The sequence below is a fragment of the Leopardus geoffroyi genome, chromosome A1 (assembly GCF_018350155.1).
Source record: "Leopardus geoffroyi isolate Oge1 chromosome A1, O.geoffroyi_Oge1_pat1.0, whole genome shotgun sequence".
Taxonomy (NCBI): Eukaryota; Metazoa; Chordata; class Mammalia; order Carnivora; family Felidae; genus Leopardus; species Leopardus geoffroyi.
The window spans coordinates 10872101-11016279 of record NC_059326.1 but is presented as its reverse complement, the minus strand read 5'-3'; the positions used below and the strand labels follow the sequence as shown (position 1 = coordinate 11016279).

The 144179-nt window shown below is 40.3% G+C and overlaps 2 protein-coding genes and 1 long non-coding RNA gene across 9 annotated transcripts in view; 1 reads left to right on the top strand and 2 right to left on the bottom strand.

Annotated features, from left to right (window-relative positions):
* Window positions 1–3142, bottom strand: part of FRY (FRY microtubule binding protein) — a 454383-nt gene extending 451241 nt beyond the window's left edge. The window contains exon 1 of one of the 2 annotated variants that reach the window (XM_045472997.1): window positions 2939–3142. The gene's annotated coding sequence lies outside the window, so the exon portion shown is untranslated. Of the gene's footprint in view, window positions 1–1122; window positions 1144–2938 lie in introns of those variants that run through there. The other variant, XM_045473090.1, reaches the window with a different exon arrangement.
* A 2510-nt stretch (window positions 3143–5652) lies between these two features.
* LOC123595510 lies at window positions 5653–7340 on the top strand. The gene is made up of 2 exons (XR_006711251.1): window positions 5653–6500; window positions 6900–7340. It is a non-coding gene; the product is annotated as an uncharacterized LOC123595510 (long non-coding RNA).
* Window positions 7341–40961: 33621 nt separating this feature from the next.
* RXFP2 (relaxin family peptide receptor 2) lies at window positions 40962–101243 on the bottom strand. Of its 6 annotated transcripts, XR_006711001.1 has the most exons (18): window positions 101097–101243; window positions 83089–83235; window positions 80541–80618; window positions 77643–77748; window positions 76732–76803; window positions 69309–69380; window positions 68657–68728; window positions 67008–67079; window positions 65896–65967; window positions 62200–62271; window positions 60677–60748; window positions 57275–57346; window positions 57092–57163; window positions 54901–54972; window positions 52069–52298; window positions 51035–51445; window positions 47828–47966; window positions 42763–42871 (listed from the first exon to the last, which is right to left on the bottom strand). XR_006711001.1 is itself a non-coding variant. In XM_045471890.1 (17 exons), the coding sequence occupies exons 1-17, from the start codon at window positions 101137–101139 to the stop codon at window positions 42612–42614; spliced, it is 2142 nt and encodes a 713-aa protein (XP_045327846.1). In that variant the 5' UTR covers window positions 101140–101243; the 3' UTR covers window positions 40962–42611. The 6 variants fall into 6 exon arrangements, 5 of the variants coding, with proteins under 5 accessions (XP_045327846.1, XP_045327917.1, XP_045327996.1 ...); XM_045471890.1 differs by lacking the exon at window positions 54901–54972 and having other exon boundaries at window positions 40962–42871; window positions 47828–48046; XM_045471961.1 differs by lacking the exon at window positions 62200–62271 and having other exon boundaries at window positions 40962–42871; window positions 47828–48046.
* Window positions 101244–144179: the final 42936 nt, after the last annotated feature.

Sequence of the window (144179 nt, the reverse complement as noted above, 5' to 3'; positions counted from 1 at the left end):
AGCTGCATGATGTCAGATAGTTTTGCAGATCACTGGTCATGTTAAAGAAGTCTACGTCACTCCGTATGCCCAACAAAGTTTCTGGTATATTTCCCATTCTGGTGCAAAAGCGTGACAATGAGCAAACCTCATGTTCTAGTTTCCCAACTTTAATTAGCGCTGCTCCAGTTTTTGGCAGTTTAGAGAATTTAGAGGGGAGGTGCTGGGGCTGTGTTCTAAACTCAAACCTTCCAACTGCTTCAGGGGATGGAGTGAGATAATTAGACAGGAGAGTCCATTTGCAATCCCAAAGCATGCATTCGGGACTTTGAGGTTCTTAGCACTAGAGTAACATGAGTAAAATGCCAACTACTGGGATATGTTTCCAGGCAGCATATGGCCTCAGCTCAAAAATGCATCTATTTCTCTTTAGGCTTGGAACTTCAAATCATTTTGGAATCAGAGAGAAGAGAATTGAAAACTATACCACGGGAGAGAACACACACACACACACACACACACACACACACACACACACACATTCACCTAGGGAGGAGAAATAAAATGATAAAAGAATGTCGATTATCATAACAGACACAAGTTTTAAGCACAGCTTCAAAACTCTGTCACACCTGCGACATCAGTGTTTGCTACCATTCAGCCAAGTGACAACTGTGTTAGTACAAGCGAGTAACTGAAACAGAAATAGATGTGTAGCTGCACCCATCACCAAGATAACAGGTAAATGAGTTTCTATATGGTGAACAGATATCTTCAGTAGTGTTGACAATGGGCTATACCATATACAAGGCATTTCACACTATGGGGAAGGCCTGCTTCCTGCCCCTGCGGCCCTATGTTAATTTCCTTTCTGGTAAGCCTCAGAGAATTCAGGGATTCCCTAGACTAACACCACCATCCCCAACGGCTCTGTTTCAGTTTTTCCTTTTAAGTAGCCTGGCCTGTGTCAGGAATTCTCTGACAGTTGGTATAGGAAGATGAGCATGCCAGTGTGAACACTGCAGGGGATGTATTCCTGCCAACTGGTGGTGTGTACTTATATGTGCAGAGCTAAAACAGATTTGGATGACTGAGAGAGTAGAGATTGCTCCTTAAGTGGCAGTGAGAGAAACACTTGATTACCTGTCTTCCAGAGCCAACTTCTCTGAAGGGACAAGGGGTTTAGATGTCTGGAGATTTCCATCTGATTTACATGCTGGGGACTGGTGCTTAGAGGGTGTCCGGGGAGTTCCTGATGTTGCCCTTTGGTGAAAGGAATACTTGTTGGGCGCAGTGTTGGGTTCCCAGAGGGACAAAACAATCTATGAAGGGGTTTGATCCAGGAAGCCAGTGGAGATAGCATTTGCCATATTTTGATTTCCTAGCATATTATAAAATGGCAATTCTCTTTCAAGGGGGCTGGGAGATAGCATAGGGTAGTGGTAAAGAGCACGGGTAAGGAATCAAACAGATCCGGGTTCAAATCCCACCTCTATCACTTACTTCCCACATAATCTTGGGCAACTTTACATAATCTTCTTAGTCTCTGAAACAGGGTAATAATATCTCATCAGGGTGCCTGTGAGATTTAAAGTAACTGTATAGGTAAAAACACTTAGTATGTGTGCTCAGTATTTATTTGGATACTATTGTGTCACCACTAAGGAAGTTTCCTTCTCTTTATGATGTAAACGTACTTAGAGAAGTTATGTTACCAGTGTAGGGGATAAATCATATGAACCAGAAGAGGATGTCCATATCCTTAGCTAAGGGTGTCTTTAGGGCACAAAATGGTATTATGAAGTTGTCTTTTGGTGTGAATATGTCTTGGTTAGAAATGAATAAAGTAAACCTGGTAATCCACCAATATGATCAGAAAGGTTAATCAGAATTAAACAGAATCTGCATATATTTGCTGAGATCTGCTAATTTCAAGTCAACGTGGTATCGGCCTGATTACCCCCTCTATCGACCCTGAGCCACTTGATGATAGGCCTGTTGCCACAATCTTGTGTAAAACTCAGTTCTAACTCTAATCGTTTCTCTGCATGAGAGGAAGTTTTGTAAAGCAAATAATCCCCACCTAACCCACTTTATTTTGAAGGTTGAAACTTTCTCCTATCTTCAAGTGGGTACACGTGTTCGGTATTCTTTGCTGCCACCTCCCACCCTAACAGCCGGGCTGTAACTTCTCCTCCCTTTCCTGTGCTCCACAGCACCCGCCCAGCTCTCAGGGAAAGCTGATTGGAAGCATATGGCAGTAAGAAACTAGTCAAGATTTGACAGAGGTAATCATTGGCACCTTGGCCACATGGGTGTTTAGGGGTCTTTAATTCGAGGTCCGACTTCAATTTTTGATGCTCTTACAGCATAGATGCTGGTGGCGCCCGTTCTAGGGGAGAGAGTACTGTTTTCAAGCGATAATAATGTGTGAGTTGTGGATGCTCTGTACCCGAAAGCCCCTCCCCACGGGGGATTCCCACAGAGGAATTTCCTCAAGCAAGGGCCTGCGTCAGGAATGCTGCTAGGGTCGGAAAGGGGCATGGGTTCCTGCATGGCCCTGTTCAGAACCCAGACCTTCCCAACAGGGTGCTCCCACGCTCTTTAAGGGTGCGGGCCTCAGGGGCCGCAGAGTCTGGCTCCTCAAGTCTCAGCCTCCAACTTTCTCCTGGCACAAAACCTCTTTCCGAAGCGCATGGAGACGGGAGGAGGATGGACGATGGGGATGCAGCCAGCTGCTGCCGGGAGACAGCCCTCCTCCCCACCCCACCCGCCAACCCCGCTTCCCTCTGCCCCCACCCTCTTCCTCACGGGGAAAGCGGCCCGGACCGCGCAGCCCCGCCCTGCCCCACCCACCCCGCTCCCAGCCCACCCCTCGGTCCGGGGAGCTTCGAGCTTCACAAAGCCACTTGCCGGGCGCTGCGGTGCCCTGGGCGAGGGGGCGAGCGGGGCTGGGTACCTTTAGGAAGAGGCCAGGACACCGGCGCCCGGAGAGACCAGCAGCATCGCCCGCACGCCGCCGCCGCTGCGGAGGGCTACTTCGCGGCGCCCACAGCCGGATCCGGCGGGGACCGGCCACCGCCGCCACCGCCGCCTGAGCCGCTCGCGCTCCCCGCGCTGCGCTCCGCGCGCGGCTCCCGACTCCGCTGCCCGGCGACCGCCACTGTCAAGCGGAGCCCCGCCCCCTGCGCGCTCGGCGAGCCGCGGACCCCCGGGACGCGCCGCCGCCGGGATTGGCTGAGCAAGTCGCTGGCTCCGCCCCCGCGCGCCGCGCCCCTCCCGCGCTGGTGGCGCGCGCGGCGGCCGGCTCCCTCCAGGGGCGCCGCGGGAGGGTGGGGTCCCGGGCTGGGCGAGGCTTCCTGCGGGCACGGCGCGCGCGGAGCCTCGGCTCCGGGGCTCCGGGCTCTGCAGTTTCTCCGTCCTCGCCCAGCCCGGAAAAAAACTGGACGGCCAAGAAGGAAAAGAGGAAACGTCTTCTGTAGGGCCCTTCGCACTGCTGCAGCGGGTCTGGTGGGAAATCTTAATGATGGAAAGACGTTGGTGAAGGAAGCCCAGGAAAGGCTACCTAGGGTAGAGTAATGGATTATAGTCAGAGGGCTCATTTGTGTTTTGCTTTTGCTGGTTTCCTGTTTAACCTGAGGGTGCTCTCTCACACCGTCTAAACTTCATGGGACGAGGAAACGAGATCCAGTTCGACAACTTGTCCAAGGTCACGGAGCAAGGAGATTGATTCTATACCTGTATACTAAATCAAAGCTGCTCTGGGTTTTCTTTCTTTTCAGTCATGTGAAGCGATGCGTCCTAATATTTGATGCTATGGATATTGTGTCACAAGAAATTAGTGAAAAATCCGTGGAGACAGAAAATAGACTGGTGGTTGCTAGGAGGTGGGGGGGGGGGGATGGGATGGGGAGTGACTGTTAGTGGGTAGGATCGTCTTTAGTGTAGGGAAAATGTTCTGCAGTTTGATAGTGATGACACAAACTCTGAGTATACTAAAATACCACTGACTTGTACCATTTGACCAAGTCAACTTTGTGATACGTGTGTGAATTGTGTGTGGATAAGGCTGTTACAAAATATGTCAAGAGTAAGAGTGCTGTGGGTTAACCCACACAAACACATGGTTGGGGTATGTCACAATTCTATTCTTAGTGGGCAAAAACTGTGGTTTATATGCATGCATGCATGCATTCATTCATTCATTCATTCATCCGATAATCCATGCCCATCTTTACCAGGTACTCTGACAGGGGTACAAAGATTAAAAATGCATGATTTCTGCCTTCAAGGAGTTCCCAGTCTACTGAGGGCGGCGGTCATGATAGTACAATATGGTAAATGTTATTCCAGGGAGTTAATCAAAGTGCCAGATTTAGGGTACTTAAAACCAAGGGAGGGACCTTGGCACCATCATGGAGGCGCTGGAGTACATGACAGAGTTTGCCAATGGCTGATGTGCTGGGTGTGAGAGGTGTGGCAGAAAATGCAGCCAGACTGTTACAGGACAAAGTCTCACCGTGTATTAGAGCTCAGTTCAAGATGGACACCCTAATGAAAAAATGAAAACTGAATTCCTCTTTGTCTTTCCTATTCCTGCCACAGTGTGTGATTTTGGTGAATGGTCTCGATATAAACCCAGTTTGGTTACCTCATAGAGAGCAACAGTTGCATCAACTGACCTTTGTTTCTACCTTTATAGTAGAGTAGTATAGTACCTTTCTTTCTTCTGAAGCTGGAGAAGTTGAGGGGATGCACTCAAGGCTTTACGGCTTCTATTCTAAGTGATGGATCTAGGATGACTCCGTTTCCAGGCTGAGTCCCACGTTCTTGACATTGTCAGCCTTGCGAGTTGTGAAGCTTCCTTAGAAGCGCAAAGAACTCTTGAGCTAAAAAAGCTGTTTGAGCAGCAGCAAATGAAACCTGTTTTTACACTTGGAGTTGATCTACTTTTGGATTGGGAAGTAGGGATATTATAGGCCCTAAAGGGAGAAAACAAACAAACAACATAGCCAGCTGATCCCCTTAGCTCCTCAGGAAAATCCCGGATTCTGGATTTGTAAGAGTGGCCTTGCAGTTGGAAAACCGGAGGCTACCTATCTGTATTGTCAGCATAGGATTGTCAGCATCAACAGCACTTTCCTTCTCCACCTTTCCTTCCATCCCTCCCGGGTTTGTGAATACCTTTTGAAAGCAGAGACTGGGCTTTGTTAATTTCCTTGCTTCCCCTCCCCACACTTAACAACCTCCTCCCTCTTAACCCTCCCCTCTTCCCCCCGCCCTGCCAGCTTCAGAGCTTGGGACCCAGTAGCCCCTCAATGAATGTTTGCTCAATATTGAATGTTGTTTTAATGGCGAAAAGGGAATCGTTTTTCCCCACACTAATTGTTTATAGTGCTGATATACATTATGAATTTGGGGTATTAATTGGTGTATATAGCATGTACATTCTACAGCTTTGGGACACGGTTGCAAGAACATGAGAGAATTCATACATTCCACATTTTAACAAGCTGTGAATTGAACTCTAAATCTGAAGCCTGAATTGAAGTTAGTTTCAATCTAATAGAACACAATATTAATATTTTAACAGTAAATAAGCTAAGTACTTGAGAGCAGAATAATTTTAATATTTATTTTAGAATTTTTTTTATCGCTGAGGAGATGATTTGCTAGTAGTTTCAAAGGTCTTCAAAATCTTTTCTAAATCTTCCTTTTTTTTTCTTTTCCTTTTTCAATTCCTCCTTTTAGTCTCATTTTAATCTTTCACAGTATTCTGTTATCTAATTAACACCTCAGCATTACAATACTATTTTCCATAAATTTCTGTGTTAAAAATCTAGGGAATCCTAAAAAATGGGGTCAGGGGGAGAATGGGTGCTGATCTCCCTGGAGTCTAAGGCCTGGAGAAAACCAAGAAGCCTGTAACTATTCCTTTTGCAGGAACAGATGTTGTCCCTCCCGGAGGAGTTATTATGGGTTGGAAGAAATGAGATAATAAAAATAAACAAGCAATATTGTGAATGTTATCAAACATCATCAGCACCAGCCAGATAGATCCCTAAATAAGTATTCTTTACCAATAAAAGCAAAAGCAGATGAACATGACAGTTTTCTAAATACATTCAGAAAAAGAAACAATTTGAGCAAAATAGCCAACCTAATTGGGCTACACATGAGCCACTCCTTGGGAAGGTGGAAACTGTTGTTGGTTCAGCCTCCCTGGCCATCCGCAGTCAACCCTGCCCCAGAGCCTTTGCTGCCTTCTTAAACAGCCTTCTTCCTTTCCAGGTCACATGGCAATCTACTGCCCCTTAGGATATTTATGGGATCTGTCTTATGGGTGAAAAGCCAACCAAAGATAGGACAAGGGGAAGAGCCAGAATCCTTCCCTGCTTAGCTGTCTGCCAGATCCTGGGGTTTCCAATCAGTTAGCCCTGGGCCTCCTTGCCGTTCTAGGAAAATCAATCTGTGGCAAAATTTGAGGATAGGAAGGATACCAGCAGATAATGATTACAAAGGTATTTAACCTGATGAAAAAGAACAATTTTGTAGGTAGTGTAAATGTGAAAATTAGGAACATTTTTTTTTTTTTAAGTCAAACATAATGCTACAATTGCATACTCCAAACAATTAATGGTGGGAAACTATTCCCTAGTTCTGTCTGATTAGGGAAAGCTTATGATGAAGGTGGATTTTGAGTTGACAATGAAGGATATGTGAGGACCACTAGTCAGAACGAGGGGAGTTTGGAGTGAGCAGCACCTGGAAAGTCCCAGTGTGGGCATAGGTATGTGGCTTCAGAAAAGTCACCGAAAGGTGACCTGTGGATGAAGTGTTGAAGGTGACCTGTGGATGAAGTGTGCAAATTTCTGTTTATCTAAACTGCTCACAGCTTCTCTGCCTTTGTGTATTTGCAGATTCTCTACTTCCTCCTCCAGGAAAATAGATACATATTTAAGAGAAAAAGACACTGGCTTGAAGTAACTTAGCTGTTACCATAGAGAACAAGAAAATAAAAAATTTCACATTATGTGAAAGGAAAGTCAAGCATGATAATTATTCAGAATAAACCACTCAAAAGGCTCTTCAGTAGAATAAAGAAGAATCGTTGTCCCAAAGGAAGCTAGTGTTTTGACATTTAACTGGGAAGAGATCCAAAAATTGAGACTAGGAGTATAGCCCTTGCTTTTCTTTTGGAAGACTTCATGTGATAATTCAGAGAAGCTGATGTTTGTAATTCTAGTTACCTTCAAATGATAATAAAATCAAACAAATCAAACAAAACCAATGGATGCATGTATATAGGAGATTGACACTGCAATAATTTCTATCTTTTTAATAAATGACTTGATACATTTTCTTTTTATTAAATGCTTATTTATTTTTGAGAGAGAGGGAGAGAGGCAGAGGGAGGGGCAGAGAGGGAGAGGAGACAGAGGATCTGAAGTGGGCTCTGTGCTGACGACAGAGAGCTCATGCAGGGCTCCAACTTAGGTAAGATCATGACCTGAGCCAAAGTCAGCCGCTTAACCAAAATGAGCCACCCGGGTGCCCTGATACATTTTCTTAATGTAGCTCAACTTCCTTTAGAAATGAATTTTTAGAATCCCTTTTTATTTCTTACCTATTTTTGCCTAGTTACTAGACTAGTTGAAATGGTTCCATTTCTTTCCTGTATTATTGTTTTTCTGTCTTTGGCTTTTAGAATCATAGTTCATGACAGTGGGAATGACTTAGAAGAAAATTACCAAGATGTTAATCTTTGAAGAATTGCAAGGAGTGAAAGTGTGGCAGGAAGATGGGAAAAGATCAAATTTAAATTTAATTTTCCTCACTAGAAGGAGGTATGTAGTTTCTGCAAAGTAAGACTGATTAGCTTGATTAGGATTCTAGTGAGGGTCTAGATCACGTTATTAAAAGTCTAGATATAAGCACCTAATGGAAAGTAAGGACCACAAGAATCCAGCAGAGATTATTGAAGAACAAATCATGTCAGATTAACCCTCTGGATTTCCCCAGGTTACCCTGATAGGTCAGAAATGTATTAGACTAATGGCAATTGTCCCCTAATATCTATTTCCCCTCATCTTACTTTCATTAGAAGTACCCCCTGAGTTACAGATGGAAGCATGGCAACTTAGGACTCCACTGTGGCTGGACATGGCCAGGTGACTAGCTTTTTTCTGGTCAGTGGGATGTGAGGAGGACTGATGTGTCCCACGTCCCAGTGGCTTCCTTCACTTCCTCCTTCCCTTTCCTGCAAACAAGCAGTGGTGAGAAAATTTCACCCAGGTAGCAAGAACAACACTCGGGGAATGGGGCAACAACAATATGGAGGGTCTCTGAGTCCCTCAATGACTTCATAAAGAAAAGCCACCTATCCTTCTGCATATTATAGATTAGAAATAGATTCATTTTGTTTCAGCCATTGAAGTTTGGAGTCTCCATGTTACAGCAGCTTAGGCTGTAGCCTAAGTAAAAAAATATGTGAGCTTCAATAAGACATTTGCTTAGTTTCTTACGATGTACTTCTATACAAAGAGAGGAAATGTGTATAAGACAAATACTTGAATTTGTAGCTGGAAGGATAACCTGACTCAGATTGAACTCACTGTGTTATACCCACAGTTACGGGATATTACTGTGAAAAGATCCAGATCAAAATCAGCTAAGGGAGAAAGCAGATGAGTCAGAGTTCAGAAGAGTTCCATGAATAGATCTGCTGTATGTCCTCTCTCATTAGAGTCCTGGACAGCACTAACTTCTCCCAACAAGTCAGTATGTGATAACATGCATTGAGCATGACTCCACAGAGCTTTGGTGTCTCTGGATTTATTCCTGGGGCTTGTTCACATAGACCTGCAAAGCTGACCTTAGCATCCAGACCCTCCGGAAGTAGACCTGATACTACATGACCCAAAGCCCCCAGCCATAAATCACATTATTAGACTCTCTTGTGTGGCTCAAGGCATCTAGATAAATAAAGACACATTTATCAGGCAAGGCATTTCAAGAGAATTATACATCACCTTCAAGGAGCTGAGAACAAAGACCAGATCTCTTTTTGGGTAAGGTTAATCTTTTTATTACACAATAGATTTCAATCCATTGCAAGTTTTGTTATTTTTTAAAAAATTTTTTTTTTAACGTTTATTTTTGAGACAGAGAGAGACAGAGCATGAACGGGGGAGGGTCAGAGAGAGAGGGAGACACAGAATCTGAAACAGGCTCCAGGCTCTGAGCTGTCAGCACAGAGCCTGACGCGGGGCTCAAACTCACGGACCACAAGATCATGACCTGAGCCGAAGTCGGACGCCCAACCGACTGAGCCACCCAGATGCCCCAGCAAGTTTTGTTACTTAAGCCTGAACTGTGTCATCTTTGACCAAAGTGAGCTTCTTAAGTTGCTTCCTGGGTCCTTATGAGAAGATTTATTGATCTTGAATAGGTTCCTTAATTTTTAAATTATTTTAAATTATTTTTTTATCACAACATGCTCCAGGCACATCTAATCTCTTTGGGAACAAATATTAGAAGACCATAGTCTGTATGCTAGGTATTTTCACTGTTACTGAGTTAGTTATTGTTTCTAGGGATTTTCAGTGGACAGAGTTAGAATGATGTGTATTCTCTCTATATATATATGAAATAATATACGCAAAATGAAGATCAATTTCTTATGAGTATCATATTGAAATTTACAATTGAAAAAAAAGTACTACACAACTTTTACTCAAGTTCTTCCACATTAAAAATATATCTTTCTTACACACCAAGAATTCTGGTTCTCAAGGATCAACAGAGAGGATAATTATTCATTTGTTTTATTTATAAACTACTGATACTAGGAATAGTACTACCAGTAGAATTACCCCAGGATGAAAGCAGTTAGAATGTGTTTCCATATGCTTTTCCCAGTGTTCCCCCAAATTGTTTACAGGTACTCCTATATATACATTGTTTTAGAGATGAAACGCATGTGGGAGTGGGGAAGAGGGGCAGAGAGAAAGAGAGAAAGAATCTTAAGCAGGCTCCACACTCAGCATGGAGTCTGCTGTGGACTTCATCCCACGACCCTGGGATTATGACCTGAGCCAAAATCAAGAGTTGAATGCTCAACCAACTGAACCACCCATGTGCTCATTTAGTCTTAGTTCTATAAGAAACTATACATTTAACTTTCACAATCAATCATACGACAATATCTCTGTAGTCATTTTGGTTATCTTAACCTCATTCTTTCTCAGATTCTTTAGGAAGAGCTCACAGAACAATGTTCTCTGCTCTCTTACATGTTGGTAACATTTTTTTCTATGTTGTTTCCACCTGAAAATCAGTTTTGCTGGATATAAAATTCCTGGCTACATCTTTTTCCTTGAGTATTTTAAATACATTGCTCCATTTTTTTTTCTGGCATAAAACAGAGCAGTGGAGAAATTTAATGGCAATCTAATTTTTATTCTCTTATAAGTCATCTGTTCTTTTTTGTCTAGATGCCCAAAGACATTTTTTTTCTGTCTCTTTTCAGTCTAGTAATTTCACTAGAAGACTCTTAGTGTTGGCCATTCTTGGTCTATACTTTCAGGTACCAAGTGTGCTCTTTCAATATATAGTTTCATATGTTTTTAAAAATTAATTTCTGGAAAGTTTGCATAAATTATACTCTTTAGAGTTTGTTCTGTTCGCTTGTCCCCGTCACTATACTTCCTCCCATCCTATCTATGCCCAGAGACTCCTATTATCTATGTTGTGTCTTCTTTGCCTATCTTCAAAGTTTGTCATGATCTCTCAACTTTCCTTTATATCTCTTTCATTTTGTTCTGGAGTTCAAGTTACTTTAAACTTTATTTTATTATTATTGTTTTTAATAATAATTTTATTATTATTGTTTTATTATTATTGTTTATTATTATTGTTTCAAATTATTATTGTTTTAATTAATAAATTATTATTTATTTTATTATTATTGTTTTAATTATTGTTTTTAATAACAATAATTATTATTGTTTTTATTATTATTGTTTTATTCTGTTAGAGAGATAGAGAGAGAGAAAGCAAGCAAGTGGAGTAGGGGCAGAGAAAGAGGGGAACAGAGGATCTGAAGCGGGCTCTGTGCTGACAGCAGTGAGCCCCATGCAAGGCTCGAACCCACAAACCATGAGATCATGACCCAAGCTGAAGTCAGATGCTCATCTGACTGAGCCATCCTGGTGACCCTCAAGTTACTTAAATTTTAGACATTACCTTTTATGTTTATTTGTTCTTGAGTTTCTTTTAGTTTAGTTTTTATTCCTGAAATTGCCTTTTTAAAATTTCTAATTCCTTCTTCAGTTCTGTCATTCTATTTCTGAATTTTTATAATTTTTATTTTTACTGTTCTTGCATTATTATCCTACTATTTTAGCTTGTCTTGAAATATTAGGTTACAATTTGGGTTTGTTCTGGAGGCATGTCTTTCTGGCATGCTTTCATTGTCTGTACAGATGTTATTTGCTTCTTATTCTTTTTTGTTTGTTTTCTTACAACAACCTTGCATTGAACTTGACCCCAATACTTCTGTGATGCTCATTTTTATGTGAAATTAGTTTTCTAGAATTGTTAGAAGGAAATAGAGTTCAGGAAGCCTTTCCAACTTTATAAAATTCTCTCTTTCGTTCTTTCCTTGAAGTGTCATAAATTAACAACTTTATTTATAATATTTTCTGGCACTGTTTCTCTCTCCCACTTCTCTGGACTGACTCTTTTTTTTTTTTTTTAATTTTTTTTTTTAACATTTATTTATTTTTGAGACAGAGAGAGACAGAGCATGAACAGGGGAGGGGCTGAGGGAGAGGGAGACAAAGAATCGGAAGCAGGCTCCAGGCTCCGAGCCATCAGCCCAGAGCCCGACGCGGGGCTCGAACTCACGGACCGCGAGATCGTGACCTGAGCTGAAGTCGGACGCTTAACCGACTGAGCCACCCAGGCACCCCTGGACTGACTCTCTTTTTATATCTATTGTCGCTCTGCTTATCTGATTCTCCTCTCAGCTGTGTCTCCTCGGGAGCTCTGGCCTGTCAGTGGTCAGTTTTGAGCCTGTTCAGTCCCTTTACTCTTCTTTACCATATACCCCTTACACTTACTAGTTGTTGGAGTGGGCAGAACCCCTCCCAGTTTCAGTGTATCGTCTCAGATTGGTCCGCCACACTTTCTGATGAGTACAATCCTGGGATTTTCTTTTCTTGATTCTGTCAGATATCCCATTACTCCCTTCTGCCTCTTGCTGCACAGATGCTTTGCAATAAATATTGTCCATGGGTTTTCAGTTTTGCTAACCATTTACTCCGTCTGTTATCATAAGAAATTTCAGGAAGTTTCAAAATATAGGATGATGATGTGACCATCATCTACCTATAATCTTAAGGTTCTTCTGTGGTTGAATCTATAGCATTGATAAGGAAAAGCAATAACCTAGTGGATATCCTTAACCTGGGCTAGATCAGCTTACTCGGGCTTCCATAACAAAATGCAATACATTGTGTGGCTTGAACTACAGAAACTTATTGCTCACAGTTTTGGAGGTTGGGGAGTCCAAGGTCAAGGTGCTGGCCAATTTGGTTCCTGGTAAGGGCTCTCTTCCTAGCTTGCCGATAACAACCTTCTTGCTCTGTCCTCATATAGTCTTTCTACATGTGTGCATGTGGAGGGTGGAGGGGGAAAGAGAGATCGTTCTTCTTTTTCGTATAAAGCCACTAAATCCCATTATGAGGGCCCCACCCTCATGATCTAATGTAACTCTAATTACTTCCCAAACTCCTCATCTCCAAATGCCCTCACTTTGGGAGGTAAAGATGGAATATATGAATCTGGGGACGAGGGAAACAAACATTCACCCCATCACATGTGTTCTATAGAGGGGTTATAGGTGGTTGTCAACATCATAAAAATTTATATTCAAAATTTTATATAGATGTGTTCATGTTTCTAGGAAGTCGGGTTCTCAATGAAGTCTAAAGGGATCACTGACCCCAATCTTTAGAACCATTTTCATAAATTATGAGATTTTCGAAAAGAGCAAATCGTATTCTTTCTTTCAGTAAGTGAATATATGAATGAATAAATGTTTCTTCTTTTTATAAGATACATGGACAAGAAGGGTGATTTGAAACACATAAACTTGGCCTCCTTTCTCTATTACTGATTTGTTTTATTTTTATGGGAATCTAAGTTTACGGAACAACTATGAGTGTATTTGCTGGCAAATACAGGGTCAGCCACAGAGAATATGGGAACTGATGGGGATGAGGGACTGGAAAATCTTGTAGGCAAGCTGAAGACTATAATTTCTGCCATATTTTTGCCTTTAAAGAACTACTGTTGCCAGGTTATCTTGGACACTCAATATGATAACAATTTTTTTTTATTTATTTCAAAAGATGCCATTTCTAGTGATAAAATAAAACCAGAGAAACGCCAACATTACTGGTAAATGAAATAAATGCCGTGTTGTCCCAGGACAGGTTTGGAGTTAAGGTGAGGCATTTTCTGGCAGATTGTAATCGTCTTCACTAGTTTTACGGATTCAGTTCTCATTTCCAGCTAACACTGTTCTGCTTTTATCAGGCTAAAAGACATCTGACTGCTGGAAGAACCATGCAGATGTTATACTGTAAAAAAGCAATTGCAGTGTTTTCAGCTGTAGGTAGGCTCCTGAGGCCTTGTGCTCTGCACCCACAGCCCTCAGCATGATTCAGAACTAGGACTCACTGAATTACAAGAGCTGACAGAAATTAATCCTCGGGAATGTTAAAAATAGGTAGACCCAGCCCTGGAGCTCTGCTGATAAAATAAGATATATACTTGTTGACTGGGCAGCCTAGGGCACTCATGTGAGATTGACCAACCAGCAAGGGCCTGGAGAGGGGAAAATCAGGGCAGTGTCGTCTCTATATGTGTACATAGTGTGAAAAATCTAACAGCAGCATGCTTTTCCCTTCACTATCCATTGAAGTGAATCAGGTTAAACTCAACGCAACAGTCATCTTAAAGACAGATGGGTAAAGTGCAGCTTGACGGATGTGAATGAACAAGGGGAGGGAGAGTTCCCATGTGGGTTGGGATTTAGGTGCTGAAAGTCTATAGGTATGTGAGCCCAAGGTTGTTTTTAGCACCATCTGGTAGCATTGTTCTCAGCTTCCTTCTTGCACACAAAAGATAGGAAACTCTATGCATTTCTTGTGAGATGTGTATGTGGTGTGTGTGTGTGTGTGTGTGTGTGTGTGTGTGTGTGTATGTGTGTGTTTCATTAACTATTTTCTCTAGACTATGTATTTCTAGAAGGTGTATTTCTGTAATTGTCATTTTAAAGCAATACCTACCAAGTTCTGTAGTAAGAAGGGTCTGACTATTTCATAGTTAAAGTTTCCAATTTGAGGTTGCAGTTAAATACCCACTAAAGTTACAAACGTGTAATTTTTAGGCATGTGTTGTGAATACACACAAATTATAGATTTTGAAGTGCCAAAGAATATAGATTTCATGAATTTGGACATGTTAACTAATTAGTTATTATAAATGAAAATGAAATTCTCAATACCTCTTTGCGCAGGAAAAAAAAAATTTCAAATTTTACTAAAAATGAACTTGTAATGAATGTAATGAATGTAATGAATGAGCCTGATTTATATGAACTAGATTAATGTATTAATTGTTTTATTGTAATATATTAATGTATCAGAGCATGAATTTTTAAATCTTGGAGTAATGTATAATTATAGAGCACCCCCCACCCCAAAAGGCCTTAATTTCCCTAAAAACAGGCATGGAAAGCAAAATGGCAAACCTCACTAAGGCAAAACATATTTATATCTGTTTGCTCTTTCAATATCTTAAAATTCCTAAAAACTTTAAAACAAACAAAAAATCACATTTGTTATACATTTTGTTGCTTTATTATTTAGTGATTATTCTTCATTGATTTGATCATCCAAGATTGTTCATCTTGTTTCTCCAAATAAACCTTAGGAAAATGAACTAAGTGTTATATAATTAGGGAATAAAAATATTGAACTCATGACTCATATAACAATTTTTCTATTTTTTTAAGAAATATTAAGATGAAACTTACCATGGATTTTTACTTTATTCATTTCTTTGTTAGTCAATATTTCTGGTAGTTACATGTTACTAAGACAGAGGTGTAAATGTAGAAAATCTGTGATTAAACTACTCGCGGTCAATATTCTTTCAGCATTTAGTTAATCCTCTAAATTGATTAAATCTAAGTATTATTCCTGCACAATCCAATCATACAGACAGAATTGAAAATATAGTTTTTATTTTGACAGAGCATGTCTTTGAGTTTTCTAGAAAATGAGATGTTCATGCCTCTAGGATGACTAATGCTCAAGTATGCATTTGAAGTACTTTTAGGTATTGATTTTGTTTTTGTTTTTGTTTTTTTTTTCAACGTTTATTTATTTTTGGGACAGAGAGAGACAGAGCATGAACGGAGGAGGGGCAGAGAGAGAGGGAGACACAGAATCGGAAACAGGCTCCAGGCTCTGAGCCATCAGCCCAGAGCCCGACGCGGAGCTCAAACTCACGGACCGCGAGATCGTGACCTGGCTGAAGTCGGACGCTTAACCGACTGCGCCACCCAGGCGCCCCTGATTTTTAAATTATATTTCAGACACACTGTAGTTGTGCTTACAAACACGATAACAGAGATATCTGTAGTATTCAGTAATAGCTGGTGAATCAGAGAAATAATGCACTTCGTTTTAAAAACAATTTAATGTCAGATATGTATCACATTGTACACTTAGATTTAAATTATTTGATTAAAAGACAAATATGTGGAAATATTCCTACTTTATAATCTAAGAAATAAAACTTTGCTTTTCTGTGTCAGTTATTAGGAAAGAGAGAACAAATCAGTAATTTGGCTTTATTTTATAATACCCATTGGGTGTCTTGACACAATTGAATGTTTTTTGAAAATGCTGTTTCTTGATTGGAAAATAAATACTCAGATCCTAAGGGAAAAGATTATTAAAAATTATATCATTTATATAAATTGAATCTTCAGTCAAGACTGAAAAATTGAATTATTTCTTGTACTCAATAATTATTAATTTTTAGGGGCACCTGGGTAGCTCAGTTGGTTAAGCATCTGACTTCGGCTCAGGTCATGATCTCACAGTCCATGAGTTCGAGCCCTGCTTCGGGCTCTGTGCTGACAGCTCAGAGCCCGGAGCCTGTTTCAGATTCTGTGTCTCCCTCTCTCCCTCTGCCCCTCCCCTGCTCATGCTCTGTCTCTCTCTGTCTCAAAAATAAATAAAAACATTAAAAAAAATTAAAAAATAATTATTAATTTTTAGAATCTACTATTAAGCAAAAGTGAAGAGCACTCTGATCTTGCAAAAATTTGTTACTGCTTTTATTTTTATGTCTTGTATTTTAATGTTGTTTTGGTTTTTCTCCTTTTTTTTCTTTTTAATTCCAGTTAGCTAACATACAGTGTTATATTAGTTTCAGGTGTACAATATAGTGATTCAACAGTTCCATAAAACACCCGGTGCTCATCACAAGTGCACTCCTTAATCCCCACCCCCTATTTCTCACATCCCACCCCCACTCCAGCCTCCTCTCTGGTAACCATCCGTTTGTTCTCTTAAGAGTCTGGTTTTTGGTTTGCCTTTCTCCCTCTCTCTCTCTCTCTCTCTCTCTTTTTCCCTTTCTAGTTTGTTTTGTTTTAAATTTGAGATCATATGGTATTTGTCTTTCTCTGACTTATTTCTTAATGTTGTTTTCTTTATGTAGTGACAGTTCAATGAACAAGTCCTTCAACAATAAAGTCCACTATAATAAAATTGACCAAATTTGGCAAAATTAACCTAGAAGAAAATGTGGGGAGTAAGCTCCTTGATATTGGTTTTGGCAATGAATCTTTTTTAATTTGATACCAAAACCAAAAGGAACAAAAGTTAAAACAAACAAGTGGGACTACATCAAACAAAGAAGCTCTATACAGCAAAAGAAATCATCAGCAAATAAAAGGGCAACATATGGAAAGGAAGAAAATATTTGAAAATCATATATCTGATAAGGGACTAATAGTTACAATATATAAAGAACTCATACAACTCAATAGTAAAAATAAAAACCCAAACCATCCAATTAAATAGGTTTTTTTAATGTTTTTATTTATTTTTGAGACAGAGAGAGACAGAGCATGAGCAGGGGAGGGGCAGAGAGAGAGGGAGACACAGAATCTAAAGCAGGCTCCAGGCTCTGAGCTGTCAGCACAGAGCCTGAGGTGGGCTCGAACTCACGGACTGTGAGATCATGACCTGAGCTGAAGTCGGATGCTTAACCAACTGAGCCACCCAGGCACCCCACAAACAATCCAATTAAAAATTGGGCAGAAGAACCAAAAAGATGTTTTCCCAAAGAAGACATATGATTGGCCAATAGATACATGAAAAGGGGCTCAATGTCACTAATTATCAGGGAAATGCAAATCAGAACCAGAAGGAGATATTACTTCTCACATCTGTTAGAATGACTGTCATAAGAAAACAAGAGATGGTAAGCGTTGGCAAGGATTTGGAGAAAATCCTCTTGGATGCTGTTGGTGGGAATGTAAATTAGTGCAGTCTCTATGGAAAACACTTTGTAGGTTCCTCAAAAAATTAAAAATTGAACTACCATATGATCCAGCAATTACACTTCTAGGTACGTATCCAAAGGAAAGGAAGGCAGCATATCAAAGAGGTATCTTCACTTTTATGTTCACTACAGCATTATCCATAATAGTCAAGACATAAGTGTATGTATACAATGGAATATTATTCAGTCATGAAGAAGAAGGAAATCCTGCATTTGCAACAACATGGATAGAACTTGAAGGCATAATGCTAAGTGAAAGAAGCCAGAGAAAGACAAATGTTGTATAATATCACTTATATAGAGAAGCTGAAGAAGAAGAAGGAGGAGGAGGAGACATCAAACTCAGAGAAACAGAGAGTAGAAAAGTGGTTGCCAGGGGATGAGAGGTGGGGAAAAATAGGGAGAAGTCAATAAAAGAATACAAAGTTAAATGCGGTGCCTGGTTGGCTCAGTCGGTTAAGCATCTGACTTCAGCTCAGGTCATAATCTCGTGGTTCATGAGTTCAAGCCCCACGTCAGGCTCTGTGCTGACAGCTCAGAGCCTGGAGCCTGCTTTGGATTCTGGATCTCCCTCTTTCTCTGCCCTACCCTTGCTTGAGCTCTGTCTCTGTCTCTCAAAAATGAATAAACGTTAAAAAAAAAAAAAGAAAAAGAAGAAAGAATACAAAGTTAAAGAAAAATAACATCAACAACAACAACAAAAAACCCAAACAAAAAATGGTCAGATTTAAAACATATACCTGTATAGTAATAGTAAGAAGCACAGCTACATGTATGTGTTGACAAGAGAAAAATATCTCTCTTTCAACCGTGTTTATGTGTTACATCCAAGTAGGTAGCAGACCTAAAGATCATTCTGGAATATGTGGAAGTTGGTGAAACCTGTCTTCCCCGTCCCTATCCTCCCATTTTCCAGTTCACTCATTTCACTGAATGAATGACTGTTCCTTTTAATCATTGTGGATAGTTAGGACTTTTGGGGAACATCAGTGATATGGGCCTTATATTTGCCATTTCATAAGACGAAAACGAAGGGCTTGCCCCCTCTGGCCTTTCTGCTTTCGGTGTCCTGAGATCCAGAGATCTCGCTTTGCATATGTTACATGACATGAGAAATGAGTGGTGGGTGTGTGTTGTTTGTAGTGGTTTGTTGAACTCCTCATTGGTGCTTTCCCGCTTATGGTTATGGTTTCCCCATATGTCCCTCTTCACTTGCCAGACTGTCACCTCCTGAGTTCCCTTTGCTCAGCTTTGGCTCTTTCCCACCTCTTCCAAGTATGCATTGTGCTTCTCACAGGACACTGCTGCTCAATGTCACTGCTGAGCAGCTTCCCAAATACCCTTGGCAACGTACTCTTTGCACATGGCTTCTACTTCAGGAAATGCACAATGATTCTGCTGCATAAAGGGAGGGTGTTTAAAATCTTCATGATTTTGTTTTAAATGTAAGAGTTAAAATATTGTGAGTGCATCTGTGTACTGGCACTTGCCACTTATCTTCTGGGTGGTACTCAGTACTTTAACACATAATTGTTCTCATGTGTAGGGCACTGCTCCTTTAATTTTCTCATTTTGGCACGTCTAATGCTTCAGAACTGCCAGATCAGAGGACCTCATCACAGACAGACACTGAAATCCTCTCTGTTCTAAAGCCAAATATATTGCCAGACTAATGGGAATGAAAGGAGTCCAAAAGGCTTTTGGCAAGATATTATCGACATTCCCAGAACTTTAAAGGAAGGAGCTAGCAGGTAGAGGGCCTCTACATCAAAAGATTAGGGCTGGGAGGAGCTCCTGGGATTGGGGTGAAGGTGGTCATTCTGACGTCAGTTATCTCTGCTCCCCCAGCCAGCCGGAGTCTGTCTCTCCTTAGCTGTCAAGTGAGAGATATCCACCATTAGAATCGTGGTAACAAAATGGTTCCCACGGACCAATTGTCTCTTGGGGGTTATTAACATGCATATGTCACATGTTCTTGGAAGCACACCCTCCCCACACGTACTCCTTCTGTAACACTCAAGTAGCCACTGGATTCACTAGTTAGCCCTTAAAATCTGAGGCCATGAAAACCCACCAACTATTGGAGTTATGAGTGGGGAAAGGGTACATGTCTTGGGTTGGGGATGGAGACAACAAAAAGATGGTGAGTCAAGGATGACCAAGTTAAGATGAGGTGTTTGGGAGGCTAAGGGACTGTAGGGGGCGGAAACCTTCCCAGAGCTTGGTAGATCCTAAGGGAGGGAGAAAACAGAAATAAACAGAGAGAAGAGAAGGGATACTCAGACCAACTTTGCTTTTTTCACTTTGCTTTCAGTTTAGCCAAGCCTTATTCTATTTATTATCAAACTGACCCTCACCATCTCTATTAATCATTTATTAACATTTCGGGGAAAAATCAAAATAATTTGCTGAGTTTTGTTCACTGGCTTTGATGGAGCAGCTCCATTACCAACAGTTGGGTTTTGAAGAGGATACACTTTGCTTTTACCCGTGCTGGAAAAGGGCTAAAAGAAAGATCTCTGCCTTAGCCAAGGGAAACTGTTTTAAATTTTAATTAATAATGTGTTTTTCAGTGAATAAAAATAAGGAACTCAAAGATCTCTGAAGGTTGCTGAATGTGTAGAGAGACAAAGACCTTCATTACATTCCCTAATTTTTCTTTCGTAGCAACGTACCTGGAAGTGAATTGTTACATTAATCTGAGGCTATATATTTCTCAGAAAAAGAGAGATAGAGGTAGAGAGAGAAATGAAATGTTTGCAGTGAGACAATCTGCAGTGTTGGATGTTGTTCACTGGATGCCTTTGTCATACCAACCGAGAATAGTGGTATAACTATCGGAAGTTATACCGGAAGCAGTAGGTATAACTTCTCAGTGGGACAGGCTCCCACTGACACTTTTCACTGAGGCGCTGTCATCCCCACTATGTCCAGACTCTGCCTTATCAGTCTCTCCTTCCATCACCAATTGAAATGTCTATCACTCTTTTGATTTCCATTTGAGCGATTTGCTATCTTTCAAGTGAGCTTCTTAATTATCATGAAGGAACTTCACAAAAAAGAAGAAAAAAATGAGCCAAGGATTACTTACAAAGTTCTCTGGCCAAGATAGGCTGAAACATTAGCAATATATCCCCCACCCCAAAAAACCATTCTACTATAACTTCCTATACATTAACAGGACTTGGGGCTTACGTTTCTCCTTTATATCCAACCCGAAGTGTCTATCTTCAACTTTCTTATATCCTTACTTTATACCCAAGATTACAGGCGTTCATGTAGCCTGGGGCCTGCGTGTATAGTGATTAATTTATGTTGCTAGAAATGTTTATTATAAGTGTTGTGGAGTACTTTGACACTCACTCAGGGTTTTTTATTTTTGACATATCTTATGAGCCTTAAAGAGTTAGTTCCAGCCAGATGTAAAAATAGTCCAGCAGAGTATTACTCTAGAGCTGAATGGTTTAATGTTGACAGGCGTGGACTTACGGAACAGGCAAAGAAAAAAAAAAAAAACAATTCCAGAAACTATTGAATAATAATCAATTATTTAATGCCTTGCACTCTGTAGAGTGCTTTCCCTAGACATACATTATTTTCTCATTAAGTTTTCATGAAAAAACTCTGTGAGATAGATGGGGAGGAATTATTCTTATCTCGTAAACATTTGAGGTTCAAAGGCAGTAAGAGTCTTACTCAAGATGACACTGATTCTCTGTGGCCCATGTAGAAATTGAGCCAGATGTTTTGATGCCCCATGTGAGATTTATGTCATATTTCCATCCAACATTCTGGCAACCTTGTATTTCCTTCGTGGTATGTCACAGGTTAGGATTTCCAAAAAGTACGCTCTGAAACAGTTTAGTGTTCAGGGTTCTTTATTAGGGAGTGCCCTTGAGATCAATACCTACGGAGGAGATAACGAGGAGGCAGATTAGGCAGAGGGAGAAGTGAGCTGGTTGCAGGACTAGCAGCTTTGGCTGATGCATAGGGAGCCCTGGATCTGAGGTGGCTCACAGAGCTGTCATGCATGGAAACTACTGGGCTGAAATGGCCAGGCCCCCAACCTGAATTGGTCATTGAATGCTTGCCACCCATGGGAGAGCATGCCTTTTGGCTGGTGGCTCTGCAGATGACGTGGTCGTTGAAGGCAGCTGAAGCCTGCTGACTGCACTCATACCAGCTGGGGCAACAAGTCCTTCCCTTTTTTTTAAAAAAAAAAAATTGTATTTATTTTTTAAATCTACATCCAAGTTAGTATATAATGCAACAATGATTTCAGGAGTAGATTCCTTAATGCCCCTTACCCATTTAGCCCATCACCCCTCCCACAACCCTTCCAGCAACCCTGTGTTTGTTCTTCATATTTAAGTGTCTCTTCTGTTTTGTCCCCCCTCCCTGTTTTTATAGTATTTTTGCTTCCCTTCCCTTATGTTCATCTGTTCTGTGTCTTAAAGTCCTCAAATGAATGAAGCCATATGATATTTGTCTTTCTCTGACTGACTAATTTTGCTTAGCATAATACCGTCTAGTTCCATCCACATAGTTGCAAATGGCAAGATTTCATTCTTTTTGATTGCCGAGTAATACTCCATTGTATATCTATACCTCATCTGCAGTAAGTCCTTCCTTAAAGGGCCATATGGGTGGACGAGTGGAACATCTGCCTGCAGCCACCACAGACAACAAATGGGAAGTGTGGTTTTGACTCACTCGGCTTAGCTTCAAAAAACGAAAAATCTGTAGTGAACTTAACTTCAATTAGAAGCTTCAAAGCTCTAAAAAAAAAAAAAATTAAAAATAATAAATAATAAAAAGGGCCACCTGGGTGACTCAGTCAATTGAGAATCTGGCTCTTGATTTTGGCTCAGGTCATGATCCCAGGGTCGTGGATCGAGCCCAGCATTGGGCTTGGCGCTGAGTGAGGAGCCTGCTTAAGATTCACTTTCTCTAGCTCTCTCTCATTCTTTCTCCCTCTGCCCCTCTCTCCCACTCGTGCTCTCTCTGAAATAAATAAATAAGTCAATAATATATAAACCTTAGAAGAATGTTCGCTACTAATGTCTGTATGTTAACAAAAAACTCTAGTCCACATTCAGCAAATCTCATCATCTTAGTCTCAACTTTGCTTGTCTACACTCCAAAAGAAAAGGGCTAAGCCTTATATAGGTATTACTGAAGAGTCAGAAGAGAAGGCTTTATGCTCAACATGAGTCCATCGTTAAGAGCACAAGCCCTGATCCCATCGTTAGTGTACCCTGACCAACGCTTCATAGACCTAGGGCACTTGTCAGCCCCCCAAGGAACTTGGAAAATGAAGGCTGTGCTTCAGTAGGTCTGAGGTGGGGTCTTGATCCTGCATTTTTATTAGAGTCTCAGCTGCTGCTAATGCTGTTGGTCCTCTGACCACACTAAATGGCAAAGTCCCACATGGAAATTTCAAGCCTGTCCTCAAGGGCAAAGGAAAGTCTGCTTCATATAAGCTGATGGAGAATGATTTGATTGCATGGCACCAATTAGCATCTGCCATGTTTGCTAATTACTATCTGTCAGGGATTTTTCCTTTTGGAATGATTCATGTGTGGTGAGACCGAATGGGGTTATGACAAAGAACCTGTACTGCCATTTATTTGCTGTGACTTAGGCACTGTTTTCAAAATTATGGAGGCTTGCTTTCTTTATTTTAGGTTTATAATAAGGTGAATCTTTCAGAGAGAATAACTGTCTCCAAAGACAATTGACCACTGACTTCCGTGTTGTTACTCTTTAATATTCTCAAGGTATAAGTTCTACCCTACCCAAAGATTTGGGTCCTTTCCAAAATGTGTATTTGGCAATAAGTTAACATAATATCTTTCTTTTCTAGTGTTCAATACACCTCTGTTATCGTAACGATCTTACAACATAGACAGGGAGAACTGTACTGTAGGGAACCTGGAATATCATACCATCCAACATCCTGATTTTCAGAATAGGTGCAATGTCCACATCGTTATTTAAAAGGAAAGCAAGAACTAAAACTTTGGTCTCCTGGCTCACAAACAGCCTTCCTTTCGCAATGTTATACCTCTATCATATTCCTGCAGAATTCTTGTGGCGGATATTTGCCATCCCCATTGGAAGATGGAAAAGTTGATTTTTTTAATAACATATTTGTGTCAGAGTCAGAAAGAAAATCAGGTGTTCATTCTTCTTGTACTGGCATTTTCTCATCGTGGCCATACCACTTAAACCAAACAAAACCAGACCAAAACACTACGTCTGGTAAATGAACCCTAGGCAGCCTTTATTTGTGAATAAAATAACAACTAATTTTTGAGCACTTCTATATCCCAGCTACTATTCTTTGTGTGGAAGTATATTAATTCCTTTAACTTCAAGTCATTAAGCCTGAAGGGCAGAGGAAACAGGCACAATAAGGTTCAAGGGATTGGCAGAGCTCAAAGAGCTCTAAACTTGGTGGAGCCAGGATTTTAATCCAGGCAGTTTGGTTCTAGGCCCTACTAATTTTCAGTCTGCAACTGTAAACATTAATAAAAGGAGACTTCATTTAGAATTGGAGTTGGGAGGCCAGCACGTGGGCTCTCATGCGCTACCACTCCTTGTCAATTGCAGACCCAAGAGGAAAAGAGAGACCTTACAGGTAGACACTCCTTTACCACCCCAGCTGGAGAAAACAAGGCTTTGCTCCTTCCCCCGCAATAGTCCACCCAATGAGAAACTGTTACAACCCAGCCAGTGAAAATCCACTAGACTTCAACCTCCCAGTTGACTCCAAACAGTTTTTTATTTACAACAGCCCCTCCCAACTCCCAACTTTCTCAGGTTGAGGGTTCCTCTCCTTTGTTCCTCTCCAGACTTGCCTGTGGTTTGCTGTAGCTTGTTTGTGTCAAATCACATTTCTCTGTTACTCCTGAATAAGCCCCTCTCCCTACTTTTTTTTTGGCTGGTAAAATAACTGGCATTGTTATTTTTTTTAAGATTCACACGGTGGTGTCGCCTGTAGAACCTGGTTAGGGTACTAATGGTCTTTGCCATAGTGATGATTTCAGCTGTGGGAGGCATAATTTATAATCCAGCAGGAATATATTCCAGATAGTTTCCAGACAGATGGCCTTCATAGGGCAGAAGGGGAAGAGACAGTGGGCTCCTGTGGGGCTTTGAGAGGAGGCAGCTGCAGCGTTATGAGGGATGGTGTGAAAAGGCTAAAGAGGCTAACAGAACCAAAGGTAGCCTCCCTTTTGTCCAGTATTTCCCAGCATTGGTGGTGTGGTGACTGTATTAGTTTCCCGTGGCTGCTTTATCAAATTACCACAAACTGGGTGGGCTTAAAACAATAGAAATTTATTTTCTGTTGTAGAGACCAGCAAGTCTTAAACCAAGATGTCGCTGGGCCATCCTCCCTCTAAAAGCCCCTGGGCAGGATCCTTATCTCTTCTAACTTCCGGTAGTCTCAGGTATTCTTTAGCTTTGGTAGGGTTATTCCAATCTCAGCCTCTCCTTCTCATGGTTGTTACCCTTCTGTGTCTGTGTCCAAGTTTTTCTCTCTTTATATGCACATCAATCATTGGATTAAGGATTCACCCTAATGACCTAGATTTAACTTGATTACATCTGCAAACACTATTTTCAAATAAAACGTTCATAGGTTCTGGGAGTTAGGACTTCAACATATCTTTTGGAAGGACACAATTCAACTCATAATAGTATCTGTATTAGGATTCTTCAAAGAAACAGAACCAATAGGATGTATCTATATATCTATGTATCTGTATCTATATCTATATATATATCTATATCTATATCAGCTCATGAGATTATGGAGGCTGAGATGTCTCCTGATGCTGACTGAAAGCTGGAGACTCAGGAGAGCCATTGGCGTAATTCAGTCTGAGTCCAAAAGACAGAGAAGCAGAAGAGTCGGGGTAATTCTCAGTTTCGGGATGGAAGATAAAATGAGATGTCCCATCTCAAGCAGAGAGGCAGGGAAAAATGGGGTGAATTCCTCTTTCCTCCACTTTTTGTTTTATTGAGGCCCTTAATGGATTGGATGATGCCCACACACAATAAGGAGAGCAATCTACTTTACTGAGCCTACCGATTCAAATGTTAATCTCATCTGGAAACACCCTCACAGAAAGATCCAGAAATAATATTTAATCTGAGTATCCCATGACCAGTCAAGGTGACACATAAAATTAACCATCACAATATGTATTTGTGGCTGGGAGGGATCCAGCAAGTAAATAAAACATTTAAGAAACATTAGCAGCATACCAATTCAGTACTGAGGTACATCTGACACCTATTTATCTTGTAAAATTGTCAAGGATATTGCTGTGGACGAAACTGGCAAACTCCGAGTCTGGGGTGATGTGTTTATTAGTTCAGTCTGTTTGGACACCTGTTTATAGTATGTACCAGAGCAGCTTTTCTAGTTTCCACCTCGTACATCCTCTATCTAAGGGTTGTTTTGTAAAGGATCTTGAGATGGATATACATGGGAAATGCTGTAGTAGGCCACATCCCTTCCTGGAAGTTCATGATGTCCGCTGGTTCTTTAGGGGCACACACTTTTTAAACCCTATGTTTAGCTTTGTTTCATTCTATCTCTCTTGAAGCCTACTTGACTTTGCAACCCATTTTTTCCATAATACGTATTTATGTCCCTTCCTAAACATTTCAGAAATACTCATCAAGACTCCTACAAACTTCTTTTGTCTTCTGACCTTTTTATTGCATTCATTGCATTGGGTTTGGGTCCCTTTTTAGTGAGCATATCTCTTTCACCCTGCCCTTCTCAAGAGCAGGGATTGTTTCTTCCTTCCTTCCTTCCTTCCTTCCTTCCTTCCTTCCTTCCTTCCTTCAAACTTTCTTTCTTTCTTTCTTTCTTTCTTTCTTTCTTGTTCCTAAAATTAGTATAATGCTTGGCAGATAAAAAGTGCTTCATGCTTTATGAATGAATGAACAGAGTTGGAAAGGCCCAAATGTGCGCAGCAGGGAAGTAGTTAAGTCAATTAGGATTAATACATCAGTGAAAAATCATGCTTCTCTGTATAGAAAAATAACAATTATGAAAATTGTGTCACAAAAAATTTTGGAATATAGCACAAAGAAAAGAGCATAATACAATTGTATGTATTGTGGGCTGGGTTTTCAATAACAGAAACATATTTATTTATATAATAAGTTACAGTAAAGAAATACATAACTGAAGAGAGTCATTATATTAAAATGGTGAGATTATGGGTGACTTTAATTTTTTTAATTTAATTTAATATTGAATTTTATTTCAATATTGCCATCATTTAATTTGTGTAACACTAACTACATTGTTAAAAATAAAAGAAAACAAACCACTAGTTTGTGGCTTTCCTATCACTGCAGTTGGCCAGAGAGCCAGCCTCTTTACCCTCTGCAATGAATTGGGATTTCCAGAACTGGAGAGTAGGGCTGGCAGGTGAAAGCAGTGAGCCATTCTAGAAGTCCAGGAAAGCTGTACGTTACTTCCTTCATCCATCCCCAATAAAGATGTCATCTCCTCTGCTACAGGCTCTTCTAAAATTGTTAATTCTTAAATTGATCTTCAAAATCCACTGACTCGAAATCTCATTGAGTTAATGGAATTTTGTTTCTTTTCGTATTCATGTTATCTTATCACAAGATGTTTGAATCCTTTAGCAAGTTTTAAACTGAGATCATATGAATTCACTCTCTGGCAGCATTCTATAAGCTTCTCATGAGAATAGACCAAGAACCTATTCAGAGGTCCCTTTTCTCTCCTGCATGTGCTTTGCAGGTGACTTAATAAAATTCTGGCCTTTCTTGATGTAAGGATTCCTTATATTTTTGTTAGTGTTCTAAATTATCCAGTGGACTTCCGTCTAACTACAGCAGTTGTATTAGGAGTTTAGAGCTTGATACACCGAACTCTGTCTCTTGGAATCCCCTCTCTCCTCTTACTCTCTGAAGCAAATTCTGCCAAACAAAACTCTGCTGTTTGCTCAGCCACTGAGAAGTCTCTCCTGAGCCTGGAACCGAGGTTTGTTCTCTGATGTGTCCTGTTCTTTGAGCAAATTCTATCTCATGAATCAAAGCGAAAAGTTTTACTTTACCTTCTATTATCTGTGTGTTTCGCCTTGCCTCATTCACTCTCAGCACCAGGAGGAAGGATGTCAGACATACTCTCTCTTTTAAGAAGGTCTGGTTACACTTAAGAATATATATATATATATATATATATATATATATATATATATATATGATGCTCTATTGAGGAGATAATAAAGTTGTGAAAAGACCTTATATGGATCTCAGTATCTTCCTCTAGGTAGGGTTTTTATATTCATAGGTATGTTTTCTTATCTATTAATAATCTACACTTTCTTGGGGCACCTGGGTGGCTCAGTGGGTTGAGAGTCCAACTCTTGATTTTGGCTCAGGTCATGATCCCAGGGTTGTGGGATTGAGCCCTGTGTCAGGTTCCATGCTGAGTGTAGACCCTGCTTGAGATTCTCTCTCTCTCTCTCTCTCTCTCTCTCTCTTTCTGCCCCTCTCTACCTTTCTCTCAAAAAAAAAAAAATCTTCACTTTTTTACGTGTACAATTACAAGGCAAGGAAGAGAATGATGGAGATGGGGAATTCCTGTAGACACACACACACGTGTGTGTGTGTTTGTGTGTGTGTATCATGTCTCCTTCTGTCCTACATAACACCATTTTGGCCATGTAAAACATTTGGGTGGTTCAACTAGAGTGTGATTTCAGGAAGCTATGGATACACATTTTTCATTTATTTATTCTACAATTATCAGGCACTTACTATGTATCAGGCATTGTTTTGGACAACCATTTATCCATCAAAGCCACACTTCAAAACGAACTCTTTCTGAAACTTTTTATATCTCTTTGCACTTTATCTTTTCTATAGGACCCTGATATTAACCTAATCCTTTCTTGGCGTCTGGGTTTGATACAGCGTGAAAAGGCATCGTATTAGGAGTCAAGGGAACGAGATTTTAGTTTCAGCTCTGCTGAAAATAATTTGTGTCATTTCAAGTATTGGTTAACAAATTGTTTTTTTTGTGTGTGTAAAAGTTCCTTGTAAAGGAACATCATTATTATGGAAGTTCATTCTAATACAAACATTTCTTTGGGATCAACTAAGGCATATGGAATAATGTGCCCCTTTACTAAATGGCCTCAGATCTCAGGGCTTCTAGTGTTTGTATGTATGTGAAGGGGGCAGGGTACACTGTGGATAGGGAGCCCGGGGGAGGTTCACCACTCTTGCAGATTTATTCTGGACAAAAGGAAAGTGAGTTTTCATACTGTTTTCCTTCTGTTTTCAGAAAGTCTTGGAAGGTAAAGCTATCTTTCATAAAACTTGGTCATGTTGAAGGAAAACCTATCATTTCAAAGGTTTTCCTTTTGTTTGGTTCAGCTAAAGGACCAAGACCCTGAATAGAGCGTTCTTTTTTTTTTTTTTTTTTTTAATTTTTTTTTTTTTTCAACGTTTATTTATTTTTGGGACAGAGAGAGACAGAGCATGAACGGGGGAGGGGCAGAGAGAGAGGGAGACACAGAATCGGAAACAGGCTCCAGGCTCTGAGCCGTCAGCCCAGAGCCCGACGCGGGGCTTGAACTCACGGACCGCGAGATCGTGACCTGGCTGAAGTCGGGAGCGTTCTTTTTTTTTAACAATGTAGATTAATATTCTGGGTAAGTAAAGGTAGGCTTGAAAACCTTATTTTGGGGGCAGACATGAAGAACAAAACTATTATGCAGAAGGCATTAACAGGATTTTGGATGTAGGAGACTGATACAGTAGGGATAATGTACGCGTACGTGTGTGTGTGTGTGTGTAACAGAAAAACCCAGAAGATGGAAACAAAGTATGCCAAAATGCAGAGGTAAAAATGTTTGAAAGAGCTTTTAGAACATATTTTAAGTATTTTGCTGAACTGTGATCCATATTCATTTATCCTTCACTATCAGTACAAGTCTATGCACTGTAGTCGTGTGTTTATATTGTGTTGGAAATGATAGAGAAAGTGGTAGGATGATGCAGCCCCTCTACAGCATCCCTCTAATGTGCTGGTATGTTGATGGCAGAACTACATTGAGGGGAGAATGAAGCCTGTGGTCCAGGCGTTCAAAGTCAGAGGAGGCTTAGAGCTGGGGATCAGGGGAGAAGGGAAAAATACAGAACAGGAACTGACTTAGCCAATTATAAATTCCATGAAAATTTGAAGAAACCTGGAAGAGACTTCTACACCCTCTGTGCTATAATAGGTAGAATGAGGGCTTGAGCCATGTACATTTTAATGCGAAAAGGTATTTGCACCACAGAAATGTTCATGAATTCTTATAACAGATAACATGGACATACTGGTAAAATTAAACTGATAATCACATCAGTTATATTTGCTTCAGGATATATATGGGATATATTATTTTGTGCATTTCAAAATTTTGCATAAATGATACAGTAGACACAACCTTTCAAACTTGTCTTTTTTAGCCAATGTTATGTTTTTGACATTTCTCTATTTCGATGCATGAGATCATTTTCACTGTTGTTTGATAATTGACTGAATAAAACATAGTTTATTTATCCATTCTTCTATTGTATGAAACTGAGGATGTTTCCCCTTTGCCCTGTTACAAGTAGTAAGGCATTGAACATATTTGTATTTATCTCTCTGTGCACATATGCAAGGGTTTCTCTGGGGTGAACATCTTTCTAGTGGTTGAATTGTTGGGTTATAGGATATCTTAGCCTGGAATCCTTAAATAATCAGGGCCTGAGGCAGCGCTTAGGTGCTAATGCCTTATTAGGAAGCCAGGCCTAGAGCAGTGAGGCTGAGGGAAGCAGGAAGCAAGACAGGGAAGGACGAGAAGCAAATGCAAGTCAAGAAAAGATACAGCTGGTGGCTGGGCGGCTGGGCCCAGTTGGCCACATGGACTGCTCTAGATAGGCTATAGGCTATATTGCTAGGAACAGCCCACGGGAGGAGGAAAAGAGGAGACTGATTTGTTGGCTCCGATTTCCCTTCTCTCTCCTCTGAACGAAGTTCATTTCAAGGGAAGTAAAGCACACTGCACTTTCAGATTATATTACATGGCATCTTTAATAGCTGCCAGACAAGTTGTTTTCCAATTCCCCCTCCCCACTTCTCACCCCTCTGTAGCCCAATGCTTCTTCCTGAGTAGTAAGTGATGGGAAGAGCCAGGGACTTTGATGTCTGGCTGGCCAGCGCCAGGTAGGAGAGATTCATAGACCTTTCTCGAGCTGGTTGCAGTGATGGTAACTGACTTGGCGCAGATGATGCAGGAGAATTTGGGGAGGCATATGAGATGTATATCCAACAGGTATGCCTTTTACTATTATGCGCACATTTAACTGTACTAAAGTGTCAAATCATTTTCAAAAATGATTGTGATAATTTATGCTCCCAGCCAGCAATGCAAAAGATTTTGTTTTCACTACATCTTTGAAAACTCAGTTTACTTTTATTAATTTCACCGTGTAAACCAGTATTTCACTTTTGTGTTAAATTGCATTTAGCTGATTAAGAATGTAAGCTTATATTTGTTTGTTTGTTTTTCATATTTATTGACCACTTGGTTTTCTTCTGTGAATTGTTGATTCAAATCCTTGGTCCATTAAAAATTTTTTTGGTCTGTTTGTCTTATTCCTATTAATTTCCAAATAATATATATTTATAATTTACATGATTTACAAAGACGTTCTCCAGGTCTATAAACTCATTTTTTTATTATTACCTTTTTAGGGGCACCTGGGTGGCTCAGTCGGTTGAGCGTCCGACTTCAGGTCAGGTCATGATCTCACAGTCTGTGAGTTCGAGCCCCGTGTTGGGCTCTGGGCTGACAGCTCAGAGCCTGGAGCCTGCTTCAGATTCTGTGTCTCCTTCTCTCTCTGCCCCTCCCCTGCTCATGCTCTGTCTCCCTCTCTCTGTCAAAAATAAATAAACATTAAAAAATTATTATTATCTTTTTAGATTAAGTCTTTACTTATTTATTTTTAGAACAGTTTAAGGTCCATAGGAAAGTTGAATGGAAATTACACAGAATTCTCATATACTTCCTGATCCCACATATGAATGGTCCCCCCAGTAACATCCCCCCAGAGTAGTACATTTATTATAGTTGATGAACCTACAGTGACATATCATGATCACCCAATGTTCACAGAATACATTATGGCTCACTCTTGGTGTTGTATATTCTATGAGTTTAGACAAATGAATAATGACATATATTTATCAATGCAATATACAGAGTATTTTTACTGCTGTAAAAATCCTCTGGACTCCACCTATTCATCTCTCTTGCTCCCTGCCCCTGTACCCCTGATCTTTTCACTACCTTCATGGTTTTGCCTTTTCCAGAATGTCAAATAGTTGAAATCCTACTGTGCGTAACTTTTTCACATTGGCTTCTTTCACCTAGTGATATGCATTTAAGTTTCCTCCATGTCTTTTCACGGCTCTATAGCTCATTTCTCTTTAGTGCTGAACAATATTCCATTGTCTGGATGTACTACAGCTTATTTATCCTTTCACCTACAAAAGGACATTTTAGTTGCTCCCAAGCTCTGGCAATTATGAATAAATCTGCTGTAGACATCCATGTGGATGTGTGGGTGTATGTTTTCAGTTTCTTCGGGTAAATACCAAGGAGCACAATGGCTGGATCATGTGGAAAGAGTATGTTTGGGTTTGTAAGAAATCACTGAACCATCTTCCAAAGTGGCTGTACCATTCTGCATTCCCATCAGTAATGAATGGGGGTTCCTGTTGCTCACATCGTTGCCTGCATTTGATGTTGTCAGCAGTCCAGATTTGGGCCATCCTAACAGGTGTGTATTGATATTTCATTGTTGCTTTAATTTCATTTCCCTGATGATATATGATGCGGAGCATCTTTTCATATGTTGTTTGCTATCTGAGCCATCATTTGTTGGAACAGTGCTTCTTTTCTATCCTTCCTGTTCTTTCTAGCTGGGACTCCTTTATTTTATTTGAAAATTTTTCCTCCAGGTTTATTGAGGTATAATTTACAAATAAAATAGTATGTTTTAAAAAATATATGATGTGGTGATTTTATATTGCTTACATTGTAAAATGATCACTGCAATCAAATTAATTAACACATCCATCACCTCACTTAGTTACTTTTTTACAGTTATTTGGGTGGTGAAAACACTTAAGATCTAGTCTCTTAACAAATTTCGTGTTATAGAGTACAGTATTAAGTAGAATGACCATGCTGTACATTAGATCCCCAGAATCTGGGACTCCTTTTTAATTTTTTTTTTTTTTTTGAGAGAGAATGAGAGCACATGAACTGGAGAGAGGGGCAGAGGGAGAGAGAGAGACAATCTTAAGCAGACGCAGACCCTATGCTCAGCATGGAGCCTGATGCAAGGCTTGATCCCATCACCCTGCGATCATGACCTGAGCTGAAATCAAAAGTTGGATGCTTAGCCAACTGAGCCACCCAGGCACCCCTCTGGGACTCCTTTTAAATGTGCATTTGACCTTCTTATACTATCCTCTGAAACTCCTAAATCTTGATCGTAATTTACACATTTTTAAAATCTCTCTCCATTTTCTGTGCTTTCCTCAGTCCTAACTTCTAGTTCAATAGTTTTCTCTTCAGCTGTACAGAATCTGATCTTGAAACTATCCATGGACATTTAGGCTCTTTCCACAATTTGGCTATTGTTGAGAGTGCTGCTATAAACATTGGGGTACAAGTGCCCCTATGCATCAGCACTCCTGTATCCCTTGGGTAAATTCCTAGCAGTGCTATTGCTGGGTCATAGGGTAGGTCTATTTTTAGTTTTTTGAGGAACCTCCACACTGTTTTCCATCAACTGATGAATGGATAAAGAAATTGTGGTTTATATACACAATGGAATACTACGTGGCAATGAGAAAGAATGAAATATGGCCTTTTGAGGCAATGTGGATGGAACTGGAGAGTGTTATGCTAAGTGAAATAAGTCATACAGAGAAAGACAGATACCATATGTTTTCACTCTTATGTGGATCCTGAGAAACTTAACAGGAACCCATGGGGGAGGGGAAGAAAAAAAAAAAGGTTAGAGAGGGAGGGAGCCAAAACATAAGAGACTCTTAAAAACTGAGAACAAACTGAGGGTTGATGGGGGGTGGGAGGGAGGGGAGGGTGGGTGATGGGCATTGAGGAGGGCACCTGTTGGGATGAGCACTGGGTGTTATATGGAAACCAATTTGACAATAAATTTCATATTTAAAAAATAAATAAATAAATAAATAAATAAAGCAGATAGATAAAAGAAAAAAAAATAAACTCTCCATGGAGTTTCTAATTTTAATGAATACATTTTAATTCAAAAAGTTCTGTTTTTAAAGGTACTTTTCAGGGGTGCCTGGGTGACTCAGTCAACTGAATGTCCAGCTCTTGATTTCTACTCAGGTCATGATCCAAGGGTTGTGGGATCAAGCCCTGCATCGGGCTCCACCTTGAGCATGGAGCTTGCTTAAGGTTCTCTCTCTCTCTCTCTCTCTCTCTCTCTCTCTCTTTCTCTCTCCCCTTCTTTCTCTCCCTCTGTCCATCTCCCCTGCTTGCACTCTTTCTCTCTCTAAAAAAATTTAAAATTAAGAAAGATACTTTTCATAGGGTCTTATACATTTTATAGTGTCAATTTCTTTACTTCTTGAATAATTTTTAAAAATGTGCTTTATAGATTTTGTCATATAATTCTATTACCTGAAATTTTGTTGTTGTTTAGTTTTGTGGCTTCATTGGTTCCCCATTTCTGGTGTATTGTTTCCTTGTGGTTTATTAATTTGGGATCATGAGCTCATCATTTGTGAGACGTTACCTGTAGAACTTCTATAAAGGCTTGTATGAGAATCTACCATTTTGGAGATGTTTGTGAGGACTGAGTTAGGATAGATGTTTTAGAGAAGTTTATTTTTGGCACTTCCTGTTATCTCAGGGTTATTTATTATCCTCTTAGAATTAATTTTTGGCTAAATTTATTGGCTTTGGGGTTCATAGATCTTAGGAAGTCTAAATTTGTAATGGAAATCCACATGAATATCCAAGACACGCACATGCACACACTCATACACACCCATATATACATACACGTATATACATACATACAATCTTCTCTGAGTTTAGAAATAAGAAAATATATCCTGCTAAAATTATATGTGAATTATAGGAAAATGTATTCTGAACATATAAAGCTCTCCGAGATGAGTGAAATTTTGAGAGTAAGATGAATCTACTGCTTGTTGAGTAATTAACACATTTCAGGCTATGTGCTAGAATATGTATCTGTTCATTTAAAGCTTTCAGTAATTTTGCGAGATAGTCATTATTTTTCCTATTTCAAAGATAAGTAAACTGAGGAGAAATAGTGGCAGGCTATTTTACTCAAATGTCACCTTTTATGAGGACTTTCATTGCCATTTTCTCTCCTCTGGCAATAAGTTATCCACTTCCCTTATTTATTCATTTTTCCTGAAGAATTTCTCACCCTCTGGCACACTATAGATTCTGCTCATTTTCCTCTATTAGTGTTTCTCCTGCCAACCCCCAAGAATGTAAGTTCCATTGAGACGGGCACAACTTTCTGGTCCGTGTGTTCACTGCTGACTTCTGTTACCTAGAATTGCCTGGCATAATGGCACCCAATTTATATTTGTGAATGAATGAACAACTCAAATGAGATGCTGGGTGCTTTTGCCTATGCCCCATTCTACTTTTGTGCTTTAATTTATGAATCTGTAGCAACTGTTTTATCTTGAGTTTCTTAAAGGCCTTTAAAAATTAATGGGTTTATTCTTTTAACTTAGTTATGTTCCAAGGAGGTGAGGTTGTCAAATGAATTAATTCCAACATAACAAGGTGTTTATGTGTATGTACATATCTGCAAAAGCATGCACTTGTGAATAAATAATGCTTGACCTCTAACAAAGCCTATCTGAAAGCATTTGGCAGTCTGCAAAGAACTGTTCAGTTATGTTTCTAGTATGATTTGTTGCTATAGGATCGTGGCCAGATGATTAGACCTCCTACCATTGACTTAGGGTACTTACAGCCGGCTGAGAGCATAAAAATGAACTTAGTCAGTCTGCTTCCTGATGTGCTCAACAGAAGAGCCCATCTCACTTTGGGCCTCACTCTGGCCTTATATCTCCTCTCCAAACACTGCCTACCCCAGGAGAGAGAGAGAGAAAGACAGACATAAAGCCAGGAATATTAAGAGTAAGGATGGAAATGAGGAGGCAAAGAAGCAGATTTTGAGAGAGGTAAGGAGGGATGCGTGTGTGTAGGTGTAGTGAGTGAGAGAGCAAGAGAAAAAGAACAATGAATGTCAGCAAAAAGTTTGACAGAGGAAAAAAGGAAGAGAAGTAGAAAGAAAAAGATATTGTGGTAAAAAGGAGTGTCCTGTGGATAAAAGTGATAAGACCGATGCATCCATGGGACTTAATCTCTGACGGCAACTCTAAAGCAGTCCCCCGGTTGTCTGGCCAAGCATATTTTATTGGAATGTGAATTACCTGTTCTTGAAGATGACCTTGTCAGACAGCATTGTGGCAGCTTCAGGTAGCTGCACAAGACCTATTTGCTGACTGAATAAATGAATGTCAATAGAAATTTAGATGTATGTTTCCTAAAGTGATTCACTTCCTTAAAAAAACTATTATTTTAGAAGCATACATTATGTCCAACTGTTTTCTTATTAGCTGGCAAAGAGCATGGCAGGACTCCAAAGATGGCCATGATCCACAGTGAACGAGCAAAGGGCAGGGCTAATGGCTGGAGAGACATGGTTGTGAATCTAAATCAAACTCCGTGCACGGTGGGTTTAGACTTAGTCCCTACGCAGGACAAAAGTTTGAGGCTTTTCTTTATTTTAAACAATAATATAAAAGAGGTGGAAATGAAAAATTCAAATCAAGGGAGGAATGAAGCATTTTTTAAAAATTTCATTTTTAAGTAATCTCTACGCCCAATGTGGGGCTCAAACCTACAACCCCAAGATCAAGAGTTACACACTCTACCAACTGAGCCAGCCAGGTGCCCCAGGAACCAAACATTTTTAAGGGAAAATATAAGCCACTGAAGAGTGGAAAACTAAGACAAAAAGGATTTGCTGTTTACAAAGCAGCAAAAGGATACAACCCTTGATCTCTAAGGCTACTGCCAGCTACATAAAAACAGGAAAGGTAAATCAATTAATATCACTGGTTCAGTCTCTATGATGGTTATCGTGTGATCTGAGGTTTCCACCCTACCCCATCCAATGCCTCTTCAGTGATGTGCATAAAACTTTTCCTTAAGATCCCTTTCTCGATTCCATACTTTGAGTGGACATGTCTGCACATTCTGATCCTGTCCAATAAAAATAAAGAAAAAGAAAGAAGTTTATGTAAGCATAGGTCCTGGACTGAAAATAGAGGAATTGAGCAGAAATTTATATAGGGAGCCACTAGAATTGTCCTCTCCCCTCTCCAGCCTGAGCCACTTATGGAGTTTAAGTTTATGGGATTTTCTCTTAAAAATCTTCCAAACAAATGATTTGGGTGGGTTTCAAACCCATTTGCTAAACATGTAAAAATGCATCACTTTTGGATGAGCCTGAGAGAATAGCTGATTCTCATTAGGGAGGTTAGAAATTTCAACAAAAGTTGTATGGTGGAGAAGATTAAAAAGTGTCAAGATATGATAAGAACTATCTAAATAAGCCCCTTCTATATTTAGTTATTTATGTATTTAGATTTGTTTTTATATTTTATTTTTTAGAGAGAGCGCGAGCAGGGGAAGCATAGGGGGTGGGAGCAGAGGATCTGAAGTGGGCTCTGACAGCACACAGCCCAATGCGGGGCTCAAACTCACGAACCGTGAGATCATGACCTGAGCCAAAGTTGGATGCTCAACCGACTGAACCACCCAGGCACCCCTCTTTATGTTTATTTTTACGTGAGCTTTAAAAATTAATTTACTTATCTATGACAGCCATGGAGAGATTGGAGCCTGGGAGGGATTTAAGGAGGACAAAGAACAGGAAGCCAAGAATAAAACTCCAGAAACTTATTTATAAGTTTATGGGGGCAGGTGGAGGAAGAGGAAACTCATAAAGATGTGAGAAGGGAGAGCCAGTGGAGTAGTGTAGAATAGGAAAGAATGATGTCCTTCCTTCCAAGAAAGGAATTTGGAGGAGGAAGTTGTTGTCAGTGACAAATTCTTCAGAGAGATGAAGTAGTTAAAGAAAGGAAACTGTCCATTGGGCTGTTATCATTAAGACCTCAAGGAGCAGTGCCTCCATGGTGTGGTGAGGGTAGAGGCATTCCGTTGTTGAGAAGTCAAAGCACCGGTGACAAAGAGTTTACCATCCTTTCTAAATGTTTAGTCATAAAGAGAAGGCAAAAATAGACAGATGCTAGTGTCGGTCTTAGATATGAGAAATTGGAGCGTTGTGAGCTGAACAGAAAGGGCCAGTGGAGAAGAGAGGTTGATGATAAAGGGAGGGAGTTCAAGGCTGATGGTGCAAGGTTTGAGGCAGAGATCAATCCTGGGTCAAGAACCACGTGTTGTATTTTGGTTCTGTGGGGAAATTGGGTATGTTGTTATGTCTTTACCCTAACAACACTTTACCCCCAGTATATGGGGTATAATCCCAGTCATAAGTGCTTGACATACCTGTGCATTTATGTGTTTTCCAGAATAATGTAGGTGATAGTAGACCTATTTATACACTTACATGAAGAGACCAGTTTCTGACTTGTGGTCAATTAAAATGGTTACTTGTTAATTACATCACTGTCTGCATTCCTAGATTTTTCTAGCATTAGGTCACCTAAGTTTTAAGTTGTACTCACTGCTACACTGTTGTAATCTTCCACGTCTTAGGAAAGAGTCACTGTCTGAGGCTTTGCCTCAGTGTTCTTTCCATAAGAGAATGGGGGCCCTGTAAGCTTTCACCAGAAGAGGATTTCTGAACATCGCACTGACCCATGCATTGATTCTTTCTGAGACCTTGTACTATCCCAGGGAAACTGAGAATTGGATAATCCTTGAATTTTATGTAAACTTTTGGATTTTTAATCCACATGGACCTTCAGGAAGAGGTTTAATCCACATTATAGATCTTCCCCAAAATGGGATAGGCCATCAGTTTGTGTGATGGTCCTAAGGAAGCCCAGTTATAGAGAATGGAAGAGATTTAAAGGCATTTGTCTGAGAACTCATAAGTAGTTGATGACTGAATTGGAACTATGGCACCAGCTTTCTGGTTTTGACTCTGTATTTCTTTGTCCTAAATATATACTGTCTGTAGCAGGAAAGTATATAATAGCTTCCATTGCAAATCATTACTGAATCAAATACTCTAACATCATGAATTCAGAAAATCAGGAAACAGGTGAAAGTTTTATGGGGTCCCAGGCAGTCCAGAAATAATTTCTTTTTGTATCCAAACTAGTTGTGAGTTTATGACTCAAAATAGTTATGCTTTTTTCAGGTCCTAGCGATAAGAAGTGTCACCATGGACTGGGGCCAGACCGTTGAGATGGCATAAGGTACCCATCCCTGGATCCGCAATTTTGTCAAGTGGCCTTATTGTTTTTTATTTATTTGTAATTGATTTCTTCCATATGTGTCGTGTGGAGAGTATCCTGAAGACTATTCTAAATGAAATACATTTCGTATAGGTTTCAATCAGCTTGTAGGGCTTTAGGAAGTGTACCTCAAGGACTTTAAGGTCTCCTACTGAAAAACCATTTAAAAGAATACTCAAAACAACAACAACAACAACAACAACAACAACAAAGAATATTCTGATTCCATTTTATGTTTCTTGTTCAGAAATAAACATTATCTTTATTAGAAATGCATCTTCTGTCTTTCATAGACAGACTATCAGACAACTGACATATAAACAGATTAATATAAGGAGAAATCTTTACAATCACTCTTTCTTTTTCTTTTTCAGGAAATAAGAAAATACAAATATTTATCTTCCATGCTTTGTCTCTTGAGTAAAGTTACCTAAGGCTATTTATTAAATAGAACCATACGCCCATTTACGCTACATTGAAAAAACTAAAAAGAAAAATATGTCTTACGTGTATCCCTTGTTACTTTTGGAAGATCCATTTACTTCAGACCTCCCTTGGGGGCATATGTAAAATTATAGGGAGCGTATGACTGGTGACACTTCACCAGTTTTCATTTCTATCATGTACATTCTCTGGATCTTTGCATTGCTTCCCAACTTGAGAATGGTAAAGCAGAGTGAAGAATCATATTGGGTGAGATAAATTCTTGAAAATGTAGCATGAGTATCTGCATAGCAAGTTACCAAATACTCATTTGATCTGGCACCGAGGTCACCCTTAAGAGACAAACATTGGGGTGATGGCTCTGCTTTTGTGGCTTTCTGAGGCTGTAGAGACTAGGCCGGATGGAGCTGAGGATTTGAGGCACATGGTGAGGTGTGAAACTACTATCTGTGAGCTAAAGCTCAGCTATGTGTAACCCCACTTAGAGCTCCTGGTCACCAGGGTCTATTTCAGCAACCGCAGTGGGCATAAACTATTTTAATGTTGATTACAAATAAACCTTAAGAATGAAGCAAAGTGATGTAAGTAAGCTTAGCGATGTCTAACGCAGATAAACCACGTACCCCCTTTTGGTACACTCATCTGAGGTTCCATATTCATTTCTTAGAATATATTTTTTTTTAATTTCAATACCAGATGTCAGTAATACACAGGCACATGATGGAGATGCGGATTGGGTAATTTGCCCTCATTCTCTCTTACTCAAAGATGGCACAGTCCATGGCCTCTTATGTTCTCAAGTCATGTTTATTTGCTGTTTGTGTTGTCATGGGAAGTGGTTAAAGAACAGAAGTAGTATTTTCATATCCACACAGAAGCATCGGGTTTAGAAAACAAGTCTAACAATGCAAAAGACCTCACTCAATCCAGATAAAAGACTGTTATTTGCTAAAATTAAACATTTCTTACAGGTTTCTATTTATGTAGCAGTGCAGAATAAGGCCGTAAATCACTAAGCTATTAGAATTCAATTCTATACTATCCATTAGCATGCTGCTAACCAATATATAGCTTCAATTTTTTCTGTGAAAACTTCCCTGATGCACCTGACCTTGTGTTTCTCATGTCTACTACTTAACAGTAAGAGCGCAGACATTCACAAACACAGTTCCCAGATGCTTGGTTCATGGCCCACCCCTCATGCTTTTCAAGAAAGGGAGACACACATTTGTGCTAAGATTGCAATACCCTGGGCTCAGGGTCTAGTCCTTATTTATGTTCCTGATGTTGGGAAATGTATTAGGAAATAAATCATCTGATGATCAAGGACTGGCAGAGGGCGTTTAATAAAATGTCAGCAAATTCAGGAAACATGTCAGGAAGTAACTCATCATAGTGAGGAGACAAGATGGAGAAAAGTTTGAAACCATAAGGGAAAAGGGCAGCCTACTTAATGGGGAGGAACATTATCTGCAGAATCCTCAGAAAGATTTCACTGATGCAAAAGATATTTCACTTGGTTGAAACGATGGTTTTAGTCACTATTAAGCAATAACAAGTAAATTACCAGAACTGCCGTGACATATGAACTCTGGGATTCTTTCCTGGATGCTATTAGATGATAGGAGGTAATCTGGAGTTCTTGGTCAGCTGCTTAGATTCTGCTCATTAAAGGAACTCAGAATGAAGAGAGCAGTAAAGACATTCAGTTATTGCCTCATGCTTTGGAAAAAGGGGTAAGAGAAAAACATAAGATGTGCTTGTTGACTGAGGTGCTGTGTTTCCCGGCTATACTCTCTCTCAGGAGAAACATGGTAATAGTCAATAAACAGGCTCTGTAGTCTTTTTCAAACATAAAATAAAATATGGACAAATGCAAAATATAATTTTATTTACTTGATTGTTTTTCACATATGAGCTTTCATGGTAAGGACACATCCAGGCCTTCACAAGTAAGTACTTTACATTTTCAAACCTCAAGTCCAAACTTACTGGCCTTTTTGAGTGAAATCTCTCTGAGTAAGCAAATGGACCCAATCAAACCACTATTCTTAAACCCCTTTAACACGTCTCATCCGTGTGTTTTGTGAAGACAGAACCTCCTAGCCGTAGGGATGCTACTTTAAAGACATTACCCTTGAAAGAGATTAAAATGTAGTCTTGGCCGTTGGGGTGTCCAATTTTTCTTCGTGGCCTGGGCAATCTCGAGAAAAATAATCTTGTTTGCGATCTCAACTCTGCTGACACTAAATAGCAGCCAAGAGGGTGAATGGTACTAGGCTTAGTCTCTGTCTCTCTGCCGTTTTGTTGGCTGCAACAGCCTCGTGTAAAGATGTGCTTTCAAAGTTTCTACGCCACCGGCGTCGAGGGCGAGGCTGGAGGCGGGCGAACATCTCAGAAATCCTTTGCCCTCGGTTCAGCAGGACGCCGACGATTTCCTTTGGCGTGGAAAACGCAAAGAGAGAGATGTGAGGTTTACGTGACGATGGCCACCCTGGAATGAGGTGTCATGAATGTTTTTATTTTATGGGCGGTGCAATTCAACTCAGAAGCAGACATGCAGTGCCAATGTGCGGGGCGTTCCCTTGCAGGGGGGTAGTAGTGTCGACCAGCTGCGCATCAGCGGCCCATCAGCCTACTGGGTGTGGTTTCGCTAGTGCATTTCCGAAATGCCGAGAGCGAGCAGAACCCACAGGTACAGTTCTTCGCACGGCTAAGTGGAACAACTGCCATCGGAACGCAGTGCCAGAAGTCACTCTGCTGTGCTCTCTGTGCAGAAAGGTTTGCTGTTGGGAGAGATGAAAAGCACTGCAGGTAGCATGTTCCGAACGCTGTCCTTTTCTTACAGGTGGTCCCCTGGAAGTCCGGGGGTCCAAAACCATTGCTAGGAAACTGGCTTCACTATACCATCCCCGAGGGTTATCTTGTTCAAAACGCCAAGTTTAAGTGCGGAGGAGTCATCCGTCCACACAATGGATGTCGAGAGACTTTCTTTCTTCCTTTTGAAAATGGATTTCCTCCGATGTTTGTGCAGCAGCTGTTTCAGCTTGTCTTTGAAAAAGCTGGTTGTGAGAGTGTAGAGGATGGGGTTCAAGGCACTGTTTACTGGAAGGAAGAAAATGACTATCCAGGAGGTGATTGTGCCTGGAGAGGGAAAGGAAATGTGGGAAATGTCATGAAGCGGAAATTTTAAACAGACACAAATAGCACATAACGGTTTGTAGTCAATGTTCCTTTGGGGAGGGCTTCCTATGACAGTTTTCTTTCACCATATTGAGACCCTCTCTGTTGGAGGAGCAGAGGACCTATGAATTCAAGGTCCTACCATTCAGAAATTTTTGAATTTCAGTAACTACTTGGTAGGTTGTTGGGAGGCCAACTGAGAGGAAATATATTAAAAAAAAAAAACAAAACAAAACAACACTTCTGGGACGCCTGGGTGGCGCAGTCGGTTGAGCGTCCGACTTCAGCCAGGTCACGATCTCGCGGTCCGTGAGTTCGAGCCCCGCGTCAGGCTCTGGGCTGATGGCTCAGAGCCTGGAGCCTATTTCTGATTCTGTGTCTCCCTCTCTCTCTCTGCCCCTCCCCCGTTCATGCTCTGTCTCTCTCTGTCCCAAAAATAAATAAACGTTGAAAAAAAAAATTAAAAAAAAAAAACACTTCATAGATATAAGTGTATATATGTGTGTATATATATATATGATGTATTTTTCTTGTCGTTATTGCTTTTCTTTATAGATATGTAAGAAAATGGCAAAATACTTCTTAATCAATAGATCAGTGTTCAGGAAATATCTGGTCCAGTCTCAGATGGGACCTCGGTCTTAACTTCACTCCTCAAGGCCTAACTGTCCCGCCCTCGTATTCCAACCATCCTTTTCAGAGTGGAGGCTGAAGATGTGACGAGCAAAGGAGAATACATCTTCCAACTCAATCAATCCTTCTGTGTGAAGCCTTACAGACGCTCATTAGAATACGGAGGGAAAGACGCCACAAAACTTCCTTGTGAGTAGACGTTTGTGATGATTGTGCCCTTTCCGAATACATCATGCACTTGGTGAGGATGAAGTGTGTTTTCCCCCTTGCACGCAGCTTGCTCTTAGGGTCATTGAGCTACGGGACCATGGGCAAATCACCTAAGCTCCCTGGACCTCAACTACCCTACCTGTGAAAGGGGCTGATGATAACTTACTTGATCGAAGTCGGGGGGCTGGGTGGGCCATGGTCGGCAGCTCTGCTGACGTCCCTCTTCAGCACTAACACCTGCAATTCTGCGACCCCCCTACACTAGGCTGCCTCCTCTTACACCTTCAAAAGTGTGAAGAACTCCCAGCTCAGGTGAAGAGCCGGAGGGTAAGGCCAAGGATACATTCCCTGTCACTCTCCCTTGTCTCCTTCTCTTCCCTCCCCATCTCACAATTTTCTTATCCTTTAGACATTGTTCTTTGTTCTTCTTTGCCCTGCTTTGTTCCTTCCATCCTTTCTGTTCTTCTTCTCTTTCTTTCCCATTTCTTCTGACTGCTTATCTGACCTCCCTTCCTCTTTATCCTGCTTTCCTGTTATCCCCTCCCTTCTCTTTTTTTCTGTATTTGCCTTCCTCTTTTCCTATCCCATCTTCTCTTTCTTGTCCTTATTTATTTTTTTGAACTGGAAAGAATATGGAAGAAAAATAGCTATGTTTAGCATAACTCAGATTTATTAAGGTTTCATAATACTATATTACGTGTCTTGAATTTTTTAAAATTAGATAGTATGGACAGTGCATGATTGAAATCAAAACCAAACCAAACAAAACAAGTGGCTTTTTGTCTGTTGTGTTCCCAGAGGAAATTGTGACCAGGAATGAGACTTCCCATTCAGTCTCAGGGTGACTCACTAATGTAAGGTCAGCAGGTGACTTCTGAGAAAGGAGGGCTAAAGCTGGCTTATCTTTTGGGCTGACCGCATGTGCTGTCAGTGACATGCCATGGTGGGGCACACCCCAGAGTTCTTGGAGGATGAGGACAGGATGGGTTTAAGTCAATGAGTCCAGCATTTCCTACAACACTTGGGGAGTCAGACAAGCAAGAAGGGGCTTAGTCAAATGCGGTCAAGACTACTCTGTTAGGTCCACCCAGGTGTCCAAGACAGACCTCAAAGGACTGAGCTATAAATGTAGAGAAAGACTGATGTGTGGGCCAAATAAGGTTGTCACAAAACATTTTTTTTTCCCCGTTCTAGTTTCCTATCATGATCTGGAATGTTGTAGGCTCTCCAAGGATGATGACTACTCCTGTGGCTCTCAGATACCAAAGCATCTTGATCACCAGACCTCCCCTGACTCTAAATCAGACAGTGTTATGGGCTGAATTGTGTGCTCCAAAATTCATATATTGGACCTCAGAATGTGACTGCATTTGGAGACGGCCTTCTAAAGTTGCCATTAAGTTAAAATAATTTAGATTGGTCCTCATTCCAATCTAACAGGTGTTCCTAGAAGAGGGAAACTTTCATACACATAGAGATACTATGGGTGCATGCACAGAGGAAAGACCACATGAGGATAGGGTGAGAAGGCAGGAGGGCCAAGGAGGGAGGCTGCAGCAGAAATCTGCTGACACTTTATTCTGGACTTCCAGCTCTCCAGAACTGTGAAAAAATAAATTTCTATTGCTTAAGCCACCCAGTTTGTGTTACTCTGTTATGGCAGTCCAAGCAGAGTAATACAGAGGAAAAGCCTCAGGGAGTTGACAGGCTCACAGAATATGAAAACTGGAAAGAATTTGAGAGGCCATATGAAACCAATCTCGGTGAGGTGATCTGCCTCCAGTTCCTCAACTGGTCAGCGGCGGGATCAGGACAGAAACCCAGGACTCCTGCCTCACTTGGTCCTTCTATCACCACACAAGACTGCCTCCTCCCACATCAAAAACAAGCAAGTGCCTGGGGTGGGGGAGGGCATCAAAAGGCGTGGAAAGAGAAGTTTGGGAGGTTGATGAGACAGTCCCCTCCCACCCTGTTCCACCACTCTCGGACCAGCTCAGCATCTTTAATTAAAGAAGCATTTATTAAATAACATTATGCAAAAAAAAAAAAAAAAAAAAAAAAAAAAAACACTTGTGGAAAGATAAACAACATATGGTCCCTATCGTCCTGAAGCTTATAATCTGAAGGGAGCAATGAACACATAAAAAAAAAAAATAACACCGGTGGGAGGCAGCTCGGATGAGGTTAATAAGTGAAGTGCAAACAAAATGTCACAGACATTTAAGCAGTTGGGTTAGATGGGTGTGGGTTGGAGAGAGACCTAGAATGGTACCATGGGAGAGGGAGTATTTGGATTGAATCTTGAAGGATGAGCAGGGGTATTTAGGAAGCTAGAGTCCTACAGGTTGAGAATATAATCCAGGTGGAGGAAACATCTTCAGAAATGTCAAGACATCAAAAAGGTACAGAAGGGAAAAAAATCCTAACAATTCGAATGGATTATTAAGTCCCAGGAAGGAGTTCACATAAAATCCTACCTAATGAAAGTGTTTTTTCTCTAGTTGAACTAGGGGTGTGGGTGGGTGACCCCATTCCAACAAACATCTAACACTCTAGAGTGGAGCCTGGATGACAGAATACACGAGGGCGGGGTAGGAGGTGATTTTTAATGCCGATCCCAGCACTTGGGTTTTATTCCATGAGCAATGGAGGCCCACGGACATTTTAGTCCTGTTGAATTCGGAATGCAAGGATGTAAAAATAGAACTGTCCAGGACGCTGTCGCATACTGGATGGTTCATCAAGTTCCTCAGCGGTGACCATTAATATTTAAGTAATTCTGCTCCTCACTCACATGCAGCTGAGTCTCCCCAAGCAATGGCACATGCATTCTTAAGGCATCTGCTCTCGCCACTCAGTGAAAGTTCCCCAGTAGTCAGCCGTGATGTCTCTCTTGATCTGCACTTTCACACCTAGCATCTGCCTTGTGATCAGTCTAAACTGACAGGTTAAGTGGAAGCTGTGGGTGTTGTGTGCCGTTTCGCAGTGAGGCACTTGACAAGACCTCCCATGACTGCCATGCACACGCCAGAGGGACAGAAATCATTACAGCTGCTTGTTTCCTGGACATTCATCACTCTTTTATAAGCGCTTCCGAAGCATCCACCCCATGCTTGACCCTGGGGTGCCAAGATGAACAGATACAATTCTGCCCCGGATGAGCACCCCCCCCCAAGTAGAAACCCCGTGTCCCTGGGAGTCAGGCCAAAGCTCAGGTGGCCCCTCGATGACTGTGATTTCTAAGTCCCGGAAAGGGGTTCACATAAAAACCTAACTAATGAAAGGTTTTTTTTTTCCCCTCTGGTTGAACTAGGGGTGTGGGTGGGAGACCCCATTCCACCAAACATCTAACACCCTAGAGCGGAGCCTAGAGTGACAACCATACGGCAAGGACCGTGAAATAAACTGGTGGTTCTTTTTTTTTTTTTTTTTTTTTAATTTTTTTTTATTTATTTTTGAGACAGAGAGAGACAGAGCATGAATGGGGGAGGGTCAGAGAGAGAGGGAGACACAGAATCAGAAACAGGCTCCAGGCTCTGAGCCATCAGCCCAGAGCCCGACGCGGGGCTTGAACTCACGGACCGCGAGATTGTGACCTGGCTGAAGTCGGACGCTTAACCGACTGCGCCACCCAGGCGCCCCTAAACTGGTGGTTCTTAAGGAGGGGTGTGTGCCTCAGAATCACGTGGGCACATGGAGACCTTTTCCAAAATACCTGCGTGTAGCTCTTTGTCCCTGTAGATGAAATCCAGAAGCCCAGAGTGGAACCTGGGCTTTTTGTGTATATTTTGATTTTTTATGTGTACTCTTGGTTAAGAGCCACTGTCTAGCTCAGATAGAAACGAGACGCTAAGTGTTCGTTTTTTTTCCTCAGTCCTGTTTCCTTATCATCCTTGTCTGGATTGCACCACTACCCAGTTACTGTCTTAGAATACAGACTATAAAATATTAAGGAAAATAATAGTTGTTTGTAGGTGTTTACAGAGAATTTACTATATGTAAGGCACTGTATTCTGGTCTTGCCAAGGGGCTAAAGAAAGCACAACGTACTTGGGAATAATAGAAGGGACTGACCTGGTATTTCCACCCGGAAGAGGGAGAGGATTTTAATTACAAATACAGGAATCCAGCAGATGGCATCAGAGAACACTATAAAAAAGAAACGATTTGCAACAGCCACCTCTCTTCCAACATGATTCCTCACTTCCGAAGTCTGCAAGGCAGTTTTTTTAATGGAACAGAACATAATAATATAGGAAAACACAATGATGAGAAAAGCCAGCAAGTTCACACCTGTTGGGAAAAGCACAGCTCTTAACATCTCAGGTGCATAAATCAACAGTGAAAGTGTTGTGTTACATAGATGGTCATTATGGCGCCTCCTTAGGCTGTACTTCCAAGGATATTTTTGTATAGGTCCAGTGGCGATCAGCTAAACACCCTGAATCCAAGGCTATCAGCTGCAACAAGCTAAAAGAATTGGGTTGGTCAGATCAAAAAGATACTGGAAACACACAAACCCTTTATAAAGAGTTTCAGGCCTCTGGAATTCAGATCTAGGTGTAGCATGAGGAGAATTTTAGCTTTTTGAAAGCCAGAATAAAGCTATTTTCATTTTTCAGTCCCCGCACATTCAGATCCGAAGGGATTACTGCAATCATCTGATTATCTCAAAAAATAAACATGACCCCATTTCTTTATCTTATAAATAGGAACAAGATGACTTGGAATATCAAGAAGATAATAGCCTCAAAAACATTATCTCCCATGGTTTTTGGTCTTAAGTAAAAATATTACAGAGAACAAGAATGCATTTTTGGGCTTTTTTTTTCAGAGAGCTTACAGTAATTTAAACTAAAACTCAGAACCCTTTAGACTTGTTTTAGAAGAAAAAAGAGAAGAAAAAATAAAAAAAAAATCAACTGTACGAATGATTTTTTAGGGTCAAATATATTCTCACTATAGGGTCAACTTCTCACTTAAGATCACTATCTTATAATGCTGACTTCTTAGTCACTTTGTTATATCCTTGCTGGAATAAAAATACTAAGAGTAATTATCACATTCCTCACTGTGAGCATAAAACATGCATACGATTTCGAAGTTGTTTAAAAAAATGTTCATCTGAATCTAGACTATGTGTAAGATGGGTAAGGTCTAGGGGAGAATTGTATAAATTCCCAGTGTTCTGTTGTTTTCATCCAAAACATTTCACATTCCATAGAATCTCATAACAAAGCCATTCAATAGAATTTTATAAAATTGGTTTATCTTAGGCCTCTTGTCAGAAACTTTAGTTAAGAATAACAGGTAATGACTTTTAACGATGATCCTATAATACAAATTGTGAAAACAGACTTACAGGAAGGATTAAAATCGTGTGTTCTGAAAGCACCATAGGGATGTGAGATGTTGGCAATAGGGGAGACTAGGTGAAGGGTAAATGGAAGCTACTGTCCTTGCAACGTCTCTCTAAATCTTATTCCATTCTAAAATAAAGAATTGATTTCAAAACTGTGTATTTGTATATTCTTTAAAGAGAAAAAAAGGCTCTAGGACTCTTCTCACAGGTAAGCCAAGCGTATATAGGTGATGATGATGATGATGAGTGTGTGTGCGTGTGTGTGTGTGTGTGTGTGTGTGTGTGCGTGTGCGTCTCTTCATCTACCTGGAATACATCACAGGTGCTATCTTACCCCACTCTCCTTAACTATAAGATCCAGCTACACCTAACTTCTTGGCCTTTCATCTGGGCCTCTTCCCTGGCTTTGGACTTCTACCTCCACTATGTTTTTTCCTGGAACAGACTTCACTTGGTTAATCCTTCCTTATCCTTTGGGCCTAAGGATTTGGATTCATTCCTACTGGAAAGCTTTCCCCGGTGCTCAGATTTGGGGCCTCCTAGAACATCCAGTTCTCCTCCTTCGTGGCATTTGTCAGTTTGTGACATAAGAATGTGTTTACTTGTCTTCATCCTCCTTTCTGGTGGTAGGTCTGTGAGGGCTGATCTGTTGTGTCTCCAGTGTCCAAAAGAGTGCCTGGCCTATAGCAGGTGCTTAATAAATCATTGATGAATCAGTGAATGGAAAGGAGCGGAATGCGTGTGTGTGTTAGGAGGGGTCTCTACGAAGAGCATCTATGCTAGGAACAGCTTACAACGTCCATGAAAAATAGCGATAGAATGGGGTCGTATGTGAAGAGTATTATTAAAATGGTGCTAAGAAGGTATATTTCTCAGAAGAAGAAAAGGAATCCATGAAGAAGAGCTGGACCGGTGGTTAGAGCAATTTTGTGAAGTATCGTAAGTGACTAATGTACACTTGACCTTGGCAGTAGCAGGGAGTCATTGAAGGTCTCAGAGCTGAGGCCTTTTTGATACTCAGGGAGTGAACAGGTTAATAGAAGAGAGAAAACCCCTGAGGCCAAAAGACTAGTAAGGGCTAATGTAATAAGCCCTTCAGGGTTGAGGTAGTGAGGTGATGGTAGGTAGAGACTGGAAGAAATAGAAGGCAGTGGTATATTTTGATGAAAAAAATATTTGATGAGAAAGAAAGGATGATAAAGCTTATCGACCACTTGGAGAGGGGAAAAGATGAGAGGGGGGAATTAAGATGAGAACACTGCTCTAAAGAAATGATATGGAAATCGTCTTAATTTTAAACAGCAGGGGTACCTATTAGACAAAAACAAATGTCTTTTTTTTTTTTTTAACCTTAAAGAGCTCCACTTCTCATTCACTTTTGTTCCAGAGAAGGTAGGATCTTCTTTTCTTAAAAATTAGAGGGAATTAAGAAAAACTGAAAGCAGTTTTATTAAGCACTCTTCCAGTTTTGATTTTAGAGCCGCATTTACCAAAGGCAATAAACCTTCTTGGTATTTCCATTCCAATAATCTCCTGTCAGTGAGTTTTCAGAATTTTATTATTATTATTTACTTAACTCATATCTAGATTGTAAAAAACAAATGAGTTCAGATAACTTGATGGGGTCACAGGTCAAGGTACTAACCTAGACTTCCTCCAGCTCATAGTCACAATGTGAAAATCAAAGGGTCTTACAGATAATAAAAAAAACATCCTGACAGTATGTTTTTGTTTCCCATACTAAATCTCTATATAAAAAGTTTAATAAAAACTATACTCAGTAAGAATTTTTCTTTAAAAAAGGACACAGTCTTGAGTATATTCATTTACTTTCTGAAAAGGACAAAAACACCGTTGATGAAATATATGATATTTCTATCAAAATTATGTTGGCCCAGAAAGTGAAAAATATAATTTACCTAGGAAAATTCCAAGAGAATAACCTTTGCTTCCGATATCTTCTGTTTGGTCATAATAAAGTGGGAAACACACGCCATTTTTTCCATAAAAGTTTCCAAAATAATCCTCATTCCAAAACGGAATCACAGCTATTAAAAATCCCATAATCCAGATGCAAATGAGGATGACCGAGGTCTGCCATTTTCCAGGACGAATATTACTGAAGGGAAAGACAATGACCAGAAACTTCTCCAAAGTCAAGTACGTCAGCAGCAGGACGGAGACTTCGGTGGACAGCATGGCCAGGAACCCCATGAGGCGGCACTGTAAACTCTCCATCCACAGTAACGCATACTTCTGATACTGCCCACGGTATTTTATATCAAAAAAGCCAATGAAGAACAAATAAACACCCATCAGGCAATCTGCACCTGTTAAGGAATCAATACATTGTATGTTGATAGTTCCCAACATTTCAGTTTTGGTTTCCTAACTGGGTCTACTTCTTTCATCCTGTATTAAATGAACTAATATAAACACCTACACTACAGCAGTCTCTAAAAGCCAATGGACTTCACAAAAAATGTCCAATAATAAAATACTCTACTGGGTCTTTGTTTTATAATTTTTAAAAATGGTGGTGTGTGTGAGGGGGTAAGTTTTGTGAGGGAAGCTAGTTTTTAAACAGTAGATAAGTATTACTGGCCTAGTTAACAAAGAGAATAATTTTCTGGGCTCGAGGAGCATGGGTGCTGTTGTAATTGAAGGCAAACTGAACTTAGTTTGTAACCCACAACCTGTCCTCCATAATCTTTCTGTTGATTCATTAGCTCCCTGTTACCCCATTTCCAAGATATAACCCCCAGCGGTGAATGCTGGATCACTGCAAAGTCATGCAATCTAAAACAGAAAACCAAAGAGAACAGTAGTTCATACTTAGAGAAAAAAATGCCTAGCTCATCCGTACTAAGTGCCTTTGTTGAAGGCCAATATGTATCTAGTGCTCAGGTCACAGAAGACATCCTAAATCCATTTAGGTAGGAAACATACTTACAACAAAGGATTTTGATGGACGTAGCGTGGGTCGTATTTTCAGCTTTAATGAAAGATCTCATGCCAATGACAAAAAGATTTCCAAAGCAGGTTATGAAAGCTATAACCCAGACAAATATTCTGAGGATATTGTTAGCCAACAGGTCCTCAAATGAAGAAATGCCGTCAGTCAAGGGCATACATATGCGGACATGGGGAGCATAGGAGCAGTATCGAAAGTTTTTGAAATAACTAAATTCAAAGGGAAAAAAAGAGTCACTTTACAGCAATGACAGAGAAACTACAGCTGCCATCCTAGCAGAGCTGCTGCTCTCTCAGGGAGGCAACTTCACTAGGTGTGTTTATCTTGGTTTAGTAATGATTATGCAATTAGAGTGTTTCCTCATTACATATTACGTTACTCTGGGCAGTGTTCTTCTTGGAAAGACAAAGAGCCTAAAGGGCATAGAAATTCTGTGGCTTGACCGAGATGTGTCGGGTGAGGACATGAGAATGTGAAGTCTCCAGGACTCTATTTCTTCCTAATTTCCTGGATTATTCTCTAGGGTATGGTAAAAAAGCAAATTGTCATTGTTACATTGATCTGTAGCACACATTCGGGGGCTTGGGTTGGGGATGTAAAGGACCTCGCCGAAAGCATTCCTGCCTGGTACTCAGTTTAAGTACACTCACTTACCCAGCCTCCTTTCCCCTGACACTGGCAGGAAGGGAGAGTCTCTGAGACTCGGAAACCTCAGACTCACGGGAGCTAGGAGAGGAAGCAGATTTCTCACCAGAGCCTGAAAGGGCTTACGCAGTTTCTAGAGAAAAATACAGGCTTGTTTGTGATCAAGGTATTTGTGACCTAGGTGTGTGGAAGCTTCACGTGATTGAATTGGGAGGTCACTTGGCTTACTGCTGTTCCCTAAACCTGTGTATTTAGACTTTTTTCCCCCCATACAACTTCTTTTAGTTCATTTCTCTTTGTCTAAGCCTTTTTTTTTTTTTTTTTTTTTTAACCATCTCTCCATTCAGTTTTGAGACTACAGAGTTAAAGGAAGCTTTCCTTTGCCGCGGCCTCAAGGCCCCTCAAGACTGGATGCCCGGATCCACTCACCTCCTTCCCTGAATTGCTACTTCCACCCGGGCACCCTGTCTTTCTTCCCAAACTCAAACAAGCCAGGCTCACCCCCTTATCACTGCAGTGCTTTTGCTGTTCCCCCTGCCTGGGAGATTCTTCCCCCAGATATCGCCAGGCCTGCTCCCTCCCTTCATTCTGGTCTGCTCAGATGTCCCAGCTCTCTGACTTCTATGTGAACCATCTACACCCTTCATCTTGCGCTGCTTTTCTTCACAGTATGTGATAACTATTTGTTCGCTTTCTGGGTCCCAAAGCTAAACGGAAGCTCCGTGAGGCAGACACTTCTCTCTGCTGTTCATCCCTGTGTTCTCAGATCTAGAACAGGGCCTCACACATGGGAAGCCCTCCTCTAGCCACTTCCTAGATGAGCAAGTGAATGATGGATAATTCAGTGCTGGGCTTGTCAGGTAGAGAAATAGGGGGCAATCACTGCCTCCAAGTAGCTCAGAGCCTAGCTTCCTGGCATCATCTATCCGATTCAAGGAGCTTGATGTATAAATTCTCTTTTTATCTTCTCCCTGCCTGGAGTCCCTGGCACACACCTGACTTGACCTCTTAGTCTTAAAGGAGATTCTTAAAGGAGATTCCATCATGTCTGCTGCCTTCAGATAGAGCCAGCTAGGGTCTTGGTCATTCAATCTCTCCTCCTGCTGTGACCAAGGCACTGGCTGGCAGAAAGTGTTGGGGGCTATGAGGTGGATGAGTTTCAATAAATGGTGGACGAGGAAGGTGAAAGAAGAATAGATCACTCAGTAGAGAAGCAACTAACTTAATACATTTTCTGTTCATTGTTGGGCCCTTCTTGACCTCAACCCGAGGTTCATAGCTTAAGCAGCACCTTCTCCATCATGTTCTATTAAGGGTGAATTTCTCTGTTCTAAAAGGACCTCACATTCTGCCCGCAACAAGGAAATAATCGCCTCATTAAATGTGTATCTACTGGTGCCACAGAAAGGGAAATTAGGAAAGCCATGTGGATACGCGTCAAATATTTGACTTTTAGTAGTCACACCTACTGCGGAGACATAAACATGTTGTTCTCCCAAAAGAGTGCTTTCACACCAACCATTCCATCCATTTGCTGCACCCAACTTGTAATCTTACATCGAATCCTCCCTACTGTTGTGGATAACAAGGGTTAATTTTTGAAATCATGAACACAGAGATTATACAGCTGGTAAAGAAATGATCATGGCACAAACACATATATTAACACAACTTACACAGTGCACTTTAGCCAAATATATTAAAGTGACTTATCAAAAACTACTATAAAGTTTAATTACCTCCATTTTGTAGTGCACTTAGTAACAGTAACAACACCTGGAATTTATATAGCACCTTTCTTCCTAAGGGCTCAAATCTTAGAGCAGCCGACTGCTCATTCATGTGAGGTGAATTAATGTTTCCAGGTCTCCTGAGTACCATTTAGCCAGTGGCTTCATCTTGTGTAATGTGTGGCATTCTGGTACCCTGATCTCTTATTGGACCTCAATTGGATAAACAGCGTGTTTCCAGGGAGAAGTGTCATTCATGTCGGCACATCATAATATTGAACTCTATTTGACAGGGACCAAAGGTGACAAAATTAAAAAGTTCTCAATAAAAAGACTTTTGTTGCATACAAACACATTGCAGTGATACGTTAGACAGTTTACACTAGAACATTGGCAAGATTTCGCCATGCTTCTCCACTCTTTCATACATACATACATGTGAGAAAGATTCGTCATGGGTTGAAACATCCGCGTATTTATATTTGGAATCTCTATCCTTTCCAGGTCTCTGGAAAACATGCACAATAGGTTTCATGTTTTTAGGGCTTAACTTTTTAATAATCGCATTTTGTCCTATCCTAAATGCCATGCTTCAAAGTCTTGTTACCAGTTCAAATCAGGATGGAAATTTTACAACGTTTATTTATTTTTGGGACAGAGAGAGACAGAGCATGAACGGGGGAGGGGCAGAGAGAGAGGGAGACACAGAATCGGAAACAGGCTCCAGGCTCTGAGCCATCAGCCCAGAGCCCGACGCGGGGCTCGAACTCACGGACCGCGAGATCATGACCTGGCTGAAGTCGGACGCTTAACCGACTGCGCCACCCAGGCGCCCCAAGATGGAAATTTTAGAGTAAACTCTCTTAGAAGATTGCTATTTCTATGTATGCCTTCTGTAAGTTGGAGCTGATTTTGTCACTTGAAGTGCAGAATTAATTCTAATAAGGCATTTTCATGTGTTTCTTTGGTTTAAAAATGGCAGTGGTGATTAGTGTGATCATGAAATTGGCTGCATAGTTTGGTTTTATGGACCACGACATGTGAGTTGTGGAGGGTTTGACAGGAGCTGGTAGTTCCAATCACTGAAGTGACTTTTGTGGGGGCCTGGATTCAAATGCGGTTGTTTCTTCCAGGCCTATGGGTCTTTAGGGTGGAAAACCAGGGAAGCGGTAAGCAGGGCTCCAACTCTGAACAAGCGTTCCTAAGATAGTAGTGGGAAGTATAATGCCTTTCCTTCCCAGACCCCATGAGATGTCCTCAGAGGGCTGCAGTGGGAACTCCTATACTCCTCACTTATCCAGAAGCTTCTTCAAATACGGATTCTTTGAAGACTCTTTAGGGTGGCATGAATTAAGGGAACCCGCCATGTTCTCAGGAAACAGATGGAGAGAGGAAAATCTAAAAAGACAGAAGCCTCTTACTTTTCATGGTTATTTTTGAAAGCTGTCTGATTCTCACTCAGTTTCTTTTTGCTTGATCTGAGGAGGGATTTCTTGACCTGGTTCTGAGGTTTCCTTGTCCGTTGACTCCTTCATAGCACTGCCTTTTCTGTGGCAGTCAGAAATGAAACCTAGCGGAACAATTATACTCCAGAATCATCACAGGGCCCCGTGCTGCAGGAAACTCGAGTCCTTTTTAGAGGGTTTGTTTCCCTCTTCTTTCTTTTCTCTCTGGCTTTCTCCTGGACTTACCGCAGTTTTAGCTCTACATGGATTATTTGATCATTTGGTTCATAGCCGATAGTTTCCAAAAGGGCAGAGGTCATTATATCTTGGATGCCTAAGACAGCGCTACAGGTAAGTTGATGGCTGGCAAATGTTTGTGGAATCAATATGTCAATGAATCTTCAAACAAAATGAGGAAAGTCTTTTTTCATCGGTGGATGCTTACTAATGAGAGAGAGCATGTTGAAAAAGAACCTAAATCTGGCATTAATTGCCAAAAGAAAATTATTTAGCAAGAAGAAAAAGTGATATTAAGAATTAGACTTTAGAATTAAATGTGCAAAGGCTTTAGGCTGAGATCAGGTAATGCATATGTTCTCTGTGTAAAAACAAATTTGAACCAACAATGGCTGTTCATAGAAAAGGGATGAGGAAGTTCAAAGGAGAACTGGCAGAGTTCTTGACACTAATATGTTTGAAATTTTAAAATACGAAGCAACGTTAAGTGTCTGAATGTTCATGTTGCTAGGATATTTTTTTCTTTACTGGTAGAAATAGAAAAAGCATGCACTGTAGACCAATGTCAAGTAGACTGTCGTAGCAAATGGGAAAGGAAAAAGCAGGCAAGTCTTATATAATTTGCTTTTTACCAACAGTTCAGTAACCAACCTACGGAAAATGTAATTCTTCGGGAAAATTGTAGGATGAGATTTTTCCATACGAACCCGGTACATGTAGCTTCAGACACAGAAATGGTCTTTGCAACAGATTAAATGGTAAAACAGGTGGCTTTGTTGTCATTTCAGCACATACGTGATGGTAACAATGATACTCACAATTGTCTGATGGCATGGGCTCAGATTAAGAGCTCTCTGCATAAAGTACCCATTTAAAAATAAACGTGGTTCTAAGTAAATTATATCCACTCAAATGATAATCAATATACCGTTATATTTCACTTACAGAGACTGAAGCTGTTTAAGACTTTCAAACTGGTTCTTGTGGAGATACAAAAGAGGATTGGACGACAGATTCCTTTTGTACCATTAGAAAGAGGAAGGAAAGAAGCATCAGGATGTTATTATTTTGGAAGCTCAAGATATTGCCATTTAAATCTGATGATGGTGGGTGGGAAGAAGAACTTACAGTTTCTGTAGAAGCTTCAGGTCTTGAAAAAGGTGGGCTGGTAGCTCCATTATCATATTGCTAGACAGGTCCCTGTTGATGACAGCGAAAACCCAAAGCAATTACATTGGAAATAAATGACATGGGTATTACTCTTCACAATTATCACCATCCCATTTGACGTAACAGAAAATAGGATCCAATTTAACCATCCTGATAACTTGTTACAAAACAGGGCTGTGTGAGTCAGCCAAATGGATATGTTTTCCATCATTTCAGACGTGTGACATTTTGCTCATCCAGTTCCTGTCTGGAATTTCCTCTCAGTCCCTCTCCAACACATTCCCAACCTGGCTTCAATATCTACTTTGATTAATTTCCTCTGTTTCAGGTACTCTTTGTACACTTCGATCATTCATTTGTTTTTGTGATTCCTCCTGGGTTCAAGTATGTGATATCTTATTTATCCAACTCTAGCAGAAGCTTTCTGAGGCCAAGACCTTTGCCTTTACTTACTTTGCATTCCAACTAAGACGGTATTGGCCACATATTATCTTCCCAGATAGTCTTGAATGGGTAAGTTCATGCATTTTAAATCTATTTTGTTATAGTACTATTTTTTAAGGAAATTAAAATTTTAGAACAAAGTACCACAGTACCGTCCAATCCATGAAGAATCATGGCAAAGTGTTTCTAGACAATGTAGAAAAGGATTATCTAGGACCAGAAGGAATCAGGAATCTTTAAGAGTCCAAAATATGCTTCTGAACCAGGGAAGGTATTGAGAAGTGAAACAGACATTCAATTGCTTAAGAGTCAAACAAAAGATTTTATCTATTTTTGATGCTTTGGAGTTGTTGATGGATGGAGAGGTGGGAGCTACAAATAACTTAAGACTTAGATATCTTCCTAAAGAAGCTTACAATTAGAATAAGCAACTAGATTATAAAACAAGGGCGGAATGAAGCAGGTGCTATTACAGACCTACTGACAAAAGAAAACAGAGGAACGAGTTGGAAATTAGGAACTGTGTAAACAAAGCTTTATGATTTTCATAGGCGGAATAGAAGAGCAGCTTTTCAGGTGAGGGTTAACCAGGCTCAGAGAAACAGAAACTTGGAATTCGATGACATCTTCTCTAGTTGGTAAATAGCCCAGCGTGGGTGAAGGATGGAAAGTATGGGGAGATGTAGGAGAAGTGGGCCTGGAAATAAGCACGGAGACAAAATGGAAGGGCCCTGAACAGATTCCAAGGCGGTACTTCCCAGAGCATAGCCCAGGCATCAGAACCAAGGAAGATGCTTATAAATCCTGGGTGCCCACTCAAAGAACTATCTTGGTGCCCACTCCAGCAGGACTAACACTTCATAATCTCTGAGTGGGGGAGCTTGGTAACATGCATTTAAAGCCAGTATCCCTTGTGATTCTTCTGAACATTAACATTGAGAGCTAGCAACAAGGAGTGAGAATATGGAGAAGGACAGGGGCAAACTATGCTCTGCATTATGGGAAGACAGTTCTGTCAGAAGCATGGAAAGTCAAGGAGTAAAAGGATGGAGACCAGGCAGGAGGCTTTGACCCTGGACCAGGTGAAAGAAGACGAGTGCTTAAGGGGGCACAGCCAGGGCTCACAGTCCGATGGGACATGAAGCGTCATGAGGGTCGGAAAGAAAGGAAGAGGCTTTGAGCCTGGCTGCCAGGAAGGACGCTGATACCACTAAGATGGCAAGTTCAGGGGAAGAAGCTGACAGGGGGGTAAGAGTCATCTATACATTAATTGTAACAGATGCTTTTGAGGAGCTGTCATGATACCCAAGTGTAGACATCCCGCCAGCTGGAAAATTCTGATCTGAGGAGCTGTAAGTGAGCAGAGAACCCCAGGGTTGTAGCGCAGAAGGACAGCCACAGGCACACATGGGTCAGCGAGAGCGTGACCACACAGCGAGACGATGATGTCTTGTACAGCTAGAAAACATCCTGCTAAGGGTCACGTTGAAAAACAAAGTACAGTCTCGTAGGGGAAAGGGCTTTAGTGGCCTCCCCTAAGTCTGTTTGATTCCTCTCCAGGCAGCGTTTGTGGTCACAATGGCTCAGGAAAATTATCTAATGCTATTGTAAACTGAGGAGTTAAAAATACCTTGTTCAAGTTAATTCTATAAACTTCTGAATTTCTTTCCACTTACTGGGGACTAGTGGATTGGCATGAATTATTGGTGGTCTTTCACAAAGCAAGCTAATGGCTCTTTTGGGGGGCCGGGGTGTGTGGAGCTCTGCCAAAGTGTGGGATAAAAGGAGGATTTGAATAGTTTTCAAAATACGAACTCCGTACCACCATCTCCTTAAGTTTGTACCTAAAACATCACTCCTGTTCGTCCTGGGCTGTTCGTTCACCTGCCCCACCCTGTAACCCAAATCCCTAGCAAACCCCTAAAGCCTCATGAGAAAGAATGACTGAGCAATTCTAAGGGAGCTGCCTTTCACTTTGTGCCATAGAATGACAATATTTGTAGTTCTAATGCATGTCTTTCACATACTAGGCACTTAGTAAATACATGTGCATTTGGTTTGTGATACTTATACATGAGATTGAATTATCTTAATTATTCATGAATTCGTTTTCAAGTGACTCTTACTGAGTTATTTTCCCCAGTCCTTTCTGTATTTCAAAGCAAGGTATAAAGAAGGGGGGAGAGATTAATTAAGAAATTCATTTCCATTTTTTAGGCTTCAGATCAGGAGGAGGAGTTCTGTATCCTAATCGCCACTAATTATAATGTAACGGACTGAGTTTTAACTTCCAATGACACACAATTATGTGGGTAGCAGTGAATTAATCGCAAGGCAGATGCTTTTAAAAGTTTTAGCTCTACAAAACATATATTTGAACAGAAAAAGCTCCATGATCTCTCTGCACATTTTTCAATAAGCCTGATCATTCTAGACATTAGTATTTGTTTCATCTGCTCTAGAAGTCATAATTTCTCAAGGGATAATAAGCATCTTTGTTCCTTTGTTCAGTCATGATTAATATTATTGCAGTCATTCATTCAGCAAGCATTTACTGAGAGTTAACTATACACCAGCCATTAGAGATAATGATCCTTGAGTTTAAGGAGTTACAGAAAGCCCATTTGCTCCAAAACACACACACACACACACACACACACACACACACACACACACACGAAATCACCCAAAGAAAATAGGCAGAGAAATTAGCGTAGGCTAAATCCGTATTAAGCCCACTGTTTAATTTTAATTTGCTTTTGGCTTTAGGATAATGTTGGTTTTCTTAATTGATTTGGAATATCCGGGAGTCTGCAGGATTTGATGGCCACTAGTGAAAAAGAAGCCTCACTAGTCATTTAAATTTATAATCTTGGAAGAAGCAATCCTATTTTCCTAGTAGACAATGCTACTTACAGTTCTCCTAAATTTTTTAATGAAGAAAATGTCTTCTCTGGAACAAAATCAATTTGATTTCTAGGCAGAAACCTGTAAGACATGGTGAGAGTCAGCACTGTTGGTTTGTGTCTGCGGTAAGAATCAGTCCTCATTGGGAGATGCCAGTGATCTGCGTGTGATTTCTCAAGGCCTCCTGTGAAGTCTCAAAGTAAAGCGTGATCTGGTGTGGAGCACAAGGCAGGAGTTTCTCGCCGAGGATATCTACGTGTTCTCTCCAGGAAACGCTAGCCATAGGTAATGTGAGGGGCTGAGTGTGGTCTCTAAGGCTGCATTTGGTTTCCATTCTGATGACTTCAGAAAGTGTTTACTTCCCAACACACACGTAATGTCAGATTTCGACCCCGTTAATACTTAGAGCGGGGTTTGCCTTGTGTAAGGCATTTTCCTTAGGAGAAGGCCAGAAAGAACAGAGTTTGAACCCATGGGGCCACAGATGGATTTTAAATGTGGTGGTGGTGAGGGCACTGGTTTTACATTTCCTTTGTCTAGAAATGGAATTCTTCAAGACCTACGGTAAAAAGAGGGGGTTGGCAGCTACCTGCCCTACAGAGGAGAGCTCGTGAGTATGACAGTGATTCAAAAGCTACACGGGGCTGTAAAATAGAAAGTGTCAAGGTAATTTGTTGAGTTTACCAGTGTTTTCTCTCATTACCCACGAGAAAAAGAGTCAACTATTTGCATCTTCTGAGTGGGATAGCCCCTCTTTTCTCATTCAATATGCTGGTCTGTAATCTGACTGATAAATATGTAGCCTGGCAATAACCTCGTCTCTTAGTTTGGTGAAAAAAAAAAAAACAAAACAGTGGTTAGACTACTACAAATGAATATACTCCAATTTTTCTTTTCCAACCACCTGTGCAACCACCAGACATTACTAACTGCTTACTACACGTGGAAAACTGTTGGTTAAAACGAAAGCAAAATTCTTGTGTTTTTTTCACCAGTGCAAATGTGGCGTAACCGACCCATGGGCACCGCCCCCGCCCAATAAAAAAAAACACAATCAGCAATCCAAATCACCAATCAGAATCTTTGGCAGATCAGAATACACTAGATATTCTTCCCTAAAGAGTAAAATTATCATTTTTTTTTTCTTTAGAGAGAGCGACAGACATCAAGGGATAAGTGCCCCTGGCAGTAAGCACTCATTATTGTAGAGCTAAGCATTTTCTCACACATGATCTCATTTCCTTGGTTATCACGGGGTTAGACACCAGCTCGGCTCAGCTGAGAGGATGCAGTGAAATAACAATTGCCCTCAGCAAGAAGGGGGACAGCTGGAGACCTAGCTGCTGGGCAGCTCAACTGAAGGCTAGGCCCACCGTCAAAATCCATCAACCCATGGGTGCGTTTTCTGGGACTGTAGTTCCAGACCGAGGCTGTAAATAAAAGACTATTTTAAAATTCCTTGTCAGTGTTTTCTTTTGACTTCCAAATCTATCGGGTTTCCCCTTGTTCACTAATTTCCATTGTATACTTACAGCACTGTGAGTGAATTGCATGACAGAAAGGTGGAATTCGTAAGACATTTTATTCCATTGCCTTCCAAATCCCTAAAATGCACGGGGGAAAGATATTTTTAATGTTTTTGCACGAATCACATGTCTGGAGGCGCTTTTCGTGGCCATAACAGTTCTGAACTTTATTTACAGAAGTTTTTTTTAACGGTTATTCATTTTTGAGAGACGGAGAGCGACAGAGCATGAGTGGAGGAGGGGCAGAGAGAGAGAGGAAGACACAGCATCCGAAGCAGGCTCCAGGCTCTGAGCGGTCAGCACACAACCTGACACGGGGCCCGAACCCATGAACTACGAGATCGTGACCTGAGCTGACGTCAGACACTTAACCGACTGAGCCACCCAGGCGTCCCTGAACTTTATTCTTTACTTCATTTCAGTGTTTATGCTTTCTTCCCAATTATTACAAGGTTAATATAATTAATATTGTGCTTCTTTTCCCCTTCCAATTAATGTTAGAGCTTAATAAAATTGAGGGAAAGGGCAGCTCAACATTTAGTGAGTGTTTCTCTCTGTGCCAGGTACCATGCTATTAATTATAATATTTCCACCATAATAGCGGCAACTACATTTACTAGACTTTTATGGTGTCAGATATTGTTCTGAGTGCATAATCGCGCTCTTGCTAAATTGGTATTATCCCTCCCCCCAACATATAAGGAAAGTGAGGCTGTTGGGAATTCACTTAATTTCTGGCCACGCAGCTGGTAAGCAGTAGAATTGACCTTCTCACTCAGATGTCTCTCTGTCTAAAGTCTGGACACTAAACCATGCGTCATAGATCCTTCCACTCTCACTTTCCCCTGGCCGCAGGTAGATACTTTTGTCTCTGTTTTGGATTAAGGAGAAACTCAGGCACAATCATCTTCCAGATACTAAATCCCAGAGTCAGGCATCTGTATCCCTCTGCCTGATGACCGCAACCGCTCTTTCTGCTCTGCCTCTGAGACCCCGACGCTGAGTGTTAGCGCTGCTCCAAGGTGGCTGGGACAGCCCTCAGCGTCACCTGGGAACTGCTGAGAAATGCAGACTCTTGGACTCCGTCCCGTTGCTACTCTAGGGCTGAGGCCTTTTCATCTGAGTATAGTTAACATACAGTGTTATATTAGTTTCAGGTGTGCAACATTTCAGGTGCTTCAGGGCTCCCATACAACACCTGGTGCTCATCACAAAGGTCCCCCCCACTTGGTCCTCTTGGCCTATTTAACCCCTCCCCCCACCTGCCTTTCTGGTAACCATCAGTTTGGTCCCTGTAGGTAAGAGTCTGTTTCTTGTCGCTCTCTCTTGTTTTTTTTTTTTCTTGGCTCATTTGTTTTGTGTCTTAAATCCCACATATGAATGAGATCGTATGGTATGTGTCTTTCTCTGACTTATTTCACTCAGCATCATACCCTCTAGCTCCATCCACGTCGTTGCAAAAAAAGGAAAAAAAAAAAAAAAAAAAGGACTGAGGTCCTAACAAGGCCTCGTGTTGTTTGAGGAGCGCGGGAGCTGTGACGTTCTGCCGGCGATCCTTTGTGACAGCGGCATCCTACGTGATCAGGGACCCTCCCAGGAGCGCTCTGACATTACGGCTTCCAGCGGTGCCGAGGAATGAGGAAGAGGAGACTTTCCTGCCAAGTCTCCTAACCCCTTTTTATAGTCCGCTTCTTACAATCTTCCCCATATATGACAATAGCTGTTTTGCCGCCTGTGAACATTTCTCACGTTAACACTAAAATCGCCAGTCGTGTGTCATTTCCTTTTAAATCCTGTTTTATACCCATCCAGATGGCCTGGTAGGAACTTGATAGTTTTTTTCCCTCTGAAAATACTGTGGCTAAAGTAGTAAACACTGTACTCTCTTAAAAGCCCAAATATTGCTCGGTGGGATGGGAACAAGTGTTTTTCACACTTCACAAGTATAGCAGCAAGCACTTGCGCGCGATCGCCCTGCTGATGGCAAGTGAGGGAGCGGGAGCCTGGCCAGGGTGTGGGTTTTCCTTCCTGGAAGGGTTTTTTTGGGTCTGACCTCTCAGTTCTGTCCTCTTGGTTTCAAGGCCCTTTCTCATGTGTGATGGGACAATCTTACTAATGCTATTTTCACTGGGTGTCTATTTTTCCCCTCGTGTTTGAGGGAGCCTCAAATCACGACTATACCAGAACCCGGGGCTCTGATGCTGGTTCCCGCTCTCCTCCTGGTTGCTGATGCTCATTGGAGGAGAGGCAGGCTCGGGCCGTGATCTTTTTCTGCGACCTTCACTCTTTCCTGTTTGCTTCCATGGTGCAGCTATGCTCTTGTCTTTTCTAAGTGTTTTTTTTTCCCCCACCTATTCTTAACAAGTGTGATTCTCATGTTTTTCAGATCATTATTTCCACTTCAGGAATGGCACACTTACATGAGACCTCTATGGCTTTAGAAGTCTTTGATAACAGGTATGTAAATAAATAAAAGTCCATATAAACATAAGGACCCCTAAGAGTTGTAGAAAGTAATTGTGAGGCTAGCTCAGAAAGGACCAGAGGCTGAGGTGCTATAATTTTATCATCCTAGGAGTATCGAGTCTCCTGGTTTGACAGTGAGAAGAGTTCTGCGGGACAGTACAACCAGCATTTTACAGGGCAAGAAATCACTGTGGGTGCCAAAACTGCCTGTCTCAGGAGACCTTGAAGATGAAGGTGACAAGGAGGGGTGAGTAGTGGTGGTGAAGCCGTGAATTAACTTAAGTAGACATTTTAAACAAGTATTGGTTGAAAGCTAACAAGGAGTGGACACGGTTTAGCACTTTGGCTTAACAAAGGTTTGTTGAGCAGTTATTATGTGCTGGTTGGTGTACAAACGCTGGGGTATACATCACAAGGTGGGTGTCTGCCCTCACCCAATTTACAGAATGGGGGGGGGGGGGACAGGCAAGATGGTGACAGTAGAACCGAGATAGGTGTGTAGGGAATGGGTGCCGTGGTGGAAGCCTGTCCATGGTACAAAGGAGTCACAGAGGTAGTCACTGTAATTGGTTGGTGTGAGAGCTTCCTAGAGTGGATGTTTAAGCTGACTTTTGGAGTTAACCAAAATTTTGGAGTTGACCGAAAGAATAAAGGAGAAAGACTTTTCTAATTGAAGAAACAATATGTGCTCAGGGAACTGATTATAGCAGTTTGGTGCATCTGGAAGGAAGGCACATAGGAGGAGCCGGGTAGTAGTCTAGATGGAGGAAGGGATACAAATGGGGGGTCTCGGGTGCTCAAGGGGCAAGTCTGAAGTTAACTTGCACACCCATGGGAATTCTCAAAAGATTTTTCTTTTTAAATTAATTTAATTAATTTTTTAACGTTTATTTATTCTTGAGAGCGAGAGCGAGAGAGAGAGAGAACAAACAAAGGGAAGGGCAGAGAGAGAGGGAGACACAGAATCTGAAGCAGGCTCCAGGCTCTGAGCTGTCAGCACAGAGCCCGACATGAGGCTCGAACCCACAAACCGTGAGATCATGACCTGAGCCAAAGTCGGACGCTTAGTCACCTGAGCCACCCAGGCACCCCTCAAAAGATTTTTAAACCAGGAAATAACATAATCAGATTTCGGTTTTGGAAAGATGGGCTTTTTTATGGGCTTTTTATGTAATCGTGAATTAACTTCAGGGCTGGTTTCCTTAAGAACAAATTAGCTCCTAAATGCATACTCACATCCAGTTGAGTTGAGGCATTTGGGCACACATCTGTTTGGGAAGGGCCTCTAAGTAGTTATTAACCATAGACCTTTGCACAAAGAAGATGTTAGTTAGAAACAAAAGGATGTGCCCCTTTAAGCAGAGCACTTTTACTGTTTCCATAATTTGGAAACTTGCATGCTACAATCAGTATAGCAGGATAAAAATAAAAACATAACTACTTCTTCAAAATGGTCTCTAGATATATGTATAGCACAGATAAGAAAGCACATGTCAAAGAGGCTGAGCGCAAAAGTATGATATATAACCTGGGAATAAATATTACGCGCTTTAATTTTACGAGATCAAACAAAAGTATGTATTGAGTAATAATTTTGAAGTTCATGGTAATTTTCCTTGTAAACTTCAAACTTGTAATCATTTCCACATCCTACATCCAAAGTTTTTTCTTAAGGGAAACACAAATCATTTACAGTATTAAGGGGCCACACTGGAAACTGCATTAAATCTAAGAAGCGATCGCAGGGGGCACTGGGGGAAAGAAAACAACCCATCAGCATGTTAAGTTGCACGATTAATTTATGATATTGTGGTCCCTTTTGACAAATGGAAAAATAATGATGCCATGCGATGAACTATAAAGGAACATAATAATCCCCTGCTGATAAATCATTTCAGTGTATTAATAAACAGTGAGAATGTAATTATGAGAACAGCTCTGTCAGTGGGACAAAGGTTTTGGAATGTTTAGAGACTCTTGCTGGGCAAAGGCACATTTCCCTCTGTTAAAAATGTAGTCGGAGCTGAACTCCCAGGAGATTCTGATAGATTTAAATGTACTTAGGAGATAAAAATGAATACTATCTTTGGTCAACCACTGCAAGTAAAACGTGCCTTAAGATTAAAGGAAAGTAAAGGAGATCAAAAATTAATCAACCAGTAGGTTTAAAATATACCACGAGCCAAGGCTAGGAAGTCACAACAGTAACTGTGGCTGGAGGTACAGGAAAGGTTTTGACTAATAAAAATGTTAACGGGCTTGAGGTTTTTAAAGCTCATTTTGCAAGCTAGTGTTAGATGTCGCTGCAATTTATAGACAGATGTATTGAAGGGTAGATGAACACTTACAGGAAAAACAAGGACTTTAGTCCAGTAAACAACCGCTGGGAAATTCTGGTTATTGGATTGTCATCTAGAATTCTGAAAAAAAAAAAAAAAAAAAAAACCATCAAAAATATTTCCACCATTAGAGACATCTGTGAAATGAAACCAGGAAACAATATAAAGCCCGTGACAATCCTGCCTCCCAACACCTGCTCTCCTCTTTCCTGCCCGTCCACACTTGGCTCCCTGTCCTCTTCCCTAAGAGTCCTTCCTAGCTCTTTCCTCCAAATTTCCACCACCCCCTGTCCCAGCCCTTATGAGGGGTTCGTCCTGATTGTTTTCTCTGACTGCATCCGCCTCCCATTGGACTTAAAGACCAGAGACAGACCCTTCACCTCTGGATACTTGAATCCAGCATAAGCTGAATTATTAATTGGCTGAATACAGGCTCCACAAATGCTTTGACCTACTGATTGACTGAATGAAGAGTGGATGAAAAAAAAATTCATAGGAAATCACAAATGGTTCTTTGGTCTCGTGGTGTTTAAATGATGCATTTATAAGGTCTGTACCAACCAGCTCATTAGGAGCTTTGAGGATGAGAGCGTGAACATACTCATATATTCCAATAACCATTTCTAACCACATACGGTATTTTCCTAGAACGAAACAGACTAAGGGGGAAATATGCCTTCTTTTCTCCTGTTGCCTTTGAAGCCAGGTACCACTTCCTCTTACTCTCAGCGGTTCCTGAGAGTAGGATTTGGAGAAGGAAGTGACATTAGACACCTGCGATATGCCAAGTGCTCTGCATGTGGCAGTTTATATCTGCCTTGTGATTTAATCCTCACGCCATCACTCTTAAAGAGGAGCTGTGCTTCTAGTTTACAGATGAGAAATAAAGCAGCCCAGGAAGATTAAGAAAGTTGCCTGGAACATTAACAGAGGCCCACAGCATACGCAGGATCTGGATAAAGTTGAAGTTCTGGCTTTTTCCACCAGACCAATCTGACCTACAGAAATGTCAGACTGAAACACCGAGCCTTCTAAGGGGCCAGTGTTCATTTTCCTGGCGAAAATACAAATATCTGATGTGAGACTCCTCAGAAGGGAGCTGGTGGCTCAGCCAGGAAAGTGACGAAACACCACAAGCTACCATATCTTCAGACTTTTCTATGAATGCTCTGGAACTCTAAAAGGTCCCTAACTTGCTTACTTTCTAGGTCAGTGGGTTTCAACAGAGGTCCGTTGAAATGAATGTCTGGAGACATCTTTGGTTGTCACACCTCTGGGAACCAGTACCACTGGCATCTAGTGAGATAGAGACCGCAGATAATGCTAAACATCCCCAAATATGAGAGAACACCCCCTTCATCAAAGAATTCTCTAGATGAAATGCCAATAGAGCTGAGGTGGAGAAATGCTGGAATAGATCAACACTGGATGGACACATGGCTCAGAAAGCCACCTGGAAAAAGCACGGCACAGGTTCCTTTGCACACAACTACCATTTGGCATGTCATTATCTGAATTGCTTGGGTAATGTGCTCCAGATGATGTGACAATCAGAAAAATGAGTGTAATAAACAAGATACATAAATAGATGGAGACTATAAGCATATATAGTCTATCTGATCTATCTGATCTTCTGAAGGAAAAGCTAGAATACTTACAGCCAAGTTAGCTGATGTAAGTCTTTGAATACTCCAGGTCTGAGAGTTGTAATACAGTTGTGGCTGAGATACCTATAAATAGCATGAGCGAGTCAATTAGGCAAACTCAATACTTCATTTTAGTCACATATAATCAGAATATGAGCCGCTGATGATGATTATGGAGTAGGGACATCTGTTTCTGAAAGCATTCAGCTGCATAAGAAGATACAGATAACCACGAACCTGGTGTGTATGACACTGGGGCCAGGACCAGCAAACCGGCCACAAATAACGTGTTGGGATATTATATTCTGTTAAGAGTATAAGAGTAGGTGATTTTTGCTTCTGTCACTTTTGGTCCCATCCTTAGTAGACTAGCATTTTAAGAAAACAGATAGGTAAGTTAGCAAGGGTTAGAAAAAAAATGCTAAAATATTGTGGAAATGACCCAAACTTCAGAAGACAAGGTTAAGGAGAGCCTTTGTTTCTGTCTTCTGGTAAAACTAGGAATCTTTTAATAATTCCGTTAGGTTAATAACTCATCTAAGTACTTTCTGGTAACCTATTTTTCCCATTTTGCTATAGCCAAGTCCAGCCTTTAAAAAGTGCCATTTCTACTCTTTTAATCTTTACTTAAAATTGTACTCAAAGTTGTAAAGAAGTTACTCACAATATTTGCAGATTATGTAATCCAAAAAATGCTCTCCGTGATACGTGCGTAATACAATTATGCTGAAGAAATCTGGTGGGAACGAGACAGAAGAGCCATGTGATTAGGGTGTAGGTACTTTATCGAGTTGTGGCACATGGTCTCCACTTGATTCATCTAAAGACAATTGGCGAAACTGGTTTATGAAGTCCCAAGTCCTACTCTTATGTCGGGTGGTGGTGGTGTCACCCACGAGATGGCTGTGAAACTAACCAACGCTTGTCTCCCACTGGCAACCATGCAGTGAGATTTGGGCGTCTCTGGTCTGCCCCGCTGAGCTCCCGGGTGACGAGTTTGAGGAGGGACGTGGGCTTGTGTTGCGGTTTTCTTATTCTGACTTGCAGATGATGCTCCCCATGTGAGATGGGCCCGGGCCCGTGTCTCACTGCTGAGCTTTTTATTCTTTCAGCACAGAGTTCCACCTTTAATTCCCCATTTCTCTTCATTCTATTCCCATGAAAAAAGGAGAGGGCAAGTCTCATTTGTTTCTATTGCGAGATGCTGAGCGGGAAGCACAAAGGGAGTTAGTGAGGTACTCAAGGTCACAGCTGCATCCATAGTGGAACTGAGGCTAGTATCTCAACTTCAGCTCACAGGGTCACGATTTACTTACCCCCTGAAGCAATTTACCAATATAGTATTGATTCAATAATAGCACTGTTGGGAGTATCTAAGTAAAATAATTTCCATTCCCTGTGCTTATGATACAATGGGAGTTTAGCCTTGAATTCGTAGTTTCTCAAGGTATTTAGGAGCAGGAAATATCCACACTAATAATAGTGACTAATGACTACATAGTGTTTTGAATGGCTTCCCTAGCTCTTATTTTGATCTGGTTCAGTTCCTAAAATCTCACACAACACTTCCTTAATTGTTAGGAGACTTCACTGCAAAACCATTAGTAGAACACGTGCTCTTTTGGCAGCTGGCTGTACTTTGAATTTTGTTATACTATAACTATTCTCTAGCAAAGCTTCCCAGCCTTTGAATTATGAAGCCATTACAGGAGTGTCAGGATATTGAAGCCCTCAGCCCTCAAGGTAGCTAGGTAAAGCCGATATCAGCTCCCAGTTATCAGCAAACCCATCCATCCCAAGTTCAAACCCAAGTGTTGAACGGATATTGTCATTTTCTCTGTGTTCCACCAAGTGGCAGAGGTTGGTACTACAGCACACGCATTACATCCATAAGATACACAGAGCGTCAATTTCAATCTCACCAAGTAAACTTGAAACCCATTGAGACCTCGTGTCATTCCACCCCTTCTCTCCCCCCGCCCTGCCCCACGTCTATGAGGAGACGCTTCCCATTACAGCATACATTGTCATTTGGTTTTAAAGTTCTGCTATGAATAGAATGAATCCGTACAGATTAATATCTGTTTTGGCATTTCAAAGCCCTTGGAGTGATGTAATGAAAATGAACGTAATGAATTATGTTACAATAGTAAGTGAAAATAGAAAAATAATACAATGTAGGTTGAAGTTCCTCTTAAACATAAAATTTACTACCTAACTAGTGTTAGTTATATTTTATTCCAGATAATGAATGCAAGGGGCACCTGGGTGGCTCAGTAGGTTGAGTGTCTGACTCTTGACTTCAGCTCAGGTCGTGATCTCACCATCCGGGAGATGGAGCCTTGTGTGGGGCTCTGGGCTGACAGGGCAGGGCCGCTTGGGATTCTCTCTCCCTGGCTTTCTGCCCCTCCCCCACTCGTGTGCACCTATGCAAGTGCTTTCTCTCTCTCTCTCCCAAAATAAATACATAAACTTTAAAAAATATAATGAATTCAAAATTGCCATGCACATTTTACCTACATGTCGTCAATCTTGAAGAGATGGGCTCAGTCATAAATTGTGCATTTGGCTCCGTGCTTTCCACCTGCATGACTCACTGGATGTGTGCAGCCTATCTGCCTTCCCTGACATGAATTGAGACCCCAACACTTTATTTACTTATTTTTTTAACGTTTATTTAGTTTTGAGACAGAGAGAGACAGAGTGTGAACGGGGGAGGGGCAGAGAGAGGGAGACACAGAATCTGAAACAGGCTCCAGGCTCTGAGCCATCAGCACAGAGCCCAACGCGGGGCTCGAACTCACAGACCGCGAGATCACGACCTGAGCTGAAGTCGGACGCTCAACCGACAGAGCCACGCGGGTGCCCCAAGACCCCAACACTTTAAATAAGGAAGAGCCTCTAGTCACCTGCTGGGCTTCAGCTTGCTGGCACCTCCCAGAGAACTGGAGCTCCAAGTCCCCCGTCTCAGACTTAGGCTACTGAATTTGAACTTGATCCTGTAGCATCCCCTTGCTTCTTTGTAGAACAGTAGCTTGGTGACTACGAGGGGAAATTGGGAACCGTAACAGTTTGGCAAGTGGTGTCCTCTTTTTATTCAGAGCCGAGATGTGAGCCCATTTAATATACTTTCCACTGAATGGCTTTTCTAAGAATAACTTACTGGTTCATGAATTCCTGCTGTTTCAGCTGTCAGGACTTTTCAAGCAGAAACGCCAGGAATTTATGTACCTGAAACTAAAGCAAATAAATGCTTTAATGACATGCATGTTTATAAGCTATTTTTTAATGCAACATTTTGTATTCATGAGCCAGGCAGACTCCTTGAATTATATTTTGTTGCCAATGATTGTTTTGAACTAGAACCATGTTTAAGAAGAAATTCCTAATTTATGTAAGGTTTATGTCACAATGAGGAAGAAGGCTGCTGCTGGTTTCCATGGTAGTGGTGATGGAGTACTATAGTCACTGTTAAAGTCTATTTTATTTCTTTGAAAGGTCATCTTAAATCCCTCCCCCCACCAACATTAGAAAGGCTTGATATTTTTAAAAGATTATTAAAATGAATAATCTGACCAATAGTAAAAACGTTCAGGTAAGTTCAACAACATTTATTCATTTGGCAATTAAAATTTCATTTTGATTTATGAACTTATACTTTTGGTTGCCTAAATGACCTCAACCCACTGACTATTTAGAACATTCTAGACCACAGACTCACTCAACGTTAGAGTCAATGATCTCTTAGGATATATTCCAATTTGTATAGTAAGATGTGCTTGATGTGGGTTCTGGGCAAAATCACAAAACAAGCTATTTAGGAAACCGCCTGTGAATACCTCAAGAAGAAAATGAACAGGGCACTTCATGAGAAACAAGTCATGTCAGACTAACTTTATTTTCTTTCTTGAAAAACTGATCAGTCCAACACCAACAGTGGCTGACACTGCTTCTATGTCTAGCATGCATTGATCAAGTGGCTTTATGATGCGTTTGTGGCCAAAATAAAGAATAATACACATTGTTTGAAGGACAGTGATGAAGGGCTCTGGAAAGAGTATTTGGCACTGTCCTCTTCAATATTTTACTCCACGATTTGGGTAAAGATGGTTCATCCAATTTTCAGGTGACAGAATGCAGACCTCTCAGCAGTCATATTCATATTTATATGAATATTCAGCATAGTCATAGTGAATATGTTGAATTTTCCAAAAAGTTCATTACAGTCTGATAAGAAAAGCTGAATCTAACAGGTTGAAACTGAACAGGGTTACATTTATGGACCTACAACTAGCTCTCAAATGCCAAGTGCACAGATACAGTATGGAGACGCCATCACTTTGCAGAAACACCTATGGCACGGGATGGGGAATTTTAGAAGCATGACCGCTAAGAGTTACAAGTATGAAATAGCCACCAAAATATCAAATGTAAGCTTGGAGCATATAGAGTTTAGAAAAGAAGTCTTGCTAGCTTTCGTCTGTCTGTCCCCGCCCATGTCACAGTGACAATATTACATTTATTCTAGATACTACGTGGAAGGCAAGTGTGGGTGAACATATACAGATTAATGTGACCAGGATGATGATCAGATTTGAAACCACATCCTTTGGGGGAGAAGTCTGCTGGAAGAGACTCGTGGAATATGCAGGGTGATAAGAGCCAGCTTTAACTATTACGGTTAAGTAGAGGACTGATTGGGTGTGTTTTGAACAGTTTCATGGCGTAAGTCTAAGAAAGATGGGGAGCTTTAAAGACACCCTTGGCAGTAGTAGATTTACATGACAGGACAAAATTTATTGGTGTATTCTTTGAAGTTTCTTCTGCTCAGCGCACCCTCATGACCTTCCTGGCTTATTTTACTCCATGGCTCTCATCAGTATCTAACAAACTATGTATTTTCTATTTTATTGCCTATCCTCCTCCACTGCGCCTTTAACTCCCTGAAGAGAGGGCTTTTCACATGTGTTGTTCACTGCTGTATCCTCAGTACTTGAAGCCTGGCAGGTATCGACAAATGTTTGTTGAAAGAATGAATGAATATGTGGTTTTGTCAGCTTTTACCCTCCTGCGGGATGTTTCCAAGGATCCTGGGAGTTGTTCATTTCTTCCTTCCCCAGACACCTTTTCCTGGGGATGGTTTTGGTCTTGCCACATCGGCTATTTGGGATGTTGTAATGCAGAATAGGGAAGGAGAAGGTAAGAGTGGAAGGACAGGAGAGAGAAGGGCATGACTGAGGCTGGGGGTTGGAGAAGGAGTGGCAGGGGCGACTGAGGAGTGGAGAAAAGGGGGTGGGGGTAGGAGGTTTAAGGACGGATGGCTGAGCTCATGAGCTGCTTTATGATACTTAAATAATGGTTGTAAAGGCCTTGTGTTATGTTCAAATCAAAGCTTGGTTAATGGACGTTTTCATCAACAGGAACAATATTCTGAGACTGGACCAAGCAGTTAAGCTTCCAAAAGATCACAGTCAGAGGTTTGGCTTTGAGGCCAAGATCTACTACTTGTCAGCTGACTGCCTTTGAACAAATAATCCCTCTTCTCTAGAATACGTATCCTCATTCCTGAAAGAACCTTGTAATGCTCACCCCCACTTCGCAGATTATGGGGCTCAAAGTCCGAGTGAGAATTCCAAATGTTGGGATTCTTTGTGAACTTTAAAAGGTGATATATAAATATAAGGAACTGTGCTGTACTCTGCCTAGGATAAACACTTAGTGAGTGTTTCCTGATGAGGGTCCCCTAATCTTTTTTCTCTGAGCCTCTGGGAGAATCAGCTTGTCTCGTTGATTCAAATAGCATCAAATAGCACCTTGCATCAGGAGAGCTTCAGCTGGGTGATGATGTGGCATAAGTTTTCTCAAAGTAGAAGTAAACATTTACTTGGAGAACTTTCCAGCTGACCTGGGCAATTAAGGTCAATCCCTATTTTATTTCACTAGGAGAAATTGGGGCCTGGATTATCAAAATTAGTGATTCCATATCCTTCCCCTACGTGGGCTAGCCAATACTATCAAAGATAAGTATTGACATAAATCAGTGGTCCACAAAAGAACTTGGTAGGAGAAGTTGAAATGTACCCCTCCTTTGCTTGATCCTCTGGTGATCTCTCTGCCTTCCCAGAAGTCAGTTTGTCCCAAATTAGAGGGCACATGTAGAAAAGGGAGTTCTGCATGGGGCAGGACAGTATGTGTTGACATCCATCTCTGGTTCCTGGCTATTGCAAAATAAACACTGCACTGAGCATCAGAATATATGGGCTTTCACTCTGGCTCTTCTGCTTACTAGTCGTAGATCTTAGTTAAATCATTTAACCATTGCAGACTTGAGTTACCTCGTGAACAATAAGAGCACTTAATTAGAAATTCATAAAGCTTCTATGACTCTAGATAACAGAACTGAAACAGGTACTCTACAACATGAATCTTTTTCCTTCCTTTCTGTTAGTGCCATTTTTCCCCCCTCCCTTGAGCATTATTCAGGCAGTGCAAGAACCGTATTGACTCACAGGAAGAACATGTGGTGATTCCAAGAATTTCCAGTAAGAATAACAGCAGTATAGTTAGGGTTTCCTCTCTAGATTCATCTGGAAACCCAGAGTCCGTGCATAGCTACTCCCCTGCGGCAATGTGAACATGACAACACGCCCCACAATGGAGCAGAAGGTCGTGACTGCGGATGACATTGACGGAGGCTGTGATCGAACCCAGGCATGATTATCTCTGTTCACATAAGATTCTGCCTCACTAATGGACTTCCTTCAGCGACTTCTTTTCTTGTGCGAGAAAATCTGTACCTAAGTTCATGCACAGCATTGAATTTTGATGGCATTTTACTCCAAATCTGTTTGTCCGGTATCAGCAGAGGATCAGATTATTTTTATTCTTTTTAACATATTTTACATTTCTAGATATTAACATACTTCGCATTTCTAGAAACTTCCTATGCTGACTGTGAAGGATAAAACCGTATAATTGTGCTGCTAAGGAGCCTTACAACATTACCTTGTTAATTTTTAAATCTGGTCTAATGACCATCTTGGCAATTGTAGAAACTTGATCTCTTCGTTATCCCAGAATGACTGGGCTCGGAGGGGCTGCCATAGAGTAACAACTGACAAGAGGTTGAATATTCTCAATGTCTTTATTTAAATGGGAGGTATCCAATTCCACCAAAAGGAACATTCTAATACCCTATCCGAGGTAACTGTCCAAATACTTTGATATGAGTAATGTGGGAAGTTAATGCAGTCATCATAAGGTTGTTTGGTGAGCAGGGAATCAAAGTAAAGGGAATTTCTATCAAAAGATAGATAGTTCATGCAAGTAATGAGACTCGTCTAGGGATTACATCGCCCAGATCCTGGTTTTCTTTCTTGGAAGGTGCTGGAAGCATCTGGATACTTTGTTTCTCTCTGACTACCATTTCTTCACTGCGGACTGTGCCCTATTTATTAATATTTTCTTTCCTCAGATATGCTAATATCGCTGATTTCACTAAGATTGCAGCTTTTGTTTCTATTATCCCGGGAGACAGTCTGTATCCTACCATTATGTGTTTTAAATGATCTGATCTTTCCTGGGGCGCCTGGGTGGCTTGGTCGGTTGAGCGTCCGACTTTGGCACAGGTCATGATCTCACAGTTCGTGGGTTTGAGCCCCACATCAGGCTCTGTGCTGATGGCTTAGAGCCTGGAGTCTGCTTCAGATTCTATGTCTCCCTCTCTCTCTGCTCCTCCCCCGCTCGTGCTCTGTCTCTCTCTCCTTCGAAAGTAAATAAAAACATTGAAAAAATTTTTAAAAAAAGTTCCAATGGAACTATGTGTTTTCTTATTGAGATGCCTGATCTCAACTTCAATTTAATCCTCTAAAAATAATTTAAATAAAATTAATTCAGCTACTTTCAGTTATGAAATGGAAAGATAATATACTAGTTTTCAAAGCTTTATTTCCTAATCTTAATTACATTTGGAAAATAAATTTAATGATAAAGATTATTAAGTTTATGTTCCATTTTACTTAAAGATAAAAGGCATCTTAAAACATCACAAGGATTTCTTCATAAAAACACCATTAATAGCTACTTACATCTGTTTAAGTGCTGTGTATTTGATGAAAACTTTATCTGGAAGACTGTGAATTTTGTTTTCCTTAAGAGACCTAAAATAACAGGTAAAGCAGACTTCATTAGGGGTTTTATGACCAAGAAAACTTTTCCCTAGAAAGTGCATGACTGAAAACAGGATGTTTGTGGATACTCCTTGCTACTTCCCGCACATTTGAAAATGACCCTAGTAACTGAAAACTTTCTCGTGTGAGAATGAGAAGCGCATAAGGCAAAATGAAAGCAGTTTGCAAGTATCTGACAAGTTTGGCCATTTAGTATCATAGATTAGAATGTCTATGAAGAGTTAACATCTTTACTCTCTGGGTGATTTAATAAAATACAACAAACAAACAAAAGAAAACCAAAAATTCCTAACCAACTCACACATGCTCAAATCAGAATACGACTGCAAATTCTGGAGGCTCTCAAAACATTTTTACAAAGTACAGGCAAACTTACAGTGACGACATAGCCAGCTTCATGGATTTTTTATATCTTTGTTATATCTTTGCAGTCTTGGACAATTGCCACCATTTACAATGAGGTAGAATAAGCTAGTGCTCTCCTTTTTTATTTTCATTTTTAGTTGTATGGTACTCGCATTTTAGTAAAAACAATGAATCAGAAAGTAACTGAAAATCAGCACTGCAGACCAGAGACGTTTGTGAGCTCCACAATAACCAGGCTAATCTAACACACAGCATTTAAAAACTTGCCTTCCCTGGAGAAGAAACATGTGGGATTCTCTGATTTCTGGTAGTTTTAAGGGGAATGTCTATGATTTTGCTAATATATAAGTAACACAAAACACAACAAGGGGAGGTTAGATTAGACTACATGGTTTTCATATGGTTTCAGGGGCAAATATCATCAAGACATGAATTCTACTCACAGTAATGTCGCATTGCTGGAAATCACTGGCACAGACTTTAAGCCCATATTTACACATTCCAATTCGGTTCCTTTGCAGTCACAGGGTTGTGGATACTGGTTTAGAGCTAGGGGGCAAAAGAGTAGTATTTCACTGGGAAAAAAATACTTTTCTTTAATTATGACCTCATCTCTAATAGCTGACAGGGTTCTCTCCTCATTGAATGTATAACATTTACATCTTTAGTAGCCTAATTTGGGTCCATAGTAAAAGCAAAGAATTGTCTCCTAGTCCATCATAGACTAATGTGGCATTTCATTTCGGTTCTAGCTTCCAGTGGTCATTTCAGAGGCACTTAATAAGTGATTAGAAAGAAACCACAGAAAGATTTAAGTAGCACAAAAGTGTATAGTGAAGCAGGATTAAGTTCTCCTCAACGAAAAATATTAATACAACAGAGTAAATCTGCAATGGGTATAATTGAGTCGATTTAATTTAATTGAATGGCACAAAGAGGTTGCTCAGTAAATCCTTGTTGGTTAAAATTCAATTCAATCTTTTCCCCCTTCAAACTTCTCCTAGGGCTGTGAGAAGAGACAGATGCAGTAGCCTCCACTGTGCCTTATTGAAATAAGCCAAGTTGGATACCGTCTTTTTTTGGTTCTTTGTTTTTCGTTACTTTAAAGTTATAGTGGAAGATAAAAATGGTAGAGAAGCTATAAAGCTGAGAAAACCAAAGATCCATCTATCTGAAACATTCAGAAGAAAAAAAATTCAGGATTTACTGTGAAGAAACTTACATAATTATTAAGATAATGGCATATAAAGGGGTGATAAATCTATGGAGAAAACAGGCCAACTTGTCCCATGAGACAATCACTCTGTGTGTGTGTGTGTGTGTGTGTGTGTGTGTGTGTGTGTATGAGACTAAGGGGTGTGATATTTATGGAGCACTTGATTTTGCCTCTGATCCTGTGTGTATTTGTTTTGATGGAGCTAAGAAAATGAGGATTCTTTTCCAATTTTTGTGTTATTATTTAGTTAGATCTTTACACATCCTTTCCCATTGCTCTGTTTCTTTTAAATTCCTTTAACCAAACTTTCTAAAATCAATTTTACGGAATTTTAGTAAATTCAGCAAACTTTTATTGAGTACCTGCTTAATTCAAAAGATGCATAAAGTTTTGGAAGTATCTAGTGTATAAAAATTTTGAAAATATTCTATGTTATTTATAAAGTTTTTTACAGAGTTTTTGAAAATATTCTATGTTATAGGTTTATGCTAATTAGCTCAACTCCTTAAAGCTCAGAATGTTCACTTCAACGTTTATTGACAGCAAAAATGGTGTTTACATTATTAGATTGAAAGCCTGGGGATGGAAACTCATATTTACCAATAAAAGAATTCCATGTAGTCCAAGCTGGGCCTACTGCCTAAACCAGCGACGTGAGCATAGCTCCCTCGCCTGCACATCAGTCATACCCACAGGCTCTGGATTCTTCTTCAGAAATGCTTCTGCATCTCTGTCTCTCTCACTCTTCCCACTGGCATTTTCTGGGATCAGATTCTTAGTATTACTCTGGAGTATTGCAGGAAACATAATGATCAGTATCTCACTGTTCTTTGTTCTCAACCTTGGGAAGGTTGACACTTGGGTTGGCTCATTCTCTGTTTTCGGGGGGGCTGTCCTGTGCATTGTAGGATGCTAAACAGCATCCTTGTCCTCTGCATACTAGATGCCGGGAGCCATCCCCCAGTTGTGACAACCCAAATGTCTTTTGACATTGACAAGCATTCTCTGGGGACAAAAGTTGTCCGGGGTTGAGAACCACTGTTCTGATCCATTCTCTATGATTCTGATGGAAGAATCATTCTTACAAACCCTTTGTTTCATGTGCTTCTTCCTTCTCATTAAAAGAAAATAAGCCCACAGTGTCAGTAGTTGCCGACCATGTACAGCAGTGATCTCCACAATGGGATGTGTACAAGATGACCCATTATGGCTCAGGAAGAAAATACAAGAACTTACAGTTGTGTTTATTTTTAATCTTTTTAAGTTGTAATTTTTATATATGATGTACCTGTGCACAGTAAAGTATATAATAAGTGGTAATTATAAACTGATATTATAAAGTGCATAATATAAGGTTAATATAGTGTTTAATATATATGTATATTGCTATTTGTATATGCATACTAATATATGTATATAATTGTATATGTACCTGCATAATTATGTCTAGGTATACATTATACACATGTATGTAATATAGGTGTATATAAAGACATGATTCTATCTACAGGGTAGAGGCCAAAGTCCAAAGTGTGCACCCAGAATCCTCTATGGGCTGGTGCCATCCTTCTAGGTCCATGTCAGTGTCATTGTCTCTGTGGATCTTTTTCCGCCCTTGGCACAACCATCATTTCTTCCAGTGGGCTTCCACATTCCTTCGTGCAAACATCATCCTTCTAGTTTATCACTATACTGTATCATCTCTGTCTCCATGAGGTTTTGCCTTTCCTGCTACAATGTGAAGTATTTGTGACTTGGGGCCACATCTCACTTATCCTTGTACTCTCAGTCCTTAACATAGGGGCTGAGAAGTAGTTGGTGTTCAATATCTCTACTGAAGAAAGTAGTTAAAGGGAAAAATATCTTTATCATTTATCATAATTATTTAATATCTATATATTCTCACAATCGTAGGCTACTACATAAAATGAGCATGAATGGAATATGTTGTTTCCTTCCATGTCTTCAATCCCATGGCAGACAACGGAGCAGTTGACCACTGAAAGACATTGACCTGAAACTGAAATTCTAAAGGGAATTGACCACACTACCCATATAAATCCATGCACCACAAATCATGTTGCTCGCAAAGCTGAGACTGAGTCTTTGAATCAATACCACTTACAGCACTCCTGTGTTAATGCCACATAATTAGCATTTCCATGGACTGTGCCAAATATGGTCGCCCATCCACTAGTGTCTCCTGTGAAATGGTGATGAATATTTGTCAGTTATTCTATAAATCAAATATCAAATTACAAAACAAAAGTATAAAAATTTGATAATGAAATCAATTAAAAATTTGTTTCAGTAGTTGAATGGTAACATCAATGGTAAGGGACAAAAAGCTAGGCAAACATCTGGAGCCTTTCCCTTTTGGAAAATTACAAATATTTCAAATGTATGTTTCATAAAATATATAATGGAAATAGAGAATTATTTTACCTACCTATATCCATCTTGAAAAATACTACTTGTTTCTAGTGCTGACAGTTGAAATGTTTGATCTTAATTTTAAGGTCCTCGGAAGAAAATACAATCTGAATTGTTTTGGCATACGCATACTGCTGCATATGTATATGTAGATACATGCTTGATAGATGTAATGACTAATAATAAAATATGTGTCACCTGACCTTTTTAATGAAGCAAAAACAAAGTTCCTTTTCATCAAGGATACCTAGTCCTATTGAGTGGAAAAATATTTTCTCAATTTGTCAGAAATTGCCAAGTTTCTGCTTATTTGCCAAGTTTCCTTCTCCTTTTCTGCAAGAAAATTATCTTCTTTTTAAAAAGGAAACCTGATTTTGAAGTATCATCACTTTAGCACATGCCATTAAAATGGTAAGATACATATTATAACGTAGTACACTGAAGCTCATACAAATAGAAAAGTAAATTTAAATAGTTGCCCATAGTTCCCTTCTGATGCCTACAACCTATAACTGATTTCTATTTCTTATTAATACCCACAATGGTTTTTTAAATGATTCTATTTGATGCCTTTACATGAATTATTTAACTTGTGTTCAGAACATCCTCACGAGGTAGATAAATATGCCAGGTCTCTGATTCCCAAGCAGTGAAGAGGGAACACTGAGGATTTGATTGACTTGCCCATTGGCATCCAGACAGCTGCCCCCATCACTGAGAAGTGATTGGGCACCTACTATGTACCCTACTATTATAGGCTCTGATGACAACAAAAGAAATAAGACACAAATAAGAACTCTTCTCAAGAAGTTCATGTCTATAGTGAGAAGAACAGTGAAAAGACAAGGCAGCCCTTAGTACAACCATATGGGTACAGCCAGGATGCTATGGCAACAGGGAGAAAAGGTGCTTATCCTAGACTGCTGGCAGAGCTTCAGGGTGGGGAGTGAGGCCAGGGAAGCCAAGCTTCTGAGGTGAGAAGGGTCCCTGAACTCATCCTAAATGGTAAGTATGAATGATCCACCGGAGGTGAGGGCGTAAGGTTCTGTGAGAGGGGAGCATACGTGAATACTCAAGGGCAGGAAAGCAGATTCTAGAGACAGATGCCTGGCATTCTTGGACTTTGTGGTCTCACTGGGATTGCTAGTTAGGTGCTATCAAAGAATGGCTGTTCTGTGCGATAGGAAACACACAAGGTTCTTCCAGATTCAAGAGATCTGGGTTCTAGTTGTCTACTCTCTCACTAACTAGACATGTCAATTTGGCATCCGTTTATTCAAGTAAAAACAAACAGGTTATATTAGACAATATACACGGTCCCTGCATACAGACCTCAAACGGCCTGTAAGACTTTTGGTGATCTGGTATCTGCTTACCTCCTCACCCTCTGTATCTTTGTTCACTCTGCTCAAACCACACTGGCCTTTTGGCCTCACATACACATTGTCTTACTTCGTTGAGCCTCAGGATCTTTTCCAGTTGCTGTTTCCTTTGCCTGCAACTCAGTTCGTCCACAATTTTTCATGGTTTAGTTTTCAGTTCAAACATTATAATCTCAGGGAGGTTTTCTCTGGTTGCCTTTTTAAAATAGGCTTCACTTCAGGTCACTTTCTACCCATCATCTTTTTTTTTTTTTCAATATTTTATGGCACTTATCATGCTCTAAAATATTTAACGTTTAAATAAATATTAATATTTGAATACATTTAATATTTAACTTCGTTCCGTACAGGGTTATTGTCCTCCTTGTTCACAAGGTCCACGTGAACTCCATGAGGGCAAGACCTTGTCTCTCTTGAGCCTGCTGTGTCTGGGTGAGTGAGACAGCACCTGACACATAGTGGGTACTCACTGTAGGTTTAACTCAGTGAATTAATTCTCTAGGCAGGAACCATTCACACTTTATGGGTATTCATGTAACTGCACCAAATTACCAAGCCAAAAAAAGAGGTAGTCTATAGGAAGACATTTAAAATTAGAATATGAGCATTCAAGTAGCTTTCAAAATATGATTTCAGTTTTTATCACATTTGTATTTCTGATTTAAGCAACCTCTACCTGTGAAAAATTCTGGTCATCATCGCAAACAAATCGGGGAGCAATTATTTGTGTTACAGTAGGATTTCCTATAGAATATCAAATCATCTCTTCCCTCTTGTGACAGTTATTATTTGGTCCACGCACAGTTTGGGGGCATTCACAAGGGGAGGTGGATGTCTGGAGCTGAGCGGAGGACTCACCACAGCTATCCTCGTCAGCCTGGTTCCCGCAGTCGTCCACACCATCACAGTGAAAAGCACGGGGTAAGCACTTGGTAAGATTTCCACAGGGAAAGTATCCTTTTGGGCACAGAGAAGTGATTGTACTGCCCTTGGTCAGTGCAAAATCTATGTGAAAGAGGGGAAAGTAGTCTCAGGTAATAGAATGAAAGTGTTAATATGGCCAAAATTCTTTTCATGGCATTCCCTTTAATTTTCAAAAGGACCCTTTGAATTGAGTTTGTCTAATTCTATCCATAGTGTACAATATCTTTGAATAATATTCTTAATTATAACATTCTAAACAATCATTGTCATATCGAACATCAGCTATACCAAGAATCAAGGTTCATTTTTGAACTAATTTCAGGAAGGCAATAGTAAGAAAAACCAAAGCAATCATCCTACTTTTGTATGGAAGCAAAGAGTTGTCCACTCTTGGAAACAGAAAGGTAAGGCCACGAGCTAACAGAATTAAACAGATGGGTTTATTTACTTATTAATCCCTTCTGAGAAAGATTTCAAGTGACATAATATATATATGCAAAAGGACAGTTTTAAGTGTGAATTAGAAATTGGGAACCACATTTGAATTAGGAGGGATAAATAGTAAGTAATAATATCTAACCCTCATTGAGCTTACTGTGTCCCAGGCCATTTGCACAAGTGGTTTATCTCAGGTATTCATTCAACCAATCTATGTATGGGTGATATTTTCCTTTATGTTTCAGAGATAAGGAAGTTAAATGCAGTCATCCATCTGGAAAGTCACAGAAGGTTTGTTCTCTATCCCTCTGCTATATTAAAATACATCATACCTCCAACCCAAGGAAAGTCCTGGCCATGATGCCAAACATCAGTGGCATGGTTAGGAGCACCATTCCAACATCGCTCACTCCCTTCAATTAGTGATAATGAACTGTGGTCATGCCTGAATGTATAGTCTCCCTCAGTCAATTTCTGTGAAGTTTTGACTGGCACTCCTTTAAAACAATACATGACTTCTACAATTGTACTAGAGTATTTCTGAAGAACATTTCTTGTTTTCTGGAAAGTACTCTTTCAAAATTGACAGATGTCTCTTACATCTAAATTTCTAGAATGGTTTTGATCATTTTACCCACGGAGTAATTTTGTCAAAGTTAATTATATTCCTTTCTTCATTTTCTCATTCAACCTAGCCACTATTCAGCTGTTGTCTTCTCTTATGTTTCCTTCTCTTATGTTTTGCATCCGTCCTCACAGAGGACTTATGCCCCCCTTGAAATTCAGGTTCCCGATTCAACGGGTATCTTGAAAACACAGTAGTTAACAGTGGTCCTCTAGGGTCAGAGGATGATTCAAATACGTGTATAGGGGAGGGAGGATATGAGCAATAAAACATCTTTTATAGGTAGGAAGTTCATAGAAAAATAGTTTAACACCTTAGAAAACACATTATATTTTGTATTGTCTATATTCACTTGGTCTAATTTCCCCTTCCCTTTAATAAATACAACACTACTAAAAAAAAAAAAAAAAAAAAAAAAAAAAAAAAAAAAAAAAAAGGTTAAGAGCCTGGCCCTGTCTTGGAGACGACTGGACATGGCAACACATACTCGACCCCAGAAGCTGCTGCTGTTGCATCTGCTACACCTTCTGTAGATGGGGAGGGTGGCCTTTGGATGCTTTTCTATCCATTGGATGTTTGCTCTTAGCAAAGCAAAAAATATTTTTCTTTGCTATTGTTGCAGTGGTAGATGAGTGATTTACTATTAGCAACTTGGCGTAAGACCAGTGAAGGCTGGCGATTTTAGGAAAACTCTGCTGCATGGCTCTGGGAGTTGGCTTGTTAAGCCTATTCACACAGGGAGAGGCATACTGAGTCATGGATTTTTAAATCTCTTCTTTCTTGTAAAGATTTCTGTAGAGGGCAGGTTTATAAAAAACTAGTTGTCCCCCTGTGTTTGGAATATGAATGAGTGAGAGTCAGTATATCCTAGTGTAGCAGCCTTGAAATTTTTTATGATAGTAACTCACAGACATATATCTTGTATCACAATTCAGCATACAAACAGGCACACACTGAAAACAAAATTTCTTGAATTATAACTTGCCTTTTACTATGTGGGATGTACTCTGATCATTGCTATTCTATCTTATTCCCTCGGAACGGGATCACAATCCACTAAATTGATCTCACGATCCACTAACGGCATATGACCCATTCATTATTCATAAGTATTCACTAGTGATGAAGTACTCTGGATGCCATCAGACCTGCCTGGGTTGACATTCTTTCTGCCACTCACTAGATTTCAAGAAAGCTACTTAATCTACAAATTTAGTTTTCTCACATTTAAAATAAAGTTCATGTAATATGGATGCGTTTCAGGAGCTGCACAAGCTAATGTTATGAAATACCGGAGACTTCCTGGCCCACGTTAAGCCCTCAGTTAATGTTGGTGTGCGGGTAATTTCAACACAAGGTAAGAAAATAGGACTTTAAGAAGGAAACTCGAATGTAGAATGAAAGCTTGCTGTGCCTTAGCAGTGCAGAATTTTTTACGTGACTTCTAAGAAAGGAATAACAGAGACTACAATAAAAATTCCTTTACCTATTCATGTTTTTCTATTTGAAACACCATATGACATTTAGGGTTTCTATTTTAAGCAGCCTCAAATCGCTTTGAAAGCTAAGGGGGGGATGTTGTAAATGATAAATAAGCAATGAAAACGTCCTCACCATCTAATAATAATATTTTATTAATGATTTAGAAGAGGTGATTAAACATTTGATTAAAGACAATTTTGAAATAGAAAGCTGAGCCTGCATAAGATATTTTGAAGGCAATACATTGTGTTCCTTTGTGGAGTTTACCATGAAGATAACCTTGAGTTCCTTGAGGGCTGGACCCAACTAAATGCCCATCTCAGAGAAGCAGATTCAAAGCAAGACAAGTAATCAATTGTCACAGACAAGACAGACCAAGATTATTTCCTTGCATCTGGAAGAAAAATGGAATACATCTAGCAAGTTAGAGTGAGGGAAGGGGAATGGAAAGACTGACCATGTGTAAAGAGAACTTATCAATTGCATTTCTCATAATTCCCCAGTTTGCATTCAAGAATGGCAGCTTCCTGAAGATATCCTCGGGGTATAAATTTTATGTGGAAGGAAAAGAAATAAATGAAATCTACTCCGTACCCCTTGCCCTCGGTATCCTAAATCCCTGTTATCTAAGTGCCTGGCACTTACTTCATGCTCAATAATTTTTTTAATGAAGAAATGAATTAATAGGTCACTTGGGAATAAAAAGAATTGTAAGAAGAGCCCCTTTCAAGATTTAAACTTCTCAAAATTGCAAGTTTATGTTTTTATTTTAATAACAAAAATGCGTTCAATCTTCCAAGCACTCCATCTATTATTTTTTCTGTCATATATAATTTAAAAAATAATTAAGAATCCCCGCTATATTTGGCACATACTGAAAAAGAATCAATAGCCGTCTGGAGAAAGTGTATTCTGCCGTCTAGTCTTCCTGCCATCTGTGGAAGTGGAAAAAGATCGTTTTTATTGAAACTTAGGGATTACTAAAATGGAGGATGCCTACATAAAAGCTATGTTGATAGCTTCTGCAGCAATTTCTGTGGGACTCCTGCCAAACACACAGCTGAGGGGAGGTTCGAACATGTGAGAGAAAATTGCTCAGTGAGTGCTTCTTCTTTTCTCTTCTGGTCAATATTCTGGACATGTCTGTGCAAAGAGCTTTTTAAATGACTCCTTGATAGCCTTTCGAAGCCAACTGGACTGCTGTCCAAGGACATTTTTTTTGCTGCCTGCCAACACCATCATTGTGTTATTGGGAAACAACAGGTGAAAATGCTTTTGTAGGTCCTCAGTTTAAGAATCCATGGAGGTGTGCAAGCCCCTCTTTGCTTTTTCTGATTTTTTGCCAATAGTAGTCCTGCATGAAGCTAAAGAAAGCCCTTATCCCCTCAGCCTAGTGTTCTGGCTGAGATTCTCTCCACACTAATGCCAGAGATGACAGCTCTACGATCCCCGGGGGGGGGGGGTGTGGGGGGGGATACACAGAGGATCCTGGCCAATGGGACCATTTCCAAGAATGCACCACTCCTAGTGGATCTCAGTTCAGATGCAGATGAAGCCTCTGCCATTGACTAAAGAGCCAACTAGTCTTTAGTGTAAAGAGCGGCACCAGAAGAAACATTTATTTAATGTGCAAAAAATGTTAACTGGTTGCCTGCTATATGCTAGGGCAACAGGTTAGACAATGCCCACTGCTACCTGGAGCTCGGGTGCCAGGATGTCTAAGAGGAGCAGCAGCTACATTTACAGGGCAGAGCAAAGGTGAATCCAGCTCATTCACTGAATCCACCTTTTAGAAGCTCTCCTATTTCTAGGAAGAGTATGAGCATCTCTAACAGCTCACCTTTGTGGGATGGATGATTTATTGTTTGTTTGCAAGTAACTAGTAAAGTCTTTCTAAAAAACTTTTATGTTAAGGTGAGTGGAGAGGAATTGACCTCTTGTGTGGTGTTTTTTAAACTTAGAAATCTTATGCTGTTGTGCTTCTGTTTGGTCTCCCCCAGCCCCAACAGGATTGTGTGGCCATATCAATCAGTATGTGTAGGATTCAGATCCAATTTCATTCATACACTTACCCACCTCCTTGTCATTTCAAAGATTGCTGCCTCAGCTGAATTTCTCTAGGGCCCTATTCTCTCTCATGTTCTTCTGGGACAAACCAACCATCTAAGGCCCTCAGGCCTGAGACGAATGTCCCTCAGGATCCCTCTCACAAATTTTCTGCAGAAACTATCACCCTATCTCCCTCTTCAGATGATTGTCCAATGTTTGAACAAACAGATTTGAGGAAACAATGCCAAACTAGCTGGAATAAGTATAGACTCAATACATGCTGATTTAAGTTAGAAAACAAGAACTTCAAATTGTCAGTCAATATCATCATCAACAGGAATGGATTTCAGCCCCACGTTTCCCTTTGCTGGGTCCATTTAGGTGGATCAAAAACTGAATGTTGTGGCCCTTCATGGGTTATAAGGGATATAAGGGCACAAGGAACACTTCTACCCCAAAAACAACTGTGCTACCCACCAATAAACTGCCTAAATTTCACCTTTAGAGAGGAATTCCTTTAGGTTAAGATATTGTCTTTTACTATTTAAACAGCCACCTTGTTCTGTACGAGTTTGAGAGGCTATCTTCTTCCTAAAGAAACCTGCCTAGGCACAATGAACTCACAGAATGACCACTGTGGTGGGTAAAGGGAAGAGGAACATGGAAAAGGTGCTTGTGAAGGTGACACCTGTTGGGAACTTGGCATAGGAAACGTAGAGAGGAGAGAAAACGCTCCATTTTCCCTTCTCCCGTCTCTCTTCTAATTCATCCCCAATTTGCTGACTACTCTGTGTCAAGGGACTTTCACCGGCTGTTCTTCCTCCTGGTGGCAATTCTCCCAAATTCTAGTTCCATCAACTTACAGATTTACCTACAGACAAGACTGCTGCATGTGCGTAGCTGGGATGTGTTTCACACGACCATGGGACACCATTCAGCAGACTGTTGGTGTTGAGCCACATAAAAGCCACACCATCCTAGACTGAGGCCCTGGGTGCTTTTTCATGATGCACGAAGGATAAAAGTCTCTTTTCCTGCCCATAGTGAAACTGTCCATCTGTGTTCTATATTCCATTTAATCTCATCTTCTCAGAATCTCTCCCCGTTAATTATTATCTCTGTCTCCTATATTTTAATATACTGTCTCTCCACTGGTTTTTGTTTTATTTTGTTAACAATATTTCTAATGTCCATTTGTCCATTTGTTTTATTTTGGAGAGAGAGTGTGTATAAGCAGGGGGGAAAGGCAGAAGGAGCGAGAGAGAGAGAAAATCTTAAGCAGGTTCCATGCTCAGCACAGAGCCTGATGTGGGGCTCGCTCTCACGACCCGGGGTTCATGACCTGAGCCAAAATCAAGAGTCCAATGCTTAATCAACTGAGTCACCCAGGTGCCCCTCCACTGGTTTTTAAATTGATGTTAATTTTATTCAGTCATCTCTCATGTTCAAAACAAACAAAGAAACAAACCAATCAAGCAAGCAAGCAACCAACAAACCCATCAACCCAAATCCTACTATATCCACAGTGGAACTGAAATCCACTTCTCTCTTCAAAATTAAATTCCCAAGAAAAAATCAAATAAGGCAATGTCTCCACTTCCTCACCAGCTATCCTTCAATCCACAGCATTTGGTTTTGGCCTTGCTGCTCTGCTGAAAGTCTCCCATCAGCACCATTAATGTCTTCTTTGTTACTAAATGCAGTAGGTATTTTATAGTTTTCATCTTACTTAATTTTTTTTGTAGCATTTGACACAGCTTAACCACAGCCACCTAGTTGAAGCCATTTTTCCCATGGCTTTGTGATGTCTCACTGCCCTGGTTTACTTCCTCTTCCATATTCTCTAAAGGTCCTCCCCCACTCCCCTCTCAATGCACTGGCTCCTTTTTGTTTTTTGTCAACACCCTAAAGATTACTGATAAACATTTGGTCAGAGATTCCTTAGACCATCAAATCAATTAAAGAATGTAGACGAACCTACAACAAGTTACTGATATTTTAGTTTGTCAAATAAGAAAAAATTTAAAAACCTTAAATTACTATGTATTATAATAATGATTTATTAGAAAAATACTATTTTACCATTAAAAATTACAGAAAACATATCACAGGAAAAAAGAAAGTCCTCTAAAAGGAATATACTTAGCTTTATGAAAAATACTTATTTATGCTCCTGGACTGGTGAAACTTTCATTCCTGACAGCAGTGGCCCGGAACACAGTGTTTGGAACTGTGTGTGAGAAAATCAAATCTGGCAATGTTACCGGAATTCTTTAGAGAGCTTAGCCCTCTGGTCTATAACTCACAAATATTTTCTCCTGGTCTGCCATTCGTCATTAACTTTGCTTATGACAGGGACTCCAGAGATGGATCTATCAGGTTCTGACTTTAAAATAACTATGCAAACTAAAAATAGAAGGTAACTTGCTTGATTTAATAAAGGATATCTATAAAAGCCAACAGTACAGAATATGCTTGATGGTGGATTTTTGAAGGCTTTCCCTTTGAGATTGGGAACAGGATAGCAATGTCCACTATACCACATCTATTCAACATTGTACTGGGAGACTTAGCAAATGTAGTGAGACAAGGCAAGTAAATCAATGGTTTAAATATTGAAGGAGAAGAAATAAAACTGTCATCATTTATGAATAATATGAATGTGAACATAAAAATCCAAGATAATTAATTATTAGGGCTAGTAAATCTAGCAAGCTTTCTGAAAATCAAAGTCATTTCTGTATGTCAGCAACAAATAATTAGACAATAAAATTAAAAAAATGCCTTTTACTATAGCATCAACAGTGTCACATATTTGGGAATAAATTTAACAACAATCTGCAAGACATTTATGCAAAGTATATAAAATTACTGAGTGACATTAAAAACTTAAATAAATGAAGACAATATTTTAAAGATGTTAATTCTTTCGCCCGATTGATCTACAGTTTCAAAGCAATTACAATAGAAATCCAGGAATGTGCATGTACAGTGTGTAGAAATGAATAAGTTGTTTCTAAAATGAGTAATATATTTCTAGAAGGACAAGAAGAGTCAGGTCAGTTTGGAAGAAGGAGAACAAGGCAAGAGAACTTACCTGTAAACTAAGACCTATTATGATGGTACAATAATTTGGGGAAAAGAGTGAATATTGGGGCAAAGGGTGAACAATAGACCAGCCGAATGGAATAGAAACTTCAGAAAAAGACAGACAGATGTGAACATTAATTTACAAACATGTAGCACAACAGAGCAGTGGTTGGGGATGGGTACTTCTGGATGAATCATATTTAAATACCCAAGGTAAAACGATAGAGTTTCTGGATGATAATATAGAAAAAAGTCTTTATGACTTTGGGGTAGAAACTTTAAGGAGAATACAAAAAATAGAGAACAAAAACATTAATCATATAGGAAAGAGCTAAATTAGGTTATATTAAAATTAATAAGTTCTATTGAAAAAAAAAGAAAAAAGAAACCATTAAGAAAGTGTAAAGGCAAGCTACAGAGTAGAAGATGTCTCAGAAACAACAGAAGTTAGCAAAGATGTGGAGACAAGGGAACACTTTTGCACTGCTGGTGGGAATGCAAACTGGTGCAGCCACCCTATGAGCCAGCAATTGCACTACTAGGTATTTATCCAAAGGATACAAAAATGCTGATTCAAAGAGGCACATGCACGCCAATGTTTATAGCAGCACCATCAACGATAGTCAAATTATGGAAAGAGCCCAAATGTCCATGGATAAAGAAGGATGTGGTATATATATACACACACAATGGAATATTACTCAGCAATCAAATAGAATGAAATCTTGCCGTTGGAAACAACGTATTATTCTAAGGGAAATAAGTCATCAGAGAAAGATAAATTTCATATGATTTCACTCCTATGTGGAATTTAAGAAGCAAAACAAATGAACATAGGGAAAGGGAAGGAAAAATAAGATAAAAACAGGGAGACAGACAAACCATAAGAGACTTTTAAATGTAGAGAACAAACTGAGGGTTGCTGGCAGGGTGTTGGGTGGGTATGGGCCTAATGGGTGATGGAGATTAAGGAGTACACTTGTTGGGATGAGCACTGAGTGTTATATATAAGTGATTAATCACTAAATTCCACTCCTGAAGCAATTAATGCACTATATGTTAACTAGCTTGGATTTAAATAAACCTTAAAAGACATTTTTTAATTAAGAAAAAAGAAAGTTTAAGGGCAAGCTCCAGAGTAGAAGATGTTTCAGAAAGTTTACAATTAGAATATGTGTGTGAGTGCGTGCATGTGTGTGTGAGAGTGTGTGTGTGTGTGTGTGTGTGTGTGTGTGGAGGGGATCGGGGGGAGAGAGGTCCTACAAAATAATGAGGACAATAGGAACAATAAATAGAAAATGAACAAGAGACTGGACAGACACATAACAAAAGCAGATATACCAATGGCCAAAAACACATTTGAAAAGATACTCAATCTAATTAGTTAGCAGGGAAATGCAAATGAAAACTACAGGAAATATTACTACAGGTTACCAGTATGGCTATAATTAAAAAAAAAAAAAAAAACTACTGGGGCACCTGGGTGGCTCAGTTGGATAAGCATGGGACTCTTGTCTTTGGCTCGGTTCATGATCTTGAGGTTGTGAGATCAAGCCCCGTATGGGGCTCTGCACTGTGCATGGAGCCTGCTTGGGATTCTCTCCTTCTCTCTCTCTCTCTCTCTCTCTCTGACCCTCCCGCCCCCAAATAAATAAATAAACCTAAAAAAACACAACACCATCATAAACTATTTGGTGAGGATGTGAGGCTGTGCAAACTCTCACACACTAGTAGGGTGCTCCTTGGAGCGACTGCTTTGGGAAGCCCTTTGGCATTGTCTGGTAAAGTCGAAGCCTTAAAAACCTGACGCGTCTGCAGTTTTTCTTGTAGGCTTGTGCCCACAGAAATGCACGCACATGTGCACCAAGAGACTCAGACAAGAATATTCACGGAAGCATTCTTCGTAACAGCCCCAAACTGGAAACCACCCAACCATCCTTGACAAATAAGATAGATAAAAAGTATGGCGTATTTATCGGCGGCATACAATAGAGTTCTGCAAATGAGCAAACTAAACCATTCAAAGCGGTTTCAGATCAAGCACAGGCAGAGAATGCGTCTCCTTTACTTTTCAGAATTGCTGTCTACTCTGTCAGGAACACGCTCCTGGCGGCCCTGACTTCTGTGGTAATAAGACACGGAGGCCTCTTCCTTCAGCCTGTGCTATTCTCTGCCTCTGAAATGCCATTTCTCTCCTGGTTCACTTCCTCACTCTTCACACCCGTTACAAAAGTCATTTCTGTGAGAACTTTCAGGATCCCCTCCAAAGTTGTTCCGAAGTATGAGCCTTCCCAAAGCATCTTACGCATATCCCCATTGTAGTATTTATGACATTTTATGATTATAAAATATAACACATATTTTTATATCTATATTATATATAGATATATATTATATATCTCTAATAAAGTGTATATATATATATATATATGTATATACACTTTATTATAGATATCTTCCTTTATCCCATAGTATATTGTGCCCCTCTTATGGAGAGGAACTTACTTTACCAGTTTTGATTCTCTCACTGCCTAACAAAGTTTTCAGTTTTTAGCACATACTATATGCCTCAAAATTGCTATGCAAACTGAATTATCATTTTCAGGGGCGGCCATGTTGTTTCCATAACTGGACTACATATCCCTAAATTCCTGTATGTGGGGTGGGGGGCACACAGCTACTTCATGTCAGAAGTGTAGGCCAAACTTGAGTGTACATGTACATATGCCATCCATGTGGGTTAGGCGCATGTAGAAGCTTTACGTTCATTTCTCTTTTCTCATTTATCTAATATCAGTACTTCAGGGGGTTTTTCATGTTGGCATTTTTGCTTAAAGTTACCTACCATGGAAGAGGAGACATGGTCCGGTGTCTCCTAATTTCCAGGTAGATTCTAGGTATGTTGGGGTAAGGTGGTCCACATTGGCTTATTACAGTATATGCTCTACGTCTGGGAATCAGGTTATAGTACGAGTAATTTCCTCATGCTTTGTTCTTTACAAAACTCTTGCAATTCACTCAGGCAATGGACAAAAATCACACTGCATTTGCAAAACCCTGTGCTCTTAGTGAGGGCAACTCACTTTTCCAAGTAGATAATTTTAGCATTAATTAGAGTAGGAGCGGCATTTATAAGTAGGGAATGGGAAACAGCCATAAAGGAATGGTTTCTGAATGAGGAAACAGAGTTTTTCACTAACACTCAGTATGGATTATCCTTTTCTAACTGTAAGTAAGTTTACCTAAAGACTCTCTTAATCTCACTCCCACACAGAAGTTAAGACTTTTGAGGGAATATCTTTGCAGTGGCCCTCAAAAGAAGAATGGAAGTGAATCCATATCTTTTGAATTTCTCATATTTCATGAATTTACATGAAGGAAAATTAAGAGTACAAATATCTACAATAATAGATATACTATTTTTAGCCTATCTGGTTGAGAAAGAAAATCTCAGGCAAACGTGTGACTAAGACAGAAGTGTGCCTGGGTGGCTCAGTCAGTGGAGCGTGCATCTTCAGCTCAGGTCATGATCTTACAGTTCAGGAGTTCGAGCCCCACATCAGGCTCGCTGCTGTCAGCGTGGAACCCGCTTCAGATCTTCTGTCTCCCTTTCCCTGCCCCGCCCCTGCTTATGCGCGCTCTCTCTCTCTTTCAAAAATAAACACTTACAAAAAACCCGGGGAGGTGGGTGAAACGAGGGGAGGAAGGGAGTGAGGAGAGGTCCCTAAAATAGCACTCTTGTCCTCCTACAGGCAAATGACTAGCCCAGTGTCCACTGGCTGGACGTGGATAATGAAAGCCAGGTGAGGAATGAAAAAGAGGATCTTACTCTAAATCAGAAGAGATGTCTCCCTAGCCACTTGTATCATAGGTTTAGGGTTTCTTTCAAAAAAAAAAAAAAAAAAAAAGGAGTGGTAACATTGACTACTTTACAGCTAAACTTGCATATTAATTATACTTTCTTGAATCATACTATCCATTAAGAGGCTGTGTATTGATAATTAGACAACATATGTTCAGCTATTCCCTTGCCAAATATTTAATTGGTTCTTATCCTCAAAATGAAAAAAAAAATTCAAGTTGAATTAATATGTAAAATAATGCAGGTAAGCCCAATGAACATCCTGATATGAACAAAGAATTAGCAAGGAATGAGCATACCTTATAGGAAAAAAGCCTACTTATATTTTGATGTGCTAACGTAATATCAGTGTTTCCAGAGATGCGATCCATAGGACAGGTTTAGAACACCTGGGTCGCTTCTATACTGCGCAGAGCCCTGTGGCCCAGCCTAGATCTGTTGAATCTACTGGGTGTGGCATCCTAGAATCTATTTCTTTAACGTCATCACAAATGGTTCTTAGAAACCAACAATCACACCAATATGGCTGAGGCTAAGAGGTTATTTGGTATGTTGAGGGCCAAAGGCCAGTGAGGAGAAGGCAGTGACTTGAACACAGTTCCGCTGATCCTAAATCTAGCATCCTTGCCACACTCTGCTACCTCCCCTCCCCGAATCCCTTACACCTGTATGGCGCTTCCCTTCGCGACTCCAAATCTCCGGTGTGTGGCCACTCGTGTCCGACGTCTGATAAAGCGAAATCTAAAGAATGAAACTACCTTCTTCTCTGAGCTTCTGCATCAAGGTGATCCGTTGTGAGCAAGTTCCGAATACGCTCCCCACAACACACTCTTTTCCATAGACACAAAAAAGATGGGTATCATGTTTCTACATGAAAACGTCAAGCTCATAGCAAAGAGAACTCTCCACAGTACGTGAAGAGAGAAAAAGTCTAGTGAGTGAGAGGAGCTAGCCCCCCAAGGTGGGCAGGGAGCTGGGACTGGTTGAGCATGAGGATTGGGCACCAAGCCCATCTGTGAAAGCCCAGCCAGCAGCTGTGTGAACCTGCAGACGCGTGTGCTGGGACTGAGCCCCAGACGATGAGTGTAAATGGCTCCGTCTGACCCCCCAAGGTTGTGGACCGGATATCACCCTGCCCATGTCAGCAGTGGAAGCGGCAGTGGTGCCTTGCAAACCAGACATGAGATTTGGAACTGGGTCACCCACCAGGTAAAAATCGCTGAAACCTGAACATAAACTCCGGCTCAGATCTGAACACTTCCATGGGCTATATTGCAGCAATTCTGAGATCCCTCAAAGGCAAAGGTGTGCAGGGGAAAAAAATCCCTCTGACTTTATGAAAGTGTGCAGGGCTCCAAAAAAAAGGGAGAATTCATACCTGGGGAATTAGATGAGATAGTGCTTTAAAAAGCGGTTTAAATCTGTATTTATTTTCCAAAGAAATAATGGGAGGAATAATTTCGTGAAGTAAGAAGGGAAGTTTATAAAACCAGAACAGACAGATTTAAATACAGTCGGAATTATTGGAATGGAAAATATAGTCACCAACATTTAAAAAACATCTGAACGAATTGAATAAAAAATGAACCAGAACCACAGAAAGGGAGAATTCGTTAAAATAATCTCTCTCTTTCTCTCTCGTCGAACACTTATTTTGGTAATACAGAACTTCCCTGAGCAAAGAAAATAGTCATATACCACTGGTGAGAAAAATGTTGGACAGACAGCTGGTAATCTGAATAGGGTGATGGCCAGTATAGATCTATAACGCCTTAACAGAAACCGTTTGGAGAAATGTATTCCAGAATTTATCATTTGTTTTAGTTTAGAAAGTTAAATGATACTTAGGCTATAAATGACATAACATTCTCTGCTGGGTCTAGGGCAAAATCACATGAGCAAACACATTAATATCTATGTATATATCACAACGTATGACATTTTGCAGTAAATTTATAAGTGAAGACCTTAAATAGTTTCTGGTAAATTCTAACCACATTTTTTTTGGCAAAAGAGTTCAAACTCTCAGTTTTTGGAGCTCTCTGCATTTCAGAATTGTGGAGAAATCACCATGGACCTCCAAAACGAGTTCAAGGTGGGGTTGAAGTTATAACAAGATATAGTACATGTTTGCTTGTGTTTGAACACATGTTCTAGCAATCTGAGCAACAGAAATGATGACTGCTGGCCAAGCCAGGAGACGCTGGGGCTAGACACAAATAACAGAAAGGGGACCAGGGTCTCAAGAGGAACAAGACAGATACAAGAAGACTTGGAGAGGAAGTTCAAGAATGACAAGAGGCCATCAAAGGTGAGGAATACCTGGGAAAGGAGGAAACCGAGGGGCAGTTGGATTCCAAGGGGAAATGACAAGGCGGATGCTAACGGTCAAAGTGGAGCAGATATGGGAATTAGGGAGCATGAAATGGGAAAAGCATGAAGCTTGAGTTGGAGAAGGTAAGCACTCAAAGAGTAAGAGAGTTGAAAAGTGGAGGCAGGAAGACAAGACAGAAGAGGTCTCAGAGGCCAGGAAACCTGGAAAAGACCACAGTGAGGAGGTAAGAGGGAGAAACAGCAGCCAGAGAGGCCAGGAGGGCGTCTGAGACAGATGTGTGCAAAGGGGAGGAGAAGAAGGAGTTAAGTGTGTCAGGAGATGAATCTAAGAAAGGAGCACCGGTGGGGGGGGTGGGGGGGGGAGTGGGGGGGGGGGCTCAGGGGGAAGAGAGAGGCCTAAAGAGGAAAAGAGGTGAGGATGGAAGCCAGAAGAGTGCAAAGGAAGAGTAACCTAAGACAAGTGGTCTACCATTTTATCAATCTCACTGAATTTATTTAAAGGCGTTTTACTTGGTAATAAAGTTAATTCTTCAACTGCAATTCCTTTCTAATCTTACCACATTCAAAGGTGTATTGAACCACGCGAGCATTAAAGCAACCATTTCATTTTGATTTGGGAGCACGTTCCGAGGTATTTAACACAGTTGAAATTACTGCAAGCTTAATTTTAAAAGGATTTTTACATGTTTATTTATTTTTGAGAGAGGGAGAGAGAGAGCGCACAAGACAGGGAGGGGCAGAGAGAGAGGGGAACAGAGGATCCGAAGCAAGTTCAGCTGTCAGCTTGGGGCCTGAACTCACGAACCATGAGATCATGACCTAAGCCCAAGACGGATGCTTAAGTGACTGAGCAACCCAGGCACCCAGCAAACTTAGTTTTTATCCAGAGGTACTCAATGATTGGAAGTGTGGGGTGAGAAATTGATGTGTGTGAATAAAGCAGAGAAGACAGGTGTATTTTTTGTTTTCAGATAATTCCCTACTATTTCTCATGTGAAACAAGCACATTTTTTCTGATAAACATTAAGTTATATGTTTACCAAACAAGTAATAGGTTCTTAAACATATGTATTTAAGATATACATACGTTCCTAAAAATGCTGTGCGTTTATCATTATGTAATTATGGACACAAAAACTATTCTAATTAGTTGAATTTTTTTCAGGCTACAATTTTCTAGGACAAAAGTGTGGCATTTTTCAAAACTAACTGATTTGAAGGCAAACCAATTTTGTCTCTAAAATTCAGGCGACAGCCAATTTTGTCAGTTCAAGTAAGAGTCCTTAAAACTCTTGATATACCTGGTCATATTTATTTACAATAAGATAAACAAATGAATAAACATCTGTTGCAAGATGTATTTGGTTAGTGCCTTTAGAGAGAACACATCTCAAATAGCTTTCGCTTCTGGTTTTCTGATATTTTCTGTCTTCCTCACAGAGGGCTCCATTCAGGTAAGTTTCTTTTTCATTAGTGGTGCCCATGTAGCCTCTCTGTATGGCTGGCCTGCAATATAATTGACTTTCACAGCTACCAGCAGCATGATGTAATTGTGTGAAACTAAAATTTAGTTGGAAAACCTTTTCTCAAGTGACAGCAACCAATTAGAAGCGACATTTCTTAGAAAAAGGAGCATCCAACGCGAGCTTTGAACTTGTCCATTAGGGGGCAGTCAAATACTGCTCACTTCAAAATATTAGGCCCCTGTTTTCAATGACTTCATTTTTTGAAGGTTAGCAAATTTTTTGAGTAGCTAGCAATCTAGAGTTACCCAGTAGCATTGTGGGCACTTTATGCTTTTAATTTCCCATATAAACCCATGTTTTTGGTTTGTAATATTATCCGTAATTAATCCACAAAAAACTTGTTGGGGAGGAGGTGGCTTGAGTCTGATTAACAAGGATACCCAGTGAATAAATTGATGATAAAATACATGTACAAAGTTATAATAAGATATGTTATCCTTACTCATCAGTTAATGTCTGTAGCTTGTTAGCCAATATCACTAATCCCTTAGACACTCAAGGGTGATGATGGCCAGAAGAGAAAAGGTAAAACATAATGTCTGCCTTTTCCTTTTGTTTAGGTCTGACCTAAAAAATTATGACAAATATTTATGTAAATTTAAGAAGCAATCTGTGCTCTTACATAATTCCGGATGACTTTTCTTTATTATAGCCGAACTACTTTAACTGTCTATAATTTTATTGTGAAAAACTTCCACTAATTATATAGCAAATGATTATTATCTTTATAAATAGGAATAAGATATCAAAGGATTAACATGTCTAGCTTTGAAAATAATGTTAACAAGAAAGGGTTAAATTAGCAATTGAAATGAAAGGTAAATTGGAAAATAAAAATTTCCAAGGAATTACAATGAAAATATTTATCAGGTTGGACTGTGGATCTGAAACATGGCATTTGCTTAGAAATAAACCAAAATCATCTGTTTAAAATTTCTTTCCTTTCTTTTTTAGTTTAAAGAACACCATTACATTATGGTAAATCTTAAAACATTATTTCAGTAATAGGTGTTTTTCATCTCATAAAAATTTTGTTCACAAAGTCAATTAAATGTATTACCACAAGCAATACTATACTTTATATTTTATACATATCCTTTATACCATATATATTTTATACCATATATTTTACTAAAACTGGCTAACTATATTGCAATTCCTGTACAGTAAAGAATTAAGGGTACAGATTACCTCTACAAAGCGTATTGGATCCAAGAACCTTCTTTTTAACGTTTATTCTTAAAAATCATATAAAATTTAATATTACAGATATGCATAGGATATAAATTGAAGGAAGACCCTAAATCAAAGAAATAGACTTCTCTCCACAAACGTATTTCATGTCAAGTGAGTTCATATATTCCTTGTCTTTAAGAAACACAAAAAGCAACACTTAAATGATAACTTAAGTTTTTATGTAAAGGAGATTAAAATGCAAAATAAAATCATGCTAACTGTATTAGGATAATACTTTAAAATAATCTGAAGAAAATTTTAGTATTTCAAATTCAAACTAAAATTGAAATACTTTAAAAATCTTCTATTTGTTAGAAGTTTGTAAATAATTGTTCATAAAAAACTGCATTTTATTTCAAGATTAAAAATACTCAATTGAGTTCATTTAATGAAAACTGAGTATTTTAGAAACCTAAAACCAATTTCTCAGAAAACAAAAATAATTTCAAATTCTAACTCTTATTCTCAGAAGTTTATCAAAAGTCTTTAAGAAAGACTAGGAACTTAGACACATTTTGAATAATAATAAACCCAACATGCTTTGGATATAATAAATAGATACAAGTGTACAAGCTCACAATAAAACAAGGGTATATTTTTCTTTAAAACCAGGTGAATATTAATTTTTTTTCCTAAGAAAAATGCCAAGTTATAAATATGGATGAAATAAAAATGTTTAAAATCAAAACCAGTAAGGAGAGTCCTTTTGTACATTTTTAATGATTTTATTTTACATAGGTTTGCTCTAAGGGAGAGATTCTGATTTTTAGATTTGTGGCTTTTTCTTTTCCTTCTTTCTTTCTTTGTTTTTTTTTTTTTTTGTTGTTGTTGTTTTGTTTTGTTTTTTGGCAGTTCCCAGTTCAGCTATGTTAACAACGAAACATAGCAACTAACAATTACATACATTTTATGAAGATATTTCAACAGGTTGAAATTTCACAAGGCAAAATTTTAATTTTTTAATTTGTCATGCTTGTTTTTTTTTTTTTTTTTTTACAAATACTAGGAACTATTTTCACCATTATAATTGATATATTCCACATTGGTTTTAAAAAAATGTTTTACCTACAATTTTAATAGCATACAAAAGCAAGTTCCCATGAAAAATTTGTTGCTGCTAGAAATTGCTAGGATGGGACTACAAGCAATTAGTGGTGATGACAATGACAATGCAAACTGGATGTCTGTTTCTCAAACGCTGCAATGAGTCTATTATAAATATGCTAGAACGAAATAGAAATAGTCTATTTTCTATTCTTTCAGAATTGTACTCATTTAAGCAAGAAAGTAGCAGACTTACCTTTGACATCTATCAGGATGATGAAATGAAGTAGAAGGAACATTGCAATCAGTCTGAGGCTGAAGAGATGTTTAATACCAGAAAAATAACAATAGGTTTTCAGCAATTGAAGTATTAGATGTATCCTCCTTATACCTCTGAAGGAGTTCTGACATAGTAACTTCGGTGCCTCCCATGTGTCTGAGCATGCTCAGAGCTAGAACCTTACTGGCATTGAGGGGAGAAGGTCTTGTCACTCTGCAGCCTATCTTTTTTGCTCTTTCTTTTTTGTTTCATATTATTTTAAATCTGCGGTTGTATTCTTGGTCGTTATTTCCTTATAGTATGGACAGACAGACATAAATAAGATTTGGGCATTATTAGATAAGAAACATTGTTTTAAATCACTTAAAATTTGTTTCCCCTCAAAGCATGTAGTGCAATTTGCTCTTACTTAAAATCTAAACATACACAGTTCTTGCATATGAAGGGATATAGATTTACAGTGAAAAGGTGATGAAACTCTTTACAAGCATATTTTTAATGCAAGAGGCAAGTGACAAAAAGCTACTTACTGACAAATATATGAAGAACACCTATTCAAACGCTTTTCAATGTTTTCAAATAACGTACAGAAAGATAGTAATAATGAAAATATATGGCCTTGGGTTTAATAGTTATTGTAAAACATTTACACAATATTTTAAGCATTTACTTACTCTGTAACCATATTCCTTTTTTAAAGTGGATAATTTTAGTGGATAATTTTAAAGTGGATAATTTGGCTTTCAATGCTGTGTTGCATGCCTATCAGAAAACATTAATTACAGCTTAGTTCTTACATCCTGAAAGTGGCTTCTAAGACAGTTCAGTTAGTGCAAATTCAAGTATAGGAAAGGACTTTTGGTTGATCCTCGCATAATCAGAAAAATTTCTACAAAACTTCAGTGTAGAATTTTGTTGTCAGAGTTTCACTGACTAGGAAATGCCTATGTAGACATATATAAAACAGCTTGTAGTCCCAATTTGGTTGGAGGATTTTGTAAGTGAATGATAGGGATTCTCTTACATGTCGTTATTAATCGTGTCATTAACAACGCTGTTTGAAAAACTGTCTAGTGATGGCTGGCCATTGTGGTCACTCATCATAAGAGACAGAGCTTTCATTGTTCTTTCTTTCTTTCTTTCTTTCTTTCTTTCTTTCTTTCTTTCTTTCTTTCCAGGCTTTGATAGAATAAGGATTCAAAAGGGATTTGAAAGGGAAAATATTTTATCAATCACATGACGTGTTAGTTCTTTCTCTTTTAAGAAGTGAGCTCAATTCTCCAGATACATTTAGATGTGTTTGTTCTCCTCTTATTTTTCAAACCAAAAAAGCAACAAAGAGAATCAAGTATTAGATGAGAAGAAAAATTTCAAAATCTTTCCTTACATTTCAGGCACCTTTTTTTCTTCACTATCCTCGAGGACTTTTTAAATAAAAATTGCCTTACTGCACTTAAAAAAATCAGGGGGATCACTTTTTCTTCTATTTTGTGTTCTGCCATCAAGAGGATGGTTGATAGTTTCTGGTATTGAAACTTTGGGCATGAATTTTTAAGTGCAAGTAAATGCCATGAATTGCTCGTCACAAATCTATTGGAAATTTAACTATATAGTCCATGAAAACACAATTTTTAGAGCAAGAATTGTCAAGATTTCAAAGAAATTACCAGACTTACTCATGAAAGAAATAGAGTTTAATTGAGAAAGAGTTGAATCATCATCCCTTTGTGTTAGGCTTTTCAGAGTTAATCTTTGAAATACTAGCGTTCAACACACACAATTCAGAACCCAGTAACTATAAATAATAGTTAAGAATATCTTTGATTCATTATTGATTTCTAAAGGCAGAAAGCGCAAGTATTAAAACGTGTTTCAGTTAATATGTTTTAACTTTGATTTTGAACAGAAACTGAAATGGCTGATAGGTGCACAAGGTATGATGTATGTGTTTAAATGAGGGTGAATGAATTTCCTCTTTCCTTGGAGACACCGCTGGGGAGGAAGTTCCAGAGAGCGCTTCATGCAGAGCTGAGAAGACACTATGCAAGCCAATTCATCCCCAGATACTAACGTCAAATTTGCACAAATGTACTTTATTGATCCTTACCTAAATCAACTTATTCCTCCATTCCAGTCTCCTCTGTTAGTACCCATGCTCTCAGCAATAGCAGTAAAAGCTCATGTAAATATAGCATTCACTGTATAGCATGATTCAACATAATTCTGGATAATTCGAAGGAGTTCATTTACTGTAAGTACTGATTACCTAGTTCTGTGGGGGTGGGAGGGTAGGGGCATTTTCTTAGTTTCCACTGTAACTCTCACTCATGTCTTAGACACGATTGTTACACGTAAAGCTCTGAAATCCGGAACATAATTTATTTAAATATAGCCAGAAAACCCTGATTTTGACACATATTTAGAATGATGGGATCATTTTTTATGTAGGCTATAATTCATTATCTTGCCAAACTAATGTTTTCAATCAGGATATTTACTAACCATTCACTGTACTTAATGCCAATATAGGCTTGTAAACACCACTCCCTTCTACACATTATCTTGGTTTTTATTCCCCAAACCTGATCCATTAGCGGTTTGCTATCATTTTCTGTTTGGAGGGAAAAGGATATAGTGATATTCAATGAATGAGTTATGTTAATAGATAATATTTTCCTCAAAAAGATAAGTTATACAATAAAAAAAATCAGAATTCCAAGCTCATGATGGCGGCCCAACAATGGCAACATTTGCTTGAGTAGTCACTATACCATAAATAAAGTTATAGTAAAACCTTAGTAATTCCACTATGTTAGCTAAGTATTTGTGATGATAGTTATTGTTAACCTTTCTTCACGAGATTATGTCACTAATTCATCCTTCAATGAGTGATATTTTGAGTAACCTTTTCAGTAGGGATAACAGGTTTATATGCACCCTGTTGGCAGTGAGCAAACGGAACTGAATCATGTGATGTCATTAGCATAAGCTGTCAGTCAGTTAAGCAAACCAGTCCTGAAATAGGGCCCATTTTGAGCAAGAAAGTCTAAGTTAAGCTTTCTAACTCTGATGTTCAACGTTTAAAATAATTTAAGCCATGCTCCATTTATCTGGGAATCTCAACTCTTGGCAAGCTCCGCTTTTAGGAGCAGAGCTATAAACCCAGAGTAAAAAATATCACCAAGGCAGCCACTCCTGGCAGTGTGGTAGATTAGAAGCTCTGAAAGGCCTTCTTGCTTGAAAATAATAGCTCCTGCATAAAACAAGTTTTACTGCATTTCTGAAGTCTCTGAAATGAGGGGAATTAAGTGTAAGAGGAAAACACAAGACAAACCAAACCAAAATGCTGAAATGGCAATGAATAGCGGTGACCAAATAGAAAAGGGAAGATGTTCCCGCAAACGAATGTGGGTATCAGTGCTGCACCTTTTATTTAAGTTTGCTTATTTTGAGGGGGAGAGAGAGTGTGTGCACAAGTGAGGCAGGGGCAGAGAGAGAGGGAGAGAGAATCTCAAGCAGACTCAGCACTGTCAGTGCGGGGTCCACAGTGGGGCTCAAACTCATGAGCCACAAGATCAGGACCTGAGGTGAAGTCGGAAGCTTAACTGACTGAGTCACCCAGGTGCCCCACGGCACTGCAACTTTTAGACCAAGCCTTGGGTCGTGGCAAGTTCTGAGGCTTGATGTTAGCCTCCTTAGAGGATTCGGCTGAGCACTGTTAAAGGCAGTGCCTTTTAGCACCATTCAAAACAAACATGAGCCTTGTAGGAAATATCCTCAATTTAGATTCTTAGGGTTTACCCAGACTAACATCAACCACACATTGGCTCATTATCCAAGATCAAGCGAGCACACTTGGGTGAGAGTCGGCAGAAATAAAAGCAGATTTAAAACCCTAGCCTTTTCAAAAATTAAAATGATCAGTTATGGAATACAAAATGTTTAAAGAAAGAGATATATGAAATCACAAACATGACTAAGAAATGAGAAACCATTCAAAAGAAGCGAAGAGAATTTTTAGAAAAGAACAAGTCTTGTAGAACTTAAGAACTCAATGGGTAGGCAAAATAGTTGTTAAGACGTAAGTTGAAGTTGTACATTGGAATAAGGAGGTGAAGAAATTATCCAGAAGGTAGTTAGGAAATGAAAAAACATTAAGGAAATTAAGAGATTTGAAGGAAAGCGTGAAAAGTTTCCACATACAGATAATTAGAGTCCCAGAACAAGAGAATGGTGAGAATGAAGAAGACATAATATCTGAGGAGATGATGACTGAGAATTTTCTAGAAACGATAACATATAAAATTTACAAATATGGGAATAACAATATCTATCAGGCAGCACAAGTAACAAATCCACTTCTAGACTTTCAGCATTGAAATTGCATAATATCAGATGTACAGAGAAGGCTTTAAAAGAAACCAGAGGGGAAAGACAGATCACCAACAAAGGGAATACTTGAATGCTAGACTTTTTTTTTTTAATTTTTTAATGTTTATTTTTTGAGACAGAGAGAGGGCATGAGAGGGGAGGGGCAGAGAGAGAGGGAGACACAGAATCTGAAGCAGGCTCCAGGCTCTGAGCTGTCAGCACAGAGCCGGACGCGGGGCTGGAAACCACGAACCGTGAGATCGTGACCTGAGCCGAGGTCGGACTCTTAACCGACTGAGCCACCCAGGTGCTCCTAGACTTCTTAACAACAGAGATGGAGGCCAGAATAAATAACACAGCACTCAAAGTTCTGAGAGAAAAGAGCTGGCAACTAAAAATTGTGCACCGAGGAAAGCTATCTTTTAAAGGGAGTATAAAATAAAGTCAAGCACAAGATATGCTAGAGAGTTAAATAGGAACCAAAATGAAAATGCGGATAAGAAGTTCAATGGCATTTCAGGGAAGGGAACATTCTGCTCGAGCTGCAGAGACAATTAGGTAAAACTTGAACCCTGCCCATCTTGAGTAATGGATTGTGATATTAGGAAGTAACATCAACTCTTCTCACAGTGATAATAAGATGCGCTCAAGTAAGGCTGAAGGGAGAAGAAAGCTAAGCAGATTCTTGTATTTGTGTAAAACTGAGAGAATCCTGCCCACACATACATGGCCAGGACAACAACAGGAAAGATATTCAGAGTGTATCAGAGGTATTATGATACAGCATTGCTCCTAATTCTTCCCCTCCCTGTGAAAGGACTATACACACCCACTTTTTTGGGTTTTTTTTTTGCCATGCGATTGGCAATACTTCTTATAGGTGGCTCTGGTCTATTTTCCCTTGGCCATGAGACTGGTTTTGACCAGTTCAATGTGGCCAGATATATCATGTGCCAGGTTCCAGCAGAGGCTTAGAAGTCCTCGTTGTGGTGTGGCTTGACCTTGTATGGTGTGACTTCTTAGCCCGAATGAGAGTGGTATGCCGCATGCTTGAACCTGAGCCGAGCTAAGCCCAGAAGAGCCATAGATGACCGCAGACCTATGAGCAACGCATAGATGTTTATGGTTACAAGCCACTAAAAATTTGACTTTATTGTTGCTGTTTTGATTTCCACAGCAAAACTTAAATGGATAGATATGGAAGTCATGAGTCCTGTGGTTCGTTATTCAGGACAAAAACTGAAGGCATTGGCCTAGGGTTACGTGCTGTGTAGGATGAATAAGTTTATGCACGAATCCCATTTCTCTTTGCAGAAATTTTCTTCTTTTGGAATACCCTCTTTATTATATAGTATTCCTAAGTTTCTCAGAGTAAATTATGCAAGGATTACTTCCAGAGAAGGCATTCCTGCATTATATGCAAAATGATTCCTAAACATGAACTATAGTCTTTGATTTTTCTGAAATTCTCTGTAATATGATTGAACTTCAGTATGTACTTAGGAAATAGATGCTATTTTCTAGTGCCTACGTATTATGAGCTCTAAGTGCCTACCTTTTAAAGCTTGAGGTAACATAAAATAAATTAGAACACTATTTGATGACTGCTTTCATTTTCAAGTCTGTGTATTGAGTTTACCCTGAATGAAAGTACTTTTATTTATAAAGTACAATCATGTATATTGCTGGGTAATTATCTTTGATTTAAAGTGAAAAGTAACAAATCATTTTTATCTAGATTCTTTTTGAAGTCATTTAGTCAGCCCTTCATTTTATAGAATTACACAACCAGAAGCCTGGCAGAGCCCCCTTAAGCCCTCAAAGCAGCTGGAATGCTCACAACGGCCATTACTCTCATCTTCTTCTCGCGCTTTGCCCTTTGCTTGAGTATGAACACTGATCAGTGTTTCTTCAGAGTATTACTTCACATTTTGACAGCTTGATGAAATATTCAGAAAGGCACCCAATCTGTTGGCTTCAGATGGGAGAATGAGCAAAAGCAAGGCCCCACACAACCAATAGATTGGATCATCTTGGACAGCAGAGTTAACTGCTTGTCTTTGGGCAACCCTGTGACAATTCATGACGTGTGTTTTTATTTCATTTGTTGACATGTTCATTCAACAAACAGTTACTGAATTTAAATGTGGTTTAAGCTGAAGAGTGAGGGAGTATGTCCTGTATGGAGGCCCAGAGTGAAGGGGGCTCTGGGGGGAAGCCAAGAGCTTGTGTGGAATTGGAATGAGCCTCTGAAGTGTTTTTTAAACTGTGGGAAGAAAGGTAGACTTCTTGTGGCTAGAAGGGGGAAAGTGTTGAGAAGCTTTAATCAAATAGAAGGGGAGAGAAGTTGGCTTGGCTACTGTGGAAGGTGAAGTGGAGAGGATGGTTCCTGAAGGCTGGAGGACCCATCAGCTCTACCACAATAGCCCACAGGGAGGCATGAGCCAAGGCTGTGGTGGAGGAAATGGAGAAGAGGGAACAAATGCAAGATACATTTAAGAAGTAGAACTGAGGGGATATGATGACCAATGAGACAAAGGAATAGAGGGAAGCCTCAGGTGACTCTCTAATCTTCAGACTAAGCCATTTGGCATTAGAGCCAGGAGGAGTGTCTGGTCAGACACAACACTGAGTGAATATTTCCATGTGCTGAATTTGAGGGGACTGAGGGACATCTAGGTAGCAATGCCTAGTTAACAGGTGGAAATAGAAGTTAGGATTCAGGAAAGAGGTATGGTGTGGGAAGCAAGGAGTCTTACTTGTGAAAATAGTTACCGAAAATACTTTACAATAAAGGGATTAAAATGCTAGAATCAAAACTTTTAACTCATTCAGTTGCTATATATAAGAAGATAGTCATTAGAAGCTTTATTTAAAAGTCATTAAAATTCCAAGGCACTCAAGGAACCGGCGCTACATGTAGCTAATTTCAGATTACTATCTACTGAGCATTCATTCTAGGACTAGCATATATGAGCTCCATTTTGGTAAACCAAAGGAAAAGAGCTAAGAAAAGAAAAATTACTATAATAGCATAGGTGATGAGGTTACGTAAGTGATTATGTGCACCTGTGCATATCCAAGCACATATGTAGACAATTATCTAGATCCTATTCAACATAATGCTATTGGATTTCGGAATGGATAGTGAAGGCTCACAAGGCTGGCAAATGAATAGGAGTAACCACTAAACTCTGAAAATGTTGTGGAGTTTTCTTTTCATGAGGTATGATTTAACGGATAACTTCATGATCAAGTCAACGAGCCCAAAGAGCTGGGGCCAAACACAGGGCCCCGTATGTCTTTAGCTGGCATATGGTGAACTAGTTTTATGGTTTGAAAACTGTCTTTCTTGAAATTTATAACAGATGCAAATGACATATTTTATCTACACTTGAATGCTTCTCATTTAATGTCTCTTTTAGGAGTATAAATAGATTGGCATTCAATTAAAAAGCAACCGTTGATGACAATTTTTCACTACACGAAACTCTGAACACAGGACAGGACCACCTACTGCAGAATAGTTGTTGCAAAAACATATTGGATTTCTTTGTATTTGGCAAACCTCCTGCCCACGGGCCAAATTTGGCCCCTGACTCTAACTCATCTGAATCTTGGCAAATATTCCCTACGTGAACTGCACTTCAAAATGTCAACGGGAAGCAGGGTGGGCCTCAGGTGACTACCCCTCTAATGGCACAGTGTGGGAGGACAGCAGTTAACTCTGGACTTCCTCTTGTTTGGAAACCACAGGGCTTCCCCTTGCTTTTACTCCTCCCTTCTTCTTCCCCTTCCACCTTTTAGCACCATTCCAGGCACACAGGAGACCCTCAGGAAATATCTACAAATGGGGTAAAAGGGTGATGTTTCCTTCACCAATCTTTCTCATTGCTTTGTGTTTCTCTCAATCTCCTGTTACCTTTCTGTTTCATTTTCTTTCTCTTTTGCCATTTCCCTCATTTTAATGAACACAATGTGGAACTCAAATATATTTTGATGAAAATGATTTTAATTCATACCCTATGACCCAGTGACTGCACTACTAGGTATTTATCCAAGGGATATAGGTAGGCTGTTTCAAAGGGACACATGCACCCCCATGTTTATAGCAGCACTATCAACAACAGACAAAGTATGGAAAGAGCCCAAATGTCCATCGATGGATGAATGGATAAATAAGATGTGGTACATATATACAATGGAATATTACTTGGTAATCAAAAAGAATGAAATCTTGCCATTTGCAATTATGTGGATGGAACTAGAGGGTATTATGCTAAGCGAAATTGGTCAGTCAGAGAAAAACAAATATCATATAACTTCACTCATATGAGGACTTTAAGACACAGAACAGATGAACATAAGGGAAGGGAAGCAAAAATAATATAAAAACAGGGTGGGGGGACAAAACATAAGAGACTTTTAAATATGGAGAACGAACAGAGGGTTACTGGAGGGGTTGTGGGAGGGGGAATGGGCTAAATGAGTAAGGTGCATTAAGGAATCTACTCCTGAAATCATTTTTGCACTATATGCTAACTAATTTGGATGTAAATTTTTTTTAAAAATTAAAAAAAAAGGAAAAGAAATGATTTTAGTTCGATAAAAGAATTAAAACTTCTCTACTGAAAAGAAGTTTAGGATTCATGTAATCCATGAGTGGAATTAGTAAATTTACTGTGCTATAGCTCACGGAAAAGAAAAAAGAGAAGATTGTTTTTAAACTTTAATTGATTTCTCTGCTTAATATTACAAGTTCCTGATGGAAAAATTTTTGTCTTATTCTTCATGATTACTTGATGAACCAAATACCATTATTATAAAAATACTAAAATGATTTTTAAGGTACCAGCATTGAAGTAGGCAAAACTCTTGCTAAGTGTTGTGTTACACAATATTACGTGACTTAAGTTTTGGTTTTAATTTAAAATTTGTTTTACATTTATTTATTTATTTACTTACTTACTCACTTACTTAGAGAGAGAAAGAGAACAAACCCGGGAGAGGCAGAGAGAGAGAGGGAGAGAGAATCCCAAGCAGGCCCTGCACTGTCAGCGCAGAGCCCGACTGGGAGATCGAACCCACGGCTGTGAGATCGTGACCAACTGGGTCACCCAAGCACCCCATTAGAGGTTTATTTTAAATACCCAGGGTAGTTAGTCATGTTTTTTAACTTTTGAAGAGAACAATACTTTAAGAAAAATAGCATCCTGATTCTAAGCATAACCATATTATATAGATCAAGACCAGATATGTCCTAACTAAAGGATACTTAATTATGATGAGGAAAAGTGCTCTAATGAAAGTATTCTCTTAGAATTTTCCTCCTTTGAGGTTCTTTCCTAACTTGAGGTGGTGCATGCATTGGTGTTCCCTTGGGGTGTCATTGCAAATGAGGTAAGACTGGTGATTCAGTCAGGGTCGAAGTGGGGGATGGTGGGATCCCTGAAGCTAATTATTGATAGAGGAAAAAGCAGATCTGGAAAGGCCTGCAGAGTCCATTTCTGAGTCATCAAATCCCTGTGTGGCCCACAAAGACGTGACCATAAAATAGTTAAACATCAAAATCTGGAAGCGAAACATCCAGAGCTTGTGTGGTGACATCTGAATCAGATCACACAAGGAATCCAAGAACCCAGGACTTCTGAAGAGCTGAGAAGAACTTTCCAGGCCCTTGGAAGCTGTTCTCTTACCAAATGTCAGACTAGTTGCAACAATCCTGGATTCCACTTCCTCTTGGAGAAATTGGCTATAAACACAGGAAAGATGTTCCTGAAGAAATGGGAGCCTGCACTGGGCAAAACCTGAATTGGAGGAGAGTGTTGCTTTTCAATAGTTACGTGGGGTTGTGCAGGAGCAAATTTGGAATAGAAACAACTTGAGCTGGGAGTGCCTGGGTAACTCAGCCAATTAAGCATCTGACTCTGATTTCAGCTCAGGTCATGATCTCACAGTTTGTGGGATTGAGTCCCACATCAGGCCTTGTGCTGACAGCGTGGAGACTGCTTGGGATTCTCTCTCTCCCTCTCTCTCTCTTCCTCTCCCTGCTGGCTTGCTTTCTCTCAAAATAAATAAACTTAAAAAAAAAAAAGAAGGAAAGCACTAGGGCTAGAGAAATATGGCAGACAAATAAGGTAAATATACTTAAAATCAGATCACTGATTCTTTACAGACATGGAAAGGGAGAAATAGCCATTCTAGCTCAGTTTCAATAGAATACAGAATAATGTTATAAAAGCCAGGATATAGAAGAAGAAAAGAATCTGGTGAGAACAGAATAGAGGCATTTTCTTCAGTAAATTTCTGAGCAAGGAAGGATTAGTTGTTAACATAAGGATAGGCAATGCATTGGTGGTTTGCTTATCCATAACTCAGTCACTGCGGCAGAGTGAATTCTATGGTGTAACTAAGTCATTTTCAATTAGTTCTTTTGTTGTGTTTCTAATGCCCTATTTAGAGAATGCTTTCAGGTTAAAAAATCTTTAACTTCTGGTAGTAATTTCAAACCTATATAAAAGTAGCAAACATACTATTAGCACAAATAATATCTGTATACTCTCTAACCAAATTCAACTTTTGTTAATGTTTTACCCTATTTCCTTTGTCACTTGTTTTATCTATCTATCTATCTATCTATCTAATCTCATATGAATTTTTTTCTGGATCCTTAGAAGTCCAGTTGCATACTTGATGGCCCTTTAAATACTTCAATGTATATTTCCTAAGAAGAGGAATATTCTCTTAGGTAACCGTAATATACTTTCAACATGAGTAAATTTAACATTGATGCAACACCTTAACCTATCATCCATATTCCAATTATGTTAATTGATCAGATGATGTTCTTTTTGGCATTTTATCCCTCGAGTACAAGGTCTAGGTTAGGGTTAGGTATTGCATTTGGTTGTTGTGTTTCTTTATTCTCTTTCAATCTGGAATATTTCTACAGCCTTTTGTAATCTTTTATGACACTGATATTTTTGAAGTATACATTCCCTACACTTCAGTTTTAAAAAAATACAACGGTCCTCATTATGGGTTTGTCTAATGTTTACTTATGTTTAGATTTGGGTTATGCTTTATAGACTGGAATACGGCAAAGGGGATGTGTTCTTGGGGTATCACGTGTAGAGGCACACAGCTTCCGTTTGTCCCTATGAATAATGTTAATATAACAGGGGAGGATGGTGTCAGGGTTGAGTATCTGTAACAACCAGTTCACGACTACACTGAAGGATGTGGGGAATGGTGGAAGATGCGGCAAAGGCTTACTAACAGGATCCGAATATAGTTTTGTCTTAAAGGGATGTGTTTCACTAGCAGAGGAAAGACTAGGAGCTGAATTTCAGGTGGCTGAAATTGACAGACTTAATCCATGGGTTCTGCTGGCAATGAAGATCGTCACAGGTAACGTTGCCCTCACTCAGAAACTGTTTTGTGGTTGCAACCTTGGTTTGTTGTGGGGAATTAGATCACTTCAGCATCCAGACAGGAAACCTCCTAAAGGACCATTCATATCTGATCATCTTGTACCCCACACTGCTCGCTACGCTGCTGAACACCTAATATTACATAATTAATGAACAGTTTTCTCTTTTTAAAAATTTTATTTAAATCTAAGTTAGTTAACATCTAGTGTAATAATGGTTTCAGGAGGAGAATTTAGTGATTCATCACTTACATGTAACACTCAGTGCTCATCCCAACAAGTGCCCTTCTTAATGCCCATCACCCATTTAGCCCATCTCCCACCCACCTCCCCTCCAGGAACCCTCACTTTGTTCTCTATATGTAAGGGCCTCTTATGGTGTGCCTCCCTCCCTGTTTTTATCTAATTTTTCCTTCCCTTCCCCTATGTCCATCTGTTTTGTTTCTTAAATTCCATATATGAGTGAAATCATATGATATTTGACTTTCTCTGACTGACTTATTTTACTTAGGATAATACTCTCTAGTTCCATCCACATTGTTGCAAATGGCAAGATTTCATTCTTTTTGATCACTGAGTAATATTCCATTGTATGTATATACCAATTCTTTTAAAAATTTTTATTTATTTATTTATCCATTTTGAGAGAGAGGGAGAGAGCAAGCAAGCCAGTGGGGGAGGGGCGGGGGGAGTGGAGAGAGAGAGAGAATCCCAAGCAGATTCCACGCTGTCAGCATAGAACCCAATGCGGGGCTCAAACACACAAACCATGAGATCATGACCTGAGCCAAAGTCAAGAGTCAGATGCTTAACTGACGGAGCCACCCAGGCACCCCGTATACCATATCTTCTTTATCCAATCATCAGTTGATGGACATTAGGGCTCTTTCTGTAATTTAGCTATTGTTGATAGTGCTACTATAAATATTGGGGTGCATATGCCCCTTTGATTCAGCATTTTTGAATCCTTTGCATATATACCTATAGTGTAATTGCTAGGTCATAGGGTGGCTCTATTTTTAAGTTTTTTCCTTAAATTTTTTAATCTTTTATTTATTTTTGAGACACAGAGTACAAGCAGGGGAGGAACAGAAAGAGAGGGAGACACAGAATCCAAAGCAGACTTCAGGCTCTGAGCTGTCAGCACAGAGCCTGACGCGGGGCTTGAACCCATGAACTGCGAGATCATGACCCGAGCCCAAGTTGGACGCTTAACCCACTGAGCCACCCAGGTGCTCCTATTTTTAACTTTTTGAGGAACCTCCATACTGTTTTCCAGAGTGGCTGCACCAGTTTGCATTCCCACAGACAGTGCAAAAGTGTTCCCTTTTCTCTGCCCCCTCGCCAACATCTGTTGTTTCCTGAGCTGTTAATTTCAGCCATTCTGACGGGTGTCTGACGGGTGTGAGGTAGGATCTCATTGTGGTTTTGATATGTACTTCCCTGATGATGAATTGCGTTGAGCATATTTTTTGTGTCTGTTAGTCATTTTGATGTCTTTTTGAAAAGTGTCTATTCATGTCTTTTGCTCATTTCTTCACTGAATTATTTGGGTTTTTTTGTTTATTGAGTTTGGTAAGTTCTTTATAATTTTGGATATTAACATTTTATCCAATATGTCATTTACAAATACCTTCTCCCATTCAGTCAGTTGCCTTTCAGTTTTGTTGATTATTTCCTTTACTGAGAATAAGCTTTTTATCTTGATGAGGTCCCAGAAGTTCATTTTTGCTTTTGTTTCCCTTGCCTCCAGCGACATGTCTAATAAGAAGTTGCCATGATCGAGGTCAAAGAGGTTGTTGCCTATTTTCTTCTCTAGTATTTTAATGGTTTCCTGTCTTACATTTAAGTCTTTCATTTATTTTGAGTTTATTTCTGTGTATGGGGTAAGAGCATAGTCCAGATTCATTCTTCTGCATGTTGCTGTCCAGTTTTCCCAACACCATTTGCTAAAGAGACTTTTTACCATTGGATATTCTTTCCTGCATGGTCGAAGATTAATTGGCCATATATTTGTGGGTCCATTTCTGGGTTCTCTATTCTGTTCCATTGATCTATGCATCTGTTTTTGTGCCAGTACCATACTGTCTTGATGATTACAGCTTTGTAATACAACTTGAAGTCCAGAATTATGATGCCTCTCACTTTGGTTTTCTTTTTCAACATGGCTTTGTCTATTCAGGGTTTTTTTTTTTTTTTTTCTGGTGCCGTACAAATTTTAGAATTGTTTATTCTAGCTCTGTGAAGAATGCTGGTGTTGTTTTGATAGGAATTGCATTGAATGTGTAGATTACTTTGGGTAGTATTGACATTTGAACAATATCTGTTCTTCAATTCACGAGCATGGGATGTTTTTCCATTTCTTTGTGACTTCTTCAATTTCTTTCATAAGCTTTCTATAGTTTTCAGTATACACATCTTTTACCTCTGTAGTTAGGTTTATTCCTAGGTATTTTATGGTTTTCAGTGCAATTGTAAATGGGATTGATTCCTTGGTTTCTCTCTCTGCTGCTTCATTACTGGTGTATAGAAATGCCACCAATCTCTGAACGTTGATTTTATATCCTGCAATTTTGCTGAATTCATGTATCAGCTCTAGCAGTTTTTTTGGTAGAGTCTTTTGGGTTTTCCACATAGAGTATCATGTCATCTGTAACAAGTGAAAGTTTTACTTCTTCCTTGTTGATTTGGATACCTTTTATTTCTTTGTGTTATCTGATTGCTGAGGCTAAGACTTCCAACACTATATTGAACAACAGTTGTAAGAGTGGGCATCCCTGTTCTGTTCCTGGCCTTAGGGGGAAAGCTCTCAGTTTTTCCCCATTGAGGATGATACTAGCTGTGGGTTTTTTGTATTTGGCCTTTATGATTTTGAAGTATGATCCTTTATCCCTATTTTCTTGAGGGTTTTTATCAAGAAAGGATGCTGTATTTTGTCAAATGCCTTTTCTGCATCTATTGAGAGGATCATGTGGTTCTTATCCTTTCTTTTATTAATGTGATGTATCACACTGATTGATTTGCAGATATCAAACCACCCCTACGGCCCAGGAATAAATCCCACTTCACCGTGGTCAATAATTCTTTTAATGCATTATTGGATTCGGTTTGCTAGTAACTTGTTGAGAATTTTTGCATCCGTGTTCATCAGGGAAATTGGTCTATAGTTCTCCTTTTTAGTGGGGTCTTTATCTGGTTTTGGAAACAATTCATCTAGGAATTGATGGTAATGCTGTCCTCATAGAATGGGTTTGGAAATTCTCCTTCCATTTCTATTTTTTTGGAGCAGCTTCAAAAGAATCGGTATTAACTCTTCTTTAAATATTTGGTAGAATTCCCCTGGGAAGTCATCAGCCCTGAACTCCTGTTTGTTGGGAGATTTTTGATTTTTGATTCAGTTTCTTTATTGGTTATGAGTCTTTTCAAGTTTTATATTTTTTCCTGTTTCCGTTTTTGTAATTTATATGTTTCTAGGAATTTGTCCATTTCTTCCAGATTGGCCAATTTGTTGACATATAATTGCTCATAATATTCTTATTATTGTTTTTTTTTTCCTGCGGTGTTGGTTGTGATCTCTCCTCTTTCATTCGTGACATTATTTATTTGGGTTCTTTCCTTTTCTTTTTGATCAAACTGGCTAGGGGTTTATCAATTTATTAATTCTTTCAAAGAACCAGCGCTTGGCTTCATTGATCTGTTCTGTTTTTGGGTTTTTTTTTTTTATTTTTTTAATTTAAATATCATTGATTTCTGCTCTAATCTTTATTATTTCCCTTCTTCTGCTTGTTTGGGGCTTTATTTGCTGTTCTTTTTCCAGCTCCTGTAGGTTTACCTTTACCCTCAGTCTTCCCATCTCTAGGCTTTTGTTTAGTAAATCTTACTTATTTTCATAGATTCAGCCATCATCCCTTCCAAATCTGGATTTCTAGCCTTGACTCAGTTTGAGTGCCAGCTTTGTCTTTGACTGATGATCTTGCCATCATTTACTTGTTTCCTTTTCCAATATCTGCCTTTCATTCAAGCTCATATACTGTCACATCTACATACTAGAAAGGGTTCCTAACTAAGCTGCATCACTCCTCTCTAATGCAGTCTCTCTCACTCTTACATTATCCACCCTGAAATAGCATTTGACACACTGGATCAAAACTTTCCATCATTCCCCTTTGCCTTCATAATTAAATCTGATACCTTTATTCTGGCTTTTAAAATCTTTCTCTCCAACCCTATTTACCACTGGCCACTTCATGCTTCCTTCACTCCTGCCAATCAGTCTACCTTAATGTATTTCAAATACACCCATGATCTTTCACCTATGGGCTGTTGCTCACATACCCTTCTGCTTGCCTGCAGTTGTTGCCCAAGAATCTATGTTTGTCCACATACGTGTGATGTGTCCTGGAAGATCTAGTAAACATCCTGCTACCTTCTCATTGAACCTTTTCCAGATTTCCCAGCTCACATAGATTTCTCCCTCCTTTTATGGTAATTTTTGTCTGTAATATATAACTCATTGCTGTTTATATAATTTTGTGATGTTATCTGTTCCTTTGCCTACATGTTCACATTCTTCTCCTAAATTCTAAGCTACCAATGGCAGAGACTTCAATGTTTACAGTGAATTTAGTGACTTGACTAGTTATTCCTCTGTAATTATGTGCTCATTGTAATATTAAAGATCATAGCTGATTTCAAGTTTGAAGAATAAAAGCTGGAGACCTTTCCCTGATCTTGGGAACTTGTTATTATGAGTAGTAAATGAGAGACTGCCTTTAAACCTGCCTTTTCAACTAGGTTTGAATTTGATTATATCCTAATCAGTAATTCAGTTTTATCATCATAAATTTAATAACTGATAACACTTCACTTCCACAGGTCACTTCATAGTTTGCAAAGTGTTTTTGCAGCCTTCGTTTAATCTTTATTACAACTCTGAAATAGGCAGGGTCGGTATGATTCACTGAGTTTTTTATGGGTGAGAAATTAGGGCTGATAGAGTTCAGATGGCTTGTTCAAGGTCATTTCACCACTGCCCATTCTCAGTTCCTTGTCCAATGCATTTGACCCATTTTAAAGATACACGTTTTATGATTATTTCCCTGTTGCAGTGGGAAAGGACTAATGACTTCTGTTTGGTCTGCCAGCTTGGCCAAAATGAAACCTAACACTTCTGTGGTTGAAACGACCTAGACCACACATGCCCTGGGAAACAGAACTAACGCTTCCCAAACCCACTGCAATTCAAGTTGAGGCAGAAAGGCAACTTCATCATTCTTAATGAGGAAAATGACTGCCAAAATCATGTGGACAAGGAACGTCAACACATTTTTCTCCCCGTGGGTAAGCCCTGTTTTGGAAGCCAAATATCCAAAATATCCGAATACAACTTTTTGTGGTTATAGTTTACAAATCAATTTCAAATACATATTCTCCTTTGATTCATCTAGCATCCCTCAGTGTCACGTGGAACAGATGTGATTACCCCCATCTTCATTCTACAGCAGGAATGTACCGAAGATTGCTGATAGGCTCACTGGGGCAGAGGCCATATAGATCTTCCCTAATACCACTCGACATGGGGTTCTTGGGGAGGGACACATAAGGGCAAGAAATCTTACGTATATTGTGGCATTTCTTGTAATTAATTGCATTCTTCCCCAAAGTCTTCATTTTCCTGTGTGATTAGTTGTAAAATAAGTGTGAAACAAGAGTTCTTTGAAATGGGAGGATGAATGGGAAAAGTATATAAAGGAACAATGTGAGAAGGAGGAATCACGAAATATGAATTCTACCTTATAGGTTGGTCCTGAGGAAGGATAAAGAGTGAAAATCAGGATGTCTGGAAAGAGGGAAGCAATTGGAACAAATCCCTGGGGTCTGTGATAAGGAAAAAATGGCCTGGAGACTGGTTTAAGAGGCAGAGGTGTGTGGAGGTCAGGGAGCCTTCCTGTTCTCAACATCTGATGGGCAGAGAGACAAAAAACCACCTGCTCACATACTCAGTGAACATGTGGAGATCAGCAGTGCCCAAATGAAGAGCAGAGAAGCATTAGCAAGCCGGGGGTGCCAGTAGACCTCCAAATAACTAGAGAAGCAAAGTCAAGAGAAGACTCTCTCCCTCACTTGCCAGTGATCCCCTTGTCTGAGATTCACTGGTGGGGCGCAGAGCAATGGGCTTCTCAGGAAACCTTGCAGAAGCAACAGCTCCAGCGTGGGGAACAGAGGAAACACTGTGGGACACAGGCGAAATCCAGAGCCCAGGACAAGGGGCAGAACCAGGCCCAGACCAGTGTGAGGGCCAAGGGGGTGTGCTGGTCCCGAAAGGAGGAATGGGGCCCAGTCTGGCCCAGTGTGACATTTGAGGACAGGGCAGCTAGGAGAATTGCCAGGAGAAAACCTTTGGGAGTTTCCAGACAGACAAGGAAAGCAGAGGTAGAGGATCCTTCTTTAAATCATAGCTCACCATAAAAATAAACAAACAAATAAACAAACAGGATTTTTACCCCCACAGGACACATACAGGGAGCAAGAAAAATTTAAAGAGGCAACAATGAAGACACTTCCAAGAGAAGTGTTATGTGCTTGTGAGGAAAGAGAGAGGGTCTTTGGTTTCATCTGCCAGGTAACTAAACAAGCTATATAAAAACACCAACAACACCTAGGAGCTTGGTGCGATGTTCTTAGTAAGGACATCGGCTCAAGAGCAATCAGCTGATCTGGGTGTGAGCAGAAGGCAGACATCTCTTGTTAGAGGAAGGACACCACACGTAGCTTTCAGGGAAGTTCTTTGTACCTGCTCGACTTGGTCCCAAGCACAATATAATAAAATATCCTATCAACTAAATGCCTGTAGAGTCACAGACTTTGGGTTTAAAGCCAGTGGCAGGTAACAAAACTATTTGAGACACAATGGTAGTGTGTTAGTTCGTCAGGGCGGCCATAACAAAGTGCCACAGACAGGGCGACTTAAACCACAGACATTTATTTTCTCACAGTTCTGGAGTTTAGAAATATGACATCAAGGTGTGGGCAGCATTGGTTACTTCTGAGGCTTCTCTCCTTAGCTTGTACATGGATGTCTTCTCCCTGTGTCTTCACCTGGTCTTCCCTCTGTGGGTGTCTATGTTCTCATAGCCTCTTTTTTTTTTTTTTTTTTAATTTTTTTTTCAACGTTTATTTATTTTTGGGACAGAGAGAGACAGAGCATGAACGGGGGAGGGGCAGAGAGAGAGGGAGACACAGAATCGGAAACAGGCTCCAGGCTCTGAGCCATCAGCCCAGAGCCTGACGCGGGGCTCGAACTCACGGACCGCGAGATCGCGACCTGGCTGAAGTCGGACGCTTAACCGACTGCGCCACCCAGGCGCCCCTCTCATAGCCTCTTTTTAAGGACACCAATCATATTGTATTAAGGCCTACTAGAATGTCCTCATTTTAACTTCATTACCTCTTTCAAGACCCTACCTTCAAATACTATACTATTGAGGTACTGAGGGTTAGGACTTTACCATATGAATTTTGGAGACATATGCAGCTTATAACAGGCAGGCACTAGTGAAAATGAGATTGGGGCAAACCTTTTGTGAAATAACAAGAAATAAATATATGTTGGTCTCTGCCTCTGGTTCTTGACACAGAGCTCCCCAAACTTGTAATTTCCCCAGTTGGTAGGAGTGTCTTTTGTTCTAATAAAGTGGTTTTCAGTGGGTCCTGGAGGGGGGTTGGTCACTAAACAGACCAAGCTGTGATTAGAAGCTTGGACTTTTTGGTCTGTCCTTCTGTTCTCTGGGGAAGGAAGAGGGGCTGGAAATTGAGTTAATACTTGATCATTCCTACATGATGACGGTTTTGTAAAAGTCCCTAAAGTGTAGGGTTCAGAGAGACTTCCCTGTTGGTGAATACATTCACATGCTGGGAGTGTGGCATACTCCAATTCTACCAGAACAGAAGCTCCTGTGTTTGGAACCATTCCAGACCTCACCCTACGTATCCCCTCCATCTGACTATTCAATTTTATCTGCTAAAATAGCCTTTGTAGTAAGTTGGCAATAACAAGTGAACTGTTTTCCTGCGTTCTATGAGCTGCTTTAGCAAATTATTGAACCTGAGGAGAGGGTCATGGGATGCTGTCATCTGTAGCCAAGTTGAACAGAAATTGTGAGTAACCTAGGGACCTAGTAGTTACTGGTAACTGGCATCTGAGGTAGGGATCAGTCTGGTGGGATTAAGCCCTTAACTTGTGGGATCTAGGTTAACTCCAGTTAGAGTCAGAAATGATTTTTTTTAATTGAATTGTATGATACCCAGTTGGTGTGGGAGAATTGGTAGATATGGGGAGAAAAACACATCTGGTATCAGGAGTATTGTGAGTTTGAGAGTGAAGGAAAACGCTGTGTGTTTTTCACAGTTACCCTTATACACCTTTCTGGGAAACCAAATAGCTCATTTAGAAGCAGGATCCCAAACTTGGTTTCAGGCTTTAAAATTGGTGAATTTGTTGGTAACAACCTAAGGGTAGGAGTAGGGGAAGGGAGGACAAAGGAAACATGCTAAGCGGCAAGCTCAGAGAAAATTTTGCCAAATGAAGGGTATATTCGATTCAGACTTATTATTTTTAATGTTGCAATGTACAGTTCAGCCCAAATGTTCTCATAGGTATTATTCTTTGGTCTCCATTGAGCTATATTTCTTTATCATATATTTTTACAAGACAAAGCTTATTAAGCAAATTGTCTCTAGGATTCTTATTGTTTTGCTAATTGTTTTTAGGGCAGAAAAATTATACTCCTCCTCAATTTCATTTAATCCTGATATAGTACATAAATGTTATCCAATTAAAATATAAAAGAGCTCCATTAAAAGATTCTGCCCATAAGTCAAGATGTTCCAAAACTGGGTTATAAACTTTCAAAATTAAATCTTGTGCATGATCGAGGCTCTTCTTTAATATGTTCACTTTTCATTGGCTTTGATAAAGGAAAATCCAGAAAGTTTGTTTTCAATAAATGCAATTCACTAGGATCTCCAAAAGCTGGTATTTTTGGCACTTCATTTGTTAAAACCCTTTGATTGAAGATTTTTCGATTGACTTTGGGGGGGAAATGCAGCCAACATTAGAAGACTTATTTACAAATTAAGTTCCAGAACATTGTAGGATATTAAGATAGGTTTACAAAGTAGTTCCTCAAAGGCATAAATCATTTTCCCAAATCTAAGTGATCCCGGGCAGCTGAATCAGTTTGCTAAGGCTGCCATAAAAAACACCACAGACTGGGTGGCTTAAAAACCAGAAATTTATTTTCTCACAATTCTGGAACATGGAAGTCCGAGATCAAGGTGGCAACAGGGTTGGTTTCTTCTGAGACCTTCTTTCTTGGCTTATAGATGGCCATCTTTTCCCTGTGGCCTCACATGATCTTCCCTCTGTACATATCTATGTCCAAATTTCCTCTTCTTAAAAGAACACCGGTCATATTGGATTAGGGCCCATTCTAATGATTTCATTTAATCTTAATTATCTCTTTGTAGACCCTGTCTCCAAGAACTGCCGCATTATGAGGCACTAGGGGGCTAGGACTTCAATATGTGAATGTTTTTGGAATAGGAGAAACAATTCAGCCCGTAACAGTTGCAAAGAGAGAATGCCATGCCACTTTTGTATTCAACATCACGGACATCATCAACCTCTTCTCTTTTCCGTTATCTAGAATGTCTCTGTCTCTTTGCACAGTTGCCTGGTCCTTGGTGTTCTCTCTACTCCATCCAGGGTCTAAGTGGAGCCCATGGAAGAAAGGTGAGAAGTAGGAAAGCTCTTACTTGATTTGTATTCATTCAATTAAGATTTGGCTCTCTCTTTGGTCGATTTTAAAACTGATTCTCTGGGTGTGGTGGGTGGCAAGTGAGCAAAGGTGACTCTTTGGTGACTTTCAGAGGTCCCCATCAGCAACACTTGGCAATAATAACTGTGCAGTCTCCTCTGACTGACCACTTGGGGTTTCTCCACTGGCTGCTGAGAATTGGATGGCTCATTCTTCCTGGCTGTCCTCTTAGGCAATATTTAAAATGGTTCTAGATGGTCTTCCTCTCCTGAGTGCCCTACATTTGTTCCAGAAGTAATATATCCTTGCTTCCTTTTCCTCTGGCTCCCCTGCTTTTAACTTCAATTACCTGAGAAGTCATTTGGAATTCTCAAGGTAGCCGCAGCTAAGAAGCCAATGTGAGGACACCAATGGTTTGCTAGGGAGGCTGCCCTCTGAGGAGGCTCCAGATGTCATGAACATTAGGGACTCTGAGCAGAGCTGGGATCCACAGGGAGGTCAGGAGAAGACAACTCCCCAGAACCATGTGCCACACCGTGGACACCTATTTTCCAAGTAACTGTGTCTGTCCTCAGAGCCTCTTACAGTGGAAAACATACAATCAGCTGGTGGCTTCACACTGCTGGGACCCTCATGCCATCTCTCATGGAAATGGTTATGCAGCTCTTTCTTCTGATTTCAGAGGCTCAAACTCAGTTCATGAGGCTCTATAGCAATAGACACCTTGCCACCCTTCCTCCCCTTACGCCTTCCTTCCCTCAAATTCCTGCTCAAACTAAGTGTCTCCCTGCTGTCCACTCACACAACCAAAATGCTGTGTGCAAATAGACACCAAGTGACGAGGGGTGTTGTCTGTCCTGCTCAAGCAGAAAATGTCTGGTTATAACCAGAAATACGTTAATTCACCCCCAAATGTGGTTTCAGCATCATTACCATTATTATTTTTAGCTAATATTTATTTTAGCTCTTTTTATATGAAAATGGTGCTGTTCTAACCACATTTTACTACTCTTGTTTGTATGTATCATTAATCCTCACAACAACCCCATGAAGTAAATACTATTATGAATATGTAGGAAGGGATGTTACGCAACTATTAAAAATTGTGTCAAAAAAGAATACTTACGGGTCTGGAAAATACTCATGGTTCGTGGTAAGTGGAACAAGAAAGGTAAATACATTTAGGCAGTATGATCTAAATTTTTTAAAATAAAATAACAGCATGGATATGTACAAGGAAGAAAAAAACTGGAAAGAACTGAAATTATAATACCAATGGGTGATGAAATTATCAACTATTTTAATTTTCTTCTATTACACGTTTCTGTATTTTCCCACTTTTTATAATGAGCTTGATAATCATACAGCTTATTTTGAAAAGATGTGTCTAGAAGCACCGCAGAATATGGCTAGGACAGGGAGTGATAGTTACAACAAAAACTAACACTTATGAAGCTCTTCTTTTGTGCCAGGCATAATTTTAAGCATTTGCATTACTTACAATCCTAAGAGGGGGTTTCTATCACTATTCCCTTTTTCTAAATAAAGAAACGGGGGCAAAAAGAGGTCAAGTTGTTTGACATAGGCAGACCAGAATCCAATTTCAGGCTGGGGTCTCTGTTCCATCCTGTTACATGTTCCTGGCTTTTGAGGCATGGGCATTAGGTGCCCAAAGCCGCAATCCAGAAAGAGCTTGTTATTATTAGTGGCTCTCCAAAGAGTGGATTTATACAACCCCCTGTGCTGAGGGTTAAATCCTGCCATCAAAGGAAGGTTCAGTAGGCACTGATGAAGGGATCTTTGTTGGCATTTCCAGCCATACTCCTCAGATGACCTGGTTCTGGAAATGGTAACTTCAGGTTAAAAGAAAAAACCCACTTTGGAGAGCAAATTTCCAAGAAGAGGATAAAGGGCATGTGGCTATATGTTATTTTAGAGGGTAAAACTTGGAACCCACTGGTGACCGATAGGCCAGATACTGGGAGGCAAATCTGGGTATGTCAAACTTCCTCCTTCCTCAGACTTTCCGCCTCTTCCTCTACCTGAATGCTCCTTCCCCAGATACTGGATACTGAAGCTCCTCAGGTCCATGCTCAGAGAGGCCCTTCTGACTAGGTTGCCCAAAATATCAGACTCCACCCTGCCACCTCCCCTCACTCTGCTTACCTCTTCCTAGCCTTGCCTCCACCTGCAATCATATCATGTATTTATCTTTTCGTTGTCTGTCTCCTCTCTCTGTCACAAGGCCAAGTCTGTGACTATTTACCTCATTACCTGTCCCCAGGGCCTACAACATGCTGGGCTGCAGTAGACTTTCAAGAAATTACTTGTGGAGGGACTGAGTAAGTGATGTCATGAGCAAATGAAGAACTCTGTAGAATATTAAGAGAAAAAGTTGGCATGCTGGTATTTGAGAATGACATCTCTAGTTGGAGAGTTTGGGCACTTTGCTAGTGGCTTGGGTGCTCAAAGCAGCCAACGTGTAAGTGACAACAACAGGGAACATATGCTGTTAATAAACCATACGGCTTCTCCATATTTAGAACTTATTATCTGGAAGGACCATCAGGGTCCGGTAAGGTGATCAAAGGTATAGATTTGAAGAAAGGATTCTGGAAAGTAGAAGTAAGTCCAGAAAACAGGGCCAAGATGATTTGTTTGATCCATAGGGATTTTATGACTTTAAGGCATTTGCCTTTCTGGATAAGCAAAGCTCTAACCACCTTGCAGGGGCTGGTCCATAATTTTTTGCTGGAAATGGAATCCTTTATGATTATGTATGTAGACAATATTACAATTTTTAATCCAAAATGTGGGAAAACATCTGGATGACTTGGAACTATGGAAGTCCAGGCTAATGATGAAACCCAGGCATGTAATTTGGATTGCCTGAGGTATATGATAGGTCACAATATCACTCCTTAGGGACACAATTGAATCTGTTTACAAATGGGGGAGTCTGAAAACAGAGAAGCAGCTGCAGATTTTCCTGGATTGGACCAGTCATTATCTCAGGTCTAATGCACCATTTAAAGCTTTGGCTTCCCCTCCCACTAATTTATTGATTAATTAGAAGCCAGATACAATAATTTGGAAGCCCTGAGTGCTTGGGGATCTTTGATTGGAAGTTGGGAAGACAGAAGACAGCTGTTCAACTCCTCCAGACCTTTGTAGTCAGAGGGCAAGGGCTTGTAACTATGCATGTTGCCATGGAGAAGCAGGAAAGAAAAACTCTCCCAAAGTTGGTTTTATTTTATTTTATTTTATTTTATTTTATTTTTGTAAATATTATTATTAAAGTATAACATGTAAAAAAGTATGCAAATTATAATCGCACAGCTGAATATATTTTCTTATAGTGGATACACTCATGTGATCTGTGAACAGATTATGAAACAGAACACTGCACCAGAGACCTCCCTGTCCTGCATCTTCCTCCTATCATGGTTCGCCACTTAGGGCAACCACCATCCTGACTTCCGAAACCATACATTAGTTTTGCCTCTTCTTTTATTCCATACACATGGAATGATGGACATATTTCCTTGGGAACAGCTTTCCTCACTCGACATCACATCTCTAAAATTTATCCGTGCTGAGGAATGCAAGTAAACTTTATTCTTCATTGTTTTTCACCATAAGACACTATCAAAAGCCATCCATCACCCATCACAGATGGACATCTCTGTGGCCATTGCAAATAGTGGTTCCATGAACACCTGTGGATGTGTCTTTTAGCGAACATAAGTATACAGTTAGTTGTGTATATACTTAGGAGTGGAATTACTGAGCCACAGGTTATGTGCATGTCTGAACCCAGTAGATGGTGACAAAGGGTTCTCCTTATTGATGGTTCCGATCCTTTGACTCCCAACAGTGTCACTGCTCTAGCTGCTCTACATTTTCATCAATACCTAATGTCATCTCTCTGTTTGATTTCAGCTGTTCTGGTTGTGGGGCAGTCTTGCTGCCTGGTGAACTCTTCAATCTGTACCTCCTTGATAACTTCTTCCTTTGCTTAATAGCCATTTGGATATCCTCTCCTGTAACCCACCCAGCTCTCCTGTTGACCTCTCCTCTGGGTGTATATTCTTTTATGGTAAACTGACTAATGGCTCCTAGAGATGTCCATGCCTTAATCCCCAGAAGCTGTGAGTATGCTACCTTTCATCAGGAAAGAGACTTTGCAGATGTGATTAAGTTAAAGTTCTTGAGATGGGAAGATTATTCTGGGTTATCCAGTTGGGCCCAATATAATCACTTGAGTGCTGATAAGAGCAAGGCAGGAGGATCAAAGTTAGAAAAAGAAGATCTAACAGTAGAAGCAGAGGTTAGAGGCCACCCTGCTGGCTTTGCAGATGGAGGAATGGGCCCACGAGCCAAGGAATGCAGGTGGCCTTTGGAAGCTGGAAAAAGTAAGGAAATTAATTCTCCTCTAGATCCTCCAAAGGAACACAGGCCTGCTAACACCTTGAGTTTAACCCAGCAAAACTGACTTAGGACTTCTAACCTCCAGAATTATAAGATAATATATACATTTGTGTTAAGCCGCTAAGTATAGCAATTTGTCTCAGTGATAGTAAGAAACGGATAGACTTCTCGCTATCTGCAGGTACTTTTAATATTCTCTGAATAGTCTCCTTTCTAGACTAAGCACTTTATACATCCTCTAGCAGTCTGTGGCCCGACCTCCCTGCTCCCACAATGATATTCTTAGACACATTGGAGTTCTTAACTTCAGTGTAGTTTATTTTTCTTTTATGGTTAGCAATTCCTGCATACTATTTATGAAATCTATGCCTACTCCAAGGTCATGAAGACATACTCCCGTGTTTTCTTAAAATCTTTTACACTGAGATATGCAATCAATTTGGAATTGATTTTTGAATGTGGTAGGAGGCAAAGGTTAAAATTCATTTATTTGCCTGTATAATGTTCATTTGACTTGGTACCATTTTTTGAAACAGCCACCCTTCCCCTTTGCAGCGTCAACATTTGTGGTATATGTGTGGGGCCTGGTTCAGTGAGCACTTACTCTGCTCTGTCCCCCTTCACAAGAGTGATTTCACTTTTGCCAAGGGGAGCTCTGCTGTCTGGGAGACACCCAAAAGGGTGTTCACCCAAACACCCAAAAGGGGTTTCCCTTGGCCAGAAGAGTGGTTAAGGGAGACATGCCCTTTTCACGTCCTTGGACATCAACTAGACTCTAGGGCATTGGCCTGGCCAACAGCCTATGTCAGACCTTGCAGTTCACATTCCCCAAGAATTGCAGCAGGCTCTGCATTGACTACATTAATTAGCAGTGTGGAGTCAAGTTAGCCATTCAGAACAGGGCCATAAGGCCTGCAGTAGTACCAGGGGGCCCTAAAGAATGTGGAAGAAGATTCTTTTCCCAGGTTCTGTATTAATGTGGATATTTGTTTTGGAAGGATATATTCATGTAGTCATTTCATGATAAGAAAGCCCTAGAAATCGGGCTTCAGTTTGTTAGACAAGGGGACGCCTTCTCCCTACCCTGGATTACATCTTCCACTCTTTGGTGCTTGATATTCCTTGATGCTTCTACATTCAGCTACAGATCCTAAGTTTATGCACAGGCCCACACTTGGGAGGATATGGAGGAAAGAACCAGCAGATATCAGATTGGGAATCCCCCCTTGCTGACCTATTGGATGGCTGGGGAGGGCACTTTGCGCCTTGGTCACTGACCTAGTACCCACTGCAGCAAGTGAGCTGTAGATTCTGCCCTTCAGCACATTGGTTGCCCATGAGGAGACACATGGTGGGGAATGGCAAGCTGGCCTTGGACAGGGAGCTACCTGGGACTTCTCCTTGCCAAGGCAGCAGTTCCCACTGTGAGGGCAGGAGAGCAGAGCCGTGAGTGGATGTGTACAAAACTCACAATGGGATGTGTGTGGCAACATCCCCAGGGGGGAGAGCTCTTGACTCAAATATGTGAACCACAACCTATACTTGACCATAAATCCGAGGTGAATGAGTGGCGTAGACCTGGCTTAGCCTTAAAAGTGTCTCCACGAGTCCTGTTGAGAATTGGATAAAATCTGAGACCTCCAGATCTCAAAGGGGTAGTCAGGAAGTCAGAGAAGGGGAAGAAGCTTCACCAACTTAAACCTTGGTCCTGGCCTGAGAGGAGGCCCCAGCACCAGTGTTCTCCTCATCCTGAAGCATGCAGGAGTGAGCCATTTCTAAACCATGACAAGATTGCTTCGTCTCAATTTGTCAAAAAGTCAATTGAGTGCCTGCACTGGGGATCCTCATTTTTCTCTCCAGATAGCCTCTCTAATACAGAATGGAAGCAGATTCTCTGCCTCATTCCTTCTGCTCCCCCTTGGGCTCAGAGCAAGCAAATAGCCAGTTTCAATTTTTCTCTCTTGTGGGGTACTACCCAACCCTCAGATCTCCCGAATGAAACCAGTGGGACACCTTCCACGCCTCGGGCCATTCATAAAGGGAGAGAAGCAAAGAGAAGGACAGAACCCATGGCCAAAAGTGTTGCCTTTAACTTAAAATGCCTCTGATGTCTGTCAGGGGTTTCTACTCCTGTCTATGACATCCGCAACTGAATTGAGAGGCAGGGTAGGAGGATAAAGGCTTCTGTATTTACACTTCCAGAAGTCCATCCTGATAGGCACCCAATCGATGACCTGTGTCTGGGCCTGCCTGGCAACAGTCTTCCACAGCCTCCTCAGGAGGCTTCTCCAGGCTGGGCGGGGCTGTGCTGCCCCCACACGGGCTCAGGCACAATTGCGGACCCAGCTAACATCTGATGGGAATGCACAGAAGGCTGGGAGAACAGGGAAACTTCAAAAAGAAGCAAGACAAGTGTCTTAGTCTGCTTGGGCTGCCATAACAGAACACCACAGACTGGGTGGCTTAAACAACAGCATTTATTCCTCACAGTTCAGGAAACTGGGAAGTTCAAGATCAAGGTGTCTGATGAGAGCCTACCACCTGGTTTTCAGATGGCCATCTTCTCCTTGTATTGTCACATGTCAGAGGCACACAAACATTTAGTCTGTAGTTATGAACCTTTCTGAGAGTTTACATACCCCGGACCCTCTAAATGGGTCCTCATGGTGACGTCTTTCCTCTGAACCTGGCATGATGCTAAATCTTGCCCCTCACATGGACAATGGGCTTCTCCTTGATAAATGTCCATCCTGCATACAGTCTAGGACCCAATATAAAGAAAATGACAAAACTTTCCCAACAGATGGAAGAAATTGAATAAATGGAGAGACCTGTAGTGTCCTCAGGTAGAAATACTGATTTATTTAAGGATGATGATCTTATTATCTCAGAGGGTAAACACATTTATGATAAAAAAAAATCCCAATAAATGTTTGGAACTTTACAAATGGATTGTGAATTATTGAAAAAATAAGTAGCAAAAGTTACTTGCAAAAGATGAATTATGAAGCGAACTACCAAGTTTTGAAATCCATTAAAATTTTTTTTTTTAATGTTTACTTATTTTTGAGACAGAGAGAGACAAAGCATGAACGGAGGAGGGGCAGAGAGAGAGGGAGACACAGAATCTGAAGCAGGCTCCAGGCTCTGAGCTGTCAGCACAGAGCCTGACGCGGGGCTCGAACTCACGGACCATGAGATCATGACCTGAGCCAAAGCCGGACGCTTAACCGACTGAGCCACCCAGGTGCCCCTTGAAATCCATTTTAAAGAAGGCTAATGATGCTGCTGCTGCTCTAACCCTTGTTGAGCACCTAGGATGTGTTCAGCATTATGCCAACCACTTTCTGTACATTGTGTATCTCATCTTCACAATAATGCTATGAGATAGGCACGATTATCATCCATATTTTACAAAGGTGACAGAATTCAAGGGGTTAAATACTAACTCGTTGAAGACCCGACAGCTAATCCACTGTGAAACCAGGTTGGCCCGATTACTTGGAGCCTCTTTTCACCCGTGTCCCATGGGCTCGAAACCCATTTGCTGCTGGTGAGAGAAGAGGGGGATTGCATGTAGAACAGACTAGAAAGCCTGGGATGATCTTCTTAGTTAAAAGTGATGACATAAGACACAAGGAAAACATCTATGAAGGTAATCCTCTAAAAATTTACGTCGATGTTGTTACAAACGCTCGTGTACATACACGCAGCACACGTACAAATCAAAGTTGAAAACCAAACTTGAAAAAAATTACAGCAGATAGAACATAGGTCGGATGGGATTAAGATGAGAATTATAGTCTGCTGCCAGGAAAGGAAAATAGGTATAAGCAAATGGAGTGGAGGGGGAGGAAATGGCTAGAAACACTTACGGTCAATTTCCAGCTTGGAATCACATGCCATTTTCCTTACTTGGCCTGAAAGGAACAGGAGGCTGGGAGCCTCCAAGAGGTGATATTTCGCATGAGCAAGTCCCACGTCCTCAGCACGTGCTCCAATGTCCCCTGGGACTTCATTTATGAAACACAAACTCAAAGATAAAATCATGAAAAATGTCGAGACTGGGAGCTCAGAGCATTAAATCCCAAGCACAGGGTCCTTCTGAGCAGGGAGCCCTGGGGGAGCTGCCCCGGTCGTCGCAAGCCTGGGAAGAGCTGAGTTGTTGAGACAGAGACCTTCTGACTCTCAAAATATCTGCAGAAATCTTTTGCAAAACACCTTCTCAGATTCCCGGTCTAGAAGACTCACAGGTTGTTGAACTTTGAGGGGACCTGTGCACTTGATGGGCTCGGCAATTTCACAACTCGGAGAGATAGAAGTTAAGTCCTAGAGGGTCCTGCTCCCCTGTGCACGTGCTCCCCTGTGCACGTGCTCCCCTCTCCCCTGCTCCTCTGTGCAATGGGCCCATTTTTTGTCTACTGGACGATTCACCCCCACTTCTGACTACACCTGCACTTTGGGTTCCTCCTCGCCATTCCCCTCTTTTTTACACCTTACTGTAAAATGAGCTACAGGAAACCATTGACCGGCTGAAGTGTTGTCCTGGACAGATAGGTCGTTGGCAGGCACAGCTGTGAAAGGGCCGCTCCCAGCCTGGGGGGCTGTCAGGTCCAGGAATGGGGTCTGACTTGACCTGCTGGCCTGCAGAAGGTGTGCGTGGAGCGGGAGGAGGAGCAGAGGGGAGGGGGTATCGAAGCTGCCTTGGGGCAGAACTTCCCTGCGGGGCACGGGGGCGGGTTGATACCACACCCCCACGGGGGTAGAGCAGACCCCTCCTGAGTTGGGTAGGACCCTCATTTCCTCTCGTTAAGCGACTGCCACCATCAGGAGGCTGCTGCTGACTGTATCCGCGAAGAACGGGGCAGAGGTGGTCCCAGGACTCGGGGGGCAGGAAACTGGTGCAGTTGGGCTGGTCTTCACTGTATCCTTCTGTCACCTCCGCACTTCGCGGGGTAACTGATGGCCTGGGCTTCCTTGACCTTTGAGGTTCTCTGGGGGACCCTTGTCCACTCATTTCCTAGGTGGGTTTCCTCCTTTGCTTGTGTCCAAATGCCAGCAGTCCATTCTGGCTACCACTCTACGGTCTGGAAATTATTCAGCATTATTTCCTGCCTTATAGTAATGTTCCTAGTTTTCAGAACTGACACAGGGTTTTCTCTTTGAGGAAAAAAACAGGCCCCTTTGGCAATTTTAGTGGGGCTTGGCAGAGAAGCAGGCAGGTCAGGTGGATCCAACAGTTACCTTAAAATATATCATTTCCGATGATTAACTTGTTTAAAACAATGATGCCATTTTTGTATTTGGATAATCTTAAAATCTGGTCCCGCAGTGTGATTACTGGCCCACGCATATCGACACATTGAAGTCTCTTGATGTATAATTGCTAACTTGCCTTTCCAAAGGTTTGATCCAATTTACAGTGCTATCAATGATAAATGAAGGTACAAAATGGCAAGACGAGCTCATCATTACCATTCTTCCTCCCTAATTTGATAGCTAAAACAGTACCTGCTGCTTATTTTAATTTGTGTGTCTTTTATTCTTTTGAGAAAGAAGGGGTCACATTAGCTGCAGGAGTGTTAGCAAGTTCTCCTGTTTGCTAGTTTCACCTTGTTCTCATTATTTTTAAAATAAAATAGTTTCAATTCCCTTGGGTGGTAGAAACCCACTGTCTGCTGGGACAGGTCTGGAGATCTGAGGGTCTTATTTTTCTTCCAGGCACTTCTTGTGTCAATTTCCTGAATGGACAGAATTATCAGTTTCCCCCGCCCCCCATTTCTTACCTTCCATGATCACACCGTCCCTTCTTCATTTCCCTCAAAGGCTCCTCATACCGGGGACAGCAGAGGAGGGGTGGAGTTTGCAAGTAAACAAAACCTCTTAGCATGGCAAAACCCTGACAATTGAATGAATAGTGGACATCTCTATTTGTAAAAGGACACAGTTGTTCCTGTTTCTGGAAGCTCACCGATGCCTTTCCTTCCAGATCCCAGCTTCCTGCGTCTTCCAGGCAACCTCTTCCAGACCACACCTCATCAACCCCCCTTCTCTCCTTCCAGCCCTGTGCTCTCAGTCCTGTGTTTCTTTGTTGCCTCTAGCCCCCTCTCGATTCCACTTGGCATTGGCCTACAACTGTCTTTCACAACCCAAAGTGGCCCATCAGTGTTTTGCTAAAAAAAAAATGCAGTTTTCTCCTTGAATAATTATGTCAATAAGTTTCAACCATTATTTTTTCCTTTCCATTTCTCTGGCCATATTTCCTCCTTTACGTGTTTTCTGGTCAGGTTCTTTGCTCATTTATCTACTGCCTTAATGTTTCTCTTATTGGTAAATGCCCTCTTTTTGTTCATTTAAAGATTTCTGAATTAAGAGAAAAATCGTAATTAACAGATGCTCTCTCCACAATAAACAAAAGATACTATTTCTTAGTTTCTGGGGAAAATTGCTTTTTCCCAGAAGGATCAATAAATCTTTCAAAAGGTTATTACATATATGGCTTCGGGCTACAAAGCAGAAACTCAAATCTCATTTTATTTATATCAGAATAAATTTTGCATAACTGTGTTTATTTATCTCTGGTTTATCTTGGTAATCAATATCTCATCTTCACCCATAAAAAATACCATAGATAGTCAACTTCTGAATTCTAGATAAAACAAACATCTGCTTAAAATATTAGACAGGTGTTCATTAGTTTTGACTCTTATTCTGAGTAATCTGAGAATCATCTGGTTCTAGAAACATATTCGACCAAACTCAAATCCTTACCTGTGTCTTTGAGGAAGTTACTTTATCTTGCTGGTTAATACATTTCAGATGAAAATGGGTAGATTTTCAGTAGATGCATTCAAAGTTGTATACTTTGCATTTCCTTAAAAAACCTGAGCAGCCACGTAGCTAATACAAATTAATAATAAATATCCAGACATCTGCCAGCATTTCTCACGTCTCCTCCTTATTCATGCAGTAGCGACTGTTGGAAGAAAGGGGGAAATCCTCTCTGTAGAAAAACATGACTCAAGAATGACATACAAAGACAGGTTATAAAGAGTAAACGGGGAGTCAAAACAAATAAAAATAAAATAAATACAAATATTTAAATGTATTTTATAAATATAAAATAAATCAATTCAAAATAAAGGGGTTTGTCAGGTCAAGAGCGTGGTGAAAGTGAAGACCAACGACCGGTGTTGGATTTCTGTCAAAGGGTTAAATGTGCTTCCATGGAGGGATAAGTAGGCTGCAGAAAAATAAGAAGGTTTCATGTGCACCAGATCATGGGAGGATTCTTAACACCATCTCCAAATGGTGGTTAACGAATTCCAGTGTATTCTGGAGAGGTCACCTCCCACCCATCGGGAAGCATCTAGGCAGAGGGCTCACCAGCTGGCTTTGCACTTTATTAGCTGCTATCCAGCAGAGCATCTGCCAAAATACAGCAAACTTCTTCCACATCAAGCTTTTCAGCTCTTTGCTTCTACTGATTCATATGGTAACAATTCATAGAAACTGAACGAATCTGCAAAATGTCTCCAGTAACTTTGAAGTGCAGGGAAGAGAACAATAGGTCTTAAGAACAAGCTGGTATTTTTAGGTTTTCTTTAATTTTGGAGACCAGGGACATTAAAAGGGAAGAAGAGATCAGTAAGACAGAAGTGAAAACTTGTTTACGTGGATGGTGTCAGAAGACGGGATTTGGCTTTCTAGATCCTGGGTCTTTTTTTTTTTTTTTTTTTTTTTTTTTTTTTTAACAGTGGATCTTTAATGAGGGACAGAATGGTTCCCCTGAAGACCAAGGAAAAAAAGCATTTTTCTTTCTCGCATTCACTTTTACAGAGCCTGATTATCTGATCAGGAATGTGCTTTTACCAAGGTGAGTGTGAAGAAAAAAATACTTTGGTAACCCTTGCTTTCTGAGGCCACACTAGCCTGTGGGAAGGTGAAGAGCGGCGTGGTTGACATTTTTATTGGCACTAGATATACTCCTTGGTTCTGAGCCTAAAACAAAGTATGTTGAGATGCCAGTGCCCACTGCATCACCCTCCACAGCGCTCTCCTTTGCCAGGTAGACAGGTACCTTTTTTTCTCTTGGGGGGCATGGGATGAAAGGGGTGTATGGGGGTGGGGTGAGGTGGGGGTGTATGTGTATTAGGCACGGGTGTGTGATAGGGGCAGGCAGAGCAGAACTGGCTCCTCCCCTGCAGTCTTTATTACTCAACACGGTTCGCAGGGCATACTCTGTGTGGATATGGTGAGGATGAGCAGAGTCTTGAGAAGCAGAACAGCCTTGTGTGGAAAAGCCCTGTTTCAGGAGTCACACGAAATGGGTTAAAAAATCTGTCACGTCCTAACAGCATGATGTGGCAAATCACCAACATCTCTCCACCTCCAATTCTGCATCTGAAAATGAGGTTAGTAGGACCGCTTTAAAAAAATGCTGACTTCACACCAAAAATAGAAGGAGTTCAAATTCTTCTTTAATACATATAAATTTCTTCATAGTTTGGCCTCAGACTAACCACTCCCGGCTCTCACAAATGTTTTTTTTTTTTTTTTTTAACATTTATTTATTTTTGAGAGAGGGAGAGAGAGAACATGCGAATGGGTGAGGGGCAGAGAGAGAGGGAGTCAGAGGATCCAAAGCAGGCTCTGCGCTGACAGCAGAGAGCCCGATGCAGGGCTCGAACTCAGGAACTGTGAGATCATGACCTGAGCTGAAGCTGGACGCTTAACCGCCTGAGCCACCCAGGCGCCCCTCTCACAATTTCCTAATATGCCTTATCTCTCCAATCCCACCAAGAATCTCACCTTTTCATAGTAAGACAGGTCTCTTCATAACTGGAATCTTGCTGAACGAGACCTCTTTATCTGGCACACCTGTCCCTTTTCTGCCTGCTGGACTCCTTCCCATCCTTAGGATGCCTCTCAAAAAATCTCTTGCCCTTCTTAGACTTCTCTGCTTCATGGGAAGAGGTCGGATCCTTTCCTATGAGTGCACAGTAAACTTTGAGTTTCCAGCTCTCTAGCAGATAACACTCTGTTTCATACCACTCGTGATTGAACTTATAAGCATCTTGAGGGCAAAATATCGGTTTAATTTGTCTTTGTATATCATTTATAGCCCAGTAATGGCACATAAAGTCTTATCAATTAACGTTGAGTAAGTATAGTTCTTCCTTATATGTTTCGGTTTTGGTTTGTTTTTTAAAACCTGAATTTGACAAATAATCTTATATAAGAGTTATTGCAATAGCTCAAACTGATAAATGAGTGAACTGTGTGCATCTTCTTATTATTTTGCTAACATTCAGTTCTGCACTGTGATGCTGGTGGATTCTAACTTAGCTCGTAAGAGAAGAATTATACATGGCCAGTAAACATATTTAAAAAATGTTCAACTGAACTAATAAAGAAGTTAAAATACAAAAACAAGACCCGAAAAATTAATTAAATAAGCAGAAAGGATTATAAAAGATATGTAATTCTGGTTAGGGTGCTATGAAAAATGAACTTTAATCAACTGCAGATGGGAGTATTGGTCTAATATTTTCAGAAAACAATTTGGTACTATGTATTGGGAGTCTTTAAAATCCTATCTTTTCTTAGTCAATTTCTAAGAATATTTCACATGGAAAAATGCAGAAATGCAGGAAAAGCTTTAGCACGTACTCAGCATGACATAATTCATAATAACAAAGATTGGAAGCAATCAAAACATTCAACAACACGGGAAGAGTTAAACAAATTATAGTACATTCATGAAAGAAATATTGTGTAGCCACTGAAATTTACGGGTACCAAGAGTCTTCAATACTATTGAGAAATATTGAAGATTAAAATGTGTCATCGATTTCAGCACAAAGATGATAGTAGGTAAACAGTCCCTAATGTCAATAGCACTTTTTTGGGGGCATCTTTTATTTTCCTCTTTGCTACTGTTTTCCTATCTACTATCAGTTTTCTGTAATTAACATATGTCTTATTAAAAATTTATACATTTTTTGGGGCGCCTGGGTGGCACAGTCGGTTAAGCGTCCGACTTCAGCCAGGTCACGATCTCGCGGTCCGTGAGTTTGAGCCCCGCGTCGGGCTCTGGAGCCTGGAGCCTGTTTCCGATTCTGTGTCTCCCTCTCTCTCTGCCCCTCCCCCGTTCATGCTCTGTCTCTCTCTGTCCCAAAAATAAATAAACGTTGAAAAAAAATAAAAAAAAAATTTATACATTTTTTAAAGTTTATTTATTTTGAGAGAGAGAGAAAGAGAGAGAGAGAGTGAGTGCACAAGCAGGGGAGAGACAGAGAGAGGGAGAGAGAATCCCAAGCAGGTTCTGCATGGTCAGCATGGAGCCAGGGTGGGGCTCAAACTCAGGAACCGTGAGATCGTGATCTGAGACGACCGAAATCAAGAGTCGGATGCCTAAATGACTGAGTCACCCAGACGCCCCTCAAAAATATGTTTTGATGAAGATTTAAAAGATTCTCTTAAGTGGCCTGCTTTTTTTTTCCTCCAAATTTTAATTTAAATTTCAGTTAAATATGTTTGTTAACACTTAATTTTTTTGCATGTTTGCCATTTGAAAAGTTTGTGGTGTAGTTGGTCTGTAATTAAGTTGCCGACTTAAAACTGCTGTTAGCTTTTTAAATCAAAATGTAGATGTTTTTGTCCTGGAATATCTTCATTCCATCTGCAGCTGGAGTTGGAATACCCTTGATCTTCTAGCTACCATTCATTTCCTTCACGGTTCCCAAAAGAAGAATATGGCATTCAGTGAATGCCGTTAATCCTGTCGGAAGATGAAACTCATTTCACCAAAATTAAATTATGTTTTTTTCCACTAACATGATGATACAAGTTGAAGACACATCACTCTGAAATTGGAAAACCTCACCACGTAAGGCTCCGCAGCAGCTCACTCAGCTCAACTCGAGGTTACTACGCTACTTTGTTCACCCATTGGGAAGTGCAGGGTTTTTTTTTTAATGTTGGGAGATGGCCATTCTAACTACTGTTGAGTGGCTCTGTTTTGAAAAGGTATAACAAAAAAGTAAAGACGAATATCTATGAAGAAAAACCATAATAAATGCCAGTTGGTTAACATACGGTGTAATATTAGCTTCAGGTGTAGAATTTAGTGATTCATCAGTTACATAGCACACCCAGTGCTCATCACAACAAGCAGAGTGACCTGCTTTTATTGGAGATATAATGTTCTCAATCCACAAACTCAACTGAACAAAAATGTAATTATACTTAAAAACAACAACAACAACACATATCTGTCTTGATCCGTCGTTATACCCAACAGCAAAGTTCTCAACCTAGGTTAGTCCAGGTAAAGTGAATCAAAATCTGTACCTATCTGATTGTGTCTATTTCTTTTAGTAACATATGAAACCAGATCCCTGGTGAAAAACTGCTTTGCTTTCAGAAGAGAGATCAGAAGAGAGACTGGTGTGTGTGTGTGTGTGTGTGTGTGTGTGTGTGTGTGTGTGTTGGGCAGAGTTGAACAGAAAGCAGATAGCAAATTACCTTTTTGGAGAGTGGACAAGCACACATTAAAAATGTGCTCATTTGAGATTGTCACTTTGATCTTGAGGAGAAGTGCGTCGGCTTGATTGTGTATTTGCTGTGGCATCGTGGAGCTTCTTGAGTGCAGGCAGAGAGCAGGTGGTTAGTGGGGCTTGCGGGTGGGTAACAGGGCTGCCATAGAGTTTCAGCTTTCCAAGGCCAATTAAATGAGAAAGGGAGGAATGAGGGGGTTAAGTTTAGAATCGTGGGCTGTGGAATTTATGCTGAGCAAGAAGGGACACAAGCACAACGGGAAGAGTGGTAGTAGGAAATGGTCAGGTGGACGCTTCGGTAGGTCGGGATTTCTGGAGTAGCACTAGGGGTAGGTGAGCTGGAAGGAAGAGGTGTAGTTCTCAGGGAGAGCGCGTTTTAAAGATTCCAGAATAGCTGCTGAGTTGGAGGAAGTGTGGAAGCAGAGAGCCCAAGGATTTGAAGGATCAGGGTGCTGAATCAGTTGTCTACATGGATGCTGACGTTGTTAAGAATGAGGACAGGAGTAGTGGTGGGGAAGTAAAGAAAGCTTAGTTGATAAAGTCATCCCTTCCTGAAATAGGGGGAGTGGGGTGGGTTCCTCAGAGGACAATGACAAAGAAAAGCAAGGGGTCACGTGTGATGGTGCGAATTTCAGGTGATGTGTTGAAACGGCTGGAGGGTCTGGACACCAGCATCATAAGGGTGTCAAATGTTTAGCCAGTGCCTGTACTTTTTGACTTTCCTTTGGATGTTGTAACATACTGTGGGAAGGGCTACAACTGCAGAGTTAAAAAAAGAAACAAAGACTCTCTTTACTTTCTGAAGAACATTCAATGTTAATTATGCTACAATATGCTTAAAGTAGCCCCACTGGCAATGGCAGACATTCGGAGAACAAAGAAATCAAGATACTCTAGGGCTGGTAATGAAGATAAGTGAAAAATATACTAATAAGTCAAGTGTATCTTTGACAGCTGGGGAAGGAGTTTCACTCCCGGCAGATCAAACAGAGGTTTTGCCTGGAGCCCATAAAGAAGAAAGTCCCAAGCTACAAAGAGAAACAGAGTTGTAATTGGACTCACTTAGCAAAAATAAAATTTAGATAAATAAAAGTTCTCTGTGACATTATTGTGGGTCATTTCTTATAACACAGCTGAGCAGTATCCCTAAGGCCATTCGGTTTGATTTTTCTCCATGTCTCGTAATGAACACGAATTCAGTTTGATTTTGGATTATGTAAATTGGAATTTACGGCACACATTAAGAGATACAAGTGCGAGATAAAGCTACATTTTGTAATGTATTCTGAACAGATTTTTGCCACTAATTATCTAGAAATGGAAGAAATTATAGTAATGTAGGATTTGTTAAATCTAAGAATAAATCTATAATGTATAACCCAGGAGTATACGTATAATACATAATCTCTCTTTTTTCACCTATAAAAATACTAATGTGTTTTCTATTACAAATTTAGGTTTTATCTGCCTATAAAGCCAAAACAAGCCCCACCTCCTCCATAAAACTTCCTGGACCTTCCCCCAATCTCACGGCCTTTTTCTCTTCTGAAATACTACCGCATTTTCATGTAACGAGACATTATTTATCATCTGTGTATCAAGTACTGTACCAAGCAGGAGGCACAGGGAAAGAGTAGGAGGAAACTAGGGAGAGAAAAGGGAGAAAAACAGTGACAACGATAAAAATGACCGGTTCTTATTCGCCAGGCATCGTTATAAGTGTTTTACCTGTCCTCACTCCTCCCTAGCTATGGAAGTCCTTAGTGGCATCTTCTTCCAATAGAAGGCTATTTCATTTACACTGAAAATCTGTTCATGAATCATGTCAGTGAGACCTTCTAGAGAACTTGCCGCAGCTCCTGCTTAACACCTGCTGCTTCACCTTGTACCTGTATGTTATGGAGACGGCTTCTTTCCTTAAACCTCATGGACCTACTTGTGCCAGCTTCAAACTTCTCTTCTGCGGCTTCCTTACCTCTCCCAGCCTTCACAGAATTGGGGAGAGTTAAGGCCTCGCTCTGGATTAGGCTTTGGCTTAAGGGAATGTCGTGGCTGGTTTGATCTTCTGTCCAGGCCTCTCAAGCTTTCTGTGAATCGCCAGTAAGGCTGTTTCACTTTCTCATCATTGATGTGTTCCCCGGAGTAGCGCTTTTAATTGCCCTGAAGAACTTGTCTTTCGCAATCACAACTTGGCTCCTTGGCACGAGAGGCCTAGCTTTCGGCCTAGCTTCACTTTTGACACGCTTTCTGCTTTCTTCGCTCGGCTTGCTCATTTCCAGTTTTTCATTTAAAGTGAAACATATGCGACTCTTCCTTTCGCTTTAACACTTAGAGGCCACTGTAGGCCACTGACTAATTGGCCTAATTTCAATATTACCATGTCTTTGGGAACAGGGAGGCCCGAGGAGAGGCAGAGGGACGGGGAATGGCTGGCGGATATAGCAGTCTGAACACACACAACGTTGATCAGTCAAGTTTACCATCTTACACGGGTGCGGTTTGGGGCACCCAAAACAATCGCGATAGTAACATCAAAGATCACTGATCACAGATCATCACAAATCCGGTAATAATGAAAAAGGTTGAAATATTGTGACAAGCAACAAAACATAGCACACAGACAAGAAGCGAGCATATGTGTTAGAAAATGGCGCGGATAGACTTGCTCAGTGCACGGTTGCGACAAACCTTCAATTTGCAAGAAAACAACAACAACACCAAGAATATCTGCTCTGTTTTTTTTAAAGGTACGATACAGCAAAACACAATAAAATGAGGTATACATGTGTGTAATTTATTCTCTATATTGCAACAGATATAATGGAAAGCATATTTTCACCCCACCCTCTGGATCTTTCCCGAAGTTAGTTATCTTGGGAGTTGTACGAAATATGAGGTTTTCTTCAGACACAATAAAATATCTTTAGAAGGCTACAAGTAGGAAAATTCAGACATTAATGGCAGACGTACCATCCAGTATGAACCAGAGTTTATCTTCCATGAACATATTTATAGAGTCCACTCAAGATAGTCACAAAGCCCACTGTGTTTCTGTTTCATATAAATATGAAAAATTCTCTGTAGATTCACAGGTTTGACAAACTGAAAGTTTCCATCTGCTAATAGAGCTGTTAGTAGTTCACAAAAATACTAGACATGCAAGGTAAAAATTTATGGCCTCCAAACATTTGCTGTAAGATCTAAAATAAAACTGTATATCACATTTTATTAGACAACTTTTTTTTAATCTCCCTTCTTTACTCTGAACAAGTGAAAATAAAAATTACTCATTAACTCAACACTAAATGTATCAAATTATTATTTCCTTAAATCATCCATGACACTAAAAATTCTTTCCTTGCCAGTATTTTATAGGAAATAAAGCAAAAGCAAACAATTTCAGCAAATGGAAATCACCAATATCTATCAAGGTTGGCGTTGGGAGCCTGTCCAAGAATCAGGTGGTGTTTTTCACTGGGAAAAGTGAAATAACATCTAAGCTACGAATTTCTTCATTATTTGGAAGGAGTCCATATTTGAATTAATTTATCACAATACATGACTTTCTTCAACTGAAACTCAAAGGAATTGAAATGAATTTTGTGTTCTCAATGTAGTGAAAATAATTCCAAGTAGGAATTTTCTAAAGTGAGATAATTTCCTTAAATATTTGAGAATTTTGATGTCCTGATTTAGGACTTCAAGGCTGATTTTTAAATAATTCTTCCACATGTCAATATAATCTTTTTACCGGAAGATCCTTTTCTTCAGAAGAAATTTCGGAATTAAATGTCTCCTCTCAACTTTTTTCTATACTGCTGTCACATATTCCTTAACCCCAACAGACCTGGTCAGGTATAAGCAGGGTAAACATTAGGCAGAGGAAGAAACTGTCAAACAAAGCATTTGAGGTGGAATTTATTCAGTATTTCTGTAGAGTTTTGTTCTAGAACATTCTTCTGGACAGAAGGTGAGAATATATATGTAGACAATTTAAAGAAGCGCCTCTGCCGAGAGGGTCTAAGTGTGAAACACTTCTCTTCTCTAAACATGACTTCCAGGTATGCTCTTCTGAGTCATCTGTTGGGATCCCTTGACTGTACCTCTGGCAGATTCTAGATCATTCTGATCACTTTCAGTCATTATAACCTACTCTAGTTCAATATTTCGAGCTTAAATTGAATTTGAGTTTCATCTTGATGGTCTTTTCCTCCTTTCCCAATGTGGTAAATTATTAGGACCATTTAAGAATCTTCTAGTCCTTTAAATGAGAAAATGGCAGGCAAGCACTCCCCACAGCCTTTCAAGTTATGGTGGCCATATGACTTGTGTTTGGCGAACAAAATTCAAGCAAATATGACACATACCACATCTTGGCAGAGGTGTATCATTTTCTGCACGCCCTTCCTTCCTATGCTGGCAGAGGAAGCCCATGTCCAGGTGAAGCATCCCTCAGCTCAGCCCTCTGCCACTGTGTTTTGGAAATATAGCATGAGTGAGAAGTAACCTGTTATGTCAGGCCTTTGAGACATGGGGCTTTTCCAAAAGAGTGAGGGAAACTGAGCCTCTTCTGGCTCCGACATCCCAGGACAGGCTTGAACCATGAACCTGTCTGCTTAGAATTGAAAGAGCTAGTGGGGAAGCTTGGTCTATCTGTGCAAATGGTTTCTCTCAGGCCTAGCTCCTTCTAACTTGGAGGGAGGCAGGAGGGAAACATGGAGAAGGTAAGGAACATCGCATGTCACTGGTTGTATACATGTGGTGGGGAGTGTTGCTCGCCTGACCCAGGTTATGTCTACTCTTGCTTATCCTCTGCTGATATGGTGGTCTCTATAGACAGAGCACCTAATGTGAGTATCTCTCTGCTCTCTCTGTTACTGAGGATCCCTTTAGACAGAGATATTCAATTGTCCTGCCCAGCAGGGCATTTTTCTCCTGGCCTGGTGGTCATCCTGGCCACTCCAGGCTTCCTACAGCTTGTCCCCTATTCCAGGCTCTTTCACGGGGCCAAAGGATGTGACAAACTGGAGTGAGGGTGTCCCTTCCTGTCCTTTTCTTTCCAGGCACATTATGCTGTAGCCCTTTTTTGCCTACTAATATGGGCTTCACCATCAAGCCTGTGTTTTAAGAATAGCCATCCGAGTAGCAAGCACAAGTTTCCATGTTTTTTACATTCCTACCCCAGAGGACACTCCAGGCTTTCCCAAGGCTTCCTTCACCCCACTCAGCCAGTACCCAGCTGAACGAGACTCAAGCTTCCTTTCTTGCTGGCACTTTTCATAGATGCACATAGGTCTCTTGGACTCTCCTCCTTCACTTGATTTTGGAGGGAATGGGGAATAAATCCCACATGAACATCACAGTGTCCATAAAGCTCATGATGTCCACTTCCCTCCCCTCTCCTAGGAGACCTCAGAGGAGACTTAAGGGGTGGTGCTGGGCATAG

Bases quoted from the DNA above. Each gene is read 5' to 3' on its own strand.
- RXFP2 (XM_045471890.1), bottom strand. From the start codon at position 101,139: ATGTTCCTTCTACTTCATTTCATCATCCTGATAGATGTCAAAG. The intron at 83,236-101,096 runs GTAAGTCTGCTA...TCTTTCACATAG, and splicing joins CATCCTGATAGATGTCAAAG to ATTTTGCACTGACCAAGGGC. The intron at 80,619-83,088 runs GTGAGTCCTCCG...ACCATTTCACAG, and splicing joins GGCTGACGAGGATAGCTGTG to GAGACACTAGTGGATGGGCG.